The sequence below is a fragment of the Megalobrama amblycephala genome, unplaced genomic scaffold, assembly GCF_018812025.1.
Source record: "Megalobrama amblycephala isolate DHTTF-2021 unplaced genomic scaffold, ASM1881202v1 scaffold253, whole genome shotgun sequence".
Lineage (NCBI taxonomy): Eukaryota > Metazoa > Chordata > Actinopteri > Cypriniformes > Xenocyprididae > Megalobrama > Megalobrama amblycephala.
Window position 1 is genome coordinate 995,473 of NW_025953340.1, and position 106,294 is coordinate 1,101,766.

Consider the following 106,294-nt stretch of genomic DNA (forward strand, 5'->3'; position numbering starts at 1 on the left):
CATGGTTACAAAAAAAATTCTGCTGCACTTAAGGTTCCTAAGAGCACAGTGGCCTCCATAATCCTTAAATGGAAGATGTTTTGGATGACCAGAACCCTTCCTAGAGCTGGCTGTCCGGCCAAACTGAGCTATTGGGGGAGAAGAGCCTTGATGAGAGAGGTAAAGAAGAACCCAGAGATCACTGTGGCTGAGCTCCAGAGATGCAGTCGGGAGATGGGAGAGAGTTGTAGAAAGTCAACCATCACTGCAGCCCTCCACCAGTCGGGGCTTTATGGCAGAGTGGCCCGACGGAAGCCTCTCCTCAGTGCAAGACACATGAAAGCCTGCATGGAGTTTGCCAAGATGGTGAGAAATAAGATTCTCTGGTCTGATGAGACCAAGATAGAACTTTTTGGCCTTAATTGTAAGCGGTATGTGTGGAGAAAACCAGGCACTGCTCATCACCTGTCCAATACAGTCCCAACAGTGAAGCATGGTGGTGGCAGCATCATGCTGTGGGGGTGTTTTTCAGCTGCAGGGACAGGACGACTGGTTGCAATCGAGGGAAAGATGAATGTGGCCAAGTACAGGGATGTCCTGGACGAAAACCTTCTCCAGAGTGCTCAGGCCCTCAGACTGGGCCGAAGGTTTACCTTCCAACAAGACAATGACCCTAAGCACACAGCTAAAATAACGAAGGAGTGGCTTCACAACAACTCCATAACTGTTCTTGAATGGCCCAGCCAGAGCCCTGACTTAAACCCAATTGAGCATCTCTGGAGAGACCTAAAAATGGCTGTCCACCAATGTTTACCATCCAACCTGACAGAACTGGAGAGGATCTGCAAGGAGGAATGGCAGAGGATCCCCAAATCCTGGTTTGAAAAACTTGTTGCATCTTTCCCAAAAAGACTCATGGCTGTATTAGTTCAAAAGGGTGCTTCTACTAAATACTGAGCAAAGGGTCTGAATACTTAGGACCATGTGATATTTCAGGTTTTCTTTTTTAATAAATCTGCAAAAATGTCAACAATTCTGTGTTTTTCTGTCAATATGGGGTGCTGTGTGTACATTAACGAGAGAAAAAAATGAACTTAAATGATTTTAGCAAATGGCTGCAATATAACAAAGGGTGAAAAATTTAAGGGGGTCTGAATACTTTCCGTACCCACAGTATGTCGAGAATCGCTCGAAACGGTCTACGTCAGCATGTTCGACCACGCCCATACTTGGGCCGAAAGTACACAATTACGTCAGATTTTGTGACATTGCTCCGACTCAGCTTTTCAAACCGGAAGACAGAAATCGCTCTGAAAAATGCAAAAATAACTATTTTTCACTTTTGAATAACATTAATGAGTACCTTTAGTGTTTTCAATGATGTGCAGCCTATACATATCGGTTTACATCTCAAAAAAGTGTTTTGGGGTTTCATGACCCTTTAAATAATTTCCAATTACAGTATTTTACGTTTCATATTTTCAACATTTCAAAACATTTATGCATTTGTAACTGCTCTTGACTGATTAACTTTAATGAAGTTTAATCTATAGTTATATAGTTAGCTATACATTAGATTGCAATTTCTGTACCTGAAAATCTCCTTTTTAAACCTACTGTTTAAACCTACTTGAAAAACTTATAAATGAAAAAATGTGCATTTTATGTTTGTTTGTTTTTTTTTGCTATCACTCATAATTTGATTATTTGCACCTATTTTATTACTTACCGTTTCGTCTAACAATATTTAAAATTTAAGTGAGTTAATCGAGTAGCTTTTGGTGTCAAAACCCTATTTATTAAGGTTATCCCCTGGTTTCACAGACAAGGCTTAAGCTAGTCCTAGAATAAAATGCATGTTTGAGCTGTTTTAACTGAAAGCAACTTGTACTGACAAATCTTAAAATATGTCAGTCCCATTGTTTTGTCTCAAAATGCACACCAGTATTTTTTTATTCTTTCTAGCATACGTTTATAAAAGTTACTTAAATATCCTAATTGAACTAAGGCCTAATATCCTAGGTTAGGCTAAGTGTTGTCTGTGAAACTGGGCCTACATGTATCAAAAGCAATAACTAGGCTTATTTATAGGCCCATTTTCTTTTCTTTTATTAATTTTTTGTTGTGGGGCAAGTGAACACTTTGGCGGGGCAAGTACAAATTTGAACCAAAAAAATCCTTAGTGTTGAGCCCTGTGAGTGTTACTTGTGTATATGTCTTAGTATGAATATCAAATTATGAAGGTTGCAATGTAATCATATAAATTCTGCTTCATGTTTCATAGTGAATTGTGGTACTGTATTAATTTACACGCATGCAACTGATCCTCTGTTTCCAGTGTTTCAGATCAATTCAGTTCACAGTAAATCAGTGGTCTCAAACTCAGCTCCTAGGGGTCCACTGTCCTGCAGAGTTTAGATCCAACCAACTCCGAAACACCTGCCTGGAAGTTTCTAGTAATGCTAATGACTTTGATTAGCTGGATCAGATGTGTTTAATGGATCAGTGGCCCTCCAGGAGCTGAGTTTGAATTCACTGCAGTACATTTTCTTAACAATTAAGAAGTATTAAGGCTTGGAATGCTGTGAGGCAGCCTGAACAAAGATTGTGAGGAGATTCAAAGATTTTATTATAATTCCTCTATGTGGAGGAACTAAATGTTGTGCCTCACAGGACCACAGTGCTACATATATAAACACATACAATATCGGTCAAAAGTTTGGACACATTACTATTGTTAAAGGGAACACCAGATGCCGATTTTCCACAAGCTAGTATGATTTTTTAGGGTCTTCGTGAAAAGTCTATAACATACCCTGATTAAAATTTCTAAATGGTTGTGTAAAAAAAATACCTTTTACCTTGTCAAAGGCTGTGTTTACACTGGCACAAAAAATCTGATCTTTTGCTCACATCTGACACAGATCGGAATTAGTTGCACATGTGTAAAGACAAAAATCCATATGAGATCTGATTTTTTCGCATCCGATCTGAGCCACTTCCAAATGTGGTTTTAAATCCGATACATATCCGATCTCTGGACATGCAACCTACGTCTAAACACGCATATCCGATTCCCATTGGAATTCCAAGCCATCACAAGGCGAGGACGGCACGTTTGCTTATTATTGAGATGGTAACGTTATATGTCTAACGTTATCTATTTTTCTAGAAAGAAATTGCACACACACACACACACATACATTCAGCAGCTGAATTTCAACCTTTGCCCGGTTAATTTAAAAGAGTACAGCCGTGTTGTTGTTTTTCTTATAAGCCAAAAGCTCTGTAGCTCTCTCTCTCGCGCGTGTGTGCGCGCACGCGCTCTCTCTCTCTCCCTAACTTGCTTGAATTCATTAAAACATTTCTAAAACTGATAACTGTAGATAAAATATCAAACGCAAATTACCTTTATTTTCCGGTCTATATCCATTCAGTCAGAATTCACGCTGCAATACATTCATGACAGCTGTTAACTTATCCATTCTGACAGGTATGCTAATCAATGCCACTCAATGAAATATATAAATAATTTTAATAGCACGGCCATTCAAAACCCAAGGATCTATGTGCATGTAAAACTATCAATGACAATCATTTTGGGGCAGGAACTAATGTAAACACAGATATCAGATACCAGTCGCGTCTAAAGTGAATGTAAACACACTGGTCAAAAAATCGGATATGGTCAAAAGCTCGGATCTGTGCATTAAGACTTGCAGTGTAAATGCAGCCAAAAACAGCTCTGATCACAGTGAGCTGTTTCGGTGCATGTCCCTTTAAATGATAATGAGCTACTGTTCACCACACCCCTATCTTCTGTGTAAACACTATTTGGCAGATATTGCATTGAATTCACCATTCTTATTTATGCAGTTATGCTCAAAAATGATTAAAATACATTTGAAAATTACTTGTTAGTCATTAAGTCACCTTTATTTATATAGCGCCTTTTACAATGCAGATTGTGTCAAAGCAGCTTTACATTGATAACTGGTACATAATTTGGCTGCACAGCAGCTCTTAAATAATAGTGTCAATGCAGGCAGATCAGAAGCACTGTTGAATAAATGTCAAGAATACTATTGAATATCAAGTGTCCCCAACTAAGCAAGCCAAAGGCGACAGCGGCAAGTCATTATGCCAAGTTTACACTTTAAAGGGCATATTGCAGGTTAGAGCTTCAGTGATTCAATGTATAGAAAAATAATGTATTAAATAGATTTTCTTGAAAAAACACGTATAAATACGCTACATAGGCTTCTGGAGTCATTTTTTTGTGAGAGAATTTTACTTCCGCATCTGAAAAATGCCAAATAGGAAGTGACGTAACTCAAGGGAGCACGATCAATATAAACAATAGGAAAACAATTGATCGCAATGACAGTTCGGACGCTGAGGAAATTGTAAATGTTTATTCATACTCGTATCACAAACCACAGCCATACAATTAGCCTGCTATGTGTTTAAGAAAGCAGGGACAGGCCAGAATTAGAGAGAATAACAGTCAAAAGAGACAAATTGAGCTCTGGTGTGAGGAGAAGTGGAGAACAGGGCAGCGACCGATGTTAGCTTAGCTAACGATATGTGCTCAGATCACAATATTGTACAGATTATTATCATGAATCAGGCAATAGCAAAGCTATTGGTCATCTAGGAGTAACGTTATTGATTACTAATAACAGAATCTAATAAACCTTGATCACACGCACGTATGTCACATGCGTTAATATCCGTCCACACTAAAGTTACATGATATAGCGGTTTCTCATCATGACTGATTTGGTAGTTAGCAAATGAAATAATAAAATAATAATAATAAAGATTTACGGTGCACAATTCACGTGTTCATCAAGCTGCATCTCTGACGGACCCGTGATCATGTCTCCCGCCGGCGGCCGAACGTAGTAGTTTATGTGTTTCATGTAATGTTATCCTTTATTCATTAATTCTGTGTTATGAGTTTATTCCATGCCCATTCACTGATAGTGTGAGGATGTATATGACGCCATGATTATGTAGTTGTGTGAGCTTGAATGTATATATACGTTTACAGTATATACATGGCATGAATGAAATTGGAGTATTTACATTACCAGCACATAATTCAAAACTGTTTTGTGTAAGTGTGAGACTGTATGCATGTGTACATAATTTGTATTCATCAGTGTTGAAATTGATTTTGTGCAACCTCCACAAACACAATAATTGACCATGACGATGGTCAAAAAACTACAGAAAACACACTAATTCACAACCGCTGTCACTGAATACCAATCTACTCTGCACTGAGTCAACACTAGGGCTGGGCGATGTATCGAATGCTTTTGTCACGCGCATTTCTTCAGTAAAGCCGGTTCCCTGATTACCGCTAAATCGCCATCACCTGCTTTCAAATGAAGCGGCATTTAATAGACAGAGCCGTAGTTCACTGATAAGACACGCAATATCGCGTTCAATATCGATATGTATCGCCGTCGATATTGAACGCGATATTGCGTGTCTTATCAGTGAACTACTTATGTCCTGCAAAACATTTTTAAACCCTGCAGTACCCTTTTATATGGTATTTTTGTACAAGGTTATATATTCATCTCGAAAAAAATGTTTAACCTGCAATATGCACTTTAAGCCTGATTTAAGCCCGATTTGCAGAATAACAAGCTCGCCGACAGGTCGGGCTGTGATCGGGGGAAGATCAGCGAGTGATCGGCGCTCGCCAATCTTTATGTGTGAACTACTCAACAATGCATCAAAGAGGCTCGCTGACGTGTTGCCGACACCTCACTGATGCCAGACTGCCAGCATTACTTTCGTTTTGTATTTGTTTATTTTGGTATTAAAGTTATGTTTAATGTTCGCCAGTTCCCGCCTCCTTCTTCCGTATCTACGAACTGAGTTACATTGGTGCCGAAACCCGGGAGGAAGGAGGGACATGCTGCCGAAGAGCCCTCGCTGCTGAGGGGGATCGCGGTGCTGCAGAGTTCGGGCAGCGCGGGAGTGAAGACCGCGAGAGGCTGCCTGAGGCGGTGGTGCTGGAGCCTAGTGACAGGTGGGACGGAGAGCTCGATGCTGTGCTCCTGGGACAAGGTGGGGTGGCTGCCGTCCAGGAGGGAGCAGAGAAGTCGCCGCCGTCCGCCGTGGGCCGGAGCCTGCTACTGTCCGCCATGAAGGTGACTCGCTGCTGGCTGCCCTCAGCCGGAGGAGCCATCGCCGGCTGCCAGGGGGCGGATGAGGATTGGGCCGTCCACCGAGCGTCCAGTACCATGGCATGGCACCACGAGGAAGAGCCTCTTGGCTGGCTGAGGACCGAGCGGCAGTGTGTCTGGGAACTGGACCAAGAATTTTTTTTTTTCTCTCTTTTTCCTCTCCACTCCACCTGCGAGGCGCACCGACCTTGAGTCTCTCACGGAGGAGCTCCGGAAGCATAAAAGGAGGAGCGATGACAGTGACGGACAGTGAAGGACAATCCAACCATCTCCATTGACTTTGTATTGCGTGAGGCTGCCTTCTTGTCATTTCTAGGGGTGTTCGAAGGAATCGACTCCTCGACTCCATTTACTGTACATCAAAACGGTCATAAATAAGCCGAGATGGCAGTCCTTACACACTTAATTTATTTTTCCCCGACGTGAAGCCTTAAAATCCCCTCATTAAAACAACACACATTTAGCGAAACTGTCCAAATTAGTCCAATTTAGATAATACTTGATGATAGCCTATGAATGTTGCTAATTGCCGATACTTAATTTTACAGAGAGAAAGGTGACGAAAAACATCTGTGGTCCATTATGTCAGAATTAAATAAATGAGAAAGCAGGGATTCTTTAATGAATTCATCTCATTATAATGGTCAGGGGATGGCACTAAACGCACATGATCATTGTCTTAAAAGGGCTTGGACACAAGAGTTAAATACTAAAATTAATACAATACATAAAAAACGCATACATGTATACTTATTAATGTGTTTTTTGTTGATGTGAGTTTATTATTTTTATGTATGATTAGTTTAATGCACACTGTTAACTATGGAAAATCAAATATATATTTAGGCCTATTGCAATAATATAAGCTACCATCAAGATTAATGCTGACACGGAGGTATGTATAATTACAAACTAAAATCACTACGGCTGTTATCTATTTCTAAAGTAAGCTACATAAATATATGTGACAAAGTTTCTGCGACAGCTCTCTGACGCGATTCGTCACTGTCCGAATTCCTCACTTCATTTCGTTAATTCCTTGCTTAGTGCACTTAACCATAGACATGCACTTAACTGCCATGCATTATGTAGGCTATGGATTCGAGAATCAGTGAACAAGTGAGCGATTCTGGACACAGCAACAGAGGTGACACCAAGAGTCGATTCAGAGTCGAGGAATCGACTCTTTTGGAGTCGACTCCCCATCACTAGTCATTTCTGACTTATAACAAAAAACAGAACAATGTCTAAAAGCTGCTGTGTTACAAGGCGTACAGAAAACAAGCTAAAAAACCCAGAACTAAGTTTTTATAAGCTACCAAACCTTAAAAGCCAGCCTTTAAGGAGACAAAAGTGGATAAAGGCAATAAGACGTGAAGCATCAGCAGGAAGAATGGGTACATTTTGGGATCCTGACACTCAGTTTGCCTCAGTAAGCCTACGTGTGCAGTAAACATTTAGTCACTGTTAAGTCAAATATCCAAATGTCAGTTTTATATATTATATTTCCTGATTATGTTCCCCTCCACTGTACGTAGTTCTCATAGTAATATGATATGACATGGTCTCAATCGCCTGTATCCACTTTTTAGTCCTTAAACGCTATTTTGTTTGGGTCGACAGCTTATAAAAACTTCTGGGTTTTTGGTTCTGGGTTTTTTAGCTTGTTTTCTGTACACCTTGTAACACAGCAGCATTTAGACATTGTTCTGTTTTTTGTTATAAGTCAGAAATGACAAGGAGGCAACCTCACGCAATACAAAGTTGTAGGGTCTGCACAGTCTCAAGGATGAGCAGGTCCCACCATAAACTGTGTTTAAGCCTCAATTCACGGAACTTTGGTTTGTAAATCTTACATCGATTCCGGCCCGGCAGACACTAATGGATCACGAGACTCTTTTTATGACTGTTTCGATAAGTCCCCTAACCTCTCCTCCGCGACTTCAAAGGGGGTGCAACACCACGGATCGGGTTTCTAGGGACCAGGTCCAAATTCCAAACGGTCATAAAAGGAAAATACACGGCCCCCCTACATAGAGACTGTATGCACAAACATTATACCTACAAATATGAATGTATCTGCCATTGTAGTGCTCGCTGCATGTATGTGTTACTAGTGTAGAATTGTAGAATTGACTGTAGTAGGTTAGTTTTCATGTGAAACTGTAGTAATAGAGTGTAAAGGGTATCTTCTTTATATGACGAGAGACACCTGTCGAGTTTGATTTCTCCGTAAAGCTGTGAATCCGAGCTATTCACTGATGTACGTTACATTTCTGTCAAATGCATCGTTCAATGTTTAATAACACTATGAAGAAAATGCACTGATTCAACATACCATAAATTTATTCGGGAGACAGGACAAAGGAATGTGGAAACCCGCCAAATTGCAACGCTAGCATTGGAGGACGTTATCAAGAAGGCGTTCTGGTCTGTTGTCTTTAAAACACCATGACACGCGTCTTTTGGTGGCACAAGTTTTCTGCACGAGTTCCTGCCGTCAAGACGGACTCTCTTCTTTATTTTCCGGTCATATTACAACAGTTAAACCTTCGTTTGAAACTTCGCCGAAACAACCTCCGGAAGAAGAAGCAACTATCAAACCGAGCGCTCCGAAACTCCAAGCACCCTGACTAACCTATGCAAGTATAACGTTTTTACGATTTTAAATACTGAGTTTCCTTGCTGGCTCTTAAAGGTGAACTGTTGCAATTTGACCTGCTTTGATCATCTCTTTCGTTTCTGCCTTTCCTTCTACTTTGTATGTATTTGTATTTACTTGTGTCCATTTAGCCGTATAACCTGTGTATTACCCGTTTCGTATATTAAACTCATATCCATGCTTTTTGTTCACTTGCTCATTTTAGCAACAACCGAGTCACTTTAACGTTCTGATTCTAATATCCTTGCTCTATATTTGGAGGCTATGATAGAAAGTTAGTCTCCCGGCCCGAGAATAACATTTCTGTCGTGATAATCTGTGGATAATTTTCCGTTTCGGTGGACGAACTGATAGTTTTCCACATAATTATTAAACCAGAACTAATCATATATGTGATTGATTATAATTCGTTGTAGTTAATTCACCATATATGTTTAATTCCCCGTTGGGTCGATATATGAACGTCATAAAGCTTTCTGAATTATGATATTCATATTTCATCCATAAATTGATTAATAACTGTACATCGTTACAAAGTCAATGAAACTACCAAACTTAAATAGGACAAAATACAGGTGGAAAAAATTAACTTGATGAGCAATCTTAATTAGAGAGTTCACAGCAGGTGGTGCCGCCTAGTGGCTCAGAGTGTCCTCACAGTAAAGGGCAGGTGGCCCACCAATGGCTGGGAGAGTCATTGCATGAGGGAGTAGAAAGCAATCCCTAGTGGCTTCGAGAGTCACTGCAAGAGGAGTCTTACAGGAGGCCCTGTCTCAGGAACGGCTCCTGACGTTCCTCTGGCTACAGTTGGAGTCCAGACAGTGGAACTCTCTGATAAGTTCTGGATCTAAGATGTCCCCAGCTGGCACCCAGGACTGCTCCTCTGGGCCATAAACCTCCCAGTCCACTAGGTATTGGCTTCTTGGCTGTGGACAGAGGAGAGCAGACAACAGGCTTCAAACGTGAAATGTGAAAAATGAGAGGTGGATGCACATAGACCTGGGTAGGAGTAGCCGGTAGGACACAGGGTTGATCTTCCTAAGGATCTTAAAAGGTCCAATGAATCGGGGTTCCAGTTTCCGAGACTCTACATGAAGAGGAAGATCCTTAGTTGACAGCCACACCCTCTGACCTTGACGTAGTGATGGCCCAATTCTACGGCGCTGGTTGGCCTGTTTCTGCTGCCGTTGCGATGCTTTCACTAAGGCTGTCCGAGCTTTCCGCCAGGCCTGACGGCACCTCTTGACTAATTGGGTTGCGGCTGGTACCTGGACCTCTAGTTCCTGCTCAGGAAACAAAGATGGAGGAAACCCAAATTGACATTCAAATGGAGACATGCCCAAGGATGAATGGTGTAGGGTGTTATGAGCAAACTCAGCCCAGATCAGACGGGAGCTCCAGGTGCTTTGATTATTGGAGACCAGGCACCTAAGGGTCTTCTCAACCTCCTGGTTGACCCGTTCTGTCTGACCATTAGACTGAGGGTGGAACCCAGAAGACAGACTGATGGAAGCTCCAATGAGACGGCCAAAAGCCTTCCAAAATCGAGAGGTGAATTGCGACCCCCGATCAGAGACCATGTCCTGAGGAAATCCGTGGATCCTGAAGACATGCTGCATCATGAGGTCTGCCGTCTGACAAGCTGTGGGGATCTTAGGCAGAGGTATCAGATGATATGCTTTTGAGAATCTGTCTACCACCACCAAGATGACTGTGTTACCTTGTGATTTAGGAAGCCCAGTAACAAAGTCCAATGAGATGTGAGACCATGGACATCTCGGGATAGGTAGAGGATGAAGTAGACCTTGAGGGTGGGCTTTAGGTTCTTTATTTTGGGCACATACAAAACAGCCAGATACAAATTCGCGGACATCCACCTGCATACTCGGCCACCAGAACTGTGTCTGGATACACTTCAAAGTTATTGTAACTCCAGGGTGACCCGAAAGAAGATATGCATGTCCCCACTGAAACACATCAGATCATACAACATTAGGAAAAAAAAGGCGGCCTGGGGGGCTATTACCTGGGTCGGGCTGTTGTCGTTGTGCCTTCTTTACTGCCATTACTGTTCCCCACTGAATCCCTGCCACCACCTTGGAGCTGGGAATGATGGGCTCAGGTCTGTCCTCCACCTTTGGAGTGTCAAACTGTCTTGAAAGGGCATCGGGCTTGGAGATCTTAGAGCCTGGTCGATAAGAGAGAATGAACTCAAAGCGGTTAAAAAAAAGACAGCCCATCGGCCCTGGCCTGGATTCAGCCTTTTAGCCTCTCGGATGTATGTGAGGTTCTTGTGGTCTGTCCAAATGACAAATGCGTGTTTGGCCCCTCTGTCTCCATTCCTGGAGTGCCAGCTTCACTGCCAGCAACTCACGATGACCAATATCATAGTTATTTTCGGCTTGGGTGAGTCGATGTGAAAAAAAGGCACAGGGATGAAGTTTATTGTCCCTTTTGGCCTTTTGAGACAATACAGCTCCCACTCCAATATCTGACGCATCCACTTCTACCACAAAAGTCAACTCAGGATCAGGGAGGGTCAGGATGGGTGCAGAGGTGTATCTGTACTTGAGGAGCTCAAATGCATGATTAGCCCTCTCTGTCCATTGGAATGGCCTTGAGGTCTTTTTGGTAATGGCTGTAAGGGGTTCTGCAATGGAGCTGAAATCTCTTATAAAACTTCTATAAAAATTAGCAAAACCAAGAAAATGCTGTACCTGTTTGACAGAGCCAGGCTGAGGCCAGTCCAGAACTGCATGGGTCTTGCCAGGATCCATCTGAATGCTGCCATTGGAGACAATGAACCCAAGGAAGGAGACAGTTGGTACATGAAACTCCCTTTTCTCCAGCTTAACAAAGAGGTTGTTCCTTAACAGTTGAGACAAAACCTGCCGGACATGTTGGACATGATCTTGGTAACAACGGGAGAAGATTAAAATGTCATAAAGATAAACAAACACAAACTGGTTAAGCATCTCTCGTAGAACATCGTTAATGCATGCCTGGAAGACAGCTGGGGCATTGACTAGCCCAAAGGGCATTAACTGATATTCATAATGGCCAGTCGGGGTGTTGAAAGTCGTTTTCCACTCATCCCCAGCACGGATCCTAACCAGGTGGTAGGCATTCCGAAGATCCAGTTTGGTGAATATAGTTGCACCTTGTAGGAGTTCAAAGGCTGTAGTCATCAATGGCAGTGGGTAGCGATTTTTCACAGTGATACGATTTAGACCACGGTAGTCAATACATGGTCGGAGACTTCCATCCTTCTTCCCCACAAAGAAAAACCCAGCTCCTGCCGGTGAGGTTGAAGAGCAGATGAATTCACTGTCAACAGCCTTGTTGATATAATCCTCCACAGAATCTCTTTCTGGGGCAGACAGAGAGAGAATAACCTCCCTCGAGGTGGACAAGTGCCAGGTTGCAGTTCAATGGCACAATCATGAGGTCTGTGGGGTGGAAGAGAGGCAGCACATTCCTTGCTGAACACTTCACAGAGGTCTGTATACTCTTGGGGGACACGGGATAACTCGAGAGAGGCAGCAGGATCAGTGGAAGGCACTTGTCTCAGCCCAGAAATAGCCAGCATCTCTATGGATGGGACTGGTGACTCAAGTAGTTTAGGGAAGGTTGCCTGTGGCTCAAGAGAATGACAGAGAGACAAGCCAGATACACAACAGTTAGGCCCCCACTCACTTATCTGGTTGGAAGACCAATTAATTTGTGGATTATGCAGAGCTAGCCAGGGATACCCAAGGATCAAAGGGAACTCAGGAGAATTAATAAAAAAAAAAAAAAACTGTACCTCTTCTCTATGAGAACCTACTTGAAAATGGAGGAATGTGGTGCACTGGCTTACCTGGCCAGAACCTAAGGGCCTTCCATCCAATGCAGTAACAGTCAGAGGATTATGGAGAGTGATGGACTGGATCTTTAACTATGTGGCCAATGTAAATTCCATGAAATTCCCTGCAGCACCAGAGTCTATGAAAGCCTTCATTGCCCCAGGAGATTGAGACATCAATTGTAAGGCCAGAAGCTGCTGGTCGGGGGTAAGTGATTACTCTCATCCCAGGCCCCCTCTTCTTGGGTGAGAGCTGCCTTTTCCCACCATTTCAGGGCAGTTGGCTCGGAAGTGACCTGACCGCAGTACAGGCAACACTTATCTCTCATGCGTCTCTCCCTCTTGGCCTGTGATAACCAGGTTCTCCCCAGTTGCATTGGCTCCTCAGAACACCCGATCAGTGAGTAAGGTTCCATAAAACCAGTGGAGGTGTGGATCTCAGGTAGTTGAGTCTTACGACGACGTTCACCATGACGATCTCGAATGCGGTTGTCCAGTCTGATGGCAACATCAATCAGAGACTCCAAATCAGGAGCCGGGTCTCTGTAGGCCACCTCATCCTTTAACTCATGTGATAGCGCACGATGGAATGCAGCTTTCAGGGCTCGCTGATCCCACTCACTTTCTGCAGCCAGGGTGCGGAACTCGATAGCAAACTTGATCCATGAGTGAGTTGAAGCAGGCGATGATCAACCTCTGCTCCACTAACAGGGTGGTGGAAGACCTTTCTCATCTCTGCTATGAAGAGGTCACTGCTGGACGTGAGAGGAGACCACAGCTCCCAGAGAGCTGTAGCCCAACAAGTGTTTTTCCTACAAGAAGGGTTGTCATATATGCCACTCTGTAGGGAAACTGTTATGTTGCAATTGGAAGGCAAGAGTACACTGTGTAATAAATCCTCGACACCTCTCTGGGTTCCCATCATACCTCTCAGGGGCTGGAAGCCTAGGCTCAAGCAGGAGATCAGCTGGTGGACCTGGCTGAGGGATACCTTGAGACTGTGCTGGTGGAACTGGAGCAACTTGAGAAATGGACTGGGTTGGTGGGTCTGGAGAGGCAAGTCTTAATGCACAGATCTGATCTTTTGACCATATAAGATTTTTTGGCCAGTGTGTTTACATTCACTTTAGACACGACTGGTATCCGATATCTGTGTTTACATTACTTCTTGCAAATGATTGGCATTGATAGTTTTACATGCACATAGTAGATCCTCGGGTTTTGAATGGCCGTTCTATCAAAATTCTTATATTTCATGTCGGGTGTAGTGTTGTCACGATATTTGATGCCACCAAAATTTTGACTTCGATACGATACCTAAATTAAATATCACGATACCGATACTTAAATGATACTATGGCAAAAACCTAAAACAGCAGGAAAAGTAAATAAATAACACATATGACAGAACTTCTTTCTTCACCAGTGTGCAGGCTGATAATTCTGGATTTGAGCTTCATTGCCGTGAAGTTATTTAGATTTAATATAATTTTTAATGTTTATTATTTTCATGCTCAATAAAATTGTAAATTAGTCCTATTTGTTATGCTTTTTTGCCATGTTTTTTATACATGTAGGTGTTTTTGACAGTAAGATTATTGTAAAAATTAGATTACTGTAAATACAATGTTATTAAAGCATATTGGTTTAAAATAACTGTATATACCCTTCATATATTTATGTATTTTTAAATTAATTTTATTTTTGCAACCAGATATCACTTATTAAACTTAAGCCCTATTCGGACGGGATTAGTTTTACGTGGGGACGTGGGGGTAAAGTAATTATTACCAGAGCTTCTCTGTGATTTTACAGATAATTTTACCAAACTTAAATAGGACAAAATACAGGTGGAACAAATTAACTTGATGAGCAATCTTAATTAGAGAGTTCACAGCAGGTGGTGCCGCCTAGTGGCTCAGAGTGTCCTCACAGTAAAGGGCAGGTGGTGCCCACCAATGGCTGGGAGAGTCATTGCATGAGGGAGCAGACAGCGCTCCCTAGTGGCTTGGAGAGTCACTGCAAGAGGAGTCTTACAATCTGAAAACGGAAGAATCTGACAAAATGCTTATGATTTGTGGAGATTAAAAAAAAAAGCACTGGGTGGATTTTAATGATTATAGGGTTGTTGTGTAGACACATTGCCAACACACATTTATGCCCAAACACCTTGTAAAAGTGAATTTTGCATCCGATGTCCCCTTTAATGTTTTTGAAAGAAGTCTTTTATGCTTATCAAGACTGCATTTATTTGATCAAAAATACAGAAAAAAACAGTAACATTGTGAAATATTACAATTTACAACAGCAATTTTCTATGTGACTATATATTGTAAGCTGTAATTTAATGTATTTCCTAACAAGTCTTTACTATGACATTTGATCAATTTAACTAATCCTTGCTGAATAAAAGTATTAATTTCTTTTAAAAAAGAAAGAAAATTCTGACCTCAAACTTTTGAACTGTAGTGTATATTGTTACAAAAGATTTCTATTTTAAATAAATTGTTCTTTTTTCAAATTTGTATTCAAAGAATTTTGAAAAAAAGGATCACAGGTTATAAAAAAAATATTAAGCAGCACAACTGTTTCCAACATTGATAATAACCGAGTGTCAAATCAGCATATTAGAATGATTTCTGATGGATCATGTGACACTGAAGACTGGAATAATGATGTTGAAAATAAAGAGTTTGAATAGACTCATGGGAGAATTTGAGTCAACAAAGCTCAGTTGTGGTCCAGTTTCACGTGTGAGCAGGAATCTTAGAGTCTATGGAACCATGTCAACATCAGTCTCTGTTTTCCATGACACAGAGAACTGCCTGTTGCTTGCTTTCTTGTTTGCCTTGGCTCTCTCAGGTGCTTGGAAATTTTCATTGTCAGATCTGACAAAACAACAACAAAAAAGCGTGAGCATGCTGATAACACAAAGTAGTATTATTATCATTATCAATCACTATTGCCATGCATAACAAAGACAGCAGCTTTTATTATATCATACAAGAACATATACTTTTGTATTATGATGATGTAAACACTATTACATCTGTAAAATATTACGTCTGTGCACTTGATATCATATGAGTATGTGTGCCCTTGTGTGAGGTGCTGGTAAAGGCAAGCATGATGCAGCCACAGTCCTAAAATAAATAAATAAATAAATTGTTAGCATACATTGTCCAAAGTAAACTGATGGGCAATTAGTGGGTATGGACGCACAATGTATGTATATATCTGTTGATGATGGGCCATAGGATGGACAAATATCTATTGATTGGCCATAGACCATGAGTATCTGTTGATTAGCCATATTTCAAACATTTACACCTGTATTCACAAACATCTGTATATTAGGCATAAGGCTGTATTTTAGCACAAGCAGTGTCATTGGCTAAACCCAAACCGAACATTTATATATAAAAATATAATGTCTATTTTTAGACATAATCATATTATTTTGCCGTATGCTAAAATATATTTGCACTAAATCATATCATATTTACACCTAAGCAGATATTCACAAACAAGCTACACAAGCAGTGTAATAAGCTAATCAAAACTGAGAGAAATATATTACAAATAAGTTTAGATATTTGTAAGGGACATTGCAAGGCAATATTTCCTGTAAGCTGAAAAAAGCAAGCCAAAACTAGGCAAAATATAGTATGAAAATTCATATGAGTTTTATATTATCAGAAAAAGAATTATATAACACTAAACAACTTACCCCGTACTTATATCCTCGTCAGGCTGTTCAAAATGCAACCGTTCGTCATCTGAGTTGCAATCTTCCACTGAGGAAAAGGTAAATTCTTCCTCGTCCAGAATCATCTGAAGGGCCTCTTTACCAGAGTATCGTGCTATCCTCAAATCACGATGAACTTTCAGTGAATCTGATGTAGAAGCTTCTGTGTTTTTGTGGCATTGACTGAGGGGGTGTGTGCGATGCATATTGAGCCAAACTATTTACCATGTGAATGGTGCAGGGGGTGTGGCAGTCTCAGCTCATTAAAGATAATGAAGTGAGCAGGAAAAGACTGTACCTCTCCTTGGTTTCAAATGGATTACATAAACTGAGAATATATGTTTTTGACTTAACTTAATTAACTTCATTTAAAAGTAGACATTCCGACTTCCGGTTGACGGCTGATTAGTATGGCGGATTAGTCATTGAGCTCCTCAAAGTTGGGTTGTACTTTCCCCTGAAATTCAAATTGATTGCTTTCGAAATAGACAAATTTTGTCTGAAAATATGCCAGGGGGAGGCAAGAGAGGGCCTAGGAAAATGCCAGGAGATAAAGAACAGCTAAATTTTGAACAAGACAAAGCACATGCAAACGCTGAAATAGAAGATGGCGACGGCGAGGCATCAACGCAGACCCTACACGAAACTATGCTAAGTATTAGCAAACAGATAAGTGGCCTACGGATGGAGCTGAAATCGGATCTGGATGCATTCAAAGCAGACATGAAACAAGTGATGAATACTCTTAAACATGACATCAACCAACAACTAACAGTGACAAAGCTAGCGGTCCAGGAACAGAGTGAAAAACTCGAAGAAGCTCAGAATCGCATAGGAGGACTTGAGACTTGGTCAATGGCAGCTAACGACGCGCTCAAACAATTACTAAAGGAGCAAAAGAAGATGTTGGACAAGATTAACGACCTGGAATCAAGGGGGAGAAGGAATAATTTGAGAATTTACAGGGTCCGCGAAGGAGAAGAAGGGCAACTCCACAACGACCTTCGTTGAAAACCTACTTCGAAGTGAAAAGTTGATCAGCGAGGGTACTGACCCGCAAATACAATGAGCTCATCGCTCCCTTGGCCCCATCCCCACCGCGGATGCCCCCCCACGATCCATCATTGTGAACTTTCTTGAATTTAAGACCAAGGAGACTGTACTGAAAAATGCGTGGCAGAAAAAGTTACTCATATAAGATAAGCCCATAACGTTTGACCATGACTATACCATGGCAGTGGTGCAACAGCGCCGAGCTTATAAACATATTAAGAGCGCGCTAAAGGCCAAAGGCATCCGATTTCAATCACCTTTCACCAACCTTCGAATCCATTGGGACATGGGCCCACGGTTGTACCACACCCCGGCGGAGGCTCTACGTGAGATGAGAAATCAGGGAATCGAGGTGGAAGAACCCCAGGATTGCGGAGGTCTCGACACGGCTGTCCTGCTGGATCAGCTGGAGAGCGCATCACCATGGCAACCCGCCCTCGCCACAGAGACAAGGGAGCTATCAAACGCGTACGCGATCGGACTACAGGAGTTTCAGCGGTTCCCCGCCCTAACTAAATTTCAGGCATGTCCTACAGGTGCTTTTCGCTTGTTTATTTTGGGACCAATAACCCACACATAAAACATGTGCTGATTAGATCTACGGTTGTAGTTTACAAAGTTGATACTTATTTTAGGCATTAGGAATATATTTACCCTACTTTGAGGATGACGAAGTTTGAGCTGGAATGAGTGAAACTCATTTTGCGTTATTCACTAGTTCTGGGAGGGGGCCCTCGCTTCGTGCAAGGCTTTTCCCCCTCACTTAATGTTGGGATTACAACCCAGAGTGTACTTCTAGTACCTCATTTTGGAAGTCATTGTGTTCATTTTAAATATACTTCTGTGTGTTCATTAGTTCTATTTTTGTTGCTTTTTGTTTAGGAGGCTTTGGGAGGAGGAAGAGCTACATTTTATTTTATTATTATCTGATGATACAAAAACTTGAAATAATGTCACTGAATGTAAACGGTCTTGGGAATGCAATCAAAAGAGCAAGGGTAATGACAAAAATAAAGAAAGAAAATAAGCACGTTATCTTTCTGCAGGAAACCCATTTGTCACCACAAGAGCACGAGAAACTAAAAAAATTTGGATATGAGAAAATATGCCACAGTTCTTATGTTCATAGTCACAAAAGAGGTGTAGCCATCCTCATCTCGAAGTCCGTTGAAATTTGACATATATAAAGAAATAAAAGACAAAGAAGGGGCGCTATGTTATAGTGAAGGGCAAAGCTGAAAGCAACAAATTGACTTTAGTTTGTATATATGCACCTCCAAATAGTGATAGACACTTTTTTAAAGACTTATGTGATGTGATCTCTCTAGAATTTGAGGGAATTTGTATTTGTGGTGGGGATCTCAATGTAATACTGAATTATAATCTGGACAGAACTAGTCAAATCAGAAATAAAAAAGCAATTGGAAAATTTGTAAACACTACACTTAAAGAAACTGGACTTGTAGATGTATGGAGGCCATTACACCCCACACAAAGAGACTATACCCATTACTCTGTCCCGCACTCTGTACATACACGGATTGATTATTTTCTAATGCAAAAGGAAACATGTTACAGAGTGTTGGACTGTAAAATTGGAGTCGCTGATATTTCTGATCATAATGCAATTTTCTTAACTGTCCAAATAGACTTCACTCCCAAAAACTCTGTGTGGCGGCTCAATGTGGGTATTCTCAACAATGAGAAAATTGTGAATGATATTAAGCAAGAAATTGATACATTTCTTAGAGAAAATGATAATGGGGAAGTTGACCCTTTAATTCTCTGGGATGCGTTGAAGGCTGTGCTGCGGGGAAAACTAATAGCTATAACTGCACAACTCAAGAGAGTTAGAAAAGAGAAGTATGAAAGGTCCCACTTTATATTAAGTGGCCTTAACTACTATGTACTTACATCAAAAAATAAGTACAATGTACTTATTGGGTTCATATTGAATTGCAAAACACATTTTCAGCTATTGAGGTGGGATACGGGTAAGGTTAGGGAAAGCTTTGCTGGTATGGGTAGGTTTAAGGGTAGGGCTAAGGGTTAAGTGAGGGGTCAACAGTGTAATTATAAATGTAATTACAGAAATTAATTACAGATGTAATTACATGCAGGTATTTTTAAAATATAAGTACAATGTAAAAACATGTATGTACATAATAAGTGCATTGTATCAAATGATTATTTTAAATGTAAGTACATAGTAGTTAAGGCCACTTAATATAAAGTGGGTCCCAGATAACAGAAGTAAAAATACAAATAGAAGAATTACTTAATCAAGAAGTAGAGAAAAAGGCAAGATACGTCAAGCAAAGTTATTATGAACTTGGTCCCAAGTCAGCAAAGTTACTTGCTCGTAGACTGCGGAAACAACATACGGATACTGTAATTCACAAAATTAAAAACCCAATATCACAGAAAATTGAAACTAAACCTGAGGAGATTGAAAAGATTTTTAGAGAATACTATCAAAAACTTTATTCACAAGATGAGACCGTGAACAAGTGGTACATAAGGAATTTCCTTTATTCATTAGATTTACCTAGCATTCGGAAGATACAGAACAAAACAATCACCAAAGAGATTTCATTAGAAGAGTTAAATAAAGCGCTGGGAAAAATGAAGACTAATAAAACTCCGGGTGGTGATGGGTTTCCTGCGGAGTGGTACAGAAAATTTCGTGACAATCTGAACCCAATTTTATTAACATCTTTTAACTGGACGATAAAGGAAGGCCGCATTCCACCATCTTGGAAAGAGGCCATTGTGTCTTTGATTCCCAAGGAGGGGAAAGATAGAGATGATTGTGTTAATTACAGACCCATTTCCATTTTGAACGTGGACTATAAATTGTATACTTCAATTATTGCTAAAAGACTGGAATCATTTGTTACAGAATTGATTGATGAGGATCAGTGTGGGTTCATTCCAGCTAGACAAACACAGGATAATATTAGAAGAACTTTACACATACTCGGAAAAATCAACAGAGATAAATCAAGTGCAGCTCTTATAAGTTTGGATGCTGAAAAGGCTTTTGACAGGGTGGGGTGGGAATTCTTGTACCAGACGCTTGAAAGATTTGGATTCAATCAAGACTCAATAAAAATTATTAGGGAAATTTATCAACAGCCTACCGCCAGAATCAAAGTGAATGGGTCTCTAACAGATCATTTCTATTTGAGCAGAGGGACGAGGCAAGGCTGCTGTCTGAGCCCCATCCTCTTTGCTCTGTACATTGAACCACTGGCACAGGCTATTAGACAAGAGGAGGGAATAAAGTGTATCACTATGGGACAAATGGAGCACAAAATAGGATTATTTGCTGACGACGCTATGCTATACTTGCAGGACTTGGACACCTCTCTTCCTAAACTTTTGGAGGTAATTGAACAGTTTCATGTTTGCTCTGGTTATAAACTAAATATCACAAAAACTTAAATTATTCACTTTAATTACTGTCCAGGAGAAGAAATTAAAAATAAATTAAATATAAATTGGAAAACAAAAACACTGAAATATTTAGGCGTAATCATAACAAAAAACCCTGAGCTGCTATACAAAGCCAACTATAAGCTAATAAATAATAACATAAAAAAAAGATTTGGAGAGATGGTCGACCTACCCATTAGATTTTAGTAGCAGAATAAATGTAATAAAAATGAATATTCTGCCAAGGTATCTGTTCCAGTCGCTTCCAGTGGAAATACCACTTCAACAATTTGCACAATGGGACAAAATGGTGTCAAGGTTCATATGGGGGGGGGGGGAAACGCCCCAGAATACGTCTCTCTACTTTACCTCTGCCAAAAGAGAAAGGTGGAATGGCTTTGCCAAATTTAAAACTGTACTTTCAAGCTGCACAACTACGACTTTTGTGCCTTTGGTGTGATAACTCTTATATTGCACGATGGAAAGATATTGAGACTTTTGTACCAGATTATAATGTTCAATCCCTGTTGGGGGAGGAAGGCCTAGATGACACTCGAAGGAAGGGTCTGAATCCTATAGTTAAATTTTCTCTTGAGATATGGTTCTCTTTGATTAAGCAATTGAAACTGGACATTAGAATTAAGCCGGGTATTTATGACAGGACTTTTAAGGATTGGATGATTAGGGGCCTGACAGCTTTCTGCATAGCTATCAAAAATAACAAGATGAAGAGTTTTCAGGAGCTAAAGGATAGTTTTGATCTAAATAACCATGACCTATTCAGATACTTACAATTGAGAGATTACTACTGCAAAGAAATTAAGGGGATTTCTTCTGGCGTGGTAAACCCTCTTATTGAAATAATGTGTGGCGCTTATCAACAAAAGACTAATAAGATTGTGTCTAAACTCTGAGTCTGAGTCTCGGAGTCTGATGGAGAACTTGAAAAACACTACACTCTATGTAAAAACAAAATGGGAGTCTGAATTAAAGATTTACCTCACAGAGGAGGAATGATATCAAACATGCCGTCTACTCCAGACCTCCACCAACCCCAACAGTGGAGAGAATTTAATTGGAAGTGTTTTATAAGGTTTTTCATCACTCCTTATTTGAAGAGTAAACAACTTGGGATACCTCAAGACTGTTGGAGGGACTGTGGTAATAGGGACGCAAACCACGCTCACATCTTCTGGACATGTCCTAAAATTCAACCATTTTGGACTATTGTTAACAATACATTACAGAAGGTGCTGGGATACATGATCCCAAAGGATTGTAAAGTTATGTTTCTTGGAAACATCACAGAAAGTGTGCAGAAGGAGGATCTTTATTTATCCAAGATTTTGTTATCTGCAGCCCGAAAGGCTATTACTAGATTTTGGCTCAAATTGAACATCCCAGATCAACAGCAATGGAAAAATATAATTCAAAACATTTTTATAATGGAAAAATTAACCTACACTATAAGGCTAAGAGAATCATCATTTAAAGAAAAATGGAGAAAATGGTCCCATTTTCTTGCCCTAGAGACTGCATAACTGTTCCTCCCAATATAACTGTACATTGTGTGTTAAGTTTGTGAGATTCTACGGATTGGGTTCTGGTAATCTTGCACAAAAGATGGTAGAAGTACTGTATATGCATGGTTTATTATTCAGTGTTTCCGAAGATCACAATTTGACTTATTTTTGTTTCAATTGTACTAGATACCTCCTCCTTGGCCTCAGTTGATTTGGTTCAATGTAGGTTATATATATATATATATATATATATATATATATATGTATATATATATATATATATAAATTCTTTTTTTATATTATTCTTTTTTTTTTAATTATTTTATTTTGTTGTTATTATAAAACTCCAATAAAGATGCAAGTAAAAAAAAAAAAAAAAAAAGTAGACATTCCAAGCATTATGTAGACATATCTCTTGTGTCTGTGTGGCAAGTATTTGCTGAGTTCATTTTCAGTTCATTTTCAGATGCATTTCAGAATTGACTTCACTGAGAGACATCAGATCGCGCATCGTTTGTTTTCTTTATTTTTTCGAAAAGCACAACATTTAGTTTATTTACCCAAATAAAAATTAGACACTTAACAGTTTCAAATGATATATAACACTCGTATGTATGACCAAATTTGACGGAGTACTTCCCTTTCACACTGATAAGAAAAAAAGTGAGGTGGTATCGCCGGCGCGACCGCCGACCCCTGAGAGTTAAAATAACATTCACTCTTATTTGTATGACTCTATTAATGTTTTTTTTATCTAAATTTATATTTTTAATTCAAAACAATGGCATTTAAAGAAAAAAGTAATCACTTGGTTACTCTTTAGTTTTGTAAACAATTAAAAATAATTAATACCCAATAAAAGGCTAAAATAGGTATTAAATGTTCAAACGTTCAGATATAGAAATGAGTTACTCTGGTACACTTCCACAGACACTTTTGTTCAGAGATGGCAAAAGTACACACATCTTTTTTACTCAAGATAAAGTAAAGTAGTATGGGCTCTGACATGTACTTAAGTAAGAAGTAGCCATTACTACTACCTGTTTTAGTGTCACAGTGGTAACTGGACCACACATCATATTAATACATTAATAGAAAAGAACTTACACTTCCGATTTTGTTAGGCAATGATTATATCTAGGCTGAACAACCACCATGTAGAATAGGGCCAGACTGAGAAAAAAAAAATTCAGGCCAGGAAATCTCACACTCATCCAGGCCATCCCATACACCCACAACAAATTCTGAAACCACGGACAACCACGGCCATCACATAAAAAAGGTTAAAATCCTTAGGCTGGGGCCGTGCAAAATAATGAAATGTTCTCTCTTGAGCTGCACCTTATCCATTTTTCCTGATATTTCACATGTGTGTGTGTTTACTGTTTCACTAATTTTCTTGTACCTGTCACTTTTTTATCAGCATGTCTACTGTTATAAACAGAACTGTCTCCACCTTGTTGCAAAACAACCACCTCATTGTAATCTGTTTGCACATAATATATATTTATTTTAGTTAAACTTAAAGGGGCGGTTTCCCAGACAGGGTTTAAATTATGACAGGATAGGCCGCAATCCAGAATAGTTAATTGTGGTTTAAAAATGGCTTTCTGAAACACAGACTGTGTTCACAACTATGCAAATCTGAATTAGCATGAGAGGTTGCCTAGAAAACATGGAATGAACCAAGAAAAGCTTAAAATTGCATGGCACTGAGAAGCAAATCCAAGGAAAACAATGGCAGCAAAAAAAGACTCCAATATAAAAACTTAACTAAACAAGAGACATTTATTTTAAAGTAAGCAAAATACATCAACTGTGGAAAAAAAGAGAAATGCCTGGAAATGCCTGTTTGTAATGAATTCTTTTTAAATAGATGAATTCTATATATAATAATTAATGCTTTTGTTTTGTTCTTTACATAGCAACAAACTAAATTATTTACACATGTGATAACCAGTGATGGCAGTCTAGAAATGATACTGGTTTGATCCAAAGCACTATCATAGTGATTACTTCATTATATAAAAAAGGCATACTAAGTCTAGGACTATTTTAAACCATGACAGAGAAAGCAGATTTCTGTTATTCTGGTTTAAAGGGACATTTTATTCTAGGACTAGGCTTAAGGCAAGGCAAGGCAATTTTATTTGTATAGCACATTTCATACACAATGGTAATTCAAAGTGCTTTACATAAAGAAGAAGAATAAAAATAGAACGTAAGGAATAGAAATAACAGTAAAAACAGAGAATTTGCTATCTGGATGGATGAGCTAGGAAGTCTTAGGGAGTTTTTTGTTGTTGTTGTTGTTGTTGTCCGTCAGAGTGGATCTAAACAGATCTATCCATCAGAGCAGATCTAAATGGATCTTCCTCACATGACAAGACTGCTACCTGTTAAGGCACTTCAAACTGATAAACAAAGTTTCAATCTCCCCTTTTGCCAAGATACCTCAAACTGTCCCACACAGCCCTAATCCCCCTTCCAGAGATATCTTATCTATGCAACGCAGTTCAAATTTCCCCTTTGGAAATTTCCCCCTTTGGAAAGTGTCCTGACTGTAATCCAGAGATATCTTAACCATGCACCACAGCTCAAATTTCCCCATGGTTTGTCCCCTTGTCCAAATTTACCAAATTTTAACCTAATCACTTTCTTCCTAATTCTCCCAGCTCTTTCAACCAGACAGCAATATTTAAAATGCATTAAAAGTCAGAAATAACAAGACGATACATAAAAGATATAAAATACATTAAAAATTAAATAAAAACAGGAAAAGGAATTAAAAGAATAAAAAGATAATGCGTAATGCATTAGAATGCTTAATCTCTGTCTGGGAATCCGCCCTGTAGTGTCACATTATGACCATGTGTTATTGTTTTATCTTAAAATGACTTAAATACTCTAGGGCCCCGTTTCACAGACAGGGCTTAGATTAAGCCAGGATTAGGCCTTAGTTCAATTAGGGCATTTAAGTAGCTTTTATATGATGAAAACATTACTGGTGACACCAGTCTGGTGTGCATCTTGAAACAAAACAATGGGTCTTAGATATTTTAAAGATTAGTTCACTTCTGAATGAAAATTTCCTGATAATTTACTCACACCCATGTCACCCAAGATGTTCATGTCTTTCTTTCTTCAGTCAAAAAGAAATGAAGGTTTTTGATGAAAACATTCCAGAATTATTCTCCTTATAGTGGACTTCAATAGACTCCACTGTTGAAGGTCAAAATTCCTATTCAACTTACGGAATGAACACGGCGCCAGTTCCGTATTTTACACAATAGGAAAGGCGTAGGACATACAGCATAAGCTTTTTGAAGAATATGGAAGACGGAAGCACTCACAAGGCAATCATTTGTGTTTATAAAGCATATACATCTGAATTTTTTAGAAAATTACCATTCGTTTCGCTAGATAAGACCCTTATTCCTCATATTTTTCAAAACTCTTAGAAGAAAATAAACACGACGTATTTGTTTGATACAGTGGCTAAATTAACAAGAAATAAAGCTTCAACTTCTGATGTTTCCAAAGAGCACAGCAGTAATGACTTTATGAGCTTCTTTACTTGCAAGATTGATAATATTAGAGAGAAAATTATAACCATGCAACCGTCTACTACAGTATCATGTCAGACCTTGCATTGTAGTGTCCCTGAGGAAAAATTCATTTCATTTACTGCTTTAGGAGAGGAAGAATTGTCTAAACTTGTTAAATCATCAAAATCAACAACATGTATGTTAGGCCCTATACCAACTAAGCTATTGAAAGAGATGCTTCCAGAAGTCATAGATCCCCTTCTTAATATTGTTAATTCATCTTTGTACCAAAAACTTTTAAGCTGGCTATTATTAAACCTCTTATTAAAAAAACACAACTAGATCCTAAAGAATTAGTCAATTATAGGCCAATCTCAAATCTTACTTTTCTGTCAAAAATACTAGAAAAGGCAGTTTCATCGCAACTATGTTCCTTTTTAGAAAGAAATAATATCTGTGAGGATTTCCAGTCAGGATTTAGACCGTACCATAGTACTGAGACTGCTCTCGTCAGAGTTACTAATGATTTGCTCTTATCATCAGATCGTGGTTGTATCTCTCTATTAGTGTTATTGGATCTTAGTGCTGCATTTGACACTATTGATCACAATATTCTCTTAAATAGACTTGAAAACTATGTTGGCATTAGTGGAATTGCATTGGCATGGTTCAAATCATACTTATCTGACCGTTATCAGTTTGTAGTAGTAAATGATGAGATGTCATATCGATCACAAGTTAAATATGGAGTACCGCAAGGCTCAGTACTAGGACCGTTGCTTTTCACTCTGTACATGCTACCCTTGGGAGATATCATTAGGAAGCATGGCGTTAGTTTTCATTGTTACGCTGATGATACTCAGCTCTATATTTCTTCGCGCCCTGACGAAACTTACCAATTCACAAAATTAACAGAATGTATAGCTGATATAAAAAACTGGATGACCAGTAATTTCCTACTACTAAATTCAGAAAAAACAGAGATTCTAATTTTTGGACCGAAAACTTCTTCACGTAATAACCTAGAATATTGTCTAACACTTGATGGCTGCTCTGTTAAGTCTTCGTCGTCAGCTAGGAACCTGGGTGTGCTCTTTGATACCAATCTTTCATTTGAAGGCCATGTTAGTAGCATCTGTAAAAATGCATTCTTCCATCTTAAAAATATATCTAAACTACGGCATATGCTCTCAATGAAGAATGCAGAACAGTTAGTTCATGTGTTCATGACCTCGAGGTTAGATTACTGTAACGCTCTACTGGGTGGTTGTTCTGCTCGCTTGATAAATAAACTACAGCTCGTACAAAATGCAGCAGCTAGAGTTCTTACTAGAACTAGGAAGTATGACCATATTAGCCCAGTTCTGTCGTCACTGCATTGGCTTCCTGTTAAACATCGTATAGATTTTAAAATCTTGTTAATTACTTACAAAGCACTAAATGGTTTAGCCCCCCAGTACCTAAGCGAGCTCTTAATGCATTATAGTCCTTCACGTTTATTGCGATCTCAGAATTCAGGCCAGCTGATAATACCTAGAATATCAAAATCAACCGCAGGTGGTAGATCCTTCTCCTATTTGGCACCTAAACTGTGGAACAATCTTCCTAGCATTGTTCGGGATGCAGACACACTCTGTCAGTTTAAATCTAGACTAAAAACGCATCTCTTTAACCTGGCATACACATAACACATTATAAATTTATATTTTCAAATCCGTTAAAGGATTATTAGGCTGTGTAAATTAGTTCAGCCGGAACCGGGAACACTTCCTATAACACCAGATGTACTTGTTACATGAGAAAAAGAATGGCATCTACGCTAATATTAGTCTTTCTGTTTATCCCGAGGTTTACCGTAGTCAACCGGATTCGGGCCGTATCCAGATGAGACCGAGGACCGGCGCCTTGATACGACCACAACGCAGCCCTGAAGTATCAGCAGAGATCGAGTCGACTAGATCATCCATTGTGAAGGCCTCATCGACACGACAGCCAGTGCCACAGTTTCCTCAAAATTATAATCACGATTATTAATTACATTTATTCTATCAAAAAGAGTAATGTAATTATGGCTATTTTGCAAGTTCTTTACCAACCTACAATTCACCCAAAAGGCCTGTAGGTGGCACAACGACTTAATTTAACCAACTATGATAACTTCGTTAGATGGTAAATCAATACAAAACATGGTTTTGGTGAGCGCTTTGTAATATGTATTCACATTAGATTTTAAAGCAACAAAATTCGTTTGCAATAAGGCAAACCAGATTCAAATTGCCCGGCAAATTTGTAAAGCAAAGAACAATCGTTTCTAGCTGATCAACATTATGAAAACTGGTGAAACCTTTAGGAACTTCAAAAGATAAAACAGCGAAACTCCTAATATTACTTCCAATATTTCCAAATTATGTTCATTTTCATAGAGTGGGCCAATATCGTGACGATTATTTAAAATCAATCGGGAGAAGCAGATATCGTTATCGTGATTAAAATACGATTAATCGTGCAGCCCTAATTTAATTTAATTTGACTTGACATTTGATATTCAACAGTATTCTTGACATTTATTCAACAGTGCTTTTGATCTGCCTGCATTGACACTATTCTTTAAAAGGAAAATTATATACCAATTATCAATGTAAAGCTGCTTTGACACAATCTGCATTGTAAAAAGCGCTATATAAATAAGGGTGACTTGACTTGACTTGACTTTAAAGCCCTTTGAAGCTGCACTGAAACTGTAATTTTGACCTTCAACAGTGGAGTCCATTGAAGTCCACTATAAGGAGAATATAGAGTGATTGTATTAGAATCGAAACGTTAAAGTGACCTGGTTTTTGTTGAATGAGTAAAAGAACAAAAAGCATGGATATAATGTATTTAATATATGAAAACTACTAATACAGAGGTTATGCATCTAAATATATATACAAGAATATGCACGTAATATACAAGAGCAGATGTAAAGACAGGAAAAGAGAGATGGTCAAAGAATGGCAAATTACAAGTTAACCCTGTGAAAGCCAGCACAGAAATCAGTTTAAACGTATTTCAGGAAATTAATACTTGCATATTGGTTCAAGTCGATGTGCAGTAGAGTTTCAGTGCACTTGGCTTGGCTGGTCCTTTCCGAGAGGGTTTCTCCGGCGGGGTTTTCAAACGAGGCTTAACTGGTGTATAAAATGGCAGAGAAGAAAGAAGAGAGCGAGAGAGTCCAAGGAAATGGTCATCCCGGGGGGAGCTGAGCGCGTGATGGCAACGCTGTCACCTGAGGCAGTTCAGGGGCAATCGAGAGATGATCGGGAGACAAAGGAAAAATTGTGTGTCGTTGCTTTTATGGAAAACCAAGCTAACACACCTCCTGAGTTGGAACGGCCAATAGATGCGTAGCACTATTTGGCGGGCAAAGTTCCTTTGTCTGGTCTCCGAGCTGAATTTGAATAATTTATGAGTATCAGTTTGGGTAGTACTTTCTTCACAGTACCATTAAACAAACAGAACAATGCATTTGACAGCCATGTAATATACATAGGTGAATGAGACGTGGAAATAGCTTTAAAATGAATATAAACTTGACATATAAGAAAAGCATGTAGAAGAAGTTATGGTTTACAGACAAAATTCCATCATTAAAACGAACACTAGCACAAGTACAGTCATTTAAACTCTAAACACTAAAGTCTAAACACTAGGAAGCATACATGCACTTCATATACGTGATGGGTACACTTTGGCACAGTCATATTTTAAGAGTAGCTGTACATACAATCTCTAAGCATGTTTGTGTGTTTTTGTGTGTCTGTGTGTGTGTGGGGGGTGTGTGTGTGTGTGGAATTTGTCTGGTCAGTCTCTGGGCCCACAAAAGGGGGGTGATCCTTTTGAAGTATCCAGAGCTAGGAAGTTGGGGTATTCTGTTTAACCTCACGGGTCCAAAAAATGCCAAAAGTCGCAGTCGGCCGGAGCCGATTTAGTGATTTAAAAACACAGTTCATCAGGTTAAAAGCGTTCTGAAATTTCCAATGTTTATTGACTACGAACGGATCCATCCAGACGTTACACCTGGGACATAAATGGCACGAAGCGACCTCAGATGCTTCTGACTCCATAGCAAGAGATGGGGGGCGAGTTGCGACATGCGACGGGAGTGTAGACCACCCTGATGGTTGATGTACGCAACGGCCGCAGTGCTGTCTGAGTGGACCAGTATGTGCTTGTCTGACAGCAGCTCCTTGAAGCGGCCCAGTGCAAGACGTACTGCTAGCAACTCCAGGCAATTGATATGCCAATGCAGTTGAGGCCCCGTCCAAAGACCCAACACTGCATGCCTGTTGTACTTGCAATGCAGATTATGGCCCTTTTGGCATTCCATATTTGATGCCAAAAAAGGCTTACAAACTGACAAGTTTTTCAATTCACTTCCAGGCTAAGACAGGGGGCGGGGCAAGGCGAGTACACGTCGCACGACGCCCCCAGGGGCCCGGGAAAGCATGGTTGTCAATAGGGTTGTTCCGATTCCGATACTAGTATCGGAAATACCACTGATACCAGAAAAAAATTCTAGCATCGGTATCGGCGAGTAATTAAACTCATGTACCGATCCGATACCATTTTCTTAAACAATATCTATTTGTGCCCGCTATATTTGCTTAACGCAGCAAATAGGAAATCAATTCTTCTTCACGGCTCAGAATGCAAACACAGGAAGTTGTGCTGTGTTGCCATAAGCAACCACTGTTTAGAGCAGCGAAGAAGTGAAAAACAGGGTTATTTATTAGAAATAAAACTAAATAAGATGCTAAACGAATTAATTTAAAGTGAATCTGAAGCCTACCTTTCTCATTCGGCACTGTTTCCATTTTCGAGACGAATGCTAAACTATTAGGCTATTTATTATGTAAGCTTTGTACTTCACTTGCATTATCAACATCATTCTTCACATAACAGCATAGTAAAGTCAAGTCAAGTCAAGTCAAATTTATTTATATAGCGCTTTTACAATTGGTAATTGTTTCAAAGCAGCTTTACATATTAGAAGCACAGAAAAAAGGGAAGTGGTTAAAAATAAGCTGTACAAACAAGCGTGGTAATATGTAACATATACAAGATGGTGCTACATTAAGCCAATGTCGGCTGACTCCCAGGGGTGGAAAAAACCCCCTAGGAGAAAAACCCAGCGTGCTAACACTGGGAAAAAAGTCCTAGGAGGGAAAAAACCCCTTGGAAGATATATATAATATATGTAAATGGATATGGAGATCAAAATCTGAATTATACATTTTTATTATAGAGATTAAAAATAGATTATATATAAATATATGTAAGCGGATACGGGGATTAAAAATCTGAATTATAGATGCAGCCAGAACTGGATCTGTAGGCCCATTGTCTCCTGGGCTACGTTGTAGTCAGGTCTAGACACAGGTTCTCCATCTGATCTGGATACGGCCTGGATCCAGCACCCGGAAAACCTCAGGATAAGCAGAGAGACAGATATTAGCGTAGATGCCATTCTTATTCTGATGTACAGGTATATCTAGTGTTATAGGAAATGTTCTCGGTTCCGGCCGACCTAATTATTGCAGCGTAACAATCCTTTAACGGATTTGAAAAATGTTAATGTATTGATAATGTGTTATGTGTATGCAAGAGCAAAGAGATGTGTTTTTAGTCTAGATTTAAACTGACAGAGTGTGTCTGCTTCCCGAACAATGCTAGGAAGATTGTTCCAGAGTTTAGGTTCTAAATAGGAAAAGGATCTGCCGCCTTCAGTTGATTTTGATATTCTGGGTATTATCAACTGGCCTGAATTCTGAGATCGCAATAAACGTGAAGGACTATAATGCATTAAGAGCTCACTTAGGTACTGGGGAGCTAAACCATTTAGAGCTTTATAAGTAAGTAGCAAGATTTTAAAAGCTATACGATGTTTAATAGGGAGCCAATGTAATGTTGACAGAACTGGGCTAATATGGTCATACTTTCTGGTTCTAGTAAGAACTCTAGCTGCCGCATTTTGGACCAACTGTAGTCTGTTTAAAAGCCGAGCAGAACAACCACCCAGTAGAGCGTTACAATAATCTAGTCTTGAGGTCATGAATGCATGAACCAACTGTTCCGCATTTGTCATTGAGAGCATATGTCGTAATTTAGATATATTTTTTAGATGGAAGAAGGCGGTTTTACAGATACTAGAAACATGACTTTCAAGTGAAAGATTGGTATCGAAGAGCACACCCAAGTTCTTAACTGAGGACGAAGGTTTAATGGAGCACCCGTCAAGTGTTAGAGAGTATTCAAGGTTTTTTCGTGAGGAAGTTTTTGGTCCAAAGATTAGGATATCAGTTTTTTCTGAATTTAATAATAAGAAATTTCTTGTCATCCAGTTTTTAATGTCAGCTATGCATTCTGTTAGTTTTGTGAATTTGTAGGTTTCGTCAGGGCGCGAGGAAATATAGAGCTGAGTATTGTCAGCGTAGCAGTGAAAACTAACACCATGCTTCCTAATTATCTCTCCTAAGGGCAGCATGTACAGAGTGAAAAGCAACGGTCCTAGTACTGAGCCTTGTGGTACTCCATATTGAACCTGTGATCGATACGACATCTCTTCATTAACTACTACAGACTGATAACGGTCAGATAAGTACGATTTGAACCATGCCAAAGCAATTCCACTAATGCCAATATAGTTTTCAAGTCTTTTTAAAAGAATGTTGTGATCGATAGTGTCAAAAGCAGCACTGAGATCTAATAACACTAATAGAGAAATACAGCCACGATCGGATGATAGGAGTAGATCGTTTGTAACTCTAACGAGAGCAGTCTCAGTACTATGGTATGGTCTAAATCCTGACTGGAAATCCTCACAGATTCCATTTCTTTCTAAAAAGGAGCACAGTTGTGTTGAAACTGCCTTTTCTAGTATCTTTGACAGAAAAGGTAGATTCGAGATTGGCCTGTAATTTACTAAATCTCTCTGATCTAGTTGAGGTTTTTTAATAAGAGGTTTAATAATAGCCTGTTTTTGGCACGTATCCTAGTGTTAAGGATGAATTAATTATATCAAGAAGTGGACCTACGACCTCTGGAAGCATTTCTTTCAGTAGTTTAGTCGGCATTGGGTCTAACATACATGTCGTTGATTTTGATGATTTGATAAGTTTAGATAATTCTTCCTCTCCTATAGCGGCGAATGATTCTAGTTTTACCTCAGGGACACTACAGTGCACTGTCTGAAGCGAAACTGTAGACGGTTGCATGTTTTTAATTTTCTCTCTAATATTATCAATCTTGCAAGTAAAGAAGTTCATAAAGTCATTACTGCTGTGCTCTATGGAAACGTCAGCAGTTGAATCTCTGTTTCTAGTTAATTTAGCCACTGTGTCAAATAAATACCTAGGATTATGTTTGTTTTCTATTAAGAGATTTGAAAAATAAGTAGATCTAGCATTTCTTATAGCCGTTCTGTACTCAATCATTTTTTCTTTCCACGAAAGGCGAAAAACTTCTAGTTTTGTTTTCTTCCAACTACGTTCAGCTTTTCTAACAGCTCGTTTTAGAGCCCGAGTGTGCTCATCATACCACGGCGTTGGATTAGTTTCCTTAATCTTCTTTAGACGTAAAGGAGCGACTGCATCTAATGTGCTGGAAAAGAGAGAGCCAATAGTTTCTGTTGCAGCATCGAGTTCTTCTAAGTTGTCAGGTATACTAAGGCGATGAAACTGCTCGGGGAGATTATTTATAAAGCAATCTTTAGTGGTAGACGTGATGGTTCTACAATATTTATGGCTGGGTGGTGGTTTTGTAGCCTTGGCTAATTGTATTATACACGAGACTAAGTAATGATCTGATATATCATCGCTCTGCTGTAGAATTTCAACAGCATCAATATCAATTCCATGCGACAGTATTAGATCTAGGGTATGATTACGACAATGAGTGGGTCCTGACACGTGTTGTCTAACTCCAATAGAGTTTAAAATGTCTGCAAATGCCAATCCAAATGCGTCTTTATTATTATCTACATGGATATTAAAATCACCAACAACAAGGACTTTATCCGCAGCCAGTACTAACTCTGATATAAAATCAGCAAATTCTTTGATAAAGTCATTATGGTGCCCTGGTGGCCTGTATACAGTAGCCAGCACAAATGTCAACTTACATAATGTTACATAAAGCACCATCACTTCAAAGGAATTATATTTGAAATTCTTTTGAATGATTCGGAATATATTACTATAAATTACAGCAACACCTCCCCCTTTGCCTTTCTGTCGAGGATTGTGTCGATAATCATAACCTTGAGGACTAGATTCATTTAAAGTAATGTAATCGTCTGGTTTTAGCCAGGTTTCTGTCAAACACAGCAAGTCTAGTTTATTGTCTGTGATAATTTCATTTACAATAAGTGCTTTTGAAGAAATAGATCTAATATTCAGTAACCCAAGCTTTATCATTTGTTTATCTGATTTATCTGTGATTTTCATTTTTTGAACATCAATTAAATTTTTACCCTTAAAAGGTTTCGGAAGTTTTTTGTATTTACTAGTTCGAGGTACAGACACAGTCTCTATGTTATAATATCTAGGTGAAATAGTTTCTATGTGCTGTGAATTATCTGAGTTCTGTGACGTGAGGCGGCTAGCAGACGGTCGGTTTAGCCAGTTTGTCTGCGTCCTGATCTGGGCCCTGGTTTGTCATGTTTCAGCTCTAAGACTATTTGCCAAATTTCTAGATAGAAGAGCAGCACCATCCCGGGAGGGATGAATACCATCTCTTTTCAACAGATCAGGTCTGCCCCAAAATCTTTTCCAATTGTCTATGAAACCTATATTATTCTGCGGACACCACTTAGACAGCCAGCCATTGAGTGATGATAACCTGCTAACTATCTCATCACTCCGACGAACAGGAAGAGGGCCAGAACAAATTACTTCTGCTGACATTGAATTTGCGAGTTCACACACCTCTTTAATGTTAATTTTAGTGATCTCCGACTGGCGAAGTCGAACATCATTTGTGCCGACGTGGATAATGATTTTAGAATATTTACGTTTAGCATTAGCCAGCACTTTTAAATTTGCTTTGATGTCAGGTGCTCTGGCCCCCGGCAAACATGTGACTATGGTGGCTGGTGTCTCTATTTTCACGTTCCGTGTAATAGAATCGCCAATAACTAGGGCACTTTCAACAGGATTCTCAGTGGGTGCGTCACTGAGTGGGGAAAACCTGTTTGATGTTCTAATCGGAACGGAAGAGTGGTGTTTGTTCTTGCCATTATGCCGCCTCACAGTCACCCAGTTAGCCTACTGCGTGGCTTCTACAACCGGAACCGAATGTGCAGTGTTTACTAGGCTAGTCGCATCCAAAGCAGTATCTAAGGCCCTTTCATTCTCACTATCCTCAATTAAAGTTTGGATGCGTGTCTCTAATTCTGAGATTCTCTCTGTCAGCCTGACAATATCCCTGCATTTATCACATGTGTAAGGCTCACTGCTGACAGAAAGAGCTAAGCTGTACATGTTGCATTTAATACACATGATAATCGTCGGACATGACTGACCGTGTGTTTGATGAACGCCGTCCGAAAAACTGCAGCGCACACGGGACTCGCTGGCTGGATGTAACATACATCTGATAAATCCGCCATTAGTCCGCCATAGTCAGGCGGTGGTCACAGGATGGCAGATTGTATTACAGAATTGAATTGAGCAGTTTAAAGTTTTATATGTTTGGTTGATTGTATTTTATTTTAATATTTAACAGCTGCGATATCAAGTAAGCAATGCAAGAATTTGCACGCGTATGAGGCGCCGGCGCGACCACTGGAATATTTTTTTCCTAAACTGTACTCCGTAATTTATGGTCGTAATTTAAAAGCCATACATAATTCATACATTTACAAAAGACATTTAAATAACGAAAACAACCAGAATGTCTGTTTCCTTTCCTAGATCGTTGGAGTGCGCCACAATGAACCACTTTCGATTTGTTAATATGTAGACCTAATTATATGGTGAAATATTTTGCGTAGCCTATAGGCCTAAATATTCCCTTTTATTGTTTATGTGTTATGTAAGCCTATAGTTTTATTCTGTTTTCTCCGTTCACCGAACCGCTGCGTGTGCGTGATGTGGCTGTGTGAACTCATGTTCTACATATCCTGTAATTTTCGCTGGTTTCAAAACGCACAAGCTGCGTATTAGCCTACTTGACATTCATTTTCACTTAAATTTAGGCCTTAATGGTGACATATATCATCGCAAAAACTAATGCCAGGGCATTGCCATTGTAACTTACCTAACCTATGATGACTTGACAGCTGAGCCTGAGTGCGTCAGCGTGGGCATCTCACTTTTGAGCGTGAGAGCGGGCATTTCACTCACGTTGGATGCGTCAGCGTCACATTTGCATAGGATGTACTACTTGAATTTGTGATTGGTTGACTGCCAAATCAAAATATTAAATAGAACGAAAAAATAACGTTATTAACCGGTTAATGGCCATTTCAAATTAGCGTTTCTGTTCAAAACGATTAAATCTGATTCAGTTTCCGTTTCTGGTTACGTTCCAGTCAAAATCTTGTTCGTTTCCAGTTTTCGTTTTTTGTTCCTTGACCCGGTTCAGAGCCCTGCACCCAGGTATCGGATCAGTACTCGGTATCGGCCAATACCCTGAGCTCAGGTATCGGAATCGGTATCAGGAATGGAAAAGGGGTATCGGAACATCTCTAGTTGTCAAGTCTAAATCTGATTCAGCACGAGCACACCACAACCGTTGGACGCTCAGCCTCATCTTCATGTTCAGAGCCCAACAACACTCTCTCCAATGTAGCAGTCAACATCTGATCCTCTGCTGAAGCCCTGACTAAGACGCTAGGTCCCCCATGAAAAGGACCAGCAATCCATGCAGAAGCTACCAGCCATGTTGAACAGTGAACGTGGCCGTCCAACTGGACGACACACGCCGCACTGGGCGCCGACGTGGCCATGCTGTACTAAACATGAACCACCCACGAACATAGTCACAACATGTTTGCGATGCACTAGAGGAGTGGGGAGCCCACGGAGAATGGCTCGGCGGGTATTGCCCCACTGTGATCCTCTGGTCACCCAGGCTTATTAACCAAAGTAGTATTTTTCTGATTCAGAAAAATAAACTAGATCAGGAAATAAGTGAGGGGACTCCACCTCATTAAAAGGCACTCGAGTCTCGACCGTGCATCTAGAGCGCCAGACAACACACTGGGTTGGCATGGCAATGCGCGCTGTCAACCGGCAGCTCGACGGCACACGGCGCGCTGAGTGCTTGAGCCCTTACGAGAAAGGCGAGACAAACAACGCGCCGACGTGGGCATGCTCTCATTTTTCACGAGAACATGAACCACCCACAAACACAGTCTCAGCACGCTAAGCAGACATGAGAGAAAGTGATTGTGGCCGTCAGTGAGGATAGGAAACGACCGCCTCCTGAATGACGTCTTGAAAAAGACGCAGTGTCTGTCTGTGAAGCTCTTAGAAGCTTTTGTTCTTTGTGCCGAAGCACACAGGGAACAGCCGCGATGTGACTGCAGGTACACTTTTCACTCCCTGAGTCACATACACAGAGGAAATTTCAGCTCTTTAGTGCTGAGGCACGCAGGGAGCGTGACCAGCGTGTTCAAACAAACACAGGAGGAACCGGCCCAAATCGCAAACCAAACAGCGTAGATTTACAGTGGAACAGATGTAGTTCTCCAGGCTCAGGCTCCACTCGCTGCTGTGCCGTCACTCCAACACCAAAGGCAGATGAAGAGGCTTGAATAGTCTTCTTTAGAAGCTGCAGGACACCAAAGTGTTGGCTCCGAAGCGAAAGACAGAGTGCGATTGCATCTGCTTCCTATTTATATCCACCTGTTGGGGGCGGTGCGCATTATGCAAATATCGCACGCCAATCTCCATTGGCTTGTTTTAGTTCTCTCGAAGCTGATAGGGCTCTCGAAGCTGATAGGGCTCTCTAGCGATATCCCAATTCGTCGGTCACTACTGACGTACGTTGAACGTGACCGACGAAGGGGAACTATGGTTAATGTAGCAAAACCATGTTTAATGGTTACCATGGTTTTGGGTTTTAGAAAACCATTGTTAATTTCCGTAAGGGTTGTGTTGTTGCTCTAGCTCCTTCTAAACCTATTATAAAACGATGTGAATATTTGTCTGCTAAATTACTACTATAACTTTACAATAGATAATAATGATGCCTTTTAGCATACAGCATTTTGAGTGATGATTGTAATGGGCTGCTACTGCGAACAGTTGCTAGCAGTTGAATGCTTATCTAAGTAATCAAAGACAAAACTACACTAGCCTATTTACAGATAAAACTGACCTGCACTTGAAGTTCTGAACAGGTCATTAGTTTTGCCTCTCTGCTCCACCTGGGCCCTTCCACATTCTCGAGTCTCTTGCATTGATTACTCTGATTGAAAACTTTTGACGGAGGGGCGGAGTGCGTGCAAGCCGAATCGTATAGCCTGTAACGATTTTGTACAGTTATTAATCAATTTATGGGTGAAATATATGAATATAATAAATCATAAAGCTTTATGACTAATTATGATGTATATATTGACCCAAGGGGGAATTGAACATATATGGTGAATTAATTACAACTAATTATATTCAATTACATATATGATTAGTCTTGGTTTAATAATTATTTAGAGAAAGTATATTAGTTTGTCCAGCAAACCGTTATATCTCCTCACTGACTATTATAAAGAAAATGTTATCCTCTGGCCACGAGGATAAATTCCAATGATAGCATTAAACGTAAAATGATTGTGCTAGATCAAAACGTTAATGTGACCTGGGTTTTATAAATGAGCAAAAGAACAAAAAGCATGGATATAATGTATTTAATATGTAAAATTAATAATACAAAGGTTATACGTCTAAATATACACAAGTAGATAACAGATATATACAAACTGAAATTAAAGGCAGAAAAAGAGAGATGATCAAAGAATGGCAAATTACAACAGTTAACCCTTTGAGAGCCAGCACAGAAATCAGTTTGAATGAATTTCAAAGAAATTATTTCTTGCATATATGTTCACGTCAGTGTGCAGTAGAGTTTCAGTGCGCGGCTTGGATCGCTTGGTCCTTTCCGAGAGGGTTTCCTCCGGCGGGGTTTTCAAACGAGGTTTAAACTGAAAAGTAATATAACTGGAAAATAAAGAAGAGAGTCCGTCTCCCAGGGGAGAGTGCCGAAAGCTTGGCGACAGGAAAACTTGTGCAACTAAGAGATGCGTGTCGTTGCTTTTATGGAAAACCAAACTAACACACCTCTTTGGCTGGACGGCCAATAGATGCGTGGCAATGTTTGGCGGGCAAAGTTTTCTTTGTCTTGTCTCCTGGCTGAATTTGCATAATTTATGGGTATCAGATCGGATAGTACTTTCTTCACCGTTCCATTAAACAAATAGAACAATGCATTTGTCAGCTATGTGACATATCTCAGTGAATGAGAGGTAGCAAGAACTTTAAAACGAGACCAAACTCGACAGATCAGAAAAGCATAAAAGAAGTTATGGTTTACAGACAATAGTATCATTAGAAATTACACTAGCACAACTACAATCCAAGCTAAGCTTATACAGTGGGAATAACTATATGCAATTTGACATACAACGGCGGTTACATTTAGGCATAATTTTATTTTACACATACAGTCTTCAATGCATGTTTGTGTGTCTGTGTGTGTCCTTATTGTGCGTGTATGTGTCTTTGTGGTGTGTGTTGGAATTTGGCTGGACTCTCTGGGCCCACAAAGGGAGGGGTGATCCTTTGAAGTCTCCAGAGCTAGGAAGTGGGATTCTCTATTTAATTTCTGACAGAGTAACAAAAGTGTCAAAGTGTCTGTTTTTCTGGACAAGCCGGTGCCGATCCGTGATTTACAAACACAGTTCATCAGGCTAACAGCGTTCTGAAAATTCCAAAGTTGATTGTCTACGCCGGATCTATCCAGACGCTACAAGCCAGTCAAGATTCATGATTTATTAGAAATGCCATCAAATACGAATTAAAACGAAAGTAACAAACCTGGTTTGAAAATGTAAGAAGTAGAAAGTACAGATATTTGTGTAAAAATGGAAGGAATGAAAGTAAAAGAAAAATAAATAGTGAAGCAAGTACTGATACCAGAAAAAACTACTTAAGTACAGTAACAAAGTATTTGTACTTCATTACATCCCATCTCTGCTTTTGTTACTTTAGACTGAATCTAGAGAAAGTAACAGCTGCAAATACTGTACAAACTCCACAGGTCAGTGTGATTGTCATGTCTGATTGCCAAACCAATGTCCTGTGGACTGTTGCTCTATGTCTTTGTAGGTTGTCTGGCTGTATGGTGACAGAGGAAGGCTGTGGTTATGTGTCTTCAGCTCTGAGTTCAAACCCTTCACACCTGAGAGAGCTGGATCTGAGCTACAATCACCCAGGAGATTCAGGAGTCAAGCTGCTCACTGAAAAACTCAACCATCCAAACTACAGACTGGATAAAATCAAGTATGTAGAGCAGGAAGAATTTTGATTAAAAAACTTCAAACAGCATTACAGTGTTCACTTATTAAAAACCAGTTAAACTAATTAGTTTAAAGGTGCCATCGAACGTTTTTTTTTACAAGATGTAATATAAGTCTAAGGTGTCCCCTGAATGTGTCTGTGAAGTTTCAGCTCAAAATACCCCATAGATTTTTTTTAAATATTTTTTTTTAACTGCCTATTTTGGGGCATCATTAACTATGCACGATTCATGCTGCTGGCCCTTTAATTGCTTGCGCTCTCCGCCCCCCCAGAGCTCTCGACTCTTGCATAAATAAAATGTACACAGCTAATATAACCCTCAAAATGGATCTTTACAAAGTGTTCGCCATGCAGCATGTCTAATCACGCAAGTATGGTATTTATTTGGATGTTTACATTTGATTCTGAATGAGTTTGATGGTGCTCCGTGGCTAACGCCTAATGCTACACTGTTGGAGAGATTTATAAAGAATGAAGTTGTGTGTATGAATTATACAGACTGCAAGTGTTTAAAAATGAAAATAACGACAGACTTGTTTCCATGAATACAGTAATAAACGATGATAACTTTAACCACATTTAACAGTACATTAGCAACATGCTAATGAAACATTTAGAAAGACAATTTACAAATATCACAAAAAATATCATGATACCATGGATCATGTCAGTTATTATCGCTCCATCTGCCATTTTTCGCTATTGTCCTTGCTTGCTTACCTAGTCTGATGATTCAGCTGTGCACAGATCCAGATGTTAATACTGGCTGCCCTTGTCTAATGCCTCGATCATGGGCTGGCATATGCAAATATTGGGGGCGTACATATTAATGATCCCAACTGTTACGTAACAGTCTGTGTTATGTTGAGATTCACCTGTTCTTCGGAGGTCTTTTAAACAAATGAGATTTACATAAGAAGGAGGAAACAATGATGTTTGAGACTCACTGTATGTCATTTCCATGTACTGAACACTTGTTATTCAACTATGCCGAGTAAATTCAATTTTTTAAATTCAATTTTTGAATCTAGGGCACCTTTAACCCTCTGGAGTGTGAGGCTGATTTGGGGCTTGGAGAAGTTTTGACATGCCCTGACATTTGTGCTTTTTTCAGTTGTTCATAAACATATAAATGACAAAAGTGTCATTACACTGTATTCAGCACAAACTAGGCTACAATAATATGTGAGGAACATGTATGTACATGTTTGTATTTTTGAAGGAATAATGTTTATGCGTGGTTATTGAAAAAACAAAAAACTTAAGTCACTAAAATAAGGCCAAAAAAGTATATTAAATCTGTGTTCACAAGACTTTTGGGTATTGGAGGTTGTAGACTAGAGTTTTTGCTTCAGAATTATGTAAAAAATAATGCTGCCTACTCCTTCATATAAAACAATATATTGATTTAGTTTTTGTAAGACACATTTTGTCAAGAAACACAGTATGCGTGGAGGCGTGAATCTGCATGAATAATGGGCCATTTACACATGAGAAGACAAAAGAATCACATAATAATGACCTGAAATGACTTGCATATTAATGCGCTCTTTCAGTCAGGTAGGCTGTGAAAAAACCCTCTGTAATCATGTCTCAGCTCATCATAAACAGTAATACTGTGAAATATTATTACAATTTAAAATAATGGTATTCTATTAAATTCTTTAAAATATAATGTATTTCTGTGATGCAAAGTGTCTGAACAATTATGTTACCTCTATGGCATTTCATATAGGCTTTTAGCTTAAAAGCATGCACATTTGGAGAAATATTGATGGATTCTTATATATTTATGTCAATTTTCTATACTGAGAAATATTTATTGTCATCACTATGAGTACTGGATACTGTGTTTTCAATTCATACTTGCAGCCGGAGGGTGCTCTGTACACCTTTAGGCCACAAATTCATATAAAGAAGAAAAGGAACTAGGAACTAACGGCATGTCTTCTAGAGATCGCTAACCATGGCTTTAACATCCAAATAAACACTTTTCAAGACAATAAATTAACGATTGAGATGATGCATACAAGTATTGCCTCTGAATTTGCGTCTGAATAGCACGTCATCTCAATAGCTCCGTAGGCGTGGCCGCATTAGCGGGTAATGAGCTGAATCTCGGACTTCTGACATGGCTCTCTTTTCATACAGATTACATAAACACAGAATGTTTGTTTTCGATTTGACTTACACGATTTAAAACCTGACATTTCAACGTTTCTTTAGACGTAAGTGTCATTTTTTTGTCATTAGTATTCATAAGTTACAGTTCATTTTCTGAGAACTATCAGATTGGACTTTGTTCAGAGGGAGACGAGAGATCACGCATCATGTTAGTTTTCTTTATTTTACAAAAAGCACAACATTGTGTTTTTACTCTGAGTGTACACAAATAAAAGAAGACATTCTATAGTTTCAATTGATATATTACTTATGTCTCTATGACAAGAAATGACGGAGTATTTTAAGTCTGTTTTGCTGCAATGTGAAAAAAATCCTGCAAAACGCGCCGGCGCGTTTTCGGACCTCAGGGAGTTAAAGTATACTAGAGCTGTGACGGTAGGCATGACAACCGCGCCACCGCGGTTGTGAGGTTGCCATCACGGTCGTGGAGTGTCACCGGCGGTAGTGTGATGTCATATATAATATATATTTATATATCTCAGAGATCGTGTTAACTGAAAATTTTCCGTCTTTGATGGAATTTGTTTAGCAGTGATGGAAAAAATCTGCAGCCCGTCCGTCATTTTGACAGTTTATGTAGTTTGTATGTAAGCTTGTTGTAATTCCCACCCCTGTCCAGTAGGTGGTGAGCGCGCTCCAGTGTGGCAGCAGAGCGCGAGTTCAGTCTCCAGAATAAAATGAAAACGATGCGCTTGATTACACACAGACGAGCACCCAGTTTAAGTCAACTGTATAATGATAAAGTTACTTATGCATGCTTACTTAATTAAGTTTTTTTTATTTTTCTTGCTGACTATAAGTTTATGGTCAACGAATGGCTTTTCTGAGGTAATGTTAGATGACATTGTTGGCAACACTGACTGAACTGATGTGATACAGATTTCGGTAAGCTACTGTATCAACATATTTTTTTAAATTTTCATTCATGTTTATTTTGTTCTGTACAGTAGTAAAGAGGAAAGGATGATCGCATTCACTCACAATCCGTGACAAGAGTTCAAGATGAAAACTGAAAGTGACGCAGCTTGTCTTTGATCAACTTTCTTTTCATAGTATAAATAAATGCAAGCCTATGCCTATTTGCTTATCCTGTAAGTTCGTAAATAAAATGTCTTATCATTAAAATATAAAAATTAAAATGACGGGTAATATTGATTATGATGGATTTTTTTTTACGATCCTGTCCATCAAAATGACGGCAAAACGCAAGTCTAACGCAATATATATATATATACATATACATACATAAACAAACCCCGCCCCCCCTTCGGACCCCACCACCGCAACCACCGCGGTAGTAAAAATTTGCCACCGTCACAGCCCTAAAGTATACAAGAACCCCCACATCCGAAAAGGGAGAGCTCTCGCTACATCCCGCTTGTTAAGTGGGAAGATGCAAAAATAGTAGGGAGAATTGGTCTGGACTCAGAAAGATGCTAATGTTTTGTGTGTTTGTCTACTTTGATGTTGATTCAATCAAACATGTTGTTTCAAAGGTGACAACATGTTTCAATGGTACAACCATCGACCTATCATTTTAATTTTGTGTCCAGATAGGCCCCTCTGGGCTGCTGTAGCGGCTGCACCTTTGTGGAAGGATGGTAAATGTTTAGTTGTAATGCTGGATCTATTGAGGATGGTTTTGAGATTCTTGAAACCAATGTCTGGAGGCAGGGAGTTTATCGTCCATAAAAAGAGGGCCGAAAAGAGAGGTGATTTGGGATTTCCTTTGGTGAATTAAAAGGGCTATGGTGTAGTTGACTGGAATTGGCAAACTGAAAACTAAATTCGAATAATTGTTTAAATAGACCAGTTTTTCTTTTTTCGATGTTGAAACATTGGTGTCATTGTTTATTATTTAAAGGTCAGAGTGTTGTGTCCCTATTAGTTTAGGGGTATCACAGGTAGGTCAACATTATCCAGAACAGAACCAGTTAGAACAACCTTGTACAAAACATGACAGAAGGAGACTTAAGCAGACCATCAACAAAGATTGAAGTGTAATAAGTAAAGCTTTACTAAAAATAATTAAATGTATGTACATACCTTCAGAAAAATCTAACAAAAAAAGCACAAAAAGGTGAAAAGGGAACAAGAGTGTTTCCAACAAAAAGAAACAAGGAAAACCAAAAAGCCAACTAACTAAAGGCAGAAAATCTTAATGAAAACAAAACACAAAATAAATCTGCCTACTCTAACTAAAACAAAACTTACAATTAGTGGCAACCACTCCTTGCATGATGTTGAAGTCTACATGTTGCAACTTGTGGGGCCCTTAACCTGTTCCCAATTCAAAAATAAAGCAAAGAAAAGAAACGGAAAAGGTTTACAACAAAAACCACAAGCAGTACAATAGGGTCTTTTTATGTATCGGTATCTTGGGCCTCTGTGTGAAGCCAAAGACAACAAAATTTAACATGGCATCTTGGGGTTCTTGTTTTATTAGGGTAAAATAAACCTGAGCAGAGAGTAGTTAGGCAGATGCTAAGAATGTCGATGGTTAAAAGTTGTCTGGCCAAGGGGGATTGTTTTTTGTTTGTTCGTTTGTTTTTTTGTAAACCTTTGAGGAGGGATATTTGGGAATTGTACATATTGGGGCACTAAAAGAAAAATGTATACAGCAAACCTATTGAGAAACTCCCAGAGCACCTCATGGATAAAGTCCTGGAAGACGGAGGGGGCAGTGACCAGGCCATACGGCATAACGCAATACTCAGTGACCGGTAGGGATCAAAAGCTGTCTTCCATTCGTCCCCCTCGCATATCCAAATGAGGTTATACGTGCTGCAGAGCTCCAACTTGGTGAAGACAGTGGCACCGCATAGATGTTCCAAAGCCACTGGGACTAGGGGAAGAGGATAGCGGAACTTGACTGTGATGCGACTCAGAGCTCGGTAATCGATGCATGGCCGCAAGCCTCCGTCCTTTTTTGAAGAAAGAAGAAACTCGAAGCAACAGGGGAAGTGGAAGGTCTGATGTAGCCCTGATGTGAAGCTTCCTCAATGTACCATGGCCTTCTGCTCAGGGATGGATAATGGGTAGATCTTTCCGCGGGGCACGGACTCACCCGGAAGCAGATCAATGGCGCAGTCCCATGGCCGGTGTGGAGGCAGCTTAGAAGCTCTCTTAGGGCAGAAAACATCACTGAAGGGGGAGTAGCAAGGTGGTATATCCACAGACTGCTTTTCCACTGGGCTTTCAATGGAGGGTGAGCAAATTAGTACCATCACAGAACGAGGAGGAGAAGGCTGAGGAAGGTGAGGGAAGCAGTCTGGGAAACAGGTGTCGCCCCACTTCAGGATTTTGCCGGTGGTCCAGGAGATGATGGGGTTGTGCTGCTCCAACCAGGGACGCCCTAGAATCACATCAGTGGTGGAGTCCTCCAGAACCAGAAGATATTGTTGTTCCACGTGCAGCAGTCCTACTTGGAGTTTGATTGGACTGGCACATAGCTGGACTCGCTTGCGGCTGAGCGGTTTACCAGATTCAGAGTGGATCTGGTAGATGGACAGCATTGTAGTGGTCTTGAGCTGGCGGCAGAGGACACCAGAGATGAAGTTACCGGCTGACCCGGAGTCGAGGAGGGCATTGACTGGAATGGAGATATTGACAGCAGAAAGCATTACAACAGTAGTGAGTGGCTTCATTTTCTTCAAGGAAGGGGGAATGGCACTCACCATGGGTCGAGGAGGATGAATGGGGCATGAAGATATGACATGCCCAGAAGCACCACAATATAAACACAACCCCCGGGACAGCTGCCTCTGCTGCTCAGCTAGAGTCAGATGATTATTCTCTAGTTGCATGGGTTCATGGCCTGGTTCTGGAGGGCTGATGAACTCTGGCTGATGGAGGAATGGTGAGTATTGTGGCTGGCCCTGGTGCTCATTGAGACACGACTGCATACGAGTGGCGACTCTTATGGAAAGCTGGATGAAGCGTTCGAGGCTGATGAAATCCTTGTATGCAGCGAGATGCAGCCGTACCCTGGGTTCCAGTCCTTGATGACAAGTGATGATTGAGGATTGCTCATTCCAGCTGCTGGCAGCCGCGAGGGTTCTAAACTTGAGAGCATAGTCATTAACAGACATGGATCCTTGCTTTAGATGATAAAGTTGCTCATCGGCTGATGAAACTTTAGCGGGTCTGCCGAATACCTTCTTGAAGTGTGTGATGAAATTAGTTAACGATTGGATTACTAGTCCATCCTGTGACCAAATCGTTTCAGCCCACTGGAGTGCACGCCCGTTGAGTTGAGATATAATGAAGGCTACTTTGGAGTGATCATTGGGGTACAGGTGCAGCTGCATCTCCAGGACCAGCGAACACTACAGTAGGAAGCCGTTGCAATCCTCCGCCGAGCCAGAGAAGGGCGCTGGTTTGGCCATGGGACTGGCGTATGCCGGAGGAGAAGGAGTGATGGCGGTGATACTGTCCTTTGATTTGCAGGAGCGAGGAGTGGAAGCGGAGTGGAAGACTAGAGATGACGGAAGTTGAATACATACACACACACACACACACACACACACACACACACACATGGACGCTGGAGACAAGAAGACTGGGAAAACATGCTGGAGTGAAACTGGTAGGTATATCTAGAGGATATGGAGATCAACTAGAAGAGTCCTTCATATGAACGAGATTGGACAACAGGCAGAAGGTGAGTGCTGGCATTATGGTCTGTGGTGATGAGGTGCAGATGGGGATCAGGTGTGTGTGCTCAGTAGTCAGTTGATGGAAGAGCCTGGCGTGTCTGTGACACTACTGAGGTAGACTTTGATTTTTCCTGGCTGAACTGAATTGATATGATGGAGGCAAAATTCGGGAAAAACCATGTTATGAGGTCTGTGGAAATTTTTGAAGTAACTCCAAGCTATCCAGTAGGTTTGGAGTGTTCTGGGAGAAACGGCTTGTAGTATGGTATTTGTGGATATGGTATGGAGATGTCTACATCAGAATGAATCAATACTTAATTTACTTAAGATGGATACTGACACCATTTTCTTTAAGAGCTGCTGTGCAGCCAAAATTATATACCTGTTATCACTGTAAAGCTGCTTTGATACAATCTGCATTGTAAAAAGTGCTATATAAATAAAGGTGACTTGACTTGACTTGAGCGGATGGTCAAGAGCAGGGGTATTCAACTAAAATGTAAAGAGGTTTAGTTAGAGAAAATTTCTCAAAGCAAAGATCATAATGTCTAACTATTTAATGTGATATACAGGTGCTGGTCATATAATTAGAATATCATCAAAAAGTTGATTTATTTCACTAATTCCATTCAAAAAGTGAAACTTGTATATTATATTCATTCATTACACACAGACTGATAGATTTCAATTGTTTATTTCTTTTAATTTTGATGATTATAACTGACAACCAGGGGTTAAATTGGGCTGGGGCCGTCCGGGGCTGAGCCCCGGCACATAGGCTTACCAGAGCTTACAAGTTGACATAGGCTACATTTGTCCGGAACTGTGGGACAAGTGGATTTTTTGATGTGAAAAAGAATTTTACTTGCCTGACCAGATAAGTAGCTTGATTAAAATGTCAATAACAACCAAATCGTGAGAATGATTTGTTTATATTAAGTGGCAATTGATAGCGGATAGTAATATTTGTAATGTATATTGGCAGTGACAGCCTATTGCGCTGTTGAGGCTCACATAGCTCTTGAGGAGAATTCAAAACAAATGATCTCTACTCACACAAAGAATCTCAGTTATCATGTTGCAATAAAAATTCAATGTGTGGAGTTTTTATAGCTAGCTATTTACGACATGTTACAAAGTTAAGCATCAAACGACCGAGAGTGCTGAATTCCTGAATATAACCTTGATTGAAATTGCCACTAATTTCATACAACAGTTCAATAAACAAGTAGTTAATATTAATCACTTACGTTTTAAGTGCAATATCACCTGTTTTTTGTTCTATTGTAGCAGCGAAAATAGTTCCAAACAAAGCAGAATCAGCGCATCTCACAGAGCTACACTCAGCCGTTTTGAATGATTCAGCGTTTTGAACAAATCGGTTGAGTGAAGATTCAATGTCCCAATCATGAACAACTGCTTCATTCTTGATTCAGCCTTTTGGATGAATCGTTTGAATAAATGAATCAGTTAAGACGTTCACTTGCCGCCATCTATTGGCGGTTTAATTTAATGTTTAACCCCTTAACTGTCACGGTCCCGCTGGCCGGACGCCTCCCAGCCAGCACACCCATGTTTAGCACATGGTTTAGCCCAGATGAAATGATCACTACTCAGTGTGCACACTACAGGCTGTTAAATGTAACACTGAATCAGTGTTGGAGTTAATGAGATAATTAGGTGATAACGAGCAGAATCACTGAAGGACAGAGGAACAACAAGAACTTCGACTTCAGCCACAGCCTTCGATGAAATCAACTGAAGATAAAAGACATTAAATCTCTGAAGATCTGATCCAACAACTCCACAAACATCATTACCAGCTTCACTTATTACTAACCAGACTGACTTTATTTCTGACATACATCTACAAAAGTTGTTATTGAGAATTACCAGAGGTTTAGATGTTGATGATTTGTTGAAAATAATATTGTTTGATGTCACCATGATCGAGGTCAGACTTTGCTTTAGTTAGGCAGTTTTACTCTTGACTTTTTTAGTGTTAGTTTTTCTGTGGTTCTTGTAGCTGTTTGTTATGGCAATAATGACAAGAGAAAATGTGATCAGCTGCTTTATGATAAGAATATAATCGTCATGTAGTGGCTTAATTCATGGATCTAATGATTGAGCTTTATATGAATAAAATGTTGTTTGTGTTGGCTCTCTTCTAGAAATACAATGATAAAACTGTTTGAATCAGAAAAAGCTGAATGAACACATTGTACACTAAACACTTTAAAACTCCAGCAGAACTTCCTCTCACACAGACATCAAGAATCAGCCTATGAGTCTCAACAATGGTGACATGATTCATGCCGCAATGCATTCTGGGTGCATCATGCAAAAAAAAAGAAAAAAAGAAGCAGCATTGTGGCATGAAGCATGTCGCCGTTGTTGAGATTCATACGCTGATTCTAGATGTCTGTGTGAGAGGAAGTTCTGCTGGAGTCTTAAGTTGTTTAGTGTACAATGTGTTTTAAAACTCATTCAGCTTTTCTAATTGAAACTCTGCAGCATCTTTACACAAATAACAATAAAACAAAGTTCATAAGACATTGCTCATATTGAATTCAGTCATAAGATCAGTGAATTAAGCTACTACACAATGATTATATTCTTATCACGAAGCAGCCACAGCATCTGATTGTGTTTTCTCTTGCTATAACAATCTCAGTTTCAGCAGCCAGAGAAACTCTAACATTACAAAGACAAGTCAAACTACACAACTAAAGAAAACACTGATCACTATGATGGTAACATAAAAAACCCTCAAACAAATTTCAATAAAACATCAACAACAAAAAACTATCTCTTCATTCTCAATAAGAGCTTCTGTATATGGAGTTGTTTAATCCTCTGCTGAGATCTGGAGAGATTTAATGCCTTCTTTTATCTAAGGCTGTGGCTGATGTCAGTTGTATTTCTAGTGTTTTCAATTTTTTCTGTTCTTGTGTTTCTTTCCTTCGTTGATTCTGCTTGTTAACAGCAGCTATCTTCAATAATTCTCAATCATCACTTAATTATCTCATTCTCCAACACTGATTCAGTGATACATTTAACAGTCTGTAGTGTGCACTCTGAACAATGTTCATTTCATCTGGGCTAAACCATGTGGCCCTACATGGGTGTGCTGGCTGGGTGGCCGTGACAGTTAAGGGGTTAAAAGTATAAATTTACCACCAACATTTCTTATTTGTATATTCAAAAATATTTAAAGAATCTCAACATTATAGAATGCAGTTGTACTTTTTCAGTGTAAATTATTTCATCTGGTAACAGCCCTATAGTGTCTTACCATTTTAATTTATCAAATGTAAGAATGTTGGGAGGGGGAAATGCCCTTTATAAAGGTTAATTATTCTTATTAATTAAGGAATTATTCTTATTCTTATTAATTAAGTGATTATTATTATTATACTGTAAGGAATATTAATAAAATACCCCCAGGGTAAATAACATTAAATATGTCACTGCTGATAAAACACTGATGAGAAAGTTGGAAAAAAAAAAAAAAACACGTTTTTTTTTTTTTCCAGGCAAGCTAGTTTTTTACTCTGACAAGTAAATGACCAATTTAGTTATGCAAAGGACAAGCACAAAACAAGGCTTAATGTCGAACTCTGTATTTTGTATTTATATTCTCCCCTTTAATGAGAATATAAATTCTCATATTTGATACTGATACAAAGGAGAAGGCACAGGCCTACAGAAAGATTTTGTTGTCATCAGATGTATCTTTGCACACTACCAGCATCTATAAAATTATTTTGATCAGCATTTTAGTGTTCATAGCAGAGGACTGTCTTAACTTGTTATATTTTAGTTTGTCAATTGATATGGTTTTGTAGTCTTTGCATACACATGCACCCCTCGAAAGCCTGAAACCACAGAAGAGATTTGGATTCATTCGGACTGCTCTGTCACTGAATCATCTGAGGTGATTTCTCGGTCAGTAACGACAAATACAGAACAAATTGCACTGTTTTCATGTGTTTCACTAGTTTACTTTGAACTATGCAGCACGACCCAGTGGATAACGGAACGAAAGCTTAAAGGAGCTGTGTTTATTCCCGGTCACCATTATTAAACAGCGTTGCAACATCTAGTGAGAAGTGTTTCAGTTCGACACACACCTCTCGTTTACAAGCTACAAATCACTCAACGATTAAACTAGTTTTAAATCAGATGAAACAGCCAACAAGACTGATGAGGAAACAGGAGAAACATGCCATGAATGAAGATCCCAAAATCACCACACTGCACATGGATACGCAAGTATCGTTTGTTCAGCCCATAACACGTTTACTGATTAACTGTGTCACTGTGTGTTTTGTAGTGTGGATCATGGAGGAGAGATCTGGATTACAGCAGGACTACACAAATGTAAGTCTACACACACACAAACACGTTTGTTGGTTGTTTGGTAACAATCCTGAGAGTTGAGTGCTGAACTTGAGATGAGATTTGTAAGAATCATAAATCAAGTAAAGATTTGCTTCTGTAATATTAATTTGTGAAAAATCCTAAATTAACTGGTTAGATCTGAACTGAAGATAGAAAGTTTCTGTAATACTGATACACCTGATGTGTTTTATCTCCATCAGATTCCCATCAGCTCACTCTGGATCTGAACACAGTGAATAAAAGCCTCCGTCTGTCTGAGAGGAACAGAGTGATTACTGGCACTGACACAGATCAGCCGTATCCTGATCATCCAGACAGATTTGATTATTATTGTCAGGTGTTGTGTAGAGAGAGTATGTGTGGACGCTGTTACTGGGAGATTGAGTGGAGTGATGGTGGGTTTGGTGTGTTAATATCAGTGTCATATAAGAGCATCAGCAGGAAGGGAGGTAATGAGTGTTTGTTTGGATATAAGGATCAGTCCTGGTGTTTGATCTGCTCTTCCTCCAGTTACTCATTCATTCACAATAACAGAGAGACTAAACTCCCTGTAGAGCCCAGCAGCAGTAGAGTAGGAGTGTATGTGGATCACAGTGCAGGAACTCTGTCCTTCTACAGCGTCTCTGGAGACACAATGATCCTCATCCACACAGTCCAGACCACATTCACTCAAATGCTCTATCCTGGGTTTAGAGTTTATAAAGGATCATCAGTGAAACTGTGTTGAATCAGAATAGACTGTTGAGAGATCCTACCCATAAAGCTTTGAGCTCATGATGAATCAGTAACAGTGAGATGTCTTTTATTTTCTCTTCATTACATTAATACTGTGTGACTAAAATATGTCAGAATAAATGTGTGTGTGTGTGTGTGTGTGATAAATCCTCATATAGACAGATCAGTATGTGAGTCAGTGACGGTGTGTATCTGTGCTTTTCTCAGCTTCTACTTATTCTGATGTAAATCAGTTTTTATTGTCACATCAATCTCTATTATTACTGTCAAAATTACCTTTCAGGGGTTTTGATGGGCTTTGGAGTAAGTTGTGTTTTCGAAAACTCCTGTTTGGAAGTAAATTAATGCCAAATGTTTTTGAAATAAAAAGCTTGTTGAATTGCACTAATTGAAAAAAATATGCATTACATTAACTGTGCTTGCATTTTTATGGGTTGAAATTCAACATGGTTGTATATTTAATCTGTGAATATTTAAATTCAAAACATTTCACACACATTTTCATTAGCAATGTCACTTCCTCTCTCAAGATCCATTAATGTACTAAAAACACATTTAAATCAGTTCATGTGAGTACAGTGGTTCAATATTAATATTATAAAGCGACGAGAATATTTTTGGAGCGCCAAAAATAACAAAATAACGTCTTATTTAGTGATGGCCGATTTCAAAACAATGCTTCAGGAAGCTTCGGAGCGTTATGAATCAGTGAATCAGTGGTTCGACACACTGCGCCAAAGTCACGTGATTTCAGCAGTTGGCAGTTTGACACGCGATCTGAATCATGATTCGACACACTGATTCATTTGTGCTCCGATGCTTCCTGAAGCAGTGTTTTGAAATCGGCCATCACTAAATAAGTCGTTATTTTTGGTGCTCCAAAAATATTCTCATCGCTTTATAATATTAATATTGAACCACTGTACTCACAGGAACTGATTTAAATATGTTTTTAGTACATTAATGGATATTGAGAGAGGAATGTCATTGCTGGCTATGCAGGCCTCACTGAACCATCGGATTTTAACTAAAATATCTTAATTTGTGTTCTGAAGATGAATGAAGGTCTTACGGGTGTGGAACGACATGAGGGTGAGTAATTAATGTCAGAATTTTCATTTTTGGGTGAACTAACCCTTTAATGGACTCGTACAATGATATAAAAGACCAAACTCGCACCCTATTGGTCATGTAGGTTATACTATACAGGCTATAAGAAAGCAGATACTGGCATAAAGTTGGTTTGACGTTGAACGTTTGATATTCTAAAATTGTCTCTAAAGTTACCACAGGTGAAAAAAATACTATAGTATTTTTTATAGTAAATACTTGTCAGCAGGTAAACACAGGACACAGACGTAAGTGTGGCAGGTTTTTTGACAACAGCAATGAATCAACACAGACGAAGGAGAATCCTGGGGTCTCATTTATAAAACTGTGCGTAGGATCCCTACTAAAAGTGTACGTACGCGCAAAAAAAATCAGATTTATAAAACCATGCGTACTCCAGAACCTGCGCACAAATCCCTTTATAAATCCCAGTCAGCGGAAGATTGTGCGTACGTGCATCTCCACCCTGTCTCCTCCCTGAAATCACCATATATGGAGCTTACGACGCCTAGTTTTACTATGCATAACCTCATCTGCATATCATTTCCATACACGTTCCCATCCACGTGACACCACGGTTAACACCGTCAAAGGTACAAGACATTGGAAAATATTAGATATGGACTATAAATGCAATTTGTGCCATACATTATATTGATAAAGATCATCCAATATCCTCTTTATGTTTTAGAATAAATATATCAAAATATCCATAAAAACAAAATTGTACTTAAGATAAAGGTTTTAGAATAGAGTTGATTCATTCATTTCCACTGGCCAAATCGTATTTTAATAGTTTAAAGCAATTCGAATCAAATTTAGGCAGTTTTGCTGATAAGGTGAACATATCTTTTAGGAAGTTTATAGGCTATTTTTAGTGGAAACAGATCGGACTACTTATTTATTGCAGTGTACATACAATTGTCTGACTCGGCACGTCACTGAAAGTATTTTGAAAAGAAAACATGCAAATCTTACCGTTTTCCTCAAATTATATCCTTCAAATGGTAATTGTTTGAAGATCCTTCACACGACATCAACACCTCCTGCAGCTGTGGCTGTACAGTAAGATATTATTGGACCTATTCAAACTGGACAACGGACCGTTCGACCACCGAATCCAGCAGTGTCTTCCATAATATCGAAGTTAAGTGTGCATCACTGATCATCGTTCTCGAAAAAATATTGTCATAACATCTGCAGTTTAGTTTAAAGAAAGAGCTTCAATTTGTTCACTCCTATGCCGTTTCAAGGCTGCCGTCATCGACCTGTCATCGTCTGATTTCACAATTTCCACAAGCAAAGAGTGACGGCAGCCGCCAGTAAACCCTTCGCCCTCGACAGTAAGAAAACATCTGTGCATGATGCGGACAACCCGAAAATCTCCTTTCTCAATGATTACTCAGCGGCTGTGGTACGTCTTGAAGAGCTGCAGATGGAGAATGTGCCGCTCTACCCTGCCACACTTAGCATTAAAGTTGGCCAGATGCGCAATTCGCTTCTCCGGAGGAGGTGACCGCGGTTCGTGACAAGAGATCCAATATAATTTTCCTGCAGACATGATTTAGAGTTATATTTCCTCTGTTTTATGGCATTAAGAAGAAGCTGACTGCAGCTTTGCAGATGCCTGATGTGTGGTGCGCTGATTTTTGGTGAAGGTGAAGACGATGTTTTGAAATAAGTTTGTCTCTCTTCACAACAAGGTTTGTCCAGACATCCTTGTGAGAGCTTAAAAGGTTAAAAGATAAAAGAAAGCTGCTACTTCCTCAGCAGTGAGTCAGTTGTGTGAAACTTGACGAAACTTGTGCTGAAACACATCAACCGCAGGTTCATTGAAATTAGATCATCTGGAAATGAATCACCAACATATAGATTTATTCCGTTCCTCTTCCCTTTTTTCTTTGTTTTTTTCCCCTCTTTAACATTTGATATTTATCTTTTGATTGTTCTTGTTTAGTTTTTTAGCTCACGTATGCGCATTCATTCAGGGAACATAAACCAAATAAACGTCCTTATTGTTAGACAATTCTTTACCTTTTAAGTGTAATTATTAAATTTGACAGATACTTATCTTAATTAACAAAATTTCTCTGAATATGGAAGAAACCCAACGCATTTCGTAGTTATTTGTGAATATAAAAATGGGAACATTTTCAAGTGAAAGCACCAGTAACCATTATGCGTGTGCACAAGACACTCTCTCGCAGCTACTGAGACGTTTATTGTTTTTCCCCAGCAATGTATAGGACACAAAAATATACAAAACACCCCCAAATTTCTATAATATATGCATGATTCTTACTTTAAAGTTGTTGTTTTTTTTTTTGCCCCGCAGATGAGTCGTTTGAATTTGATGACACAAGGCGTCATTCATGGCAACGCTGTATGTATATATATATATATATATATATATATATATATATATATATATATATATATATATATAATATTTCACTAATTCAGACCTTTAAATGTGCACTGCATTTTTTTTTAAAGAAATCTAAGAAACCAAATGTAAAATAACAGTGTTATAAATGAATAGATTGATGCTTATTAAAGCTAACAATATTCAGATTTAGAGCTGTGGCTGATTTTCTCTTTTCATTTTGTTGCTTGATTCACATCGATGGCACAATCGTCAGAAGGTGACTGCTGTCACTTTAAGATATTACACATTGGATTTTCTCCCAGCAGTTCATTTCCACTTAAGATATAAACTGTGTTTAAGTAAACACACCCCAAGCCAGTCATTTTGACACATTTGTGTGTATTTGATTGTTTGGAAGTGAACCCAAAGACAAAAGTGTAATTTGTTTGTCTGTTTGTGAATGGTTTAGCATGAGGAACAGAACAGGATTATTGCATTATTGCATTTTACAACAATCACTAGTTGTGCTGATTCTGACATTAAATTTGGGTTTATGGAGGAAGGAAGATGTAGATGTGGTACATGACCTATACCAGAGGTGTCCAACCCTGCTCCTGGAGATCTACTGTCCTGCAGACTTCACTTCCAACCCTGCTCCAACACACCTGTCTGTAATTATCAAGCAACCCTGAACACCTTGATTAGTAGGGTCAGGTGTGTTTGACTGGGGTTGGAGCTGACCTAGGGTGCTTCTCAATATCCCTCCTCGTCTCCTCGTCTCCTCGCTCCTCCATCCTCCATCCTATGACCCGGAAAACGATCGAGCTCAGCCATCTTGAAGGACATCTCAATTCTCTAATTGCACCGCGAGGAGGCGAGGAACGAGGAGTGAGGAAGCTTCCTGAGGAGTTATGAGCGAGGATACACAGGTGCATCCTTTGCGGAAGACTTTCTCATCGAGAAACCTGATGCACACATAAATTCCCCTCCCCCTTTATATCTCTCACAATAATTTAAATTTAAATAAACTTTATACCTCATATATTTCAACGGGGCATCTTGCTTTATTAATATTTATTATAATTTTTTAAATAACCAAACTTTAATAACATATGGAGAGATCCCTTGAGTGCAGCTGATGATGCTTTGAAGTGACGCTAAAGGGAGCGAGGATATATCATTTCACTTGATTCAATTCCTACATCCTCGCATCTTTTCCTTGCGTCCTTCCCTCGCATCCTGAAGGGGTGGAGCTAAGACGCGAGGAAAGGAAGCAAGGAAAGGAAACGCTATACAAACAATAGACTTGTTTGAGATCCGCCTCACCTAAAATGTAGTCGAGAGTAAGCGACAGCAGTGAGGGGAGGAGTGAAAAAAGTAAGAACCTCCAGCTCTTGTCTGTGTCTTTTCTTCTCGTCCATGTCAAATTAGTGTAATGTTTTCCCAGCAGGTAAATACTCATGTGAACGTTAGCACAAGTTAATGTCGTTAAATGAATGATCTCACACTTTACATTCAAATAAATGATCGGGACGATATTGTTACATTTAAAATTGAGCAGTATCTCATTTGTTGTAGTTATTACACTACTGTCATTTTCTTCTTAAGAAACAAAAGGATACTTAAGATGCAGCTTACCTCAATGGTTTGTGAAGCATCTGCGCATGCATTTTTCTTTAAAGGTGAAAGGTCACGCAGGCTACCATTAACATGAAATGTGCATTCAGGATGGTGTGTACATGGAGAACAGAATGACATTCCTCTTAAAAAGTTTTAGAAATAAAACAGATGAACCTTGTGTTCCTCATGAGACGACTTCTTCATTTGTGTCTTCGGCTGAGTCCTCTAACGTGAAGACTGTCAGGATTTTAGTCACTCTGCTGACAGAAAGGTTGTTGCTGCCCAGAAAAATGTGCTCATGAAACTTGCCAGCAAACCAAAGGGAATTAGAGGGAAATATCTATAGAGGGAAATAGATTGATGGATGGCGACAGGGTTAAGACCGTTTTAATACACAGATTCTGTTTTGCTGAAAGATCTACTCAGGTGAGAAGTACAGAAACTTCATGCTGTTTTGAGGCATCTTAATCTTGGGTGATAACAGCCTAACTGGAGTTCACATTGACTTTGCCAATGATATTCTGTAGCTTTTTGTCACTCACTTTGGACAACTATATGACTCAAAATAACTGTTCTTACTATATTCATTGCAGAAGATGTAAAACATCATGGCATACACCTTCACTCTGGCTGTGTGATTGATATGAGCCTTCTGAACTGTTCTGGGACTCCTCTGCTTCTCTTTAAACAGCACTGTTGGAAAAACACACAGTTTTTAACTTTGCATGTGCAACATCACTGAACATCAGATGTATTATGTCCATCAGCATTAGTGGTTATCAGTGTGACATTCAACAATTAACCCCTGTCCACATTAACCTGAGTTTACCCAAAACAATTGTGAAGAGCGGACAGAGCTTTTGTCCAGTACTTGTGCAGTTTCACATGCTTTTTCAAGATGCTTTTTGTATATATTAATATACAATAATATATATGTTTATCTGTCTCTTCAGTGTTTGTCTCTTTTTACCTGTAATATCATGTCATGTGAGGGTGTTTTGATGATAGACAGTGATTCTCCACATAGTTTCACTCTTATGTCACGAGTGCTTTTGAGAGAAAGATCTGTTATAACATGTTTAAGTTCTGAAGTAAACTCCTCCTCCACAGTCTTTTATAAAAATTCATAACTGAAAGGAGTTGCATGATAACTTCTGCTCAAGACACAAGTTCAGTGGAGGAACAAGAGAGATCCACATCATCATTATTCATGGTTAGTCAATACTATTTCAAGTGTTTTGTGGTTGTCAAATCGTTTGGTAACTCAACAGAATTTCATTAAGTTTAGAGAAAACATGTTACAATGTTTATATGGTACAGCGTCTGGTGGCTACTATTATTATTTATTAGTGCTTGACACGTTTCATGATTTCAGTTCATAAGCTTGCTATTTGATTCTGATCTTGATTCAATATCGATTCATTTGGATAAATATTATAGATGTTAATTTCCTTAAGGAAAAAATCTCTCAACTAATGCTATAAACATACAGGGAGCCTGTCATCTTGTATTATTATTAAAGGTTAAAATGATCAATTCTAAGTAATATAATGTGGTTTTAATAATAATAACATTATATATATAATGTTGTGCACATATTTAGCAAAATACTCCTCTATAGAGTTATATCATTTTTCTAGCTAACTAACATGCTGGTCATGAAAAGGCTTTCCTGAGGTAAATGTAACGTTATCTGACATTATTTACAAGCTGTATTATTGACATCTTTCTGAGGTTGAAACATCGGTTAATAGATTACAGGAGACGTGATACATTTCTGTAAGTTTTTCTGTATCATTCAACATATTTTCTGATGTTTGTTTAACATGCCGCTTGATCCGTCACGTCACATTTAAGAGGAAATAAACAGTATTTATAGTTGGAGATTTGTAATTTTGAAAGCTGGGACTTTATTTCATATCATAGTAACCTGCTCTGTCTTGTCTGTTGGTGTCAGTCTCCTCTTTGCTTTGCAAGTTTTCACTGTGTGAGAATATGGATGTGTGGCGTGAGAACATCGTCAGTTGCGCGAGTCTCACTGAATTCCTGAGAGTCGGCAGCCCTGACTCTAGTGATGAGCGCTTTCGAAGCATCTGCTTTATGAACCTTTGAAACCTTTGTGAATCATTTGTTTTGAAGCAGTGGTCAGCAGCACGTATCAAACTGCCAAACTTAGATGATTTCAGTAAACAGGGTGGAAGATTTGAGGCTGAAACAGACACAAATGAATCTCGCAGATAATTTGGTCAAACACAATATTTAATATAATTCTGATTCAACACTTGATTTCTAACAACAAAGGATGCCATGAATGAAATCTGTGTAAAATGTGTCATATTACTAGTATTTTTAGAGAAATCATGTCTAATCTGTACTCTCTGAAAGTTAAGAGACCACAGATATTGCAATTTATGATGGGTGAGGAGAAAAGCCACCTCTGAAACAAAGATGATACCTAATGATGCCTGATTGGTCAGAACTCCTCAAAGAGGTTAAACAAACACCTCAGTTTAAAAAATTCAGGATACGAACAAAGAAAAAAACCATTTAGATGAGCAGAGCTTTGCATTGTGCAAAATTATCACAAATTAGTATTGATGGTGTGAATCTTTTTCTATTGATATATGTCTCCTCATTTACAGTTAGAGCAATGATGTGTCATGAGTTCATCAATGGCTCCAACAACTCCAGGGAAGCCCACAGTCAACATAAAAGTGGCTTACTTTTGCCTCATGGTTTGATTGTCAGTCAGACAGTCAATGAACTGCCATAGAGTAGAGGCCAAATGTGATGTCCAGCCATACGAAAACTGACATCTTCAACCTTAATTCAAATATTTTTAAAAATAATTTTTCATTCAAATATTTTTTTTGTGCTTGGAGTCAATTGATTCATGTGTGATAATGAAATGAAATTTCAAATTATTTCAAATTATTTTTGGCCAGGCTGTCATACAAAGAAATTATGAATAAATGCAAAAACAAGAGAGAACCAATGAAATATTAAAGTCTGATTATGTTGTAGTCAATATCATATTGTAAAACATTTAAATAATATAAACATAAACATAAAAATATTTTCCTCATATTTTGATGGTTTAAAGGTGCCCAAGAACGTGTTTTCACAAGATGTAATATAAGTCTAAGGTGTCCCCTCAATGTGTCTGTGAAGTTTCAGCTCAAAATACCCCATAGATTTTTTTTTTTTATTAATTTTTTTAACTGCCTATTTTGGGTCATCATTATAAATGCACCGATTCAGGCTGCGTCCCCTTTAAATTCTCGCCCTCCCCGCCCCCAAGCTCGCAACTCTATAATACATTGCATAAACAAAGTTCACACAGCTAATATAACCCTCAAAATGGATCTTTACAAAGTGTTCGTCATGCAGCATGTCTAATCGCGTAAGTACAGTGTTTATTTGGATGTTTACATTTGATTCTGAATGAGTTTGATGGTGCTCCGTGGCTAAAGCTATCATTATACACTGTTGGAGAGATTTATAAAGAATGAAGTTGTGTTTATGAATTATACAGACTGCAAGTGTTTAATAATGAAAATAACTACGGCTCTTGTCTCCGTGAATACAGTAATAAACGATGGTAACTTTAACCACATTTAACAGTACATTAGCAACATGCTAACGAAACATTTAGAAAGACAATTTACAAATATCACTAAAAATATCATGTAATCATGGATCATGTCAGTTATTATTGCTCCATTTGCCATTTTTCGCTATTGTTCTTGCTTGCTTACCTAGTCTGATGATTCAGCTGTGCACATCCAGACGTTACTGGCTGCCCTTGTCTAATGCAAATATTGGGGTCATACATATTAATGATCCTGACTGTTACGTAACAGTCGGTGTTATGTTGAGATTCGCCTGTTCTTTGGAGGTCTTTTGAACAAATGAGATTTATATAAGAAGGAGGAAACAATGGAGTTTGAGACTCACTGTATGTCATTTCCATGTACTGAACTCTTGATATTCAACTATGCCAAGATAAATTCAATTTTCAATTCTATGGCACCTTTAAGCAAAATTGTTTGCGATTAAAAAGAAACTCTTGTTTTTTATTTCATTTTTTCATTCATTGTCACGTGTGTTTTGGTTTTGTGTTCTTGTTTATTGATGTCATGTCTTTTATTTTGTAGTTTAATTCATGTTTCTTGTTTGTGTCATGCTTCCCTTGCTCCTCATGTTCTCCCTTAGGCTACATTTACACGTGGGCGGCTATTTTCATAAACGGCCATTTCAACCTCTCCGGTTTCAAAAATAACATCGTGCACACATGTCAGTTTTCAGAAAAGTGTTCATTTACACGTACCCGTGTATATATGCCGTCAAGAGTGTAACGAGCAGCTCAAGCCCACGTAAGCCAATCAGAATCCCGAAAATAGCAACGAATAACACATGAGAAGAGTTTGGACCAACATAAATGCGACTGTTACTCTAAACGCTTTCATGATCACATGTAAACATAGGTCGCACTTTTGACGTAGGTGCGAGCTCTGGCGCATACTGTGACGTTGGCTGCCTAAACACCCGTTTGTCTCAGTTTACATGCAAACGTGCAAATGAAGATTTTCAAAATCTCCACTCTGGCCGGAGTTTTTAGAAAGACTCGTTTTCAGAGGCGAATTCTCCGTTTGCGTGTAAACGAAGGGCGCAGACGAAGGGAAATGTCTCCTTTTTCAAAATAACCATGTACGTGTAAACGGGGCCTTAGTCCATGTGTCATGTTCTGATTGGTTGTTCGTGGTCATGTGTTTCTGAGTTCTGTTCTGTCATTGGTTCTCTTGTTCCTTGTGTCAGTTGCTCATTGGTTGTCTTAGTCATGTGTTCTTTAAAGCTGCAGTCCGCGATTTTTCCTCTTTGTTGCCATCTCTGTTTGCAACCTGCAATTGCAGTCATATGCGGAACAGTTATCTGTACGTGCCTCGGCACAGCTCGTCAGCGCGGATGAATCTAATGTTTGCTGTCAGTCACCGCACCGGTGTGGATACTGTACTTCAGAATCACAGACTCTACGTCTTGAAAGTATGACCAATATAAGAATTTTCACTGGAAAATATCATCTGAACAAGTAACATTTCTGCCACTTTTGTTCTGACCAACTGAGGAAAAAAGCATTAGGCCTACAATAAATCACGCTGCCAATGATGATTAAATCTAATGATCGCTTAGCTCGGATCATGCCAAACAGTGCAAATTATTATTACTGTTATATTGTTCTCAAAATGTTATTGTTAACAACATCAGCATTGCGTGACTGTGTGTATACTGCGTATATTGCATGACTATGTGTATCTTATCCTCTCTATTGTAGTTTATTGTAATGATGGGAGACTCAGGCAGGGGATCCAAATGCAGCGTTTTATTAAAGGTAAGCGTGGTCGTACAGGCAGGGTCAAACAGGAACAGGTACAGCAGAGGGTAGACAGAATCGTAATCCAGATACAGGCAGAAGTCAGGACTGGCAGATATCACTCACAGGTCGGTATACAAAGCAAGGGTCAGGACAGGCAACAACGGGTCAATAAACAGGAAACAGGCAGGATCGGTAACAATAAACAGGCTGACAATAAACACAGGGAAACGCTCAGAAATGTCACACAGGGTAAACAAGACTTCTCCATCAGGAGGTGTGTGTGTGAGTCATTTATAGTCCAGGGCTGCGTTCAGCCCCGACAAAACGTTGCAAAACGTTTTTTAAACGGAAACGGTGGTGCGTTGAACACCCCATTCTGATGACGCAGGAGTTGCAACTATGGCAGCTGAGAAGGCCATTCTTTGTGTTCTTTTTGAAGAATTTTCGGAACCTGATGAAATCAGTATAAATGTGTGTTTAATACTGCAAAATACACTCGATGTTACAGTCACTGCCCTTGCCATCCAGAATAAAAGAGAACATCCCAATCGAGTGAAGGGATTTGTGGAAACTTCTACTTATTGTGATCCAACATTTGCCTCGCATTTCAGGATGAAAAGACAAACATTTCAGGTGAAGGATAATCCACTTCTTACGCCCGAGACTACGATCTATATGACATTATTTTTATTGTGAGTATTAGGCTTATCATTATTTCTGATCACTGTTGTTGTGCTATGATATTGTAATATTTACCATCAGAGGAGAATAGAAAGGTTTATGAAAGTGTAACTCCAAAATACAATAGCAAAATATATACATATGTATAGTACTTTTATGTTACATTAATACCCATTGTGCAGGATGTCTCTTTAATACCGCGTGGTTTATATGCATGTTGATGCTGATTGGGCTGAGATTTTTGACACACCCACAAAACAAGAGAAAACGTATCTCAAACCTGTTGCACACCGTTTCCAGGAAACATCGTAGTTCAACCCGGAAACCGTAGCAAAAACGTTGCGCACCGGTTTGAGCTTGAACGTGCCCCAGATAACAGCCTTCAGGTGTATGTGGCAGATGATGATTGGAGTGGAGTGTGTGCATGTGACTGGCAGGGAGGATTATGGGAAATGTAGTCCGGGAACTGACAGGATTCGTAACATTTATGATACTCTGAGCACTGCCTATAACTTTGTGAGCACTTCTTGTCTATTTGCCTCGTCATGACTCGCTTGTTGTATTCCTCACTTGTAAGTCGTTTTGGATAAAAGTGTCTGCCAAATGAATAAATGTAAATGTAAATGTAAATGTAAATATTAGCGTTACCTGTAGATTTCAATTTCTGTAGCCACTCCACAGTCCAAAGTCTTTTGCTTTTTGACTACGGGTGAATCTCCAGTTGTCACTGATGATTGTCATTTGGATCTTTCTGGATTACAATCCGCCATCAAAATGATAAGTTTAATTATTTCAGCTGCTGTGAGAAAAGGCTATAAATGCTCCGCTACCAGCTGAATCCTCACATGATAAAACTGACTTGCCTGGACTCCTTCTTTCTGTTTACGGACGTGACGTAATGACGCACAGAGGAACTGCTGCATGCTCGAATTACATGCTCGGAAATACACCATGTCGCTCTTATTATAAAACATTATTACAAGCTTACCATTGTGAATCGAAACAAGAAAATTAGATAGTTTTGAACACTGGCTGGTTATGTACTTGCTCAAAAATTATTTTGGATAAATTTTAACCAAAAAAAGTTGTGGACTGCAGCTTTAAGTTCTTGTATTTAAAGCCATTGTCTTCCCCATGTTCCTTTGTCATGTATTGTGTTAATGTAACCCTGCTGTCGGTGAGTTAAGTCAAGTAGTCTGTTCAAGTTCAAGTCTGCTCTACGTCAAGTCTGCTCATTATCAAGTCTGTTCATGTCAAGTGGTTGCTCTGTTTGTTTGTTCACTCTTTTACAATAAACTGCACTTGGGTTCATCATCTCACCTTCAGTTGGACTGGATCGTTACATTCATTTTTTGTGCTTCCTTGTCATTCATTCATCAACTGCGCTTTATTTTTTGTGAAGCATTTTGTTGCGCATCAGCTGTGATAAACAGACATCCACTCTCATTTTACGTGTGTATCAGAGGCCAGACAGCGAGAGTTTTTCAGGTAAACTACTGCACACTGACGCCCACTACAGAATGAGGTGTTTAGCGTCATTGATAGCGCATTCACCTCGCATGACAGCAGTGATCAGGCCGGGGTTTGAGACCAACTCGGAGCAGGGTGGTTAGTATTGGAGTGTGAGTTTTGGAGGTGGAGCAATGAAGAGAGGGGTGGATTTGTTTGGGTTGATTTCAAATATCAACAGTGATGCACAGCACCTTTACATTTATTAAAATGCATTAAACATATTAATTATTGTCTTAGTAATATTTATTACATTTATTTAAAGTTATTACATTTCTTCTTAGGTCAGTTACAAAAATAATTTCAAGACAATCAATTTTATATAACTTTATCAACTCCATGTCATCTTATAACTCCAATACAGCATATCTTCATGGGAAAGCGTGTATCTCCTCTTCTCTGCTGCCCTCTTGTTACTGTGTAAGATTGAAAATATCCAAAGATATTTTAAAATGAACAAAGACATTTGCTTTACTGTTTCAACCCCCTCTCTCTTGCTACAAGGGCCATTTGGAAGACACAAATGTGCTGATAGTGATCAAGCCCTATAGTTTCAGTCACATGGTCAAGGAAGGGATAAAAGAAGATTGTAACTCTCTCTCTCTCTCTCTTTCTCTCTCTCAGGTAACTTTTTTCATACATGTTGTGTACGATTAATGGTATATGATTTTATCATCTCATACATCTATTTTGTAATTATTTTAAGTGTAACCATAATCGGATATTCTCATTAAACCCTTTCAATTACAAATGATGTGCTAACAAGTTTTGATTTAGTATTAAAGGATTTGTTCACTTATAAATAAACTTGCTGATAATTTACTCACCCCCATGTCATCCAAGATGTTCATGTCTTTCTTTCTTCAATTGAAAATAAATGAAGGTTTTTGATGAAAACATTCCAGGATTTTTCTCCATATAATGAGGTTCAATGGGCACCAAACAGTTCAAGGTCCAAATGACAGTTTCAGTGCAGCTTCAAAGGGCTTTAAACGATACCAGACGAGGAATAAGGGTCTAATCTAGCGAAACGATCTGTCATTTAATTTAAAAAAAAGTTTAAGTTTTATAAGCACAAATGCTCGCTTTGCTCTGTTCTGCGATGCACATTCGTGATGTCACGTAATACGCAATTACATTGAAAAGGTCACACTTGACGTAGGCGTAAGTATGAGTCGTGTTTACAGATTGAACGTGCAAATACTAAGTCAAACACTGTTTACAAAAAAAGGTCAAACAACTAATGGTTCTTCCATCCTGTGTTGTCAGTGCCATCAGACTGTCATACCCTTCTCCATCAGAACAAAAACACCTCTAAAGCAGGGGCGTTTCCCCCGAGTAGGCAAGTGAGGCAGAGCCTCCTCAAAAAAAATAGGATGAGAAAATAATCCATATTACATATAAAACAACACAAATATTACAAATTATGACATTAAAAAGAGCGCAAGTCACGCGTATTTCTTAAGGAACACTGCCCAACAGCGACACCCGCAGGTAAAGTTACACAGAGGAGTCATGCTTTACAGTCTATGGAGTCATGCCTCCCTTTCCTCTCATAGAAAACAATATAAAATCATCAGACCCCCGGCGTGCGGTGGGGGTAATTGAGAATGAATGGGGGAAAGTCACGTGAGAGGAGGCAATGTCTCCATCGCGCTATGATTGGATATAATTGGTTATGATTGGATATGATTGGATTGTGCGATAAATCCCGCCTCTTGTTGACGTGCGCGTTCCGCGCGTCAGTTTCACTGAACAAATGATGGCCTCAGTGGGAAGACTAATTGAAAAGTAAGTAAACAGATCACAGTTAGATATCACTGCTTTATGTCACGTCAAAATCAAACTTGAAATGGACTGTAAACATAATGACTGCGGGGTTTTTAGAGCAATGAGCTTGGTGAAATTAAAAATACAATTCGTGTCTGTGACAGACGGTGTTTACGGAGCATGACTGATAATCCAAAATAAAAGAAAAACCGAAATACACAAATAAAATATATTGTTTAAATTATTATTGCCTTTAGTTATCATTTTGGAATGAATGTAGAAATGCTTAAAAGACTAACTTGATGAGATTGACTTGGTTTTGATAAATAGAACATTTATTACAATACATTATTATGGTAAAATTACAAAATAGAATTGTATTTGGTTTCTTTTTTGATGTACTGTAATGCAATGTTCATTTAACAAGGAAGATGTGTCAACTTTAAGAGTAATGCACATGAATTTACATTGATTCATAAAAAAAAATGTGCCTCTTCATTTCAGAACATCACTGCACGCCACTGCTCTAAAGGTGAATCGGCTCCTGATAGAAGAGCTGCACAATGGGAGTGTTTTACATCAACAGAGAAACGTTACATGCCTATGCTTTAATATTTCGCACTGAGGTTAGTGTACATGAAAAAATGGCACAACAAAGCAAAAGGAAAGAAAAGGCTACATTTATTATAAATTTTTAGACTTTATTCAAGCTGTTAAACTAAAAGTGTAAAACTAGTGTATCTTGAGTTGAAGTCAGTATGTACATTAACGACGATTTGAGAGAAATATAATATACGTTTAATGTAAAACAAAGTACATGGCGCGCTATGGCGCAGGATTTTGAACAATTTCCTGAGTCGTAGCTGGGCGCTGTGGACAGGCGCTGAATGTCACTGCCGGTGTGCGTACACTCATAGAAAAAATGTGTTCGAATTGTTGCACGGCGCTGAGCTTCGCGTCCGGTGTGCGACCCCCTTTAAAACGCTGTTGCTCAGTAACGGTGGAAATCCATTGTGTCCGGTAATGCAGCAAGATGGAAACAGGGACTCACCGACTGATTCTAATGGCAGGGATTGAAATGGTCCAGTCAAAAGGTAGGGCAGGGCGAAAAACTCATCTTCTCCTCGAAGTTCAAAATCATCTGACATTGTTGTTTTACCTTTTAATGTAATTGGCGTTTGACTTAGTATTTGCACGTTCAACTTGTAAACAATGAGTCGGTACTTTCGCCTATGTCAAGTGTGACCTTTTCAATGTAATTGCGCATTACGGGACATCACGAATGCACATTGCAGAACAGAGCAAGGCGAGCATTTGTGCTAAAAAAACGTAAACTTTTTTATTCTTTTTTTAAATGACTGATCGTTTCGCTAGATAAGACCCTTTTAATCGTCTGGTATCGTCTGGTATCATTTAAAGCCCTTTGAAGCTGCACTGAAACTGTCATTTGGACCTTGAACTGTTTGGTGCCCATTGAAGTCCACTATATGGAGAAAAATCCGGGAATGTTTTCATCAAAAACCTTAATTTCTTTTCGACTGAAGAAAGAAAGACATGGACATCTTGGATGACATGGGGGTGAGTAAATTATCAGGAAAAGTTTATTTAAAAGTGAACTAATCCTTTAACATTAATGTGCTCCTATTGCAATACAATATTGTCACACTATAGCAATGCTCTCCCACATATTTTGCTATTGTAACTGCGCTTATTTCCGTTGTTGGTATAAGTTGCAGTGGGTGGTAATAGACAAGAAACGTACAGTTTTCTACCATCTTGCTGATAAAGTTTCTTTAGTTGCTCGGCAAACCTTACAGCCTGAACCCCTCTAGGAGTTCCACTCTTACAACTGTCTGACTGACAATCAAACCATGCAGCAAAAGCAAGCCACTTTTATGTTGACTGTGGGACGTTGATGAACTCATGACACATCATTGCTCTAACTGTAAATGAGGAGACATATATCAATAGAAAAGATTCACACCATCAATACTCATTTGTGATAATTTTGCACAATGCAAAGCTATTTTTTATAAAATAAATTAAAATATTAAAACGTTTCAGTGTCTTTTTCATTTTTTTTTTTTTTTTTTTTAAATTACATTTAAATGATTGGTGCTGTGCTGCTGTGACTTCACCCTTCCAGGCTCGCTATTGGATGATTCAGAGGTTGAGGGCAGCCATTTCGAGCTTAGTTCACAACACTTAAGTCAGCACTTAAGAATGCGTCTCATACTTTACTAAAAGTTGCTTTTAGATTCTTTATAAAAGTCTCCTACTCTTAGAAAAGTCCTACTCTTTACTCAGAATTTTTTGACACTTAAGTCAAAACTTAAGACTATTCTTAAGAGAATTTCTGAGGCCTCTATGTATAAAGCCGCTCAGAGTAAAATTTTAGCCTTAAAGGCAGTGTAGGTAAAAAATTTATAAACAACTTTCTTCCAAATTTGTTTAAACTTTCTATATATATCAATGCATAATTAAAATGTAAGTACTCTGATAAAAAGAGTATAAAAATCGAGTGACTCTAGACCGTTTAATCTGTATTAAACACAGCTCATTATTTCCATCCGGGACGAAACATAGGATTGGCTTAGGCGACTGTCACTCTCTCGCAACCATGGCAACCACCCTTTTGCCACACATGACCTGCCCACTTGCGCGCGCACGTTTGATTTGAGGAATTCAAGAGGCACGGATCCTAGGAATACCAAAACAATGGCAGAGAAACAGCAAGCAAAATTCACAGTACCGGCCTATGCAGTTAGTGAAGGCAAACCAGGCAAAAAAGGAAGACAGTAACAGTACAAGAAAAGGCAATGAACAAAAAGTCTTTGGATAAACAAAGAAATAAAACGCGAGTTAATATTGGCGTGGCTTTCCAGCGATGGCGAGAACTGAGGGAACTCAAGGGGCTGAAAAGTGACTCCTTGATGGCTTTATTTCTGCTGGACAGGTAAATCTTTCTTTATGTATTTTGATCATACATATTTTTTTGTTTATTTGTTCATGAAGCATGTGTCATTAGCACACGTAGCTGCGTAATATAGCTAACATAACATTACTTAGCGAGCCGTAGTAGAGACGATAAATAATCTATAGGCCTAGCTCAAGATGATAGCTATAGTGTTGAATTGTGCATAATTTTGCTTTAGATAACTAAATACATGTTTAACAGATAGTAGGCCTAACGTTACTCCGCATCTAGGAACTTTTCTTAGAACTATATTTACCCTCTGTCTAACTCTTTTACCATGTTCACCTGTAAGTTTACCTGCACGTTTTTTTCACCTTTGTTTTGTTTTTATATTCTCTACCTATGTTTACTGATGTCTTTATCTTGTATCTGTGTGTGTCGTACACACTTTGTTGTATGTGTGTGTTATTATTTTGTGTCTGCAATGCAGTTGTGAGTTGATATTTGAGTGTATGTTACTCTGTTTATCTGTAGAACAACGTATATGTTATGAATCTTACACGAAATTCATCTTCATCACAGTGTAAATGATGGTAATGGAAAAACGTGTATCATGCAACCTGTTTTTAGCTTTGCCTTATAGATAACTAGCTCGTTAGCGAATCAAAAAATATATATTTTAAACTTTACCAATATCAATATGCTAGCTTGATAGTGAGTACTAAAATACATCTTGTTTGTTTATCTTCATAATTATAAAGTTATTTTTATTACATGTGATTCTGACATGATGTCACTACATGCACTGTGCTCCTTCCTCTCCGCTCGTCTCAGGTAAATAATGCGTCTTCCAGCTCAGTGGTCGGAGTCGCACGTTCATGCGTTTTGGGGGCGTGGCTTTGGAAGGAGCCCAGAAGGGAGGGGGTGGAGTGAATGGAAATAATGAGCTGTCTTTAAAACAGTCGTGAGAGGTCTACAGACACTCGATTTTTATACTTTCTTTTTCAGAGTACTTACATTTTAATTATGTATTGATATATAAATAAAGTTTAAACAAATTATGAAAAAAAGTTTTTTATACATTTTTTACCTACCCTGCCTTTAACCGGTTAACCTGCACCCTCGCTTTTGGAAAATCCCAAGAAATGATATACCCAAACTAAAACAGACACAGTTCATGAACCCTTTGCACTAAAAGCATAAGGTCGGTCTCATTTGAATGCAGACACTTTACAGTTTATTGTAAAGTTATAATTAATTATTGTCACAATGAAGAAAATAGTTAAAAATAGCTTCAAAATTTTGAAGTTATTAGAAATGTATTTTTATGAAATATCTTTATGGAAATAAAAGTGAAGTTGGCCTTTTAGCAATCTAGAAATGCACTGCAGCTAAAGCCACATGTCTGACCATGTTACATTTAAAATCTGAAGATGATAAGTTTAAAACTCTGAGTTTTATTAAATGTTTTTCAAGACCATGTCATGTGATTTTATTTAGAAAAGTCTCTAAAATGTTAACTGATGTTTATTGTCATGTATTCAAGTGTATTGTCTTGTTTGTTATGTGGTGGTAACTGCCCCATTCAGTTTCAGTCTCCCCTGAACACATCTCCGACCTGCTTATGGCTCTAATTATTCTTTTCTTTTGCCTATATTATAATTACTGATGTTCTATTCAAGATGATTTAATCCCTCATTTCTTTCAAACTTCTCACTTCACCTTCTTTGAAACTGTATCTAATGCCCTTCTTGAAAAAAAGAAAAAAATCAGTGAGCTGTACAATTCAAAATTATTTATTTGCATTAGCTCAGAACAGGTGCATCTCTGGGCTCATTAGCATGTTAGCTTAGCACACCAACAAAACACGACAATTTATAAGATTAAAACCACGTTTTGCTACAAACGTACAAGTCGAGTGTTTTAAATAACCTTGTGAGATGTGATGTGGCTTTGGTTAAAAAAATCAGAAAATATATCGTTTTAGGCTATTCTGCACAATGAGAAAAGCTATCTCGATTAGCATTGCATTATAGATATAATCTACTATTATGAATACCTGACATGGCGTGAAGAACACAGATAAACCACATATCGTCACAATCGTGTATTTATTACTTTCAAAAGTGTCGCTCTGCACATAATATCCATGATTATAGCATAGGATTATAGAGACAGAGCGACACGTGTCATAATCTGAAAACCACGCCCACCGGGGGGAAAACAATCCAACCGTCTCCATTGACTTTGTATTGCATGAGGCTGCCTCTTTGTCATTTCTGCTTTATAACAAAAAACAACAGTGTCTAAAAGCTGCTGTGTGACATGGTGTACAGCAAACAAGCTAAAAAAAAACAGAAATAAGTTTTTATAAGCTGTCGACCCAAAAAAAACCAAATGTTTAAGGACACAAAAGTGTATACAGGCAGTGAGACAGAGCGCAACAGGGCATATTACTATAAGAAATACACTGGAGGGGAACGTAATCGGCGACAGGTGAAATAATTCTTTGACATGGTTAAAAATAATGAATGGTTTGTTTTTGTTTGTTTGCTTAGCATATGTTGTCACCAATTACGTTCCCCTCCAGTGTATTTCTTATAGTAATATGACCCGTTGTGATAATTGTGATAGTTGTAATCGTAACTGTGATAATCGTAACTGTGATAATTTTGCACAATGCATAGCTATTTTTAAAAATAAATTTAAATATTAAAATGTTTCAGTGTCTTTTTCAATGATTTTTTTATAATAACATTAAATGATTGCTGTTGTGCTGTTGTGTCTTCACCCTTGCAGACTCACTATTGGCTGATTCAGAGGTTGAGGGCGGCCATTTTGAGTTGACCATTCATTGTAGTCCATGTTGACCATTCATTTGAGTTGATCATTGTAGTCCTTAGTTCACAACACTTAGGTCAGCACTTAAGAATCAGTCTTATACTTTAATAAAAGTTGCTTGTAGCTTCTTTATAAAAGTCTCCTACTCTTAGAAAAGTCCTACTCTTTACTAAGATTTTTTTGACACTTTAGTCAAAACTTAAGACTATTCTTAAGAGCATTTCTGAGAAGTTTTATACATATGGGCCCTGGTCTTATGAAGTGCATATATTGTTATAAACTTGGCATTTCATAATTTCACTCTCTTAAAGGGTTAGTTCACCCAAAAATGAAACACTGCTTCAGGAAGCATCGGAGCATAAATGAATCAGTGTATCGAATCAAGAATCGGATTGCGGGTCAAACTGACAAACTGCTGAAATCACGTGACTTTGGCGCTCCGAACAACAGATTCGACACACAGAATCTTTTATGATCCGATTCCTCCTGAAGCATTGTTTTGAAATCAGCCATCACTAAATAAGTCATTATTTTGTTTTTTGGCGCACCAAAAATATTCTCGTGGCTTTATAATATTAATATTAAACCACTGTACTCACATGAACTGATTTAAATATGTTTTTAGTACATTAATAGATCTTGAGAGAGGAAATGTCACTGCTCCCTATAGGCTTCACTGAGCCATCGGATTTCAACTAAAATATCTTAATTTGTGTTCTGAAGATTAACGAAGGTCTTACGGGTGTGGAACGACATGAGGGTGAGTAATTAATGACAGAATTTTAATTTTTGGGTGAACTAACCCTTTAAAGCTCATTCTTTCCTCACTTCCTTTCTTTCTGCGACTCGTCTGAATGTGTGTGTGCTTGTGTTAGATATTAATTTGTGTTCATAATCAATAAAGTCTCATATTTTTTCTCTATAGTTTGGATATTCATATCCATTACAGAGCTGAGCTGGATTTCCCGAACCTTCTTAACTCTGAAATTAAACCTTAAGCTGTACCTGTACCTTCTGTAATTGATTCGTTTGTAAGGTTGGTCTGGACCACTCTTAGCTATACCTTATCACTGTTGACAGTCTATACGAATATAATTCTGATGTTGTAATACACCCAGTGTTCAATTAGGATAATGACCTGACAGAAATAGCAAAAAGCTCAGAAAAAAATTCAGAGGATGAGAGTGACCATTTTGAGTTGACATCATTGTAGTCCTTATTTATAGCTCAGTGGTTAGAGCGTGGCACTAGCAATGCCAAGGTCATGGGTTCGATCCCAGGGATTGCACATACTCAGATACAAATGTATAGTATAGTAAGCACTGTAAGTCACTTTAGATAAAAGCATCTGCCAAATGCATAAATGTAAATGTAGGTGAATGGTTTGAAAATAATTAACTGTGCTATAATCATAGATGGACCTAACCAATAAGTGAAGTGGCCACTTAGGGCCTCAGGAAATCAGGGGGCCCCATCTGATTTGGCAAAACATATTTAGAAAATGCTCCAGGGCAGATTTGTGTTTGCACTCTGAAAACTGTCAAAGTGGCACACCACAATGGCTGATCAGAGTTTATCAGAATCCACTCACAGTGTGATGATATAATAAATACAGTATAAATACTGGTTTGATGTTTTATGAAAAGAAATTTGTTTCAGCTTTGTTAACATCACTACAGTCAAAGGTTTTGTCAAGCTCTAGATTATAAATGCTACCAAATAAGCATTACTGTTGCCATTTGTTTTATTCTTTACACAGGCTACAGTGTTGTAATCTCACTGCTCAGTCCTGTGAAAGTTTATCTTCAGCTCTACAATCCTCAAACTCTGTCTTGAGAGAGCTGGACCTGAGTAACAATGACCTGCAGGATTCTGGAGTGAAGCTTCTTTCTGATGGACTGAAGAGTCCAAACTGTCAGCTGGAGATAATGAGGTTTAAGTTCAAATATTTATTTACTTGCTATAAGTTAATAATAAAAAAAAATCACCCTAAAATATATTCTGTATGCAATTACATTGTTTTAATTCTTCAGATTTCCAACATGTAATCTCACTGCTCAGTGTTGTGAGAGTTTGTCTTCAGCTCTACAATCCTCAAACTCTGTCCTGAGAGAGCTGGACCTGAGTAACAATGAGCTGCAGGATTCTGGAGTAAAGCTTCTTTCTGATGGACTGAAGAGTCTAAACTGTCAGCTGGAGATAATGAGGTGAACGGTTTTAAAATGATTAACTATGCTATAATCATAGATGGACCTAACCAATAAGCGAAGTGGCTACTTAGGGCCTCAGGGAATCAGGGGGCCCCATCTGATTTGGCAAAACATATTTAGCAAATGCTCCAGTGCAGATTTGTGAAAACTGTCAAAGTGGCACACCACAATGGCTAATCAGAGTTTATCAGAATCCACTCGCAGTTTAAAATAGAAGTTTTAAACTGCGAGTTAAACTCGAAGTTTTAAAATAGAGTTTTTATTCAGTGCTTACCTTCAGTGCTTACCTATCTACTCACTCCTAACTATTCCTATCCCAGCCTGGGATAGACAGGGACAGTACTCTGGGTTTGGGCCAAATTCCAAGCTCGGAGCCCTCCCCCCAGACAGCATATTACAGTTTTTCTCAGTCGCTTTGGTGCATTTCTCACATCACTATTTACATTTGCACAACAGTTAGTTCAACCTCCACAACATTTAGTCATTTGTGCACATCATAGTAGCAGTTTCTCATTCCTTCGAACAAATTGCAAATGCTTTTGGACATGCATCAATTGCTTTCATACAACTCTCTGCTGTTTTATAACATTATCATTTGCTTATGTTATGTCAGTCAAAATTAACTATACTTGTGAATGCTGAATAGTCATTCCATATAAAACTAATAGTCCTCATTTCATTGCTTGAGTCATTACATACACAAATGTTGAACTAGTTGTCAAAATCTGTCAAGCAAATTTTACACATTTTTTTAAAATCTTTTTTTCCTGAAAATGTCTCCTAAATTGAACAATTTCTCTCAAGTGAATCTCAACTTTCACTGATGAGAAGGGGTGTGTGAAGCATTAGTTGCAACCAATGATAAGCCACTTCTCTACAATCACTGTCAGAGCTGAATCCCATAAACCCCCACTTTACAAGCATATACGAACCAAGCAGGACATAGTGTGTACCATTTCTACAATACTGTGACACAGAAATGGAAGGTCAGCCTCATGGAAGAGGGGTAAAGGTGCAGGGAAGAAGGGGAAGGGGACAAAACAGGGGAAGAGGAAGAAGAGGCCAATAGGCAGATCCCTGATGAAATCAGGGCTACAATTGTGGATCATGTTGTCAATCACGGCCTCACAATGGCTGAGGCTGGTCGAAGGGTGCAGCCAAATGTTGGGAGAACCACTGTAAATTCAATTATCCAAACATTTCGTTGGGAGAACAGGTGTGTATAAATGGACAGTAATTCAGCACTAAACAATCTGCACTGCACTACTGTCATCGTGTCATACATGAAGCTTGCAGTGGGACAAGAACTTGTCACTGTACATTTTACATTTAGACGTACAGCTTTACTGCATCACACATTTAGTGTATTGTAGTGTACAGTAGTGTTACAGTAAAGATTTGCCATATGTACTGCAATATTGTTTACAGTTGTGCACAGCTCTACCCAAAGGGAGTTTAAGTTTGTTGCAAATAAGGGTGTATTTTTTCTAGAGATGTTCCGATACCCCTTTTCCATTCCCGATACCGATTCCGATACCTGAGTTCAGGGTATCGGCCGATACCGAGTACCGATCCGATACCTGGGTGTGTATCTGTATATATATATATATATATATATATATATATATATATATATATACTACTAGCCCTGTATGAATTGATAGAATTATTTATGGTGTGCTTCAGACTTATCCCTTAATAAAACAAGAACAAAAACATACAGTGAACTAGAGTATTTTTATTATCTGACATACATTTGTCAGTTATATTAAATGAAAAAGAACTTCAAATGCAGCCACAAATCTAACACTGTAAACTGAAAAAGGTAGGCCTATATTAGTTTTACAATATAACTATAAAAACAGTGCAACAAATAAATCTAGGAATATAATTATATAAGAAAATAATCTCTTTAAATCTTGAAGTCCAGAAACAATTTTGTTAAATAAAAATCTCACGTTTTCGACGACTGACAGCAGCTGGTCATCCAGAACAATAAACCCGACAATTTTGTCGGTTATCTTTATTTGTCTTTTGAAAACTTTTCTCTTTGTTTGAATGAAGCTGGCACGCCTCATCCTTCTCCATCTTAAGCGCGTCAAACGCCCGAATCGCTCAATGCGCGCCGCGTCATTCACGCGAATCGCGCCGCAGGAAGTCAATTCGCGTCTTTGCATTGACTTAACATGTAAATCACTCGCGCTTATCGCTTCATTCGCGTCTGGTGTGAACGCAGCATTAGCCTTTATGTAACCATCGTGTTGCGCGGGGTGACGCGTCTTCAAATGCTTTATTAAGTTATTTGTGTTAAAGTTGCCAATACTTGTGCCACTCGAAATTGCAGCATTGCATATGAGACATGTCGCCGTTTTACTGGTCTGAAATACTGCCAAACAGCAGACATACTGCTAGCGCGTTTTCACTTCTCCGCTGCTCTAAACAGTGGTTGCTTGTGGCAACACAGCACAACTTCCTGTGTTTGCATTCTGAGCCGCGAAGAATTGATTTCCGATTTGCTGCGTTAAGCAAAGATAGCGGGCACAACTAGGTATTGTTTAAGAAAATGGTATCGGATCGGTACGTGAGTTTAAATACTCGCCGATACCGATGCCAGAAATGTTTGTGGTATCGGTGGTATTTCCGATACTAGTATCGGAATCGGAACAACCCTAATTTTTTCTTTTGCACAATGCTGTGAACAAATTAGAATTGCAAAGAGCATATGCAGTAAAAATGTGAAACATACATATTCAGTGTCTTGTACTCAGTTACCTCACTAAATACAGTAATGTGTAACTTTACTGTATTTTTCACATGGCTGTGCAAATAGTATATAGGGCTGTCTTGAGCATTTTCAGGTAGTGTCACCAAGATCTGACTTTTTTGCATTGGAAAACATTGACAGAGTAAACTGTCATAATGAAAACATGACAAAGCCATTTGACTATCTTGTTCATAAACAATGGTGTCAGGACTTTTCATCTTGATGACACTGACACTTTCATTGACACGAATACTTGCTTTTGAGGAATGACCTATCCATTTTGAGCAAGTGACACGCTTTTGCAGGTTATCAACTAGGTTTTGCAGTTTGTACTAATTGTTTTGAGAACTGCATTAACTGTTGTGCAAATGTAAATAGTGATGTGAGAAATGCACCAAAGCGACTGAGAAAAACTGTAAACACACATAACCTTTACTCTGAATATCTGATTATATGCAAGTGTCAAGTAGTGAACTATGAGACAGCAAATTATATATTTTATTTCAGTAAATTATATGCTTACAAATGTAAAATAGCTGGTATTTGCTTAGGACTCTCAAATCACTAAGTTTGCCCTCGTTATAATAGTGCTATCACAACCTTTACACTTATATACACACAAACATTTGTAAGTGACATTGTTAGGCAATATTTCCCATAAGCTGTCAAAAGAAACATAACATATAAAAATATATTCTGAAAATTCATGAGTTTTATATTATCACCATGAACAACAAAGACAACACTGTTTAAGGTCATAGAGATACATATACATTTTGCATTAAGATGATGTACAGTTACATCTGTAAAATATTTTGTCTATGCACTTATGCTGATAACACAACTATATGAGTATAATATAATATATACAGTGGGTACGGAAAGTATTCAGACCCCCTTAAATTTTTCACTCTTTGTTATATTGCAGCCATTTGCTAAAATCATTTAAGTTCATTTTTTTCCTCATTACACACAGCACCCCATATTGACAGAAAAACACAGAATTGTTGACATTTTTGCAGATTTATTAAAAAAGAACAACTGAAATATTACATGGTCCTAAGTATTCAGACCCTTTGCTCAGTATTTAGTAGAAGCACCCTTTTGATCTAATACAGCCATGAGTCTTTTTGGGAAAGATGCAACAAGTTTTTCCTGGATTTGGGGATCCTCTGCCATTCCTCTTTGCAGATCCTCTCCAGTTCTGTCAGGTTGGATGGTAAATGTTGGTGGACAGCCATTTTTAGGTCTCTCCAGAGATGCTCAATTGGGTTTAAGTCAGGGCTCTGGCTGGGCCATTCAAGAACAGTCACGGAGTTGTTGTGAAGCCACTCCTTCATTATTTTAGCTGTGTGCTTAGGGTCATTGTCTTGTTGGAAGGTCCTGAGCACTCTGGAGAAGGTTTTCGTCCAGGATATCCCTGTACTTGGCCGCATTCATCTTTCCATCGATTGCAACCATTCGCCCTGTCCCTTCAGCTGAAAAACACCCCCACAGCATGATGCTGCCACCACCATGCTTCACTGTTGGGACTGTATTGGACAGGTGATGAGCAGTGCCTGGTTTTCTCCACACATACCGCTTAGAATTAAGGCCAAAAAGTTCTATCTTGGTCTCATCAGACCAGAGAATCTTATTTCTTACCATCTTGGCAAAATCCATGCAGGCTTTCATGTGTCTTGCACTGCGGCGAGGCTTCCGTCAGGCCACTCTGCCATAAAGCCCCGACTGGTGGAGGGCTGCAGTGATGGTTGACTTTCTACAACTTTCTCCCATCTCCCGACTGCATCTCTGGAGCTCAGCCACAGTGATCTTTGGGTTCTTCTTTACCTCTCTCACCAAGGCTCTTCTCCCCCGATAGCTCAGTTTGGCCGGACGGCCAGCTCTAGGAAGGGTTCTGGTCATCCCAAACGTCTTCCATTTAAGGATTATGGAGGCCACTGTGCTCTTAGGAACATTAAGTGCAGAAGAATTTTTTTTGTAACCTTGGCCAGAACTGTGCCTTGCCACAATTTTGTCTCTGAGCTCTTCAGGCAGTTCCTTTGACCTCATGATTCTCATTTGCTCTGACATGCACTGTGAGCTGTAAGGTCTTATATAGACAGGTGTGTGGCTTGCCTGATCAACTCTAATCAGCTGGACTCAAATGAAGGTGTAGAACCATCTCAAGGATGATCAGAAGAAATGGACAGCACCTGAGTTAAATATATATGAGTGTCACAGCAAAGGGTCTGAATACTTAGTACCATGTGATATTTCAGTTTTTCTTTTTTAATAAATCTGTAAAAATGTCAGCAATTCTGTGTTTTTCTGTCAATATGGGGTGCTGTGTGTACATTGGTGAGGAAAAAAAAATTACTTCAATGATTTTAGCAAATGGCTGCAATATAACAAAGAGTGGAAAATTTAAGGGGGTCTGAATACTTTCCATACCCACTGTATATAACTATTATATTATCATTACCAATCAATAATGGCCATGCATAAAGACAGCAGATTTTGTTATGTTGTACAAGAACATATACTTTTTTTGACGATGTAAACACAATTACATCTGTAAATATTATGTCTGTGCACTTGGTATGAATATTTGTGCCCTTGTGTGAGGTGCTGGTAAAGGTGAGCATGAAGCAGCCACATTCCTAAACAAATTGTCCAAAGTAAACTGATGGGCAATTAGTGGTTATGGACGCACAATGTATGTATATGTCCGTTCAGGAAGGGCCATAGGATGGACAAATATCTATTGATTGGCCACAGACCATGAGTGTAACGAATCATCACTCCGGCAGGGATCCATTTGCATGCTTTTATTAAGAACAGTAATAGTCGTACAGGCAGGGTCAAACAGGAGCAAACGGGTATAACAGGGACAGGCAGAATCGTGGTCAGATAACAGGCAGGTGGTCAAGACAGGCAGATATCACTCACTGGTCAATAGAACAGGCAAAGGTCAGAGGCAGGCAGCAAAGGGTCAGTAACGGGTAACAAACAGGATCAGCAACAGACAGGATGATAACGCTCAGAGATGTTCACCAAGGTAAAACAAGACTTTGTGATGTACTGGTGTGTGCGTGTGTCTCTTATAGTCCAGGTAATGGGTATCAGCTGTAGCGTTAATCAGTCCAAGGCACGGGCTCATGGGAAATGTAGTGTGTAGTGTAAGTGTGAGTTAGTATTTGGGAGAGGGCTCCCTCCAATGGTCAGAGGAGGGAATCACGGAGTTCGTCTCTGTGACAGTGAGTATCTTTTGATAAGTCATATAGACTACATGTTTTTAGTGCATTTAAAACATTTACATCTGTATTCACAAACATCTGTATATTAGGCATCAGGCTGTATTTCAGCATAAACAGTGTCGTAAGCTAACCCAAACTGAACATTTATATATAAAAATATAATGTCTATTGTTTAGACGGTATCACATTATTTTGCTGTAGGCTAAAATACATTTGCAATAAATCAGATCATATTTATACCTAAGCAGATATTCACAAATAAGCTACACAAGCAGTGTCATAAGCTAATCAAAACTGAGAGAGATATATTACAAATAAGTTTAGATATTTGTAAGGGACATTGTAAGGCAATATTTCCCATAAGCTGAAAAAAGCAAGCCAAAACTAGGCAAAATATAGTATGAAAATTCATATGAGTTTTATATTATCAGAAAAAAAAATTATATAACACTAAACAACTTACCCCATACTTACATCCTCCTCAGGATCAATTCTGACAAAGGCTATACCAGCCGCGACACGTGGTGTGTAGTCTGTATGTGTCACCTGTTTTTAAGAATTAGCCAAGATGAAGTAAAGGCTTTTTAACATTATTTTTTACTTGATTCTAGTGCCATTGGATTACCCATTAGTTTACAAGTTTAATTTTTCCCTTGCATCCAAAGAGCACCGAGACGGAACTTACACCCTGTGCAGCACTTCTCTGGCATTGTTATTCTTTGTGGAACATTTATTTTTGGTTTGACTTCTTTTAAAAGTAGACATTCCAAGCATAATGTAGACATATCTCTAGTGTCTGTGTGGCAAGTATTTGCTGAGTTTCAGTTCATTTTCAGGCGCATTTCAGAATTTACCTCACTGAGAGAAACATCAGATCGTGCATCATGTTTTTTTTCCTTTATTTTATGAAAAGCACTACATTTTTTGTGTGTACACAAATAAAAGTAGACACTTAACAGTTTCAAATTATGTATAACACTGGTATGTATGACCAAATTCGACATAGTATTTTCAATCTCTTTCATACTGATAAGATATTGTCGGCACAACCACTGACCCCTACATTCACTCTTATTTGTATGACTCTGTCAATGTTTCTTGTCTAAATGTAAATAATATATTTTCAATTCAAAACAATGACATTTGAAGAAAAAATTTATGACTTGAAATTACTGCTGGCTACTCTTCAGTTTTTTTAAACAATTAAAAGTAATTAATACCCAATAAAAGGCTAAAAATAGAGACTGAATCTAGAGAAAGTAACAGCTGCAAATACAAACAGCACAACTCAGTGTGTGATTGTCATGTCTGATTGCCAAACCAATGTCATGTGGACTCTATGTCTTTGTAGATTGTCTGGCTGTATGGTGACAGAGGAAGGCTGTGGTTATGTGTCTTCTGCTCTGAGTTCAAACCCCTCACACCTGAGAGAGCTGGATCTGAGCTACAATCACCCAGGAAATTCAGGAGTGAAGCTGCTCACTGATAAACTCAACAATCCAAACTACAGACTGGATAAACTTAAGTACGTAGAGCAGGAAGTATTTTGATTAAAAAAAAACTCTAAAAACAGCATTATAGTCTTCACTTATTAAAAAACAGTTGAACTTAATTTCTTTGATGTATTTATTAAAAGTTCTTAGTGAGAATTTACAAAGGTTTAGGTCTAGTTTTACTATGGGGCTGTTGAATGCTTCATTTTGATTGGCTTATGAACATACAAAGGTGTGCAATTATTTCCAGTGAGCGCACAGCTAAAGTAGTTCCAGGAAGGTCTTGACTACATTACAGTTTAATATCTATTAAAAAATTATTTCAGTTATTTCAAAGGTCCTGACAGCCTACAACAGCAAAAGAACCAAAACCCACAAAGACACTGACCAAACAAATGCATATAACAAATAGGGTGTAAATCACAAAGCGTTTCTATTATTTTCCTACAAAAATGTTTTATTTGCTTTCTCCCACTCTCTTCCAAACAAATGCAAACACATACAGTACAGACACACAGGGCTGGGTGATATAGCCAAAAAAATGAACATGAAAAATTTTTTCATGTTCATCAATATCAATAATTATCATGATAAATGTCAAATCTTTATTTCTTTCAAATTTAAAAGCAGATTTAAGTGAAAGTTGTAGAAACCTGTAAGGAACCCTGCATCGGCCCAAAAACGGACTCCGACGCCCCCAGGCGAAGGTTAACGCGTGTATGCCTTTTCAGCGTCTCTATTAAGCTCACTTAATTTCACTCGCTTAATCTGACTCCAATTTCAAATGATTCTTACACTTAGGTTGTGTTTCCAATTAGAAATTAATCATTTGTTATGTATTAATTTAGATATTCGATTATTCTGATTACCTTATATCTTCAATTATTTCGTTCACTGCAGTCCCGGTATCGCTTTAGAAGAGTTACTTCGGCCGATTTTAGCACTCTTCCCGGACACAAACTCGTCAGTCTGACCTTAAACATTGGATGCAGGGTAAATATCTACCTTTAAGTCGGTCGCGCTCTGCTTACTCGTAACAAAAAGCATAGTTTTTTATATATTTACGAAAACTGCAACTTATTTAAGGCAGTGATTGTCAGAAATCGAAATGGACTTAATTGACGTGCCCCATGCTCCATCTATTAAACCTTTCGTATGAACAATCCTGAACACAGATTTGAGGTAATACCTTCGCTTTGATCTACTAGAAATAATGGATTAAGAATAATACAGAATCAAGCAAACATAACATTTTATTTGTCAAGTAAAAATATATGATGCCAATTATATTACAATTAGACAATTAAAGCCAATTCAGAAATGTCAAATGCATAACATCGATTACTCAAAGAAATGCATATATACACAGGGATGGGTGAATGTCCTCAGACATTCACACATCTCTGTGGGGGCCTGCAGAAGATCCCACATGACTGCTTTGCTCTTTACCTTTTATACCAGAACCAGAACAAAAGGATTGTAAATGTTTATTACACCAACACCTGTTTTGGGGAGAGGAGAAGAGACACCACCCAAAAAGAGGACAGAATTTTCCTTAATTTTCCATCTTCTTCATAATTCTAGTGACTGCTGTGAAATTGAGACCAGTTTACCAATCGCACTGAAACAAATTAAATGATACCAAACATGAAAAGGGAAAAACAATAGATACACAAGTTACATTATATGTTTTGAATAACTTTCAGTGACTTGAGCCAGAGGAAGGGGAGGTGTGTGTGTGTGTGTGTGTGTGTGTGTGTGTGTGTGTGTGTGTGTGGTGGGGGAGGCGTTGTCCTTTTGGGGTTAGGGCAAGGCGTTGTCCATTGCTACTTCTTTGAGATCTTCTTTCCAGATTAAAGTTTTATTACTTTATTGCAGGACGCTTGATCTCAGTTTTTGTTTAGCAGGAAAATCAAGCCTTACAAACCAGACCATTAATTGTAGTTTTAAACTACTCTTTATTTTTTTATCTTTACAACATGACAAACACTTCACATTTTTTATTTTTTTTTTCTTAACAAAATAAATATCTTAATATAAAATTGAGTTACTTAGATTCTGCATGTTCAAACAGATGATATTTTTTTCTAGTCATGAAACAGGTTTGTGTTACCTGACTTTGATGGCACATATATTTGGCACAAAATTAATAATATTACATGTTTTGTCTCTCTTAGAAATACACAATTGACATTAGCTTGAGTTGTCAGTGGTAATAGCTTGAGTTAGGATGCAGATGTAAATTTAGTATTTTTTAGTATTTTGGCTGAGTTTTATTAAAACTAACCATTGTTTTCCATAGCATCATACATAATAGTTTAAACCATGCACATAGCACCTCACTACCATGGTAAAATGTAACTACATGGTTTCTACGGAATTTGTATGAAAATTAATTTAACGAGTTTGTTTGCCCACATAGTCTTTAAGATAACAGGTTAACTTATTTGGTTTACTGTCCACTGATGAGGGGCTCAATCAGAGCGTTTCTAGGCATAGGCAAGCTAGGCGGTCGCCTAGGGCGCAAACAGCTGGGGGGCGCCAGTGAGAGCCCCCGCCCCACCAAGAGATTTATATATATAAACAATAATAAAATAAAAATAATAAAAATTATTATTACTGTTATTATTATTTCGTACTTTTGCCATTTCGAGGCATTCTGATTACTTGCATATTATCTGAGTGACAAGTCTCCCAGGTAATAGTGGCCACTGCTGTTATAAATAGAGAAACGAGATGTAGAAGGCGGCAGGAAATGTTGTCATTCGTGCTTACCTGGATTAAGTGTTTTAGTTTCATCATCATGAAAAGGTCAAATAAGCCATCAGGATCTCAGTATTATAAAAATAAAAATGAGGATGAGAAAAAGAAAGCGAAATATACAGGTATGTTACTAATTGGTTAATTGTTCTGTTCTACTACAAATTAGTTGCTCCATCATCACGAGCAAAACATGACACTGCATATCGGCACAGGATGGATAAGTCACACAGCAGAATCCCTGTAAACACAGAACGTTCCCCTAATGTTTCAATATGCTTCCCGTTTGGTTATTTTTTGGGGGAACCAAATAAGAACATTCAGGGAACGTTCTATATTAGTTCCTTTTTTTTGTAACCTAAAGGGAACGTTCTATTTAAAGAAAACTTTCCTGGCTAACGAACAGGGAACGTTAGAATCTTTGTTCTGGGAACATTTTGGGAACCATAAACTAATGTTCCTGGAAGCAAAAAAAATGTTAGCTGGGATATTATAGCATATAATATCAAATAAATGCATTTCTTTAAGCTGTAATAGTGCAGTTGAAGTCACAGACAGACAGGCATTGTGATTTGGGCGTGTAGATTATGAGAATCTGTTTGTTTATGCTAGAGAGTTTGATAACACTTTATTTTAAGGGTCCAGAATAATGCATTAGTTAAGCATTAATTAATGATTAACTTGTTCACAATTAAGCATTAGTTAAGAATGAACACACTAGTAATTAATGATTAACTTTACATTGTAAGGGACAGAATTATGCATTAGTTAAGCATAAATAAACTAGTAATTAATGATTTACTTGTTCACAATTATGCATTAGTTAAGAATGGACACAATAGTAATTAATGATTAGTTTAACATATAGTAGGGCATATTAGCCATTATTTAAAATTTATTAAATATTTGAAAGATACACATGCTATAACTAACCAAAAATAACCTAGTAATTAATGATTAACTAAATGTACAGCAAATGCCTTTTAGTCATTAACTACAACTTAATAAACCATATATTATTTTTGTGTAGTGATGTAATTATATTTCTGTGCCATTCTATTAAATTAACTGAACAATAAACTAGTAACTATGCTTAATTACTGATGGTTTTGCAGTTATAAATTGCTAAAATAGCGTAATAAAGACAATTTGACCCCCAAAGTGAAATGTATATCCTCATTAATTATGGCACTTATTGAGTGTTATTCAAGTTTATTGAGCAGACTAAGCCAACAATTAAGGCAAAACTACCATTAATACAGTACTAATAAAGGCAATTTGACCCCCTATTCTAAAGTGAAAGCTAAATCCTCATTAATTATGTCACTTATTGAGTGATATTCAACTTTATTGAGAATAAGCCAACAATTAAGGCAAAACTACCATTAATACAGTACTAATAAAGGCAATTTGACCCCCTATTCTAAAGTGAAAGCTAAATCCTCATTAATTATGGCACTTATTGAGTGATATTCAACTTTATTGACCAGTATAAGCCAATAATTAAGGCTAAACTGCCACTAATACAGTAAAGATAATTTGATCCATTTATAGGTTCTTATTTACACTATTTGTTTTCAATTATTCTGCATCGTGATCGCACGAGAATGTATTTTTACGCAAAGTGTGGTTCTACAACACATAATTACGTTTTCATACACTGAAGCGTACAATATTGACAGCACTAAAAATTATTACATGTAAAAACAGTTTGCTATTCGTGACTTTCACTGCAAACTCGTTTCAAAGAATTATGTTAAACAAAACGACACTTTAAAACCTTAAAATGAGTAACATTTCTGTAATCATCTAACCAACATGTAATATTTATTTTGTTCGCCGTGGGGAAACAAAAGGCGTTTTCTCAGACACAGGACTAGACAATACACCAAAATGCAACTTAAATTCACAAAAGACGTCAATTTAATCCGCTTTAATCCACATCTTTATAATCCATACGACTGCGAGGAACAGATCCAAATTGAATTCTTCATCCGCCGATCTTCATCTCCGTCCTTCATCTCCGTCCTCAACAGCGACTGTGTAAACAAATCCAGCGATCGTTATGAATTCAAAAATTGCCGCCTCAAAAAGCTTGACACGACACGTTTTACGGCAGTGATGTCAACGCTCATTGATTGGCTCTCGCCTGCTTCGTCACAGATTGCGACATGCCGTGAAGTGAAGTGAAGTGAAGTGAAGTGGAATACCATTCGTGGATTAATAACTTAAATTCTGCTCTGTACCTGATATAGGGCTGTTCGATTCCGGATTTTTTGGAATCGATTCCGATTCCGATTCCTGTTTCTGGAATCGAAAGAATCGATTCCAAGAATCGATTCCTCACTGTTATTTTCAATTTTTTTAATGCCACCACCGTGTCTAACATTGTCGCGTCTTACCGTGCCACACAGCAAGTAACTCTCTACACCGGGCATGCAAAGCGACCGTTGCAAATCCATTTGTCCTTCCTATTAGACATATTGCGACTGCTGCTTGGTCATAATTAGAACGAGGCATTTACTTCGGGGGTTTGTCACGTCGTGCTTCCTGCGTCAGGTGTAGACAGTAGACACACAGTGTAAAGACTAGGAATATGTTCACCATATACATATAGGTAGATTCTATTTACATACATATAAAGGGTGCGATTTGTGAAAAAAAACAGAGGGGGGGATGTTTTGAAAAGTTTACTATTTTTTTTTTTATTTATTAAAAACCACAGTGGAGCTATGTACTATTTTTGGCAGCTGTTACAGAAAAATAAAAAGATTTAACCTTGAAATTTGAAGTATTAGATAGCTTAGATATTTGCAACACTAGTGTCATTGTAGTGTTGCAAATATCTAAGCTATCTAATAAATATAATTCTTAATGACTTTCTGATAGAAATGCAATATCAATTGGTATTATTAATAGAATAACGATATACAAACCTTTACATTCAATCGCGTTTGGTACCATTTATTTTTGATCATGCAGTGCATACACAAACTTGTAGTCCAAAAGTGCGCACATTTGGAGAAATGCACATTTACCTCATATTTCATTAGATATAAGCTGGCCAGGGTTTCATAATTACCGAGGACAGAAAATGTAGTTTGCCAGGGGGGTACGGGGGTATGCTCCCCCGAGAATTTCCCTGGTGTACATATATGAATGTTTAAGATGTTTTAAGGCCAACAAATTGGATAACAATAAAACCATGTCAACAAATACATGCATGCACAGTTTTGAGGCAGCTTTAATCGCATGTTTGGTAATTTCATGACTTAACTTACAACAGAACAACGACGGTCATTGCTCGTAGTTTCGTTTGCGCTTTATTTAAGCTATAATAAAGTTATGCAGCGCGCGCCGGCGCATTTGCACATGCAATTCTTTAGTGCGTGCCACGAGCACAGTGTAACGGCTGATTGGACAGTCGCGTTATTTTTTATGAGTTTTACCGAAATAGCCGGACAACATCACATCATATTTAACGGCTCTGATCTGACCGCAGTTCACTGTTGTTCAACTGAAGCTCCCTCGTCGTCACCTTTTCCGCGCTCGTTTGACTTGCGCCTGGCGCTGAGGCGAAGCCGGATATTTTATTTATTCCCACTGGGATAAAGGGGATAAAAATAATTCAGCAGAGGCATGGATACATAGACCAGAAGGGGGAAAATCCTAGGCCTTTACACATTCTTCGCGCGATTGATTGTTGTTGTCGATTGATTTATTCTTTTTTGTCCTAAACTACAACGAGTATGATCAAACCCGGCCCAACAACCGATTCTAAAGATTCGGTTGGGTCAGTCATTGCGCGTGATTGCCTACACAATGCTTAAATAATCATCCTACCCTAAACCATACTCTGTGTCACGACTGGATCCATTTATTTATTATGAACTTTATTTCTTTACAGGTGATGTGATTGTGTTGACAAATGAAATCGGCTACGTGGCCGCGGTTTGTGTTAAAAAAAGAGGAGTCGATTCCCCTTAATGGAATCGATTCCAACCTTTGGAATCGACTCTCGATTCCCAACGCCTCGGAATCGAGGAATCGATTCTTTTTGGAATCGATTCCCAGCCCTAACCTGATATAAAATGATTGTATATCACCAGAGAGTACTGCGACTGCAACACATCGTCATTCGGACAACTATTGGTATCGCTTTTGACATTTTCTTAATAAAGAAATTATTGTGATTAAGTTACACTTTTCTGTCTGTTATGTTTTTCTACTATTCTACATATTTTTAAGAAATGGTTATGGGTAGGTTTAGAGGTTTGAGTGGATTTAGTGGCTCAAAGCATTCTTTTAATGCTATAGACCTTATTTACCAGACAAACAAGCGCGCCGCCATCTTTATAAAATTGTCTTTGAACTTCCGTTTTGCGGTAGCTCTGTACATTTCTATGGCATCGCTGTCAAAGAATAATTAGTTGGTTAAGTGGATTTACTTGTTGTAGAGTTAATGAAAGTTATCATGAGCATTGTTATGTTTAAAGCAGATGTCTTAACAAATGTCAGTAGATCGGGAAGATTTTAAAACGAGCAGTTCATTCATAAATGTAATATCGCTGTGGAAATACAAACCGGAAGTCAAAAGACAACGAGCGCAGCGATGAAAAGGGGCGGGGCTACATAAGGTCTATAGTGTTACTAAAATTGTCATTTTTCTAAATATTAAAATCCATTACGTTCATTTTATATTCTCTATAAAATGGTTATGTTTGAGTTTAGGGATAAAACATTTATCTATAAAACAGTAAAAGGGAAATTATACAGATATCTTTATGATGTAAAAGATTAGTAAATCTTTTAAGTATTTCGGTGGTAGCTAAAAGTGTAATATTCTTACGTTTAAATGTTGCCAATACGTCCATGTTGTATCTATCACCCTTTATCCAAACATACAAAAAAAACGTATGTTTTGTGTCTGTAAAAGTTATGTATTAATAATTGTTTTAATAAGGGCCATGTATTTAGTATACAGTTTAGAATAGGGGGTCAAATTGCCTTTATTAGTACTGTATTAATGGTAGTTTTGCCTTAATTGTTGGCTTATTCTGCTCAATAAAGTTGAATAACACTCAATAAGTGCCATAATTAATGAGGATTTAGCTTTCACTTTAGAATAGGGGGTCAAATTGCCTTTATTAGTACTGTACTAATGGTAATTTTGCCTTAATTGTTGGCTTATTCTGCTCAATAAAGTTGAATATCACTCAATAAGTGCCATAATTAATGAGGATTTAGCTTTCACTTTAGAATAGGGGGTCAAATTGCCTTTATTAGTACTGTATTAATGGTAATTTTGCCTTAATTGTTGGCTTAGTCTGCTCAATAAAGTTGAATAACACTCAATAAGTGCCATAATTAATGAGGATTTAGCTTTCACTTTAGAATAGGGGGTCAAATTGCCTTTATTAGTACTGTACTAATGGTAATTTTGCCTTAATTGTTGGCTTAGTCTGCTCAATAAAGTTGAATATCACTCAATAAGTGCCATAATTAATGAGGATTTAGCTTTCACTTTAGAATAGGGGGTCAAATTGCCTTTATTAGTACTGTATTAATGGTAATTTTGCCTTAATTGTTGGCTTAGTCTGCTCAATAAAGTTGAATATCACTCAATAAGTGCCATAATTAATGAGGATTTAGCTTTCACTTTAGAATAGGGGGTCAAATTGCCTTTATTAGTACTGTACTAATGGTAATTTGCCTTAATTGTTGGTTTAGTCTGCTCAATAAAGTTGAATATCACTCAATAAGTGCCATAATTAATGAGGATTTAGCTTTCACTTTAGAATAGGGGGTCAAATTGCCTTTATTAGTACTGTATTAATGGTAGTTTTGCCTTAATTGTTGGCTTATTCTGCTCAATAAAGTTGAATATCACTCAATAAGTGACATAATTAATGAGGATTTAGCTTTCACTTTAGAATAGGGGGTCAAATTGCCTTTATTAGTACTGTATTAATGGTAGTTTTGCCTTAATTGTTGGCTTATTCTGCTCAATAAAGTTGAATATCACTCAATAAGTGCCATAATTAATGAGGATTTAGCTTTCACTTTAGAATAGGGGGTCAAATTGCCTTTATTAGTACTGTACTAATGGTAGTTTTGCCTTAATTGTTGGCTTAGTCTGCTCAATAAACTTGAATAACACTCAATAAGTGCCATAATTAATGAGGATATACATTTCACTTTGGGGGTCAAATTGTCTTTATTACGCTATTTTAGCAATTTATAACTGCAAAACCATCAGTAATTAAGCATAGTTACTAGTTTATTGTTCAGTTAACTTAATAGAATGGCACAGAAATAAAATTACATCACTACACAAAAATAATATATGGTTTATTAAGTTGTAGATAATGACTAAAAGGCATTTACTGTACATTCAGTTAATCATTAATTACTATGTCCATTCTTAACTAATGCATTATTGTGAATAAGTAAATCATTAATTACTAGTTTATTTATGCTTAACTAATGCATAATTCTGACCCGTACAATGTAAAGTTAATCATTAATTACTATGTCCATTCTTAACTAATGCATAATTGTGAATAAGTAAATCATTAATTACTAGTTTATTTATGCTTAACTAATGCATAATTCTGTCCCTTACAATGTAAAGTTAATCATTAATTACTAGTGTGTTCATTCTTAACTAATGCTTAATTGTGAACAAGTTAATCATTAATTAATGCTTAACTAATGCATTATTCTGGACCCTTAAAATAAAGTGTTACCGAGAGTTTTATATTAATGGTACATGATAGGTGCACTCAACTAATTTTTAGAGAATCACAAGGCAGATGCTACTGTAGGAAGAGAAGCATCAGAGGCAAGCCCCAGTCCTAACTGTAAGTGTTTACTTCTTGTTTACAGCTTTAGCTATAAAGAATAGTTTCAGAAGGGTTTAAAATGCCATGTCTGTTTGTATGAGCATAAACAGGGATGTTTCCAGGGAGATGTCCTATGATGACATTATTGACACTTTTACAGCAAATAAGTCTAGGTGTGTCCACTTTTAAAGCTATGGAAAATAGTAAACATATACTCAAATATGCCAAGGTCAATTTGTTTTAAGTCCTTGTAGTTGTTTACCAGTTACTTCCTTTGAAAATGGATGTGCATAGTTGTTTTATTGAAAAGTGGGAACTGTGTATTACTGAATAATAATACTTATTACTGAAGAATAATAGCTGATATCGTAGGGTATCGGGGGGTTGGGTGGGGTTTCAATAGGGATCTCGCCTAGGGTGGCAAAAAGGCTAGAAACGGCCCCGGGCTCAATGAAGCAGCTTTAACTCAAGCTCTGATATAACTCCACTGTAAATAAATATAGGACTACATAGGGCAAGGTACCTAAGATGAAGGTGGAGTTTGGGGAGGTGGAGGGGTCCTGGAACACCTTTTAACTGAAAACAGAAGACTTTTAATGCATTCTTGCAGTTCATTTACATGTTTAATCTATAGGTATGTGCGTTTGAATGTGTATGTGCCCAGATACTTAGTCTTTTTACAAAGTGGTATTACTTGTCTGGCCTGCATAATACAGAAAAATGTGTCGTTTCCACCGATCCATGCACACTGGAATCATTTTGGTAGTGTTGTATAGTTTGATAGTTAGTTTGATAGATAGATGAAGAATGGAAATGGTGTGTATAACATTAGCAACACATTATTAGATGTTTGATATTGTAGTCAAGCAAAAGGCAATTATATTAATTCATATTAATGACAGAACCGTCGCAAGGGCTGTGCCAAGTGTGCGAGCGCATAGGGGCTCGCGCCAAGGTAAAGTGACAGCTGACTTGAAGTAAAGCCAATAAAGATCATGTTTTTGTCCTTTGTAATATTTTAACACTATAAAACATAGCTAAAACAATATTGCTATGAGCGTGTGCGTGTGACCGTGATTCTTGTGCATATTCAGTCAGTGTGGAATCACACATCAAGTTCTGAGAGAGCTATTCGGTCCATTATAAATTCTGATTTTGGCCGCAGTTTAATTTTTTTTAAATATGTCATTTTGATGGTCGAAGATGAGTTTTAAGGGATAAAATAATTGACTACAGGGGGACTTTAAAAACTACTTTTTACTTTTTTAATGTTATAAATTGTATATGACTGATTATTTATTATATATTAATTAACAACTAAATAACATTATAATACCAAATAACATTATTTATAATCATAATTACAATTTAATAATTTAATAAACATTTATAAATCAATATAAATAGGTTATTACACTGATAACTTTTTTCCCATTCAGCCCTACACTGTATCTGAAGAGCCTCTTGTAAAGTGTGTGTGTGTGTGTGTTTACTGATGAACTGTGACACTGTGTGTGTTTTGTAGTGTGGATCATGGAGGGGAGATCAGGATTACAGCAGGAGTACGCAAATGTATGTATACACACACACTCACACACACACACACACACACACACAAGAATCCTTAATCAAGTTATGATTTATTTCTGTAATATTAATTTATCAGATCTGAACTGAAGACTGATACACTGATGTGTTTTATCTCCATCAGATTATCATCAGCTCACTCTGGATCTGAACACAGTGAATAAACGCCTCCGTCTGTCTGAGAATAACAGAGTGATTACTAACACTGGCCCATGTCAGTCGTATCCTGATCATCCAGACAGATTTGATCATCTGTTTCAGGTGTTGTGTAGAGAGAGTGTGTGTGGACGCTGTTACTGGGAGATTGAGTGGAGTGGGAATGTGGATATATCAGTGTCATATAAGAGCATCAGCAGGAAGGGATCGGGTAATGAGTGTTGGTTTGGATCTAATGATCAGTCCTGGAGTTTGTTCTGCTCTTCCTCCAGTTACTCATTCACACACAATAACAAACATGCTAAACTCCCTGTAAAGCCCATCAGCAGCAGAACAGTGAATTGGAAGAATCACTATAGAGTAGGAGTGTATGTGGATCACAGTGCAGGAACTCTGTCCTTCTACAGCATCTCTGGAGACACAATGAGCCTCATCCACACAGTCCAGACCACTTTCACTCAACCGCTCTATCCTGGGTTTTATGCTGATTCTGGATCAGTGAAACTGTGTTGATGAATCAGACTGTAGAGATTCTACACATTATGCTTTGAGCTCATGATGAATCAGTAACAGTGAGATGTTATAGAGTCTCTTATTTTCTCTTCATTACATTATAGTTTTTTTCAGGTGCTAACAAGCGTTGTTCAATACCGAAACCACATTTTCAAACCTCTTCACACAGTCAGCGAAACAGAAGTCAATGTAGACCAAACCGTGAACTGTTTTTCATTGCTTTCAGACAAAATGCATTCAGTGACCACACTTTTCAAAATTCAGGAACTCTTTTCCCATTCGTACTCCACAACATGCAAAATACTATGTATTTTCAGCACATTTTTCTAATGCTAACACTGCATTCAAAATGATTAAAAACACATTCAAAACAGAATGATGGCAAATTCCAAGCATTTATGCAGTAATTATTTTAAAATATTCTCCATTTTAATAGCCAAAAATTAAAACAATTAGACATTCCAGGAGGTACTTTCCAAGATGCATTGCCAGAGACGACATCAGATGTGATGTTGATGAGAACGTCTAGGTTACTAGTGTAACCCCCGTTCCCAGAAGGAGGGAACGGAGACGTTACGTCGATACTGACGTAATGGGGTCTCGCTAGGGAGCCCAATCACCTCCAAGGATACAAAACAAGCCAATGGGAATTGGCCTGTGAGATTTACATGCCGGGCCCCTCCCCCGGCATCCGGGTATAAATAGGGCCGGCATACTCACCTTCATTCATATTTTTGCTGAGGAGCCGAGACAGGTATCTGGCCGCTCAGCGGTGGCTCAAAGCTATGGCAGGGGAACGTAACGTCTCCGTTCCCTCCTTCTGGGAACGGGGGTTACACTAGTAACCTAGACGTTCCCATTCAGTCAGTCACGTTCGACGTTACGTCGATACTGACGTAATGGGGTCCCGTGGAAAACGCCATAGCAACTAAACCACGTTACGAGTGTTAGGGAGGCAGGTGCTGGCAGGCTGAGGCGTGCCAAATGCAAATGCGGCCCATACTCGCAACCCTCCAGCGCCCAGAGCAAGCCCAGGAATGTCTTCCATACCGGTGGGATGGAGAGGACAGGGCGTTACCGTGGAGAAGTCGAAGCTGCTGTTCCTACCCCACGGGGAAGAGTGCTTCGGAACTCAATCCCTCGTTTTTCAGCAACGACAAAAACGCCAGGAAAGCGTTCCCCGAGGAGGGGAAAGCTACGGAGACCACACCCTGCCCGAAGGGAGGTAACGTGTGGAAGACACATATGGACTGGTCAGAGAACAGTAACGCATATGGAAGATCTCTGATGTAGGTCCTACCTTCCGGGAGGAACGACTAGCAATCAGAGACGGGGCAAAGCGAAGCCGCCCAGGGAAAGACACGGGTTTACCGTCAGGGAAACCTTACCGTGGACAAACACATATGGGATTACCCGAGGGGAATCACAGCATATGGGCATCTAGCCCAGTACAAGGGCAGACCAACCGGGCATACACACGAGTACTGGACCTAGCGCCGGACGCCTCCGCCACGTCTGGCCGCCGCAGGATGCAGGAGGAACTCCACAGGGTTCGCCGTTATGGGGAACTGAACTGAGGAGCGGGAAAAGTGCACGCATTCCCTCTCCCGAGGGAAATGGCACAGCAAGCGAACACCCATGGCTATCTACGAGTAGAAAGCACACGGGTGGACACCGGTTCCACTCGGAGGTTATAATACCTCACGAATGTATTCGGTGTCGCCCAGCCCGCAGCTCTGCAGATGTCTGCAACAGAGGCGCCGTGCGCCAACGCCCAGGAAGAAGCAACACCCCGAGTGGAGTGAGCTCGCAACCCGAGGGGCACGGCTCGCCTTGGGTCTGATACGCCAAGGCGATGGCATCCACTATCCAGTGGGCCAACCTCTGTTTGGAGACAGCCTTTCCCTTCTGCTGACCTCCAAAACAGACAAAGAGCTGCTCAGAGCTTCTGAAGCTCTGCGTGCGGTCCACGTAAACGCGCAGGGCACGAACGGGACACAGCAACGCAAGGGCTGGGTCTGCCTCCTCCGGGGGCAGTGCTTGCAGGTTCACCACCTGGTCCCTGAAGGGAGTGGTGGGAACCTTGGGCACATATCCAGGCCGGGGTCTCAAGATCACGTGAGAGTAGGCCGGCCCGAATTCCAGGCACGAATCGCTGACCGAAAATGCTTGCAGGTCCCCAACCCTCTTGAAGGAGGCGAGCGCGGTCAGGAGCACTGTCTTGAGAGACAGATGTTTCAGCTCAGCTGACTCGAGGGGCTCGAAGGGAGCTCTCCGAAGGCCCGAGAGGGCGATGGAGAGATCCCAGGAGGGAATGAGGCGAGGCCTAGGGGGATTTAACCTCCTGGCGCCTCTGAGGAACCTGATGATCAGGTCGTGCTTTCCTAGTGACTTGCCATCAAGCACATCGTGATGCGCTGCGATGGCGGCCACATAGACCTTCAGGGTGGAAGGGGACAGCCTCCGTTCCAAACCCTCTTGAAGGAAGGAAAGCACAACACCAACCGGGCATTTCCGGGGGTCCTCCCGGCGGGAGGAACACCACTCAACGAACAGACTCCACTTCATGGCATAGGCGCGCCTCGTAGAGGGGGCTCTAGCCGAAGTGATAGTGTCGACTACCGCGGGCGGTAGGCCACTTAAGTCTGCCGCGTCCCGTCCAGGAACCACACGTGGAGGTTCCACAGATCGGGCCGTGGGTGCCATATGGTGCCCTGCCCCTGAGAGAGGAGGTCCTTCCTCAGGGGGATGCGCCAGGGATGGGCTGTCGCGAGGAGCATGAGTTCCGGGAACCAGGTCCGGTTGGGCCAGTACGGCGCAACTAGCAAGACCTGCTCCTCGTCCTCCCTGACCTTGCACAGTGTCTGTGCAAGGAGGCTCACTGGGGGAAACGCATATTTGCGTAGGCCCCGGGGCCAGCTGTGTGCCAGTGCATCCGTGCCGAGGGTCCCCTCGGTCAGCGAATAAAACAACTGGCAATGGGCGGATTCCCGAGAAGCGAACAGGTCCACCTGTGCTTCCCCGAACCGGCTCCATATCAGCTGGACCGCCTGGGGGTGGAGTCTCCATTCCCCCGGGAGCGTGAGCTGTCGTGAGAGCGCGTCGGTTGCACGATTGAGCTCGCCCGGGATGTAGGAGGCGCGCAGCGACCTGAGTCGGCGCTGCCTCCACAGGAGGAGATGGCGGGCGAGTTGCGACATGCGACGGGAGCGTAGACCACCCTGATGGTTGATGTACACTACAGTCGATGTGTTGTCCGTCCGGACCAGTACATGCTTGCCCTGCAACAGCGGTCGAAACCGGCGCAGCGCAAGGAGTACTGCCAGCAACTCGAGGCAGTTGATATGCCAATGGCGACGGGGTCCTGTCCAGGAGCCCGACGCCGACTGGCCACTGCATATGGCACCCCAGCTGGTGGTGGAGGCATCTGTTGTGACAACAACATGCCTGGACACTTGTACTAGGGGCACCCCGGCCCGTAGAAAAGCAAGGTCCGACCACGGGCTGAATGTGCGGCGACACTCCGGTGTGATGACCACACGGAGTGAGCCGCGGTGCCATGCCCACCTCGGGACTCGGTCGTGAAGCCAGTGCTGGAGCGGTCTCATATGGAGCAATCCGAGCGGCGTGACCGCGGCTGCGGATGCCATATGCCCCAGGAGCCTCTGAAATTGTTTCAGTGGGACCGCTGTTTTCCGTGAGAACGAGTTCAGGCAGTTCAGCACCGACTGTGCACGCTCGTTGGTGAGACGCGCTGTCATGTTGACCGAGTCCAGCTCCACACCGAGAAAAGAGATGCTCTGCACGGGGCAGAGCTTGCTCTTTTCCCAGTTGACCCGAAGCCCCAACTGGCTGAGGTGACTGAGCACCAGGTCCCTGTGTTCGCACAACTGCTCTCGGGACTGGGCCAGAATGAGCCAGTCGTCGAGGTAGTTGAGAACGCGAACGCCCACTTCCCTGAGCGGGGCAAGGGCCCCCTCTACGACTTTGGTAAAGACGCGAGGAGACAGGGACAGCCCGAAGGGTAGGACCTTGTACTGATATGCCCGCCCCTCGAACGCAAACCGTAGGAACGGTCTGTGTCGAGGGAGGATCGAGACATGAAAGTACGCGTCCTTCAGGTCTATAGCTGCAAACCAATCCCGGGCGTGAACGCACGTGAGAATGCGTTTCACGGTGAGCATCTTGAACGGGAGCTTGTGAAGGGCCCGGTTCAAGACACGCAGATCCAGGATCGGCCGTAACCCCCCGCCTTTCTTGGGTACTATGAAGTAAGGGCTGTAAAACCCAGACTTCATCTCGGCTTGAGGGACAGGCTCTATTGCGTCCTTCGCCAAAAGAACCGCAATCTCCGCCCGCAGGACAGAGGCGTTGGGCCCTGTCACCGAGGTGAACAGAACGCCGCTGAACCTGGGGGGACGCCTGGCGAACTGAATCGCGTAGCCGAGTCTGATTGTCCGGAGGAGCCAACGGGACGGGTTGGGAAGGCGTAGCCACGCCCCCAAGCTCCGTACGAGTGGAACCATCCGAACAACAGAAGTACCCACGGGGGGCAGCACGGAGCACTGTGGCCCAACTCGGGAGGCAGTGCGTCCCGAAGTCGGGGCTGTGAGTGGGGTCCACTCACGTGGCTCATGGTGGGCAGGGTGGCGTGGGAAGGCAGTGCGTTCCCGGGGCGCCAAGACCCTGCCCGTGGCCTTGCGGCCAGCGGCGGAACAGAAAAAAACAACACAGGATTTTCCCCCGGGCCCTGTCCCGGGGGAGGGAGCGGTGCGGTCACCGTCTCCCGAGCAGCATCCAAAACCTCCGGGTCTCCCGTCTCAGGGCCGCTTCTTCGCCGCCTTCTTTTTAGAAGGCGGTTTGGCGGTCTGGGCGGGGGTCGTAGCCTTCCTGCGGGTGGCTCGAGGAGGATGGGAGGGTTCCGACCTCACAGGAGCCTGAGCCGCAGGGGGACGCCCTCGGCGAGGAGCAGACGGAGGCACAGCCCGAGGCGGATTGGTGGCATCATCACGCCTGGGCAGGATGTGCTTGATGGCCTCCGTCTGCTTCTGCACCGCCGAGAACTGCTGGGCAAAGTCCTCGACGGTGTCGCCAAAGAGGCCGGCCTGGGAGATGGGGGCGTCAAGAAAGCGAGCTTTGTCGACTTCCCTCATCTCAGCCAGGTCCAACCAAAGATGCCGTTCCTGGACCACCAGGGTGGACATCGTTTGACCCAGGGCGCGTGCCGTGACCTTCGTTGCCCGGAGGGCGAGGTCGGTCGCGGCGCGCAGCTCTTGAAGCAACCCTGGTTCAGCACTACCCTCGTGCAGGTCCTTCAGGGCTTTAGCCTGATGGACCTGCAGAATAGCCATGGCGTGCAGGGCAGAAGCCGCCTGTCCAGCAGCAGAGTAAGCCTTGGCAGCGAGAGCGGCCATGGTCTTACCCGCCTTGGACAGGAGCCGCGGACGATTCCGCCAGGTGGCCGCGGACTGCGGGCACAAGTGCACCGCAATCGCACGTTCCACCTGCGGGATGTCCACGTATCCCTTGGCGGCTCCTCCATCGAGGGTAGTGAGAGTGGAGGAGGCAGAAGACCGCAGTCTGGCAGTGTGAGGTGCCAACCAGGTCTTCTGGAGCTCCTCATGCACCTCCGGGAAGAACGGCACTGGGGCGGGACGCGGCTGAGCGCTACGGCCCGACCCCAGAAACCAGTCATCCAGCCGCGAGCGCTCGGGACACGGTGGAGGGTTCCACTCGAGCCCGATGCCCGCGGCGGCCCGGGCAAGCATGGCTGTTAACTCAGAGTCCGCCTCCGACTGAGCAACCGCCCCTGAGGGCGGAAGCTCGGAGTCATCGTCGGACTCTGAGCCGTTCAACCCTCTCCCGATGCAGCGATCGACATCCGATCCTCTTCCGGAGCGCCGAAAGTGACGTGGGGCACCCCCGAAGAGGGCCCCGCGACAGCAGGCGGCATCTCAACGGCACATGGTGTTGTTGAGGAGTGGGAGGTTCGTGGGGACGGACCCGACGAAGTGGCCCCCACTGTGATCCTCAGATCTCCCAGAGCACTAACCTGGCCGGTGGCCGCTACAGCCACCGGCACCGGGGTAGTGACAGAGGGGCCTCTCACTTCCGTGTTAAAGAAGGAGAGACGCGATCTCAACACCAACATGGACATGCCCTCGCAGTGAGGGCATGTACCATCCACGAGCGCCGACTCAGCGTGCGGTCTACCCAGACACGTGAGGCAGTGATCGTGGCCGTCAGAAGAGGTCAGGAAACGACCGCATCCAGAAACACACGGACGAAAAGCCATCTTGAAAAAGACGCTGATCGCCCGTGCTTGCTCTTTCAGTATACCTCACCAGCCGAAGCACCCAGGGATGGGCGTAGCACCGTCCTGTGGGCAGCGCGTCGTCACCCCCACCGCTGAATGTGCCTTCCCACCAGCTGGAGAGACTCGAGCAGGCCACCGGAACAAAAACAACAAAGGTAGCAATTAAAATTGCTGTTGTAGGACCGTGTCCTTGTAGCAATTATAATTGCTGTTTTTGCTCTCCTTAGAAATTCACTCTTCCTTTAGAGGTGAAGTGCGCAGATCCGATGTGATCGGCTCCGAAGCAAAAGTATGAATGAAGGTGAGTATGCCGGCCCTATTTATACCCGGATGCCGGGGGAGGGGCCCGGCATGTAAATCTCACAGGCCAATTCCCATTGGCTTGTTTTGTATCCTTGGAGGTGATTGGGCTCCCTAGCGAGACCCCATTACGTCAGTATCGACGTAACGTCGAACGTGACTGACTGAATGGGAACTTGTGGCCAAATGCAAGAGAGAGAGCAGACTAGAACCATCACTGTAATTCACTATAATGAACAACTACAAATGTTGTTACAGTAATGTGTAGAATGTATTTTATTTATTCTTTTTTTATTATCATTGCAGCCCTGGAGTTTTTTCCCTCTTTTTTCACCTTTTGGTTATAATTTTCAAGTACTATATTCATATAAAAAAATGAAAATTTGATTAATTTCTGATTCATTCGTGTTAAAAATGCTTTCAATAAAGTGACATTGTGTTACAGTATTCAATATGAAGAACTGATTTATTTGGAAAATCATTGAAACTATAAAAAAGAAAAGTTCATCAATTATATAATGCTTCCTGTTGTTAGTGTTTTTTAGGTCAGTGTGTTTCGCTGACTGTGTGAAGAGTTTTGAAAATGTGGCTTCGGTATTGAACAATGCTTGTTAGCAACTGAAAAAAACTGTGATAACACAAGATGCCTTGTTGAAATATGTGAGATGTAAAGTTGATTTGAATTGCTAAAGTAAAGCAAACATTTAAATTATTGTGATTTTTTTTATTCTGACCATTTTTTTTATCAGAAGAGCGCCCTCTTGTGACCATCATTCGCTCCTACACCCATATATTAAACAAAAACTGACAGTTAATTTTAGTACTGATCAATCATCAAACTGATTAAAATAATGTTAGAATAAAATATTTGAAAACGTCACGTTGGACTAATTTAAATACTTTCTGTGTCATGACGTAATTATAATACATTATAATAATGCATTAATTATGCATGACGCACATAGTTAAAATAGTTGTGCCATTTATGTGCTCGAAGTATGATTTCTAAAAAATGAGTGAAAAAGGAAAATTATCAGGGGCACAAGGCAGGAATCAATGCAAAGAAGGAGGAGAAAAAAGAGCAATATAGAGGCAAGAATCACAGGTTAATCACTGTATTAGCCCATGATGATTTTACCTGGCAACACTGACATTGTGGAGAATTTTTGCTGGAGTTAACTGCTTATTTAATTCGACTTTATTTTCTTTAAAATAAATGTAAGCTTCTGTAATGTTGTTTTAATTTCTGTTACATTACTGCTTGCTTTTAATTCACCAAAAAGTGCCCTTAATGTCTTTTTAAAAAGACCATGACTAGGACTATAATCTAGCATTCATAAATTAAAATAATTTAAGTATATACCATTTTCTAATGCACAAAATGGAAATAACTGATAAGCTGCTTTGAAATATGTATTGGGAAAAGTGCTATACAATAAATGTGAATTGAATATTATTTTACCACTGAATTTACTGCTATTTTTACCAGACTCATACATTTGTCATGCATTTAACGGGATGAAGTCCCTGTTTCCCATTAACAAGACTGTGATAGCCTGCCACAGCTTCAAAATGAATCAAAAATATATTTAAACTTCTCATTATAACATATTAATCCTATATATCTAAAAAACTAGATCAACCAGTTACTCGAGGCAGTAAATATTACCTGATGTCTTATAAAGGAGCCAACCACCAGTTACCCCACCAAGTTTTGGATACAATTTGATGAGTTTAATCACATAACTGTTAAAGATAACAGGATTAATTACTTTAGCTGATATTGCTGTTCTCTATATGACCATTCACAAAGATAATTATATGAACAGGTTCTTCTTGACATTAGGTGTAATAGCTGTACCTCCTGATGGGTCATATTTTCATCTAGAGAGGCAGTTCTGTGTCCCAGTCCTGCCTGTGTACGGAGCAGTTGATCTGGACCACGAGGGGAGCGCTCACATTGGGCGGCAGCAGGTGAACATGACCTGAAATGGTTTTGGTTTAATGAGCACAGGACATGTTCCAGTGAAGCGTCGTTTCCCTCTGCGATTTGAGAATAATCCAGGAAAGGACCTGTTTTCAAAAATGTAACATATAGTTCAGAACAGACCGACAATTCAGAACCAGGAATGCAATAAACAGTTTTCTCCTGACCTGGTCATTTTTGTTTGATCATAGAGACCATTGGTGGCAATGATTCAATCTACTTAGGCCTACGATGCTTTTGAGAAATAAAGCCCTGGTCCTATTTAATTATAAGACGGAGATTAACGGATATCGTGGTGGAGGTGTAACTTTAAATTTATAATTGGCTAATTTAATTTATTTTTTGGGTTGTATTTAATGGTGCAATATAAATAAAATTGCCGTTGCTGTTGCCTAATGTAAAAACCAGCCATCAGTTTAGTATCCTGTCATTAGTGACGTATCCAAACAATACACTCATTTTACATTTTTTTTTACTAAAACTAAAAGCCAACTGTGAGTAAATTCTGGATTTATGTTTATCATGTCACCTTTGGAGTGGAAAAAGCAGCTTACGTGTACACGGGGTAAAGAGAAATCGCTGGATGCTTGTCTTAATCAGCCTTTTCCGCATATACTGACCCAGAAAATCATAACTTGTACTCACCACTCGCTCCATTTTGGCAAATGTTGTTTTGTGAAGGCCCCTCCTCTCTTCCCTGTTGTTCTGGATCTTGTCAACACGCGCTTGCACCACCTGCTGGTGAGGTCGACTAACAGCGGATGGAGATCATGCATCGGCAATCTACTGCTTTTCCTGCAGTTCCCGGATGTGCAGTGTTGAATATTGAACAATTTAATTTGTGGAAACGCATTTATAAAGCAAAATATAATGGAGCGAAATTTGCGCGTTGAATATTATAGGTTGTATTTTCAAACAGACTGAATATTTTGGAAGTGAAATCTGAAAGGTGAATATGGACTCTGAAATTTTAATAATGAAAATGTGTTTGAAATGTTTTTAAGTGAAATATTCACAGCTTAAATACGACCATGCTGAATTTCAACCCATAAAAATTCAAGCCCTAAAAATACAATGCATTAAAGCAGTGGTTCATATAATGCACATTTTTTTCAAGTAGTTCAATTCAACAAGCTTTTTTATTTCAAAAACGTTTGGCATTATTTTATTTCCATATTGGTGTAAGTAAACTTCTGACCCACGAGAATTGTGATATAATGAAATATATCTAAGATGGTTTAAAAAAAGAGTTTTAATGAGTTCAACTTAAGTGTATGTAAGCATAAAAATTCACGAGTTTGTGTGCCCATATAATCTTAGCGTAAGTGGTAAACAGATTTAGCTTGCTGTCTGCTATAGAGGGGCTCGGAAAGAATATCCTACTCGAGTTCTGATTGCCCCCCTTTAACAGGCAAAATTAGTACAAAAGGAGGAGAAGGGGAGGAGGAGGGATGCCAAAAGAACTAACAACAGGAAGAGGTAAGATGCTGGTTTTATACCTCGGTATTAATTTGAAGATTAGATGGGCGTACTCCTCCCGAAATTACGTTTATTAACTTCACTTAAACTGTAAATAGTTCATTAAATGACCCGTATTCATTTTCTATGTAATTTCAATCATGGTTGAGTGTTTCTTTGCTGAATCTTTGAAAGAAATGTATTTTATCATTAATTTATTCCAGGTATTCCTTAAATATCTTGTTTTTGATTGTCAAAAATCATTATGTTCATTTTTTCTTTCTTTCTTTATAAACAAACACAGTTTTTGTATGTCTACATCAATTTTACACACATGGGTCAAAAATGACCCGTATTCATTTCCTGTGTTATTTCAATCATGACTGAGTGTTTCTTCGCTGAATCTTTGAAAGAAATGTAATTTGTCTTTTATTTATTCCAGGTATTCCATAAATATCTTGTTTTTGATTTTCACAAATCATAGCTTTTGTATTTCTACATCAATTTTACACACATGGGTCAAAAATGACCCATATAGAAACCTTTGCAAATTTTTGCAAGTAGGAACATATTTACTGCAGACAACTATTCATCCGCCACACATTTCACGTCTCAACATGGCTGCTTTTGTATATTTGATGAATGAAAGTCATATTATATTTCATAGGCTATATATTATATTTCATAATCTTTATTTTTTTGTCATAAACCAATGCTACTGGTCACCTTTTACATCTATCAGTGTTCCTAAAAAGTAACAGTTTTGAACAAGGTTTCTGTCCAACAGTGAAAATATATAATAAGTGTATTTGAATTTGAATATTTGAATATTCTTGTGCTTTTGATTTTCTTTATCTAGAGTGTTATTGGCTGGTCCTCAACAGAACTGAGGTGGATGATGACATCACTGTAAAAAAAGCTAAAAGTTTACTTTGCGAACAGCCGAACACAATTTAAATGTGTATGTGCAGGTTGCGCATACACAGTTACAGAAATCTGGTGGAAATTATAAAAAGTTACAAAAATCTGTATGCTGACCCTCACGTACACATAAAACGTGAAGTATACTTTGGCCTTTAGAAAGATAATGACACACAAAAAAAATTCATTCAAAAAGAAAGGAAAAATTTAAATAAGGATTTTTTGAGTAATACCTGGAATGATGAAATTAATTTATTGTAATATATGCAATATAGAAAATAACTCATTCAGGTCACTTTAGACTCATGTTGTATATGTACAAAACTGTTACTTTTCAGGAACACTGACAGATTTAAAGGGTGACCAATTGCATTGATTTATGACAAAAAATTAAAAATTATGAAATATATAGCCTAATAATATTGAATATAATAAGACTTGCATCCATCAAATATACAAAAGTAGCCTTGTTAAGATGTGAAATGTGTGGCAGATGAATAGTTGTCTGCAGTAAATATGTTCCTACTTGCAAAAATTTGCAAATATTAAAGATTTCTATATGGGTCATTTTTGACCCATGTGTGTAAAATTGATGTAGAAACTGCGTTTGTTTATAAAGTAAGAAAGAAAAAATGAACATAATGATTTTTGACAATCAAAAACAAGATATTTAAGGAATACCTGGAATAAATGAATGATAAAATACATTTCTTTTATAGATTTAGCAAAGAAACACTCAACCATGATTGAAATAACACAGGAAATGAATACGGGTCATTTTTGACCCATGTGTGTAAAATTGATGTAGACATACAAAAACTGTGTTTGTTTATAAAGTAAGAAAGAAAAAATGAACATAATGATTTTTGACAATCAAAAACAAGATATTTAAGGAATACCTGGAATAAATGAATGATAAAATACATTTATTTCAAAGATTCAACAAAGAAACACTCAACCATGATTGAAATTACATAGGAAATGAATACGGGTCATTTTTGACCCA

The 106,294-nt window shown here is 39.3% G+C and overlaps 2 protein-coding genes across 4 annotated transcripts; both read left to right on the top strand.

Moving 5' to 3' along the window:
- The first annotated feature begins 37,959 nt into the window (after nucleotides 1-37,959).
- LOC125261041 (stonustoxin subunit beta-like) lies at nucleotides 37,960-52,933 on the top strand. The gene is made up of 3 exons (XM_048179584.1): nucleotides 37,960-40,550; nucleotides 51,747-51,793; nucleotides 52,015-52,933. The coding sequence occupies exons 1-3, from the start codon at nucleotides 40,324-40,326 to the stop codon at nucleotides 52,539-52,541; spliced, it is 801 nt and encodes a 266-aa protein (XP_048035541.1). The 5' UTR covers nucleotides 37,960-40,323; the 3' UTR covers nucleotides 52,542-52,933.
- Nucleotides 52,934-58,777: 5,844 nt separating this feature from the next.
- LOC125261040 (NACHT, LRR and PYD domains-containing protein 12-like) lies at nucleotides 58,778-94,864 on the top strand. Of its 3 annotated transcripts, XM_048179583.1 has the most exons (6): nucleotides 58,778-58,860; nucleotides 74,499-74,672; nucleotides 74,773-74,946; nucleotides 82,304-82,477; nucleotides 93,576-93,622; nucleotides 93,762-94,864. In XM_048179583.1, exons 2-6 carry the CDS (start codon nucleotides 74,668-74,670, stop codon nucleotides 94,304-94,306), a joined length of 945 nt encoding a protein of 314 aa, XP_048035540.1. In that variant the 5' UTR covers nucleotides 58,778-58,860; nucleotides 74,499-74,667; the 3' UTR covers nucleotides 94,307-94,864. The 3 variants fall into 3 exon arrangements, with proteins under 3 accessions (XP_048035540.1, XP_048035538.1, XP_048035539.1); XM_048179581.1 differs by lacking the exon at nucleotides 58,778-58,860 and having other exon boundaries at nucleotides 73,587-74,672; nucleotides 93,762-94,863; XM_048179582.1 differs by lacking the exons at nucleotides 58,778-58,860; nucleotides 82,304-82,477 and having other exon boundaries at nucleotides 73,588-74,672; nucleotides 93,762-94,863.
- The last annotated feature ends 11,430 nt before the right edge of the window (nucleotides 94,865-106,294 follow it).

What these genes read in the sequence shown, in the direction of transcription:
- LOC125261041 (XM_048179584.1), top strand. Translation starts at nt 40,324, where the DNA reads ATGTCTGATTGCCAAACCAATGTCCTGTGGACTGTTGCTCTATGTCTT. An exon ending in TACAGACTGGATAAAATCAA is followed by an intron (nt 40,551 to 51,746) that starts GTATGTAGAGCA and finishes TGTGTTTTGTAG; the next exon opens with TGTGGATCATGGAGGAGAGA. An exon ending in TACAGCAGGACTACACAAAT is followed by an intron (nt 51,794 to 52,014) that starts GTAAGTCTACAC and finishes TATCTCCATCAG; the next exon opens with ATTCCCATCAGCTCACTCTG.
- LOC125261040 (XM_048179581.1), top strand. Translation starts at nt 74,449, where the DNA reads ATGCTACCAAATAAGCATTACTGTTGCCATTTGTTTTATTCTTTACAC. An exon ending in TGTCAGCTGGAGATAATGAG is followed by an intron (nt 74,947 to 82,303) that starts GTGAACGGTTTT and finishes ATGTCTTTGTAG; the next exon opens with ATTGTCTGGCTGTATGGTGA. An exon ending in TACAGACTGGATAAACTTAA is followed by an intron (nt 82,478 to 93,575) that starts GTACGTAGAGCA and finishes TGTGTTTTGTAG; the next exon opens with TGTGGATCATGGAGGGGAGA.